This window comes from Hypomesus nipponensis, chromosome 23 (genome assembly GCF_054491055.1).
Source record: "Hypomesus nipponensis isolate SF chromosome 23, ASM5449105v1, whole genome shotgun sequence".
NCBI lineage: Eukaryota > Metazoa > Chordata > Actinopteri > Osmeriformes > Osmeridae > Hypomesus > Hypomesus nipponensis.
Window position 1 is genome coordinate 7,283,389 of NC_140383.1, and position 142,270 is coordinate 7,425,658.

Below are 142,270 nucleotides of genomic sequence, written 5' to 3' on the forward strand. Positions count from 1 at the left end.
TCCTGTGAGTTTCTGGTAGATTGCTGTTGAATTTCCTTTTTGTTCCTGTTATATTCAGACACAGTCTAGATAAACAAGGTAGTTGAGCATCAGAGAGAATTTACATAAGTAAGGACCACGTAAGACAAGGATAATTCATTCATTAGTAGAAAACACCAAGCAGTCACAACCAAATTGGTTCAATGGTGGGCTGACGAGCAGAAGAGCCTGAGGTAACACACACATTGTACTGGGATAAAAGCTGTGGTAGGATGGCATGTAAAAAGGCAACAACTGTATTTGGTTTTCTCTCAGAGACCCACTTCAATTGCAAGCTGTTTGAAGGCGCGGGTTGGTTATGTCAACCCCTGATGCCGACATTGAAACTGCCAATCATTCAGGAATCTGGAACTACCCATGGGTCCTGTGCAGCCATCCATCTCTATCTCGTAATTCTCCAATTTTCACAGTAGTGAGAAAACATCAGAGAAAAAATATAAAACCTGTGTTAGAGGGTGCCTTTGACTCTGAAAGCTTTCAGCTCTCCTTAACTTCCTAGACCTCTCGTTTATGACTTTCCGAAAAGCACACGTTTTTTGTGTTAGCTTTTCTATTCTTAGTTTGTTAGAACAACTCTGTGAATGAGGACTGAAATGTCCCATACCTTTCTCATAAACATCAAAATGAGCTCTTACTGTCATCTTACTGTAATCTCATTTTAATGTATTTATTTTTTACTTTTGTCACGCTTTTGTATTGTGCTACCACACACCATTGTTTTGCGTAGTACAGGAGGTGTTATTTGTGGAGAGACTTACAGTAATGCAGGGGTTTTAGTATTTTACAATGTGTTCTATAGAATGGAGTGTCATTGTTACTGTGTAAAACTCTGATGGAGAGGCAGGCACGCCTGGCTGGATTGACACGGATTGCAATTGTCCATCATTATCTCCACTGTATGACTCAACCACAGCAACAGAATAAGACTAATCTACACTGAGAGAGAAAGAGAGAGCAAGAGAGACAGTGTGAGAGAGAGAGAAAGAGAGAGAGAGAGAGAGAGAGAGAGAGAGAGAGAGAGAGAGAAAGAGAGCGAGAGAACGCGAGAGAACGAGAGCGAGAGAGAGAGAGAGAGAGAGAGAGAGAGAGAGAGAGAGAGAGAGAGAGAGAGAGAGAGAGAGAGAGAGAGAGAGAGAGAGAGAGAGAGAGAAAGAGCATGCCAAGTAGTTCCTTGATAATGCATCCAACTCTTGCGCCAGTGAGAAAATCTGCATTTCAAAGGTGTATTTGTTGCCTACCAAGACGGGCACATCAAGCACTGAGAAGGAGCAGGAACACAGAAGAACTTAGAGAAGAGGAAATCAACACAAACAAGGCCACACTTATACTGAGAGAAGAAGAGACTGAGCTGGAGGAGAAAGTGCAAGAGAGGGGAGGAGAGGAGAGGGAAACATGGAGAGGAGAAGAGTTTACTATAGTGTTCAAATTAAAAGTTTGAAAGAGGCCTTTATGCGAGTAGAGAGAAGGATGGAAGACAGACTGCATGACAGTTTATTAGACACTCACATGTAGTGAGTGCTTTACAGCGGGTAAAGGGGAGTCCTATAGATTGGAATGCTGCCATGCATGTAATTTCATAATAGACTACACATACACAGGCAAACACTAATATGCAAGGGTTGCACAATAATGGAGACCACTGACAATACTAATTGTGCTGCCTCCACATAGCATGGTATATGTCACGGAGACCACATTCAGTACCTTATTAAACCAACTAGCTGCAGGTGTGCAGCAGGGAAGCACCCAGCTGGCCGCAATTAACCGGGGGATTGGGAGGGTTTTTAAACTCAGATCACCGTCAGTTAAGGAGCGTGGGGACTGGAAGGAGAACTGAAACTGGAAGCGGAGAGAGGACCGGAAGGGGAGAGAGGACCGGAAGGGGAGAGAGGACCGGAAGGGGAGAGAGGACCGGAAGGGGAGAGAGGACCGGAAGGGGAGAGAGGACCGGAAGGGGAGAGAGGACCGGAAGGGGAGAGAGGACCGGAAGGGGAGAGAGGACCGGAAGGGGAGAGAGGACCGGAAGCGGAGAGAGGACCGGGGAAGCAAGGGACTGCAACACAGCGCGCACGGAGACTGACTTTCGCCGAAGCTGAGTACCGTGAATTCTATATAGTCAAGCTTGTGGAACGTGCTGCCCGGACTGCTCGGCCCATTTATACACCTGAGTTTGAGGTTTTATCCACAGTTGTTACGTTTGCACACTTGAGTTTGTTGTGTGGTGTGCCCATGTTCCACTGTTTTACAGATTTTGCCGTTCATGCACTAGTTGGAGCACCCTGCAGTCCCGGGTGGGCGATAGGATTACGTCCAGTGTGAGCAGAATAATCAATCGGACTATTGCAGCAGTCTCCGGATAACCCCCCCTTCCCCCTGCTGGAGGAGGCCAGTATCAGCGGCCACCAGTTGAACCAGATTACCTTACTTCCTGTCAGAGCCTCTGGAGGCGATCAACGTCAAGGACTTCCTTTTCTTTTTTTATTACCAATAAACCTAATACATTTTATACCTCGAGTTTTGGCATCTTTGGAGTGGGAAATACGTTTTGCTCCTCAAGAGTAAGAGTAGACTAAGTGGAGGCACCAGTGCCCCCACCTGTGACGGTATACATCAAAGCATGGACCAAATGTGATTTCCTGGCTGAGTAGCTACAACACAGCCATGCCTAATCCCATTAAAAACAGCAAGGCTGTCGCCATGTTACAATGACATCACTCACCCCAGCCAATGAGGGTGAAGCCCCACAGGTACTTGGTGTCCGAGAGAAAGGCCATGAAGATTAGGCTGTGGAGGTAGAGGCCCTCCACTAGGATCCAGTAGTAGTTGGTCGCCAGGAAGTAGATAAACAAAAACACTGTTACCTTACACCCAATCTGAGGAGAAGAAAAGAAAATGTGGGATTCAAATGGCAGTGGGCTATTTACACTTCTGGTAAACAAGTTTTCACTAAGGTATTGTAGGATATGAACTTTCTCTCAGCGAGGAATGTGTGGGAGGGCGATGTGATGCCAGATGCTACAAATGAGTAGCAAAGACTGTGTGAAATTATTACTATGAATTGCTCTCAGAATCTGTGTAGGGTGTCGTACTGTGCCAGAAGCAATCAAATAGCAGCTTCAAAAAAGCACTTGGCGTTCACCAGGGGACAAAGGGAATGTTCCCTCCTAGCATTTACGCAAATCCATACTGCCTGAGTAAACACGCAGATAGAAAACGTACAAAGAATAAAGCTACACACTGAATTTGCAGTCTAACTCGGAAGTCCTCTAAAATAATGGTGCAACAGAACTCAGCTGCCCTCTGTATATACTGTACAAGCCCTGTATGTTCACCTTCTCAGAATCCCAGTACCACCTTACTGTTGGTCTTAGGAGGATTCGTTAGGGAGACCATCAATAGACCCAAATCATATTGACAGCTAAGAGGTTCCATGGCTCACAATATCTGAAGGTGCCATGACAACAAGGCAAGCCATTTTGAGAGGTACGTTGTGTCTATCCCAGAAACCCTAAAAGGCCCTTGAGCGGTCTCTCCAATTACCTGATGATGAATAATCTCACCCAAAACTTCATTTAAACCCACATCCATTTGGTTAATTGAATGAAAAGCACAGTTAAAATGTATCAAAATGTATGAATAACTTTTCCATTCAAAATATACAGTATGAGTACTCATTTGATTGATTTGAACTTAACTCCAGTCATGCACTCCAACAGGCCTATTAGTCACAAGCACCATCATGAGAACATCATGTCCTTGCGTGGTTTTAATACTAATGGTGAGAAATGATCCGCCAAGCTACTGAAATAAATGCAAAAGAGATACTTTATGGCTAATTACACAACTGATCTTTTTCACATACATCAAGAAGAAGAAGTATATGTAAGGGATAATGTATAGAACGCCGGTCATTATCGTAGAAATAAGCCCCGACAGGGCGAACAGCACCCCGACGCGAAGCGGAGGGGTGTAGTTTCGCTCTGAAGGGGCTTATTTTCACGATAATGACCGGCGTTCTATACATTATCCCGCTTATTACTCGGCTACTTGCCAACAAAATTACTTAGCACAGTGTGTCTTTTTAAAATTTATTTGTTACCAATCGTAGTGTTGATCAGCAGAGAAATTGTTCGCCAAAGACGTTGAATTTCATAGACGTTGAACATTCTTATATATATATATATATATATATATGTATATATATATATATATAGAGAGAGAGAGAGAGAGAGAGAGAGAGAGAGAGAGAGAGAGAGAGAGAGAGAGAGAGAGAGAGAGAGAGAGAGAGAGAGAGAGAGAGAGAGAGAGAGAGAGAGAGAGAGAGAGAGAGAGAGAGAGAGAGAGAGAGAGAGAGAGAGATTATATATATATATATATATATAATTATCTAAACCACACCTACTGTTATGCATGTGTTGATACCAGTTGTAACACAGCTATAGCTGTTTACCCTCCAAAATGAATGAACAGCTCTATCCTATCTCTAGTACTATCTCTATACAGCTATACTCAGTTATGCAGTAAAAAAGATACTCAAATGTAATTTGAGTATCTTCCCACAGCTTGCAAACAGAATGTGCAAACATGTGTTCTTAGATTTACAGTTCTTACCACTTTGCCTCCTGGCATTTTGTCACCTTGTTTACATTCCAATGACTGTTGTAAGCTGGTCAGACATCACTGTATCTGACAACATGACTCAATACAGTCTACCAATGTGCACTGTCCTTGTGGGTGTTGAGACAGGGAATAGAAAAGTGACATCAATATGGCCATTTACAGTGTCAGATTACTGACACTCAATTTACTCAGTATACTGAACCAGAGATTACTGAAAAGGCATCTTAAAGTGACTTAATTCATTAGATGAGTTAAATAAATTAGAATAATAAAATTATTGTTAACCGCTGGAGGCAGCGTTTAAGTCTTCATTTGACACAACGACTCAAAAGAGCTCAATTCAGTTTGTTGACAGGTGGGATAATAAAGTGTGTGCCTCTAGCCGTGTGTGCAATGATCTAATAAATGCTGTCAAGGAGAGGCCTTGTTCTGATGGTGTGGCCCTGATACACTCCAGGGACACTCTCAAATGGGTTAGCTGGCATTAACTCACGAATGTATCTCAACCTGTGTTGCCATCTCTCTCTTTCTCTTTCACTCCATCCCTTTTCTCTTTCTCTCTTTCCCTCACTCGCTCTCCTCTAAACCCATGTATCATATCTACCTCTATATTACTTCAGCTTTGCTGTTGACACTATTAGAAACCTTTAAACCGTATTCTAAGATTGCATAATTTGAGACACCCGAAGGTTGGAGATTCCAGACAATTCTCATCGTCTGAGGGAATGTGTAAGATTTGAAAAGATTGCCCTTCGAAACATCAGGCTGGGGCTTTGATACCCAAGGGAGTTAAAAGCTAAATGCGAAATCCTCACCTCACCTCTAAACTTTCATCTGATTGTTAATCCTGTGTATTCTGTTTCCTGGCAGACATACGCTTGATGTGAGAGAGCTGATCAGGTTCAGAACACAACACAACATGTTCTATCTGATCTACCAGCGCTTGGTTATGGAGTCCACAGTTAGGTGATGATTCATAGGCCTGACCGTCCAACACGCTGCCAATTCACAAGTCCATCAAAACTGATCAGATGTAACCATGAGAGCTGCACATGAATAAAGGTAGTCCTGGTTGTAAGACAAATGAATAGCTGGGGAAACACAAGATTTTAAGTACATAATAACGGTACATGATCAAATCTGTTTTAGTCCCCCAGAGCTGACCTTAAACTCTGCATGTCTTTAATGTCCTCATGTAAATCAAGTTGAGGAAACATTCACCCACCATTTGCAATAAATCTGTGAATATCGTTGACCTAAACAATATTTGTATCACCCATTTGCTAACATTAACCCAATAAATAGGTTAAGCTCCTGCTATGGAATGTACATTCTTATGAAACCTCTTGGAATTAATCCATCTAATGACTTAGATGAACTGATAGTAATTACTAAATCCCCACTGGTTTATAAGATTTAACGTTCACTTTCAAGTCATTACAAAGAGTACCACATTTATGGTCATTATTTTCTTGATTGTTTCAAACTCTTTTTTGAGAAATAAAGGACAGACCGACATTTGACATTTTGACGATATGACAAATGTAACACAGTAGCCTACATAAACACTTACATAAACCCTGGAAAGTCTACACCAAATGTTCCAAAAAAAGTTCAAGAAAGGATTATTGGTTTTAGACAAAGGAAGATGTCAACGTCTGTGTTTTCCCTGCCACCTCTATGCAACAGGACCATTTCTGTATCATTTAAAGAACAGTAGCAGCTGGGCACAGCGTCGAGGCAGTATTCCCTGTCTCAGTCTCCTTCAGAAACTGGCTTTGTTTATCTATGCCTACATGGCAGTTAGTGAACAGAGGAGGCTGCAGTGAGAGGGAACAAACACAGATCAAGGGCTTTGAAAGAGCTGGAAGGAGTTGGTGGTTAGAGTTTAACCATGCCTTGGAGCCACATGACTAGATATGTGCCTAGCATTGCAGCCAAGTTCAATGGAGCCGGCCTCAGGGAGTCTTTCGGCCATGGATTATTTGAGCTGTCTGATTAGCGGGTTTGGCACATCAACATGCATGAGTCTGGGGATTAAATCCTCTCAGAGTGTGAGTCACATGGCTCATTGCATTGGACCCTTAAAGAAAGACCCGGAGAGTGAAGGAACTGTACTCACATACTGAGAGTTGTCCAGTGGTGCCATGGAGACTGATTTGAGGTTGTCCATAAGCGCAACGTCAAACTCTTGAAGGCCAGCACTCTTGTGGACCACCCTGTCTTTGACAAAGATGCTCACCGCTCGTAGCATAAAGGACACAAACAGGTGCATGTGGATGTAATTCCGTGTACAGTGAAGACGTCTGAAAGAACAAAGACAAAAATGAATAGGTGGCAATAATTGTGAAGACATTCTAAGGGCTCTGACTCTGATTGCTTTCTATCTTTCTTTGTAGTCTTGTATCAGAACACAGACATTGCTCTAAATCTATCAATCTATCTGACAGTAAGCCTCATTTGCGTCCTCGTTCTTCTTTGTTAAAAACAAAAAACCCTCTCGACAGTCAATGCCTCTTGTATGGAGAGGATGACGGGGGAAATGCAGCATCTCAGCCTCAATCATATCCTTACTCTCAAGACTCCTCTTCTCTGGCACTTTCCGTTCGCACTCACCAATAAAAGACTCTGACAATAAAAGACTGACAATAAAAGACTCTGACAATAAAAGACTCTGACAATAAAAGACTCTGACAATAAAAGACTTGAACGTGAACACATTCACATTCTCCATTTGACTCAGTATTACTTCATTAAGGGGTGTGGGGGGCAGCAAACCCTCCTAAAGATCTCTCTCCTTAAATATTTCTAGTCCTATCACTACCTCCACAACCACATTATGGGTGAGGAAGAGAGCTCTGGAACGGCTCTGTTATGTCTAGCATGGCAAAGGGAACCTAAACTAACACCAGAAATGAATGTTCCCAGTTGAACTCACAAAGTGTTGTCTCTGTATTTCTGCCTAGCCAAATGCCTTCAAACGGAATGCAATAAAATAGTGCCCATGGAGGATCTCTCCCAACTCTTGGTTTTAAAGTACAAAACACAGTCACACTTGTTATTCAGAGGACACTTCAAGGGAATGTTATGGTGCATTGAGTTTTGAGGGAAGGCAACAACTGGGCACATGAAAGGCAGAATGGATGTGACCCCTGAACTCATGCTGTTTCAAGATAATATTGGAAGCCAGGCACTTGGTCAACGTCCTGAATTTAGGCATACAAATGCATTGTAATTGAAGTGATAATGGTAGAAAAACTCCATTATCACTTCTGTGCCAATCATCTGACAACAATAATCAAAATAACAGACAGTGCTAAAAGCTTGAATGTATATATTTAAACTGGTTCTTTTCAAGCTCTTTTCTAGGAGAGATGTATAGGTACTAAAGCTTTTATTTCTCTCTAAAGAGGTTTCTGTGTGAGCTATTCTTACACGTTAATCCTTCATTTGTTTCCGTGAGCTAAATATTTTGAGGATTCTATATATTTCTGACTCACTAGCTTCCGATTTCATAGTGGATTACTCCACCGTCTGCATTTCCATTTTTGCCAAATGTGCTTTCACACCCTGCTGTGCACAACAAGTGGATATTTTGAGTCTGGGTCTCTTCCTGCCTTGTTGTTATCCACTCCACATCAAGGACTGAGATGATGGTGCCCAACAGACTTCCTTACACTGAATGCAATTTACTAATTGGTATTACAGTAATGTTCTGTGACAAATGGGTACTTCCCCTCACCTGAAGTATCCAATGATGAAGATGGCCACAAGTAGAGAGCTGAAGGACACAGCATAGCCCACAGTGTACATCACATACAGACGCTCAAAGAAGTCCTGCTGCAGGGGGCAGAGAGACAAGGGAGGATGAAAGAGGGGTATCAACTTCTCACACCATGTAACAGAGGGAAATGGATGCGCAAATGAGAGACAAATCATTTGTATTAAACGTACCAAAGAATTTGAAAAAGGTTGCCATGTCCACGAGCAAACCAAGGTCAATGTAAGGTAGAACTCCACTTACTTTCTCTTCCTCGCTGCTTGGCTGCAGGAATCGCAGACACTCAGAGTAGTTGGCCCATGTCCTGTTCAAGCTCTCCACAAATACCCAGGACCCATTCACATCACACTTCCTGTAGGCATGTCCTAACAAGACAACAAGCAGCATACAGTCAGCCTACAGTTTAGTTGTGTAATCTATTAATTACCATATTATTACTGTAATTCTATAGACTGATACCAAACCATAGTAACCACTACAGTTCAATTGGTTAGCAAGTGTTGTTTTCTCTATTAATGTGATTACTCTATTAGTCATACAGGTTAATAATACATTTTCAATTTAATAAGGCCCCACTTTGAAAACATCTTATGGCAAATCAAGGAAAATACATTCTCTGTAAAAATTGCAATACTCTAAAGGAATTAATTATTTTTCTAGGAGTAGATTAGATTGTAACATTGATGAACAATATTGTTATATGTTAAAACAATATTTACAAAAAATAAGTAAAAGTAAACATGAATTTAAATGAATAAGTTAGATAATTAATTTGATGTGGGAGATTGTTTGGTTTCAATGAAATGAATGAAATAGTCTAATTTAAAGAAAGACTGAAAACGAATTGGCATTTATATCAAGATGATTGAATTGTTAGTCTAGTATTGAAATCTATATTAATCAGATTGTTTGCGGTCAATTATCAACTCCCTTTCCAAATCATAAATATAGTCCACGCCAATGCTACAGGGAGAAGAGAGTGTTACTGTTATGTTTGATCAGGACCGATCAATGTGAGGTCCCTTCTTCTGTAGAGTGTCCAAGGGGCTCATTCGAAGAAGTTCTTGTCAAAGGATGAAAATCCAAGGTTCTGTGATCCAGGGAGTTTGGATTAGGAGACTGAGACTGTGTTATTTCAGTCAGAGTTTGTGATAAGAATTGTGTTTTTGAATTTCTTGGTAAACATTTTATCTATCCCTTCTGTTGTATTGGTCAGGTTAGCAGAATTTCTTGGTGAGATAATACACATACTGTATAAACAATACTGTATATTGCATTAAATAATCCGCATTCTGTATGCCCCCTCATTCATTCCTTTGAATAGCTCGATGGTATCAATGAGGGTTGACTGTGTACTTCTGATGTGGTTGAATAAGACTCTGCTACAACTGTGCATGTCGAAGTTGATCCAGACAGGCCTCACCTTTGTGGTTGAAGTCATAGACATAGATGGGACAGGGGACCTTGCTGACAGCTCCAGAGAAGCCTTGAGGCCAGCAGATCAGGCCGTCCCACCCTGGGGGGCACAGGTCATCTGATGGGGCAAGGGGGGGGGGGGAGGGGGGTACAATTAAATCCCATTAAACTAATGAAAATAAATGAATAATAGCAAATGTAAGCTGTCACTCTGAGGCCCTTGCAGTATTTGCATGCACAGGTGCCTTTGTGCCTTTGCCATCTTTTCTACAAACTAACCCTAACTCTTTTTGTTCCACTTCTAACAAACAAAGCCAATTGTTCATCATTGTCACCTATCGGACACATGTACCGTATCACGCCTCCTCACTTCCAGCCAACACACTTAACTCTCCTGGAGTTAACCTTGATTACCTGGTCAAAACAAGACATTTTAGACTTCCAAGCTATTAGACCACAGCATCAGCTAAATGGATCGTTTTTTCACAACCTCAAGTACCTATAGTATATGATTAACAATCTGACATGAGCTTCAAACGAGGCTCTGGATTAGCTTTACATTCCTGAGTAGATGGGTATTGATCTGGATGAAGTGATTCTAGAGGAGAGGCTCTCATTTTTAATTCCTGAGGAGAAAACTGAGCTCAGTTTAAATGACAGGTCACGTCTCGAAGCGCACGTGGTGAGGCTCCACATTGATTGCCCCCAAAAAGTAAGTCAGTTAGTCAGAGCCTTGAGCTTCCCTGAAGAGTAGATAGAAGGATTCAAACTTTGATCTTTTAGAAACCATTAGGAATGAGCAGTTTGGGACTGGGGCAGACCCTGCCTGTGTTTATGGATTGTTACTGTAAGTGAGAAACACTGTTGTATTTGTTCACAGGAAGGATACCATCTGGTAGTGAGCCAAAGAGACGTTTCTTCTAGGGGAGGGAGAGAGGCGACACGCCAGCTTGCTACAATAATTAATTTGTGAATCATTCCAAGGGAGAGAGGACTGAGGGAAACATTAAACTGCGGCTTAATGGAACTGACAGTCAGCACAGAGGAAGACAGAGAGAGAGATACAGAGAGAGACAGAGAGGCTTTTGCTTGTTGCCAGGATGCAATGTTCTTTGCTTTCATCTGTTACAAATTTGTACTGATGAAACACATCTTCAGACTTGAGTCATGAATCAACAAGGCAGAAGGAAACATGTCAACATGCCAGTATAGGGTTCACCAAGAGACTGACAACTGTAGAAAAACAATCCTTCTTCTCACGACACCGCGACGACACAATGTCACAACTCTTTCCTCATGCGCATGAGTTGAGTCATCCTCACTCGTGAATCTAACTTAGGGGGCAGCAGAAAGTGTTGCCTCCAGTCCTAAAAATAATCTAGCATAATTACCTTATCATCGATTTATCCGCTTGAGGTATTTATTCATTTTGTTCATTTAGCAGAGGCTTTTATCTAAAGCGACATGAAAATACTGCATGCCAGCTACGTTAATGGTCCGTCAAACATACAGTGTGAGGACATGAATAAGTTTAGTGCCACAACATGGTTGGGTTTAGAACACCAGTGACAGATTAGCCTGCAGTACCTGCAGGGTCATGGGTGGAGAGGTTCTGGTGGCACTGGAGCTTGATGTCATAGAGGATATACATTTGTTCCTGGGCTGTCAGTGCTCCATCTGGCCCCACCTGTAAAGCACAAACATCAGACAGCCTCAGTAACACACACCAGAAACGTGAGAATTTGAGGTCATCCTTGCGGTCCTTCAGAATTAGGCTTTAAACAAATACATATTCTTACCAGTTATCAGGGACAAACTTCTATGCATTTAGTTTAACTTGTACAACCCTGGTCCTTGTTTACTATGCACAAGTAATATTTTAAATTCTACTTACTGTATGTATGTTATGTGATTTAACCCTCATAAGAAACGGGAAGACAAATGTATCTTGAAGTTATCTAGACACATATTTCCTTGCATTCAACTCAGTCAAACTACATGCACAGATGACTGAATTTGTCATGGAAGTCTGATGGAAATAAGATAGGTGGATGATTTCCAAATGGGCACTGTATAGATCCTCTTAGATAGTCTGCAGTGGCAGAATGGAACCTGAAACACCTTAATAAAATGCAGACATTTCCTATGATGGGTCATGTCCTGACAACATTACAATATTACCGCAGTAAGGGGTAAGTGGTTGTATTTGTAATTAATAAGCCCTCAAGGAGTCTGACTAACCCTTTTTTTTGTACAACTAAGTGGCGGTGTCAGCCAGACAAGACACTGACAGGGTTATTAATGAAAACAGTGCTGATAATGCCAACCACTCGATCAGGGGGGTGCCCAAATGCATCTGAAACCATTTTATATTCAAATGTATAAATACGGTAAACAGTAAAACTGTGTTACATTATACAATGCCTCATAGAAGTTGTTATTTTTAAAGACCAAAATACGTTTATTTGCTATTTGCTGGCATTAGATCCAAACACAAGCACAACTTAGATACGTGTCTGTGCACAAAATATTTGTCCTTAAACCTTTGAATTGCTTTTGGGCTAATAAATACAAGTGCACATCGCGTTCAATACGAGATCCTTTCTGTTCGTCACCGTAAAATATAACTCCATGTTTAAAGAACAATTGAAAACACTACAGGTAGGTAGGATATTTACAAAAAATGTAGTTAACACAAGTCTCTTCTTACCTGGGCTTCAACGAAAGTCCAGCACAGGAGCAATATTTGCAAGTTCCCAATCAGAAAGTTGCCCATTATTTCAAACCTAATCACAGGCAAATGTTGTTCAATATAGAAGAAATTAAAAAGAAAATCTTCTTCAATCTTAATTTATAATAAGGTTGCATTTAGCAATACCATTTTTTCCAGGTTCCTACCGTAAGGGGAAATTACACTTGATTAATAGCATAAGACATTTGAAAGAGTTAAACTAAAATAAAAGATGTATACAACAGTCTATTTATCGAGCGCAAATCGAGGAAGAAGCATTTTGTAAAATGTTAGCAATCCATTACAGTTATCCATATGTATTCCAGTTCAATAATGACTGGAACCGAGCAGTCACTGAGTGAGAGAAGCAAGCTGTTCAGACAGCGTGAGATGTGACTCCGAACAGGAGAGTTCTAGTAAGCTGTTACAACGTGAAAAGGCGCGTGCAGGCACCCACATGCAACACCTGTAATATGTAGCCTATTTTTCGTTATCCCACCCTCTAAAAACTAAATGCCAATGATAAGTACTTTCAACCCGTTGAGGTGGGGACTACCAATTATTTCTGGTCTAAAAGGGGGTCCATGTGGAAACGTAAAGAACTCTAGTGTTCTATCTTGTGTCTTTTAGAGGACTGTTTGTTTTTTGCTACAAATGGCTCTGAGATGCGCCGTTTATTCAGGATGTACGTACAGTCAGTTTTTTATGTGCCTTGTCTTGCTCATATAGGTCAGTCTTCAGCAGTTTACTTTAAGTGATTCATAGCTTTCTTGAGCACCCTGCCCTCAAGTGCGGCTAAGTGATAGTGTAACGGGAGCAAATGTCATTCATTTGAACACATGTTTGGGGGCGGGACAGCCGATATCGTTCTGTATGTTTGCTGTGTCGGTGTTTGCGTGACATCTCTCTACAGGTGTTCCTTATCGGCGGGCTGATTTGACCACCTACGGGATTGGCTGGGTAAAGGCATAAGAACAAACCAAGATCTCCTCTCAGGGCTCGCACCCGACTACGGACGACAACGGTTTCCACACACGGAGGCGAGATCCGGAGCCAGCCGCCCTCTTCCCCGAGTCCTGGATGATCGGTCAGCACGGTGCCTCCAAGCCCCATCAGATTGTTCAACGCACTCAACTCCACGCCATAAAGGGAAGTAGCCCCGCTATTACTTTATGTGTGTAAGAACAACTGCAACCGTGATCGTTACATTTGGTTGCGTTTAATTATACACCTCCTGCACTTCCCCAGCACACAGAAGAAGCAGACGCCATCAGCAGTGTGGACGACTACCCCGAGACGAACTATTGTTGGTGTGGATTATAGTTTCCTGTTTCCCCAGTCTGAGCTGGGCTGCTAACGCACGGGGGAACAACGTCAGTGCCTCGTAGGCGTGGCCGACAGGCTCGCATCTGTCCCTCAACCTCCTCCTGGACTTCGGTTGGCTAGGCCGTGGGTTGGGCCGTGAGTACTGTCGAACGGTGATTGGCCTTCGAATCCGTTCCCCGTTAGAGTAGGGAATTGTGTATTTTAAATTGTGGTTAGACTTTCCACTGGCTGCCCGCAGTGTCACCATATTTATATCGATTATCTTCATACCTGGGGCTCTGTGTTGTCATACTGGGTGGTGATCTTACCTGTTGGCTCATTTAGCCTCCAGCTGTTTGCATATTGCACATGCTATTATAGTGCCAGATTGTTTGCAGTTTTTGCACGTACGTTTGCAGTGTCATTGTTTACACGCTTTGCACAGACTGATCTCAGTGGGGATCACTGCTTAAACTTTGCACATCTTGACGTTTTCCACTATAGGGTTACCACACGGTCGGTTAGATTACTATAGCCCTCTTTACAGGTTTGCAGATAATACCCATTTCCACTGCCGGCGCCTAGTCTGGCCACCCTGTTCTAACTGTGAATTGATGAGTTGTTTTCTTGTGTTATTTCCTCTGCTAGTATTTTATAGGATGACAGTTTCCTGTTTTAAACTTTGTTAATACCAATAAAACCGTGTTCATAAATACATTGTTGGTATTGTTGTGTATTCAAGGGTCTAACGTTTTTAACCTGTCCGGTTACAAATTTGGCGTAGTCGGCAGGACCCTTGACGTACACAGCAATATGAATAATGGCGGGCAGCCAATGGTAGCGGGGGCACAACCCCAAGTAGTGCCCACAATGATGCCATGGTTCATGAGTGGGCCATGGGTGCCAAAGTATAGCGGGGAAGGAGAACCATCCAAATTTCTAGATTGGCGAACCCAAATTGAGGCTTTTATTCGGGCCCAGGGGCTAAATGACGAACAGCGGGTAGACTTTTTGTTGAGCGTATTGGAAGGGAATGCAAAAAGGGAGGTGGCGCTGTTGGCAGAGGCTGATCGAAATACGGATGTAAAGATTCTGGACGCCCTGGCGAGGCTGTATGGGGGCCAGCAACCAGTAGCCCTGCTGCGAGTACAGTTCTTTAACTGTAAACAAGAACCTGGAGAGGATGTGGGCACGTTCACTCTTCGGCTGCGGGAGCTGCATCACAGGTGGAGAGCAAGAGACCCCCAGGATGCGGGCTCGGATGACGAACTGCTGCGCACCCAGTTTTCCATGGGCCTGAGGCAGGGATTAGCCAAACAAGAACTGCAAAGACAGCTCAGAAGGGTCACAACGCTTACATTTGTCCAGGTCTGTGCAGAGGCAAAAGCATTGGAGCGTGAACTGGGCCACACTGAAGAAGCCCAAGTTTGCCCAACTGTTGCCACAACATCCAAGAGGCCCTCAACGGTCACCTCTGATTGGCAGCAAATGAAGGAAGCCCTCCGAGCCGAATTGCGTCAAGAGTTGACAGAACAGGTGAGCCTCCTAAGTAAATCCATCGTCGAACAGCTGCAAGGGCGTTTAAACATCATACCAGCCACCGGTGCTACAGCACTGCCGGCCATGGGTGCAAACCCCCAACAGGCTTGGCGTCAAGAACATGACCCGAGACGACAGCGGCTAGGGTCTGCCCCCCCGGATAATACGTCTTACCAATGGGATGGCCAAGGGAGAGCCATTTGCCGCGACTGCGGGGAGGCTGGGCATATTCAGAGGTTTTGCCCACGGCGACGGCCGCACCAGCCGGGTTTTCGGTATCCCCGGTCACAGCAGGGCGAGTGAACCGGGAGGGGCCCCAGATCGTACCCCCACAAAGGCCCTCAATGGTGGGCAAATGCCCTGAAGTGGAAGTGTTTGTTCAAGGGCAACGGGTTCCATTTATACTTGACACTGGCTCCCAAGTCACCATGTTCAGCCAAACACTGTTCCAGCACTATTTTGGGGGGGAGTGCATACAAGATCCCAGTGGTATACCATGGCTAACCTTGAAAGCGGCCAATGGTCTTCGTATTCCTTATGTGGGTTATGCTGTCTTGGATTTTAGTATTGGGGGAATAGACATTAAGAAAAAGGGTGTGGTTATTGTGAGGGATGATTGTATAAACACAGAATATGGCCTCCTTGGAATGAATGTGGTGGCGGATTGTTGGACAGAGGTATTCCGTAGGGGGCACCCAGGAGTGACGGCATTTAAATCTGTGTTCTCTCCTCATGCAGAGAAGGCTTGGGATGCAGCTTTTGCCGCTTGCCAGAAAGCGGATACGTCGATGGGCCAGATGGAGCTACAAGGGGTGGCTAGACTCCAGCGGCAGTCCCCAGTGAGGTTACCTCCTACCACAGAGACTATTATCTGGGCCCAAGCTCCACAAGCAGCTGGCCTACAGGATTGCCTGGTCCTGGTTGAAGACCTAGAAGACCATGGGCACGAATGGAGAGTGGCCAGATCTTTGAGCTGGACCCGTGGGTGGGAGGGTCCCCCTGCGCATCTGCAACCCTAATCCTTTCCCGCTGGAACTACCTCAACGACGCCCCCTGGCTACAGTGACCCAGATTGACCCCAGAGATGTACAAGGGCGGTCGAAGTTGGTGCTGCGCAATACTGGTCCCCAGATAGTTGAGGTCGATGTACAGCACGTAGGGCAGACTTCAACCGAGGAGCACCCGGCACTGGCACTACGTGGGGAGGAATTGAATGACTATCAACAAGCACAACTGAAGGCCCTCCTGCAGAAGTGGTCACACATATTCGCTGCACACGATGAAGATTTTGGAAGGACCTCAGTGGTCACCCACCAGATACCCACTGGCACAGCACCCCCAATAAGAGAACGCTACCGCCCTGTCGCTCCAAACCTCTACCCAGAGTTGAGGGCCTTATTGCAGGGCATGCTTGACAGTGGGGTGGTGAAAGAAAGTTCGAGTCCGTGGGCAGCTCCAGTGGTCCTGGCAAAAAAGAAAGACGGGTCGTGGAGATTCTGTGTGGATTACCGCAAGCTTAATTCCGTGACTCACAAAGACTCCTTTCCCCTGCCGCGCATTGAGGAGTCCCTCACGAGCCTAACCCAAGCCAAATGGTACTCCACGCTCGACTTGGCGAGCGGATACTGGCAAGTGGATGTCGCACCAGAGGACCAGGAGAAGACTGCGTTCACTACACCCTTTGGCCTCTACCACTTTGAACGTATGCCTTTTGGACTCTGCAATGCGCCAGCTACGTTTCAGAGATTAATGCAACGTTGCCTCGGCTCACAAGTGTACGATCACCTCTTGATTTATCTCGATGACGTCATAGTCTATTCGCCCGACTTCCCCACCCACTTACAACACCTAGAACAGGTATTTACCCGCCTTCAAGAACATGGCCTGAAACTACAACCCCGTAAGTGTCATCTGTTCCAGAAGCAAGTGGTCTACCTGGGGCATGTGGTTAGCAGTCAGGGTGTGGCAACCGACCCAGACAAGACGGCCATTGTCCGCGATTGGGCTGCGCCCACGACCGTCAAGCAAGTGAGGTCATTTTTAGGCTTCGCGGGGTACTACAGGCGATTTATCCCTGCTTTCTCCAAAGTCGCCGCTCCACTTCACCAGCTCCTACAGGGCCAGGCTAATAGACCTTCTGCCCCAATCCAGTGGACAGCTGACTGCCAAGTTGCTTTTGACAACCTGAAACAGGCTCTTCTTAGTGCCCCCATACTGGCTTTTGCGGACTTCCAATTGCCTTTCAAGCTGTACACAGACGCCAGCCTGGATGGCCTAGGAGCGGTCCTGTCCCAAGTCCAGGATGGAAAAGAGCGGGTCATAGCATACGCAAGCCGTAGCCTCGCTCCGGCTGAGCGCAACGACAAAAATTACAGCTCCTTCAAGCTGGAGCTCTTGGCCTTGAAGTGGGCAATTACAGACAAATTCAAAGACTACTTGTGGGGGGCCCAAGTCACTGTGTTCACAGACAACAACCCGCTAGTCCACCTGCAGACCGCACGACTGGGGGCAACCGAACAACGATGGGTGGCCCAACTGGCCAACTACTCGTACGAAGTACGCTACCGACCAGGGACGGCCAACCGAAACGCAGATGTCTTGTCGCGACTTCCAGGAGAAGCCACCAGCACCACCACACAGGCCACAGCGTGCACGACGTCAGTAGAACCCTGCCCTGGCTCAAACCTATGGGCGACGCGTCAAATAGAGGATCCAGACCTACGACTCCTCCAGGCCTGGAGGCTAGAGGCAGAACCTCCAGTCACCGGTAACCGTTCGGCCTTGTCCCCACAACTCCGTCGCCTGCTTCAAGAGTGGGACCATCTGGAGCTTCAAGATGGAGCCTTGGTGAGGCACGTCACTGAACCTGACACTGGGGCCCCAGTAAGACAAATTGTCATCCCAGAGGGCCAAGCTCGATCGATATGGGAGGAATACCACAGAGCGGCAGGTCACGCTCACGGCGACAAGATGATGTCCTTGCTTAGGAGGAGGTTCTTTTGGGTGGGAATGAGTGCAAGTGCCCGGGCATGGACCACCGAATGTACCACCTGTGTGGTAGGAAAGCGGGGGCAACAACCAAAAGCCCCCCTGTGCCCCATTCCGTCCAGCTTTCCATTTGAAACTGTGGCCCTGGACTTTTTATCACTCGGAAGGCCCGCGGACCCTTACCAATATATTTTGGTCATCACGGATCTGTTTTCACGCTACGCACTGGCCGTGCCCACGAAGGATCAGACGGCTGCTACAACGGTGAAGGCACTGTGGACTGCTCTCATCCTCCCATTTGGCTGCCCAGAACGGATCCTCACCGACCGAGGGGGAGCATTCGAGTCGGCCCTAATGCAACAACTATGTGCCATGTATGGCTGCAGGAAGGTACATACTACCCCGTACCACCCACAGGGCAACGGGGCCTGCGAAAGGCTTAACCGCACACTTCTGTCCCTGTTGAGCACAATCGAGGTTAAGCACCAGGCCCAGTGGCCAGTTCATCTTCCAGCCCTCCTGCAAGCATACAACAATTCCTCCCACGCTAGCACCGGGATGACACCACACTACGTCGTGTTTGGCCGCCACGCCAGGCTTCCAGTGGACATGCTACATGAAGTCGCACCACCTCAACAAAGAGCTGATCTAGACGGGTGGGTCCGAACGCACTATCACTCACTTCTACAAGCTTATGACGCAGTACGGGGAAATGCGGAGCGTCGTGTAAACTGGAACCAAAAACGGTATGACCGCAATGCCCGTACCTTGCCGCTGCTACCTGGAGAGAGGGTGCTAATCAGAAATTTTCGCCGTCGGGCTCAAGGTAAATTGGCCCCTCAGTGGCTCCCATTACCCTTTGTAGTCGTCTCCCAGCCTTACCAGGACCGGCCAGTATTTGCTATACGGCCAGAGGGTAAAGATGGTCCTATTCGAACAATCCATCGTAACAACTTGAGATCCTGTCCTGGTGATCCACCACCAACCAACCACACCCCTGCGAACCCACATAGAAACGACACCTGGCAACCAGAACCGGTTTGGCCATACATCCCACTGGCACGCCACCAACTGATGCCACAACAGCAGCAGGAACCCACAGCCGCACCGCTGAGACCGGCCGCAGCGCCAACGGCCTCCACAGCAACGCCACCTCCTGCCATTGCTCCAGTCGCCCCGGCCCCCGAAGCCCCTGTATACGATCTAGTAGTTCCTCTTAATGTACCTGTAGATCATGGCCCAACCCCTACACACCATCAAGGAACCGCAACGGGTACCCCACCAAGGTACCCAGCTCGCCACAATCGGGGTCAACCTCCAGCACGGTACCGCCCTGAGGATTGAACCAGACAGTAGTGCTCGGGACGACCACTGTTAATGTGGGGGGGAATTGTAACGGGAGCAAATGTCATTCATTTGAACACATGTTTGGGGGCGGGACAGCCGATATCGTTCTGTATGTTTGCTGTGTCGGTGTTTGCGTGACATCTCTCTACAGGTGTTCCTTATCGGCGGGCTGATTTGACCACCTACGGGATTGGCTGGGTAAAGGCATAAGAACAAACCAAGATCTCCTCTCAGGGCTCGCACCCGACTACGGACGACAACGGTTTCCACACACGGAGGCGAGATCCGGAGCCAGCCGCCCTCTTCCCCGAGTCCTGGATGATCGGTCAGCACGGTGCCTCCAAGCCCCATCAGATTGTTCAACGCACTCAACTCCACGCCATAAAGGGAAGTAGCCCCGCTATTACTTTATGTGTGTAAGAACAACTGCAACCGTGATCGTTACATTTGGTTGCGTTTAATTATACACCTCCTGCACTTCCCCAGCACACAGAAGAAGCAGACGCCATCAGCAGTGTGGACGACTACCCCGAGACGAACTATTGTTGGTGTGGATTATAGTTTCCTGTTTCCCCAGTCTGAGCTGGGCTGCTAACGCACGGGGGAACAACGTCAGTGCCTCGTAGGCGTGGCCGACAGGCTCGCATCTGTCCCTCAACCTCCTCCTGGACTTCGGTTGGCTAGGCCGTGGGTTGGGCCGTGAGTACTGTCGAACGGTGATTGGCCTTCGAATCCGTTCCCCGTTAGAGTAGGGAATTGTGTATTTTAAATTGTGGTTAGACTTTCCACTGGCTGCCCGCAGTGTCACCATATTTATATCGATTATCTTCATACCTGGGGCTCTGTGTTGTCATACTGGGTGGTGATCTTACCTGTTGGCTCATTTAGCCTCCAGCTGTTTGCATATTGCACATGCTATTATAGTGCCAGATTGTTTGCAGTTTTTGCACGTACGTTTGCAGTGTCATTGTTTACACGCTTTGCACAGACTGATCTCAGTGGGGATCACTGCTTAAACTTTGCACATCTTGACGTTTTCCACTATAGGGTTACCACACGGTCGGTTAGATTACTATAGCCCTCTTTACAGGTTTGCAGATAATACCCATTTCCACTGCCGGCGCCTAGTCTGGCCACCCTGTTCTAACTGTGAATTGATGAGTTGTTTTCTTGTGTTATTTCCTCTGCTAGTATTTTATAGGATGACAGTTTCCTGTTTTAAACTTTGTTAATACCAATAAAACCGTGTTCATAAATACATTGTTGGTATTGTTGTGTATTCAAGGGTCTAACGTTTTTAACCTGTCCGGTTACAATAGTTTACTTCAGTGACATCTTCCGATGCAGACAGAGTGCTGTGGAACTCTCCGAGGTACTGAAAGTTCACCACGGAATTAACAGTGCGGGTGTGGAACAAACCACCGAAGTAAATGTAGGCTACTGTGCTGGTAATAAATCATCATGTGACGGATAGCAGTCCGCAGTTGTTTTTACTACTTAATGTTGTCTCATAAGTCTTTTGGTAGCCTAATGCATGTCTCAAGCAGAGCAGGAGAGCCATTGTTGACGGCAACAATGTTGACACCTAACGTTTAAAATGCTTATACATTTGAACAGTGCAGTGGGGCGCCTTTTATCAACAAAACTAAAGAACAAGTGAAGACATCATGTGAATAGGCTTCCAGAAGCTGCATTACATTCACTGTATGACACAGTGAATTGGTGTCTTTAAAGATCGGCATAATGGCTTCGTGATATTCACTCCCATTTATCTTCGGACATAATGTTTATGTAGCCGCTAAACCCCCCCCAAATCTGTTTTGACGTGGTATGAAGGAAGACATGTTCAAAAATACATCTTAAAGCCTAGTAGAATTAATTTAAAAAAACTGGCGTGACTCTACATTGTCCCATCAAACAGGCAAACTCGGCAATTGTAGATTGACATAATGCAGCTATAAATATCATTCATTTTAACGGAAAGGATAAGGATCAACAAATACGTTATTTCCAATGTAGGAGACGTTCTCATATAGCCAGGCTGAAGAACGGCACCAAAGCACATATCTAACCTTTAAAAGCTCTCTCATGCTTACTTTAATGTTAGTTATTATAGACCCAGGAAGGGGGGCCTCCAGAATGAGACTACAGACCCAATTTGTAAATTGGTATTAGCTTTTAAAAGGCTTTTATCTTTCATCTCACTTTCTATAAACCTTGATGTTCCATCTCTCTATGCAGTGGCGGCGGCACAGGGGGGGCAGGGGGGGGCGGTCGCCCCTCCGAAAAATATGTTGGGGGGGCGTCGCCCCCCTCAATAAAATCCACCACAAATGTCGAGAGAAATTCACGGCGTAACTCTGCCCCCTAAAATACAGGAAATAGCATTTCAGAGAGTCGAGATTTCATTTTTTTTGCGGGGCAAAAAAATCTCGCCCCTCCATCACAAAAACCGTGCCGCCGCCTCTGCTATGTGTCTCTGTCTGTTTTGCTGTCTCTCTCTCTTTCAGCGGATGTCTCAGAGACGGCCGCCATCAGCCAAGGGTTATCGTCCGAGACAAGGGGAGCACTCCAGGGGGTTGGTATTTCCGCTAATTTGAAAGGTTTGGCTTTTGCATCTCTGACTAAGACTACATAATCAGGAAAGTCAAAGGGATCTATTTAGCATAGTTTTCCAATTTCATAATACATTTGCATGCAAAGCTGTATATAACTGTCATAGGTTAAAGAATAAGCTTTTCATTTAATTGGACTTCATCCAGTTTTCACCAAAAAGAATTGTCTGAGAGTGGAAAAGGTGTTTAGGTTAAACTTACAGTACAATTCATTTGAATTTCTAATGTATGTTGCTCCTGACCTCATTATGTAATAATGAGATGAAGAGATGAAGAAAAAAAAAAAATGAATCTGAATTTCGAGACACAAATGGGAATTGGGATTGTTTCTCATACATATATGATTATATGATATATGTGGCACACTTCGGCACAATAATTTGGATCTATGGAACATCTCTTTTTTTAATTGGAAGTTTTGATTGCCTTTGTGTGTGTGTGTTTGTGTGTGTGTGTGTGTGTGTGTATGCGTGTATGTTGTCCTGGCTGAACTATTGTTTAGATTAATCATTTTGCCTACTCCCCACAGCTGCAGATGCTGCTTGGCAGTTTGATATCTGAACAAGTTACTGGCCACATTATCTGTCTCCTCTTGACAACACAGTGCCAATTCTGTGTCCCCAGATGTCAGGCATTGCCTTTGGCAGGACCAGGTAGCGGTGGAGAGAGACGCACAACCATGTCTGCTTCCCATAGCTACATCAGAAAGACTCCGGCCTGATTTACTCTGTTCATATCTTCATGTAGTTTGTTTGTGTATTGAAATGTACAGAGCAAAGTTTGTAGGTGGATTTAGAGGAAGAGTTCCTCCCATTAGGGACACGGGGAGAAAGAACGGCATGAATGTCTTGCTGCTGCAGAAACAGAGTAGAGCTTATCAATCTTAATAAATAAATAAATGGTGAATAAATGGTGAGCAGGCTTGCCTCTTTAAAGTATGGTACTGCATGTACAGCATGAGATATCTCTCCGGTTCAATTCATCACACATCTGGTACTACATTTAGAGCGATCAGGTATTAAAGTTTCATTTCTAGGTAGAAAAATATGGACAGAACAACAACAACACTGGTCGCGAGTGTCAAATCCCAAGATGTTTAATGCATTTGGTTGAATAAAGCACCCTTTATTCCATCATTCTTTGCTTAATAAAACAAAACTTGAGGGAAATCAGCAATACTTTGAGTGAACTTTATAAGAATCTAAACAGGAGGTTAGCTTTGCAGATAAGCTTCCAATGTTGGATTTCCTTTAAGGCATTAAGATCCCCCTTATTCCTCTCATTGACAGACTTCATAGCGATAGGATATTTTTTTCCATCAAAATGTTCAATTTTCTTATCATTCAGAAACAGGGTCAACACATGGCCGGCGGCAGACTGAAGTCCTGATTAGAACCCACAACTATCTACTCCTTAATCCTCAGTCTCACTGATCCCTTACACTTCCCTACAACGCCTCCTCACACTGCGCCGGATATTTCTCCTCCCAACACTTATGTACACACACACAGACGGAATTAGCAACACTGTGGGGGCAACACAGCCCTATCATACCCGACCAGCTCTACACAACTGGTGGTGGACCAAAAATAAAACACCATACTGCTAAACTGAAATGCATTTCAAAATGGAGAACATAGAATGTGTCACGAGACACTTTGATCCTTGGCAGTAAGGAACGAGGAGACAAAGGCAGGTGAAGCACTTTTACTTGTACTTTAGGATTTCAACAACATACATTATTTGCATTGCATAGCGTAGTGCAAAGACAATTACCCACAATAGCGCCTGGTCTGAACAGGGTTTATATACTGTGTGTAATTGATGATGATGAAGTGCAGTTGTGTGCAATAATGAGGTGTGAGTCGGTCCGTGTTCCTCCGCTATCCTCAGTACTCTGGGGAACTAGACCGTCTGAGGGGTGCAAGAGGAGGATCCGCGACAGAATGTTGAAAATTAAAGAATGGCAGGCATGCTACAGTAGCCTTGGGCACCTTCTTTTTTGAACAGGAACCAGTGACTCAAGAACATTGGCTGTGGACTGAACTTACATCTGAAGTAATTGAGATAAGGTGTTTCCCTCAACTTGACTGAGTACAATGCTGTAATTCCCCCTACTTTCATCCTCCAGTCAACTCCCCTCACGTTTGACTACCACAACACCAGCTGAGGTGAAGGCAGAGATCACAGCTAAAGGCCCTTGTAGGCATTTCTCTCATGGATATACTTTCAACCCAGCATCCAATGTTTACTTCAAGGAGGTTGGGTTTAGATGTACCCTGTGTCTCCAATGTCATACTTTTATAATGAACTATTTAGTATGTACAACAGCAGTGCATATACTGTGTATTGCTTTGAAAAATCCAGGAACAGATTGTTCCTCTGCATCAATTCGTTAGAAGGCACTGCAGTTTATGATTGGGATGACAGGAGATTGCATATAAATCATCATTGCAGAAATCTCTCTGTCTCTTGCTAGAACACACGCACACTTCAATAGCTTCTACTTCTTTGTTACAGTAAGACATCCAAGAGCACCTGTGCGTTAAAGCACATTGTGACTGGCAATCTTGACCCAGAACATTTAGTTTAATTAAATATTTGAGAAACCAAACAATCATCCAGGAGAACAATTAATTACAGGCACTGATGAAGAGCCAGCTGCTGCAGCATGATGTAGACTCTTATCACAGATAACAGTTTCACATCATTCTGCATTGCTATCTTCTGTTCTTTACAAAAAGTATCATATGACATTTTGAATATGACTTATTGAACAGCTAGGGAAGACTTTATGGATCCTTTTAGTTTTTACTTCAGTCTGCATGTGTCCATTATTGTAATGTGTAAAACAAATATTGATGATCATCATCATCTTAAACTTTATTTCGGACACTTACTAGGTCCATAGATTAAAAGACAACATGCAGACAAACATAATATAAAGTCACGAGGCACATCATTTTCTGAGGAAGCTCAGACGTGCACATAATAGAAAAGTACTGAACTTAATGCCGGATTGGTCAGTACCATGATGATACTGTTCATGAAGGTTGTGAGTCTGCACATGCAGCTGTACATGAGCAGCACTGCAGGGCAGGTGGGCACATCCACATGAACAAACATTTGGCTTGCAATGCTCCATTGTGTTACCTTTAACAGCATCCGCAAGCCATCGTTATAGGCAACATTCAGTCTGTGCATACTACTCTTTTTGTAGTGCCTCCACAAGTGGGCAGTATACATGGGGGTACAGTATGCGTTGAACAGTTTGGTCTTAACGGGTGGTGAGCATGCACCAAATTTTCCGATCAGCATATTAGATTGTCCATAGAGCATTCGACACTGTCTATTAATGTCTCTGTCATCAGACAGGTCAGCACTGATGTAATGTCCCAGATATTTACATTGATCAATAACATGCAGTTTGTTTCCAGACAAGGATAAGTCGGAGGAAGACAGTTTAGAGTCCCCCCTGCTTTGGACAATCATGATGTTACTTTTCTTTGCGTTGTATTGGATATCAAAATCTGATCCATATTGGGAGCACACCTGTAACATCCCATGTAGTCCTGCACTATATGGACCGAGAATTACTAAATCATCAGCATACATTAGATGACTGATGATACCGTTACCAACCTTACAACCCATTCTATCATTTAAAAGCATTGACAATTCAAAACTCCATAAATCAAAAATCCTGTGAAACAAATGGCAAGCAAGGGATACAGTTTTCTACTGGCATTTTTTTAATGCTCAGCATATTTCCTGTCTGCACCACATGACTTGTTATTTAGCCCCGTCCCTATATCAATAGACCTCTCAACATCTCCAGCTACAAAAGAATTGCTTTTGACACTGTTAAAAATGTCACAATAGTGTTTTTTCCACAGCTGAGCGATCTGCTCTGCTCCACTTGTGCCGTCAATGTTAGTTGGTAGGGGCATTTTAGAATTGTCTTAGAATTGTCCTCTTTCCAGAAATCAATAGGACTATGACTTTGTAGAGTTTTGGCCAGTGTTTCCGAGTGTTCTCATTTCTCTTTATGTAGCGCAGGTCATATTCAAAGATTAAGTGTTATAGATGAATAGCAAATATGGTCTAGAGTCTATAATAAACTTCTAGAAACAATACAATAGCGCCATCGTCTGGCATGAGAGCTATTATTAAAAGAAAAATATACTTTATATGACCACTAGATGGTGCCAACAGCCTGGTTGTCAAACAGGGCTCACAGCTAACCAAGACAACCTTAGTTTACACTTTTCATTCAAATCTATAAAAGGTGATTTGTGGTGAAATGTAAGACTGTGTGTGTATTCTTGTGACTGACCCTCCTTTTATAAGGACAAACCAAAACGCATTACAGCACAAATGAACAGGCACACAATAACAACAAGTAAATAAACCAATATTTTATTTTTAATTCTTCAGATACTGAAATCCTGAGGCTAGATTGAAAGGCCATCATTTTGGGAGCCCTGTCTAGCTCTTCAGGTCAGACATTAGCCAGTTATTAACACAATGAGGTAACAGGTACAGTAATAAATTATTCTTGTTTTTTCTTTTCAAAAACACTTGCAAGAACTGTATATCAACAATACAAAAAGTATCAAACATAACTGATATAACCTTTCTTCAGACAAACATTTATTATCTTCTGTGTTCGTTCGTGATACTGCCAAAGGTTGCCATGTCTGTTGCTTCCAAGTCCTTCCAAGTCCTTTACTTTTCTATTTTGTTCTTACTCCACTTAGCAGAATACGAAGTCTCTCTTGACCACTGTAACTGATGGACAGGCTTACACAGGCAGATTGGGCTACATAGCGACAGGTACATTTTTCACCTTTTTGCATGAAGTCTTCTATTATGCCTTCACTTACATTTGCAGATTTGAAAAACATGCTGATATGAAAGTCAGAAATCGATCGTTAAGTGCAAAGTTTTTTCTTTTCGTCTATTTTCAAGAGACGATTTTCAACGAGACAAAAAAAATCCAAAAGTCATTTTTTTGTGCTTAACAGTACAAGCCATTTAGTAGGTCGTTAAATATTCTCTGCCAGACAAAAAGCCAGTCATCTTGGTGCTTCCAGTGAGTGGTCCCCTGATAGCTCTGTGACCCCATAGTGACCCCTAATGTGACCCCTCTGTGACCCCTAGTGACTGGCAGCAGCTTCTTAGCTAACCCCTGAAATGCAGTCACATCCTGTGCTAGTGCCCGGGGCCCTTTACTAATCCACTAGAGGACGCAGTTGGATGTGTTGGGTATTACCACTGGTCTGTTTCCTGGATGTGTTGGCTATTACCACTGGTCTGTTTCCTGGATGTGTTGGATATTACCACTGGTCTGTTTCCTGGATGTGTTGGCTATTACCACTGGTCTGTTTCCTGGATGTGTTGGCTATTACCACTGGTCTGTTTCCTGTTTGAGTCATGAAGCAGGGCCCGCCCCCAGAGTTGTAGCGTGTATTTGAGGTAATAGACTACAATGCATCTTAAGGCTGATAATCTTAAGCAAGAGTTTGAATGCCTGCTTCTCAACCAGTTAAACGTCTTATAACATAGCCTTTACACTTTTAATTTTCCCCAGCTTCAAACAACTTATCTTTTCTTCTTTTGACCACAACATACTTGCTTTCATTTCACAATGAAATCCAACACTATGGAGAACCACAATCACAATGAACACTCACACAATGGGTTTTCACCAACGATAGCACAAGCACCTGAACCATGGGTCCCGCCACACACCCCAAACCCACCCTGCCCCAGACCCTTCCAGTATCCCCCCCACAACCATGCACAGCATCATCCCAGACATGGAGCAACACTCAAGTAAGTCCACTAAGGCATGTCACCGGAGTGCTATCCTTGGACTGGTCTGGGGGTGGAGGAGGGGGAGGAGGGTGGAGGAGCGTCACAAACATCAGTCCACCCAGCTAAAAAATGTGCACCCCATTCCCCAATGAGACGGGTGGATGGGTCTTGTGTCAGCTGGCCTTGCTCCATTCCTCCCTTCCTCTCTTCATTCCTCACTCCCCTCTCTGCTCCGATTCTTGGTCCGTCTCGTGCCGGTCTGATTCCAGCCCTGCCCTGCGGGGAGGGGGAGGAGGAAGATGAAGAGGGGGGGGCAGATGTAGAGGAGGCAGATGAGCGTGGTCACAACACCACACAGTGGATCCTGTGAGAGCCTGTGGAACGGTCACTACGCCACTTGGTCTTCTTTTTTTTCTTCTGGCAGCGCTCCGGCACCTGCTGCCTGCAAGAGCGGAGAGGAGGGAAAGAGAGGAGGGAAGAACATTAGACATGGTGTTTTCCTTCAGGCAGAGGAGTGAGGCTGAGAAGCAAAGCTGGGACACTGTTTTTTATATTAGAGTAAGAGTGAGAGTGCATAAGAAAATGTGTGAGAGAGCGGCTGTGTGTGTGTGTGTGTGTGTGTGTGTGTGTGTGTGAGTGAGTGAGTGAGTGAGTGAGTGAGTGAGTGAGTGAGTGAGTGAGAGAGAGAGAGAGAGAGAGAGAGAGAGAGAGAGAGAGAGAGAGAGAGAGGAGAGAATCCTTTACACTGACAGATAGGTGGCCTCGTTGGCTCACTAATAAGCCAATCTCAAACCTTTTCTGGAATCTGTGGGCCCTCCAACAGGATATGACCTCATACTAAATATCAACACAAACTGGATTCCTCTGAAATTACACGTCTGTTCATACAGGAAATGGCTCTCTTTTTTTCTCTCTCTTGCCTTCCTCTTTTAACTTTCACTGGCATACCAGACTCTCATTGTCTGTAAAAGTAGTGACTAGATTGGTGTTCTTGGTCAAGTCAAATTTGTTTGCCTAAATTATATGTTTCTGTCTAAGAGCCATTGCAAACCTGATATATCCTATTGTTCTAACCCCGCATGTGTGCATAAAGCATCTCTGCATAAAAATGTTTGACTTACCTTATAACTCTGACTAACTCATGAAAAGCCTTGTCCACATTCATGGGAGGATCCTTGGCACTTGTCTCTATATACGTAATCTAAGAAAATCACAAATATGGTTATCCAATAATCAGTAATAAATCATTCACATTTTCTCCAGACATTCATTTGTGTCCTCCTAAATAGCCTATGAAATAGCTATGGATGGCTTGGGCAGAGCCTCAGTGTGATCCCACCAAGCCTAAATCATACCGTACAGTAAAAATGCTGACTCAGCCTTCTACTTCCTAGCACACAACAACTTCTCTCCCTCCGAACATCTTCCCATGAATCTCTCCCCATTCCTTCCAACCCCTCTCGGTCTGGACTGTATTTTCTGTCTTGGTGAGCAGACTGAGGAGACACTCACATTGTGTTTGTCAGCCATCTCATGTCCCTGCTCGCTGGTGATTTTACGCAGATGAACCAGGTCCACTTTGTTGGCCACAAGCACCATGGGGAAGGCCTCCCTAGCAGGCATTGGGAGGCACAGACGGAATTAAAACACAGTCTTCTACTCTGGCTGGCTTGGTTAAACTGTAAAGGAAGCATTAGCTGTGGTCCGTGTCAGAGACTTGTCACTCCCTCCTTACCATGTGGCGCCTCACCTGTCTTTGACCCTGAGGATGAGCTGGTGGAAGCGGTCCACATGTTCAAAGCTGGCCTTGTCTGTGACAGAGAACACTATTAGGAAGCCATCGCCCGTCCTCATGTACTGCTCTCTCATAGCACTGAACTCCTCCTGACCAGCGGTGTCCAAAACTGAAACATAGATAGAAAAAAGTTCAAAACAAACTGTACTTTTAACCCGAATATTCAAAGTTTCGTGCATTTTTGTAAATCAACAAAGAAAAGCTCAACAGCCCAAAATTATTTTCTGCACCCGAAGGAAAAGTATCATGAAAATCTCAAGGGAAGGTAGATCATTATTACCATCTAGTATGGCCCACTGTCCGTCAATCTCAGTGTGTTTCAGGTAAGAGTCCTCGATGGTTGGGTCATAATCTGGTACAAAAATCTTCTGGAAGAATTGAATGGTGAGGGCGCTCTTCCCCACGCCCCCGTCCCCCACCACCACTAATTTGTACGTGGGAAGGTTGTCACTAGGGACAGCGCTAGTTGCCATGGCAATGGCTACACCTGGAACAAAAACAGGGGTGGGGGGGTGGGGTGTAAGAGAGGGGTGTTGTTACTTAGCAGCGGTGATGCCATGTAGCAGCGGTCTAATCATCGCCACCGAGACAAGATGGACTACATGGAGAGTGGTGCAGAGTACAAGTGAGCCAAGCACCACAGAATAACATCAGCCATCGACAATTCATCCTAGCCTGACTGATCAAACGTGATGTTCAGAGTATAGCTGTAGCTTTAGACAGTGTGGCTCTCGGGTCGCTTCAAATCAGAGCAGCATTCACCAAGTGAATGACTGAAATCAAACGGGATATGCAATTGACCCCACATCATTGCAGGCATAATAAGATGATTCCATCCTCCTTGTTCTTTTAATGCTGTGTACAAAGTGCAGCTAGTACAATATACATACTTTCAGAGAGGGTTGGAATGATGCTCAGATTAACCCACAATGCAACACGGCAGGAGGAAATACAGTCATTATTTCAGGCTGAAACACTCCCATAATGCATCAAGTTATAGCGCTTTCTTGTCCTTTGTCCCTGCCACATACAGTATGTATTGCAGCACTTCATATTACAAATGGTAACATTTGAAGATAGAATAGAATAATGCAATGAGTGAGGAGCTACAGTATCAATTGAACAGTTTGAATTAATATCTGATGTAAGCGTGTGTCCATTAAACATTTTATTTAATCTTATACCAGTAGTGCACAGTAGCAGAGGCTTACAGATTTTACCAGAACTTGCAAGGCTGTTCAGGAGCGGTGGGTTACACAGACAATCTATGGACAAAGAAAGGAGTCAACTGAGGACAGAAACCTGAAACGTTGTGGCGATTATTGCATGACATTTAGTTAATTTAGCAGAAACTTTTATCCGATGTACATATTGTACATAATATAGAAAGTAGATCAAGGGTCAAAAGTGCATAGTTCTACAGTATTTCAGAAACAAGGAACATTCTGTATTTACTAGCCACATCGCAAAGCACCCACTTCTCAGCTACAAGGCACAATCATCACAATGATTCTCAGTGGTTGGAAAAGCGCAAATCGTGTGAAAACACAAAGACGCTACTCTGTTTTGACATCCATTTGGGTTCAAAGGCAAGTCTGATGACACATGCAGAAAAAAAAGAAGTACAATTTTAAATTGGATGGTGGTATTTACACCAGCTCCAGGCACTGAGAGGGACCTGCACAGCCTGTGGGTAGAGTCACCTACGTTGGGCTAGGCTTTGAAAAGGAGTAGGGGACAGGCCAGGCCAAGGAGGCAGTAAGGTGGAAAACATGAGGCACCAGGCTTCAACAGGCAAGCAGGAAACAGCTGTCAGCTGAGGTCTACAGCCCCTTCCTTCTCACTACAATGGAAGGAAGGAAGAGGTTTCCTTCCTCACTACACCCCGATCCAGTAAGTCACAACCTACAGTCGGACAAGACTGCACCCCCCATTCACACCCCAACATGACATGGCAGGAAACACTTAATCAGTCACGTACATTAAATCCATCACGTACTTAAAGCTCTGTACAAAACAGTCTCATGCAGATATGCACCATAGAACCTTGTTTGTGGTCTAGCTTCCTGAATCAATTAAGGAGTATCATTGATGTCAAGAAAGCGCAATTTTAGTGTAATTGTAGTTTAGACATGTTTCAGTTAGTTCTTCTAAAAGGAAGGCAACGGACTAGTTTGCCAGGTGTTGATTTAACAGTCCAAGATTAGCGAGTCATATGATGATTGTTCATCATCTGATGATTCACCAGAAACATCCAACTTAATATGCTGTCAAACTGATTTCTGCAATTCTGAGCCAAAGGACTTGACCTTCGAAACAATGGGGATCCATGCAGTAATGGATCATACATGTTTTATATATATATATATATATATATATATATGCACCCTCGACAGAGCAGAAGAGTGGTAGGACAGATTATATCAAGAACACATGCAGCCTGATCAAAACTCTGATCACACCACATCCATAACTGGTCAAACCATGTCCCTGAAAGTCTTCAACTGTACATGACTTGGTAAAGGAGTAGGCTAGATCTCATGACTACTGTGATAATTGCTGCTACACTACTCCACTTGAGACTGCTTCTCAGGGAATGGAATGTATTAGTCAATGTGATCAACTTTGGCATCTTGTTGACTCTGCATTATGCTGCCTCTGATGAACTGACAAAGCCACATATTTTGGAAGACCTTACTCTCTCACTATTATTTCTAGTCTGTCACAGTTTATCCCAGGGGATTGTAATGGCTCACAATCAATCAGCACGACTGTTCTTTTAAGACAAGTCTTACACTAAGAAAGTGTCAAGAGTTCAGGTATCTTACTCGTTGTTGCATTATCTGATGAATTCCCTTTTCTATTCGTAGAGGGATGGATATGTTTAGTCTTCTGAAAAACTACTGAGAGCTGCAGCTGGTGATTTCATTCAATGATCTGGGACATCGATAATTCTCTCTATGGGAATTTCTTAAATGTATTTTTTCTATCCCAGCATGAATGACACTTGAAACAAATGGAAGATATGGGCTTCACCAATGTAGACTGGGAAGCCAGAATGAACAAATATTGCATAAGATTTTCAGCACTGTGATCATTAAGAATGCCAGCTCAAAATTACAGGGGAACCTAAGTGACAAAACGTCCGAACATCCTAAGGCCCGTTTTAAACAACGCCGCCGCCCACAAGTAGCCTATATTTGTTGCTTCATCTTCTTGAGAAGTTTGCAGCAATAAGCAATTTCCGCAAATGTAGCCTAATATTAATGGCCGTCATTTTCCATTAGAGGGCTGATAACATTAAATCTCTTGGAGAATAAGTTAATCGGTTGACATACTAGATTTATAATAAACGGACATAGCCTAATCTAACAATGATTAGGCCACGTAAATGTACGATTCAGTAGATTATTTCAACCTTTTTTTTATGAAAACGCAACTTACTATGATATGTTTTCTTGGGCACAACCTCTTCACGTTCTGTTTGTATTCTTCATCCCTCGCCCTAATGTCATATCAAAGCCACAGTTTTGCCTTTAAAATGAGAGCGTGCCTCACACATCCGCACAACAAAACCGTTGTATTGCAAATCTTTATATCGCAACAGCTGATACTATAAATAGAATACCATCACAGGGGTGGACCTTCTGCCGATTATAAATTAAACCCATCGGAGTTTTCCTCCATGGAAACAGTCGTTTTATAAATTAAATAGTACTATTGTTAAATAGCGTGTTATCATATTAAAAGATTTTACCTCTAGAAAAACTGGAAATCTTCCGAGGTGGTTAAGAAGTCTCCCTTTCAGAGAGAGTGGGCTGTTCCGTTATGCCGCGGCACTCAGACTTTCTTTAAAGGTGTAGTTCTTTCAAATTCGGATAAACTACAGCTTGGGGGCGACACATGTGATGTGAAATGATAATAGTCAAATATTCAGTCATATTATCCGATCGAAAACATATATTTTGAGCCAATACGTTTAATTAAATTACATTAGATATAAGAAAACAATCAAGTGGAAGGATGGGTCTCTGAAGAGCAGCCTATTCATGCCTTGTAGCAAGCTGACATCACATACAGGAACTAATAGACCAGTTGCAGGGAGAAAGGTAGTTAAAGTGATAAATAATCTGATTGGGGTGGGGCGTGGGGGTGCTCGATATCAGACTCACTCTCATAAATAAGTCATGCATTAGATTGTGCTGCTGCCTTTTACAAGGCTCATTGCAGTAGCTAATAGGTTTGAAATGAAATGGACAGCACTCACTCTCTTTTGCAAACAGTATACAGCTGTTCCGGTAACCTCTTTCTATCTCTCTCAGAAGCATGTTCCAAGATTCCAGGAACACCTTGGATTTATGTTCCATGCAGTGATCTATACTAATATGGTATACTACAAGAGGAGAGTCATTGGGGAATGAGAGACTGGTGTGAGTGGAGATGTACACATAGGCCTATTGATTTTGCTTTTGTGAATAGCAAAAAGGCAATCAACGTGCTCTGGATTGATTGATCGATTGATCACTCCATGATTTATTGCTGAACCAATGGAATTTTAATTTGAGTATTGATTTAAAGGTCTCTTATTAATTTGCTTACTCTACATAAAGGGTCACATTAATATATGTAATTTAGTGGATTAACTAAAATATGTTTGCATGTTTAACTGAGGTATCGGTTCAAAGGAAGTTCATTACTGGTTTATGTAGTATACAACAAAAATCCATAGCTGCTCATGTTGTTCTTGTAATTGAAATTGAAAAAGCTTAGAACAAAATATGACTTTATCATGTTCTCAATTGATTCATGTGCAAGTAAGGGCCATGCAAGTAGATGTTACCCATTGCCTAGTAACATCCCACCATGGACTAAAAGGTGTCCTTAATATTAATGTGAGTGCAGAATAAACGTAAGGGCCTGGGTCAGGAGTGCTGCATCAAATACTATACTGAACAACACTAATAGAATACAAATGATTTCAGATGTATTATGTATTAAAAATAAGCAAACTTGTCTTTGATTATGACAAACTTTCCACTCATAACTGAATGCCAAGGTGAAGACAATATGGAAATCATAACTGGGTTATGTATGTTTGCATAGACCACCATACCATGGGCCTGCGCAAAAGTTGATTTTTATCTGCATGCTAAATATGGGTAACCTAATTCTAACTGCTTGGATATTCCTCACATTTTTCCCAGAGCTAGTTGCCATGGTGACTGTCTGAGCACAGAGGAGCCTTCTCACTCAGGGTAGTATATCTCCGCAAATCCTATGTAAAATGGAACATTTTGCCATTACTGGTATTTCAAATACTACATTTTCACATACAAGCATGTTATTTTCCAAACAATGGACTCTATTCTGTTAACAATGTTCATATTTACATATTTATTTTCTCTATTTTCATATAGGAATTAACCCTGCTACGTGTCACATTCAGTCCTTCATTACCATCCTTAGCATACTATACTCAAACAGCAGCTGCAGCTGCATTACAATTTCATAGCAGCTCACATTTCTTAAGCACTTATTGATCTTATCCATGGAACACACACAATTACGGTATAAGCTGTTGACTGAGCAGTAGTTCTCCAATCTGATTCAGTTAGATTAATTGTTATTTATCATGTATTGTCACATGTTAACTGCCAATAAATATATATTTTTAAAGTAGTTCCAATAAATGCGTGTGTGACAGAAGAAGAGTGATGTAATTACGCTGCTATCAAATGCTGGGAAGGACCTAGAAGAATAAAACAGAATCAGAAACAGCAAATAGAATGCTCATGGGTCCATCCAAGAAGGGATCAATGGGTGTCTGACACAGAAAGCAGAAGCATAGGCACACGCACGCAAACACACACGCTCGTGTCAAACTGTTCAAATCATTCTGTCAATGGTTCAAATGTAGTTTTACAGCACCAGTAAAGTTGCAGCTGATGACATAAAACAGCACCAGGGACGCAAAATTGTCGCGAAACTAGCTTCCGCTACAACCTACTTTACGGCTTACAGCTGTCCTTGTAGCGATGTCCCTTACATGTGAGTTGAGGATTGTGCAACAAATCATAAGACATAACATGTATAGCAATATATAGTTTCAAACTCGATGTAAGTAATAGTTAAGTCAAATGTTAAGGTAATGCAAAATTTTGGTGCTTCGCTTTAGGAGCTATCTTGCTAGGTAAACATTAAGACTGTTCAGCTAGTAGTGCTAATGCTGTTGCTTGCTAAACGATTTAAGGCTTGCCCACTCACTCTTAAGTAACTTCACCAAAACTTTGTCATGGCATTTTGCTGTTGCTGTTAGCACCGGCGTCAGAAATTCGTTACCCGTCTGTCTCACATTTCCTGCTTTGTAGTGGAAAACTGAATGTATTCCAATTCAGCAAAGATCTTCGTATATTTCGAGTAAAAAGCAATACCAATCAGACCTGTGTTGATTATACACCATTGCTTTCTCGTTTTGTCTCCTCGCAGATGCATCCTTCTAAAGTCTGATGCTAACAGGTAGCCAGGGGGACGCTGGACCATGGCTTCTCTCTTTTTAAAGTATTCTGCGCTTGCACAGAAGCACCGTGTGCAGCTGCTTGTTGCAAGCTGTGGCAGTGTGTTTGCAGCCAACTTGTTCTACCATGTGTTTCCTGACAACACGTACAGGAAGCTGTACCAGGCATGGACTAAAGGACAGCCATCAAACCTCTCGGATAAGCTGGATAATGTCTTCCAGCAGGTGCTGAAGGACTATAATGTCAGCTTCCCGGACGGCTATAGCGCCTTTGCCTCTTTCGGCTTCCAACCAGTTGGGGCAGGTGTGCCATGGCTGCCCGCTGGTGCCCAGATTGGCATTCCTGCAAACTTCAACAGCACGCAGGACGACCCTGCAGGAATCACTAATCGTACCATTTTCATAAACGGAAAAGAGGTGGAGTGGGATAGTGACATTGGCACCACATTGAAGGATGCGCTTGTATTCTCCCCCGAAGCCCAGAAGTTTGCCATGGCGCGCGAGGTGGCCCGTCTTGAATCAGGGGGGCCAGTCCTGAATGCAGTGGTAGCTCCAACCTGCCTGGCAGGAGTATGGATATATAGTGTGACCCTGAAGCAGATCTTTGCTCTGCACTCAGGTCCAGCTGTCTTCAGGGGTATGGTCAATCTGGTGGCACTGAGTCTGGGTGCTGTTTCATACTATCTCACCACTGATGCCTTCACTCAGTGGCTGGACTACAGATGTGATCGCTGTGCTGCACGCCTGTCCCGGGACTATGCCAAAGGAGGGGTGGAGTTCTATGACAAGATCCTCATCAGGAACAAGACACTCCGCTCACTGATGGGCCAAAAAGGGGCAGAGATGTATTCCCCCAGTGGGAACCTTTTCCCGGCCAACCTGCTGAAACTGAGGCATGCCCCATACACCTCCAGGAGAGATGGCATCATGAACCTGCTAAAGGAGGAGAAGGCATAAGCAGATAAGGAATTTGACTGAAGCCCATGCTTTTGAAATGGAATCAGATTGGTATAATGAGCTTTAACCACATGCAACATAGTTTAACTATTGACACAGGAAGTTATATACATCAAGTTGCTTCTTTTTGTCTAATACTGGTTATCATATGTGTGGGTTAAATATGCTCCCTAAACCTGCACGTTTGTGTTGCTGTGTATGTGTACTAGTGAAAGACATTAAAAATGCCTTCTTAAGTCTCTTCTCATGATCATGTGTTGTGAAAGCGACAAAGACTGAGGAACATGGCTGTGACAAAGTGATGTTATGAATTAAAGTAACCATTTGGTCTGTTTCCCTGTTCCATTAATGTGCTTCTCTTGCCTATTCCCTATCTTTCTCCTCTGATAAGCCTTATTTTCTCCTACACTCCTCATATCTGCTAGGACACACAGAATGTGGTTTCTGGCTCAAAATACTGTTAGCCTCAAGCTCTTATCACACTCAGGCCCTGACATGGGGACAAGCCAGACTATTGACGATAGATGAACGAAGGTCTTAGACGTACAAGTGTCCATGTTACACACACACACAAATTCATATACACACGGAGCCAGTCCGTTGAGATAGGTGGTCTTATACAATGTACAAGTGTCCAGATGGTTACACACACAAATGCAATTACATCAATTTAGTCGGGACACCTGTGGGAAAACACGTGATTTAAGCAGCACTATACTCTAGCAGCAGACAGTGTAGTATCCAATGTTATAACCATACTATTGCAATTATTTGGGATAAGACTAAATCCTTTTGTTTTTACCGATAACCATTCCATACAATTTGCTTATGATACAATATATATATTTTTAGCAGTTCATAAATGATACGATTTGCATGTGACAATTAACATTTTGCACATACATTTGGAATCAATCTGAAACTCTTGGAAGACCTTTTAGAGCCACTTTGACATTTTCAATACAAGTTCACAAGCTACTTTATTGATTCAGACTGAGCTGTTAGTGGATATACTACTAGACTATACTAACTTCAATTTTTACATTCAAACTTCATTCATCTTCTGCTCTCATCAGTAACCGGTAAGTGTACTTTTAGCTATGATTTATTCACTTCACACAGGTGTTGATTGAATAATTGCCAGTGTATCGAATATCTGTACATATGTGACATTGGGGTGCCACTCACAGGTATGAGATACGGCTATACCTTCCGGGCCTCTACAGTAAAAGCTAGAAACATATTAATGATGTTATAGAGTCTCAAGGACGTTATATGGACCCTATTTGATCAAAGTCCTCATCGACAGATCAAAGGGTCCGAGTGGTTAAGGAGATTTTCCCATTCTTGGTTTAATCACAAGGGTATAAAATACAATACATCTCAAACCCAAATCTCTGGAATCAGATTGAAGGAATTATCACATTTACGCAGGAACCTAAATTAAATTGGCATCAAGGGCAATGTAAGCAGACTACAATTGTTCGCCACATGATGTCGCCCTGGACCAACAGCGTGTATTATTATTGCTGTTGTCTGCCCTAAATTATATCTCTGTATTTTTGAATTGTTATAATAGTGTATGGTTTTCAATCAACTAGAACGAATGGGTATTTGGCCAGCATTAACTGATTGATGATCCTACTTTTTATTTAAAGATAGCATTGAATGACAGCAAGCATACGATTGAGCCGGAGTGAGCGCTCCCACAATTTTACCACGCCTCTGTAACATACGACTCCGCCCCTGAGCACCGGTGTCCAAGGTTGCGCCATTAGGCACATTGAGCCGGTTTGTTGTATATGAAGTCCCTAAAAAATACAAAATTCGTATTAAAAATCAAGGAAAACATTCTTCATAACCACAATACCTAAAATAATAATTTTGTAACTGGCTTCGCCCTATTTCTGAGCAGCTGAGGTTTCACTTCATTCCAACTTCATATTTTATTCCTCTGTCCGGACACTACTCTTCAGTTAGCTCTGGTATGCTTTGCTGTTGACTGCTAGGGCCCTGCAGGTTGGCTACAGGGTGCACTGCAGATCTGGCCCTGGTCAGTTGGTAGGACTTCTGTAGGATACTAGCACTCTGCTGTTGGGAATTTAATATATATATATATATATATATATATATATATATATATATATATATATATATATATATATATATATATATATATATATATAATTATGTCAGGGGTTTATATATATATATATATATATATATATATTAACCCTGACATAATTCTATGAGAAAACTCAACATAGATGTTTTTACTCTTTTTTTTTTACATAGCCTACTCACATATGGCCCTTCGGGCTAACAATATCAATGGACAAACGAGGGCGTGTTCACACCAAGTAGAACGCCCATTATCAAGAAACGCGCAGTTGCAACCAACCAAGACTCTGCCTGGCAGGCAACGGGAACGGGCTCAGTTGAAAGTCAGAAACCCATTATTTGGAATCCACTTCTTTCACCTTTTCGATGTTCAATATTCTTTTTCTTAAATGTAAGGGATTGTAAATATTATTGTATCGGTACAAGATCACAACTATTGATTTGCCTCAGCCAATGGTTTCTGTGGCTTGCGTAAGGAATATTCGTCGCCGAGCTAGTCGGAGAATCGAACCAGGAGGCCCCGCGCAGCTGAATGTGTATGAAGGCTCGGACTCCAAGCGATAAAGATGCGGTTTTGTGGGAGTTCGCAGCGGGTGAACTGAAGTTGGATTTTCAGTCTGACGTCCTCAGCTTACTTTCTCCTATAGCAAAAAAATCCTATTCATTAAAAACTGGACACTCCTGGAACTGTTTATGACGGTGAGTTCTGACTCAATAACAATCTTTACTGAAAAGTAGCGAGCTAGCTTTAGCTAATGCGGTTCGTATCTCATATCCTAGCACTGGCTAGCTAACGTTACACTACTACAAGACTAGACTAGCTAAGGTTAGTTAAGCTTTGAGTAATTAGCCACGCTATCCGCTTTTCCGTTCTTACAAGTTAATTGAAGCTAACTAGTTAAGCTACACAGCAAAGGTTGTTAAACATTACTGACCACATGCATACCCAGGTACTAGAATAGCTAGTAACCTACAAACCCAGTGAGCTAGCTGCTAACTCTTTAGCTGGGTGTTACTAGCTAGTTAGCAGCTTAATTTAGTCTGCTTGATTTTAACATGAATTTCGCATTCAAAACTGTAGTTGTCAATGCAGTATAGCGTATACTGTAAAATGCAGTGATGCAACATCCCACATGAAGCATATCGGACTCGTAAAGTGAAGTGGTCGCCTGTGTAAGGAACGTCAGCTGAGCTAGCCTATGCTGCTTTTGTGTCAAATAAAATCAAGCGAAAGTATGGCATTGCCGTGAACTACTACGGTATGTGGGCTGTTTAACCGTGATCCGTGAGCCACAATACTATTGACAGTGACAGCCGTTAATGTTGCAATTGTTTTATATTTTGGATAGCTCAACCTTTCACGTCTGTTTTTATAACATGCCACTCTAATGACAAATTCTCAATAGCGGTAACTGTCATGCATTATAGACGGATGTTATTTTCAAACATTAAAGGACATTTGATTTAGTCTTAAATAAGTGTCATTTATTCCGATGACGTAATGTTCACTTCTCATCTTTTGGGTCCCATTTGCGCGCGACGTGCGTTTCGACCACTGGGACGTTCGAAATTATGTTATTTCATGGGTTTCTTATTTGTTGTTGTTAATCGACTATGGGAATCTACTACACACTTTTGTAAATACAAGTTAATTGATAGACACATAATTGTATGTATATTTCTGAGAAATTTTAGCCAATACAATACAAGCATATAGTTGAAGCCTTCCTAGTAAAATGCCATACAATGGATGAAAGGTCCTGACCCCATAAACCACTGTGCATGTCACATTACAACACATGCAAGAAGCAAGAGTCCTAGCTCTGAGACTATTAAGATCTTATACACCCAGAGTGAAACCTGTTTTGAGGGACCCAGCTAGTAAAGCAGAGGTACCCTGTGACCAGGGTCCTGGCTTAGTGGGTAGTGCACCTGAACCAGGCATCCCTGGTTTTGAACTGGAGTGTATCAGGACTGAGGAAAGAGGGAGACTCAGGTGCTGCTGGGGTAATTGGCATAGACTGCACCTGCTAACATGAGACTTGGCAGGCCTTAAGGGACATTTTGAATCAACTAAGCAACACACTGGTTTGGGGAAATAGTTTTTGCCATGATGTGGGTGACATAAGCTAATAGGGCAGTGTTTAGTTAACATGGGGACTACATTAATTGTTGTGTTCATCTGTGATGGTAATGTCATGCCTTTATTGTTTCTGTTGTTCATATGGTTTGGAACTATGTGTTTCATGTGAGTAGGTTTAACGTATGTTAACTTGGTGCACAACCACACTGTGGCCATATTTGATTTACAATAAATAATAAAATAAATAAAAAAATATTGGCCAAAAAGCCAGACTGCATTTTAGTATATTGGCTGCTTGATAGGTCTGAATTTAACATCTAACTCACACGTCAAGACAAGGCTACTTAAAAAGGCAACATAGTGTAATACAGAGTAAAAGACGTGATTGAAGAAGACTAGTAAGTACAAGAAAATCCATGGTTATATTCCTTGATCACTATCAGAAATCCTGTTGCAGTGCAACCCAGTCAAGGAAGTGTGAGCGTGCCTATCTTGTGATTGACAGCTCTGTTGATTCGGCCCAGTAGCCCCTCTGTCTAGAGACATGAGGAGGCATGCTTTAGCTGGCCAGCCTGCTGCTCTCCACTCCACTCCGGTTTGCCTCGCTTCACAGACCGCTCATGCACATGCAGAGTAGGTAATTAAGTCCTATATTTATTTACTGTGGAGAATTTAAAGTCACTCCCATTTGTATTTGCTTTATCTGATGTAGCAATTTGATATGAATTGAACCAGGTAAAAAAAAGGAGGGAAAATATAGGCTATCAGGATTTGTGATCATAATATCATGCTGCTTCTAGCACAATCTCGGGGAGGCAATGCACAGCTGTGTTTACTCACTCAAGCTATCACACCCTCACTCACTCAACACCAAACCAAGGGTGTTTTGGCTGAAAAATGCATTTCCTACACTGTGTGAGGCTTTGATTGTTAGCATGATGAGTAGGCACACACTTCATTTGACTGGCAGTGTCCAAATGATTTAGCCAAATCATATTATCACTCAAATCAACTTTCCCGTTTATAGTCCTATTGAAGGTAGCCAGACTTAAGCCTGGCCTATCAAATGTTGGGTTCAGGGGGGGGGGGGGGGGGGGGGTTGTCCTTTCCGACCCTGCCCTCTGGTTTGTGGACAGTGTCCTGCTTAATAGGCTGATGCATACGGAATTAGATGAAAATTCACCCTGGTAGCATGTTAATGTTGATCTTGGTTACGTTCCAATTGTTACAGAATGAATGAGTTGAAATTAAAGATGCTGCCCCAGGCTTTACCCCATTGTACAATTAGACTGACTGTGTGGCGGTATAATGTTTTGTAGATCTTTCAAATGATATTTCCAAAGGAATCTTTTCATACTAGGCTATAAAGAACCACACGGTGACAGTGTAAATAGGCCCTTTCTCAAGTCCGATCCTTTAAAACACTGTGTGTCCGACACGGTTATCTAGAAAATTAGATGCCTGGCTTTGTGTTTGCAGGAGGTCAGAATGACCAGAGTTCTTCCCACACCAATGTCTTCCTGGACTTGTCCCCTGACACCCTCCATATTTTTGTGAGTGCCTTCCCGAGTTGTGAAAGTTTAGATTAAGCATCCCTGTGTCTTGCATTGGGCCAGGTTAGATTAACCAGGGGCTGCCATAGTAGTGCTCTGGATCAAGCCTGGAGTTGCTGTGGCTTGGGATATGAAAACAGGTAAGCACATTTAAAGGATTAGCATGATCTGGGGTGATTACTGGAGGTGGATGGATCCATGCAAAGCCAGCATAGATCAGAATTGGTTTTATTCGCCATGAAAGTTTGCACAGTCAAGGAATTGATTGGGGAAGCCCGGACGAAAGCCAACCAGATAACATGCAAGCCATCCATCCGGCCATTCATAAGAAAACTTCAAAGCTTTCTTCACGTTCCTGTTATTAGTTGTATAAACTCAAGATGAATGATGGTCAAGGAGTGAGCACATTTATCAATAAGTTGACCATGATTTAGGGACCACATTTAACATGAAGTGAGAGTGTTTACTTCTTCAAAGGCTCCTGGTCCTCAGAGGTAGACATGAGGGGATGTTCATCTCTAGAGTCAGGGCTGAATACCCTCAGGCCATGACCCTCTATCCCAGGACCTTGATGTTACTACTTTGACATGACTTTGATGTAGCTTTGCCTTTGCCTTCTCCTTGAGTTATGTCAAGTTGGATGTTTGTGATATTTATATCAGATCACTTGATATCCTGCAAATGGCACAACGGGTTAAGAACAAAGACTTGAGTGTTCAATGTAGTTCCAGGCTGTGCATTGCATAGTAGCCTACACAAGTGTATAGGCTATACATGAGGCTTGTTTTATTTCTGAAGTCCTGTGATGAACACCAGGGTTTTGCAACAGAATGGGCTAGTTTTTCAGAGTAGAAATGTAGGCTTTGTTACAATGTCGTGCTGGCCCCAAATTTCTTTCCGGGCTTGTCCTCTGAAAGACGCCAGCCCTCTCTGTTCAGCGCTCGTGGCAAACCTGTGACTGGAGTTTCCTGTTCATGAAACCGTAATTTAATTACTGACAAGCCATTTGACCATGATCTTGCATCCAGAAAAAGCTGGGGAAAAGCATAGATCTAGGGAGTGTTGTGCCACAGCTTCCTTAAAGCGCCCTCTTAGTCAGCCCCCACACATCTCTGGCATGTAGACCTACGCTTTCTGTGCCACATCTCGCATTTTGCAGCAATTTCAAGTGCTATGCGTGTTGTGACTTGCCTGTCCTTCTCTCCCTGCCCTCCCCTCTCCCCCACACATCCTCCACACCAGCACACCTCGATCACCTCAGCCCCATTGTGTAGTGGAGGGAAGCTGCAGACCGCTCCTGTTCAGTCAGGGGTGCTGCTGCAGCCTGAAACCGGAGGGGCCAGTAAGTCGCCTGCCACTGTATCAATAACCAACTTCCAACCTCTGACTAGGAGAAACTCATGTCCTCAGGCAGGCTCTTCCTAGAAAAGTAACACTAAAGGTCATTCATAGATCTTTCCAGCTTTACAAACTATCCTGCTGTAGCGGTTAAAACAAGGGGTATGTAATCTTTTTTAAAGGTACTTTTTTCCTTTTCGGATTTTTCATGCCCACTGTGTGTTTTATAGAGGAAAAACGTCTATGTTTGAAAAACACGCAATCATATGTCTACTGTCTAGATGAGCCTATTCAATGAAATACTCTGATGCCTTTTTTAACTGACCTACTCTCTCTGAATTCCCTGCTGTCAGGAATGTTTTCTTTTTGTCTTCAGTTTAAAACCCTGGATCCCTGTCCACGTTCTTTATGCCAGTGTGTTTCAAATAGTGTATTCCTCTCTCTTCCCATAACTTTCCTTAGTCAACATATCAGTGCCAAATGTAGCTTGGGGCTGTGAAAATGTTGGTCTGCTCTGCCTGTCACGGCGTGTGTGTGCGTAAGCAAACTGTGAGAGAAATGGGAGACATGATACTGTGTGTGAGAGAAGGGGATGACGAAGAGAGAGTGCGTGCCCGTGTTTGAAACAGAGATCTTGTTAAAAACTGCTATGGACACGGTTTTCGGGGTGTTTGGGAAACGCCCTCCAAGGCTGCTCCACCTCCCACTCAGGCATGCGTTCCCCCGAAGTGGAGCTTCGCAGCCCAGCCCGCCCTCAGCTCACAGTCAAACAAGAAAACAGTTGAGTATTTATGGTCCTGCAAACACTAACATACCCCGGCCAGAAAGCAGCCTAGCTGTTTTCCTGAGGTTATAGTCTAGGTTCTTCATGCTTCATGCTTCCATTGCTCATGGGTCGAAACAAAACAAGCTGCTTTTAATTGCTGGAGTTGCACTGTCTTCTGAACACGACTCATATTGGAATCGAATGAGTTGTTTTGGGAAGGCCTGGGTCGGTGTGTTTTGGACAGCATTCTCAGTTTTCTGTGTTGCGTACCGTGTGCTCTGTACGCAGTGTGAGGGAGATGGACTACTTTTGCATGCTATTTTCCCCACTAGGGATAATAACAGAAGCTGTTACATTCTTGTGGTTTCTCTAATTTCAGCGCCAGGCCAAGTCTGCCTCGCTCGCTGCTGTAGTCCCCTGCAGCTCAGCAGTCCCCATCATGCAGGCTAGGTTTACGAAGGGCAGATGGAGCCAGTAATATTCCACACTACCAAGCCTATTCTGCTTAATCACAAACTCCACGCTGTTAGCCAGGATAGTTTTATTTGTGATACGCATGGATACAGTCTAATACATTGCTTAGTTAGTTAGCACCAGAGTATGATAATGGCTCATTTGAAGTCACAACTCATAAGCCTCCTTGGTCTACTTGGTTAACATCATTTAGTCTAGTCAGGAGTTTGACTTGCCAGTCAGTCTTCTCGGTGTACTATGTCAACTTCTCTGATTGTGAGGTTGATGGTAACCTGTGTAACTTACAAGACAGCAAGAGAGTAGCCAATCAGAAGCCAATATGTCAACTAGCTTTTCAATGATGGAACATGGCAAAGAATGTACTGGGGTAGTTTGTCACATCCTCAGCTGTAATGCAGTCTGCCACACCTGCCTTAACAATAACATGCCTCCATATTTTGGCGGACGTTGGAATATCTGGTGAGAGAGGGGGCTCATGACAGACCTAGAATAGTCTAGGTCTAAGAGGTATGGCAGGGAGGAAATGATGTCTTGTACATTCAGGCTCAGTTTCCTGTGTCTGCTGGGTGCTATCACAGCCTCGTCTGCACACCACCGTGTGTGTGAATGCCTGCGAATGTCTTAAAGCATTATGTCTCCACACCTTTCATTTCCTTGGCACGAGACAAGTTCTCACTGGGTTTCTGTGCAGTGTTATGCCAACCAGAAACTTCCATCCGAGCATCGGGATGAATAAAAATTGCCCAGAAACGAATCCAACAGGAATCTTGTTTTATTGCATTGGGTTGCAATTGCTAGTTTTAAACATCTGTTTGAATGGACTCTCACTTGCAGATTAGTCTGTAATCCCTTACTTCAGTTAGGACATAGTAGCTTTAGGGCAGTGTTGCAGGGCTTGGGGGACCTACCGTTCCTACATTATGCATCGGTAGACACGCTGACATCAGCTAAATCTGCTAGGCCTATTGGGTCACATTCTTAGCCAACACATACACACACTATCTGTGTACGATGTGTGCAGTATTATCAGTGTGACTGCCTGAAAGCCTTTTTGCTGTCTGCAGTGCAATTACAATAACAACATGCTAAAGGCAGTCCATCTCTCCAAGGTTAACATGTGCGTGGGTAAGACAATTAATTTTTACGCCTTTTAGTGAGCAGCTGGTGTGTTTCTGTGAGCAAGAAACCTAGGCCTTTGTGTATTATACTGCTACTGTTAGTGAGATTGGTGTAGCAAGACGGAAACAAACCTTGAAGACCAAGAAGGCCTATAAAGATGTGTTTGGGAATTATTATAGCTAGATTGTTTGACTCTTACGTAGTGTGGACCAGCTGTATCTAAATCCCGAGATCTGCTTTCCTAGACAGAGAACAAGCCAAGTCGAAAGGACTGAGCTGGCTGTGATTGACTGACCAGGTTGCTATCTACTCCCTTCGCTCTCTTCCTCTGTGGATCAGAGAATGTTCAGCAGTGAGACTGGTCCGAGAGCTGTTACTCTGCATTACAAGCAAATGGACACATCCCAATGTGACGGCCTAATACAGGCTGGGACCGGTCAGGATACCCACGGCCATCATTGTCACCCTCCGTCAAACACTAGACTCCTCTCATGGCAGTCTTTAGTTGTCCCAATGTCGGTCCCCCACGCTCGCTGCCACTGACTCCGGCTCAAGCCCTGCCACCGTGCACAAGCAGCGGGGGGTCGTAGCTGAGCGAAGTGGCACGGCGCACCTGGCCTCCCCGCCGTGACAGCTGCCGGCCAGGAATGTGCAAGGTCGAGGAGGATGCGGGTGGAAATTCGCAGCGTGATCAGAACACGACCCTCTAACATTTGAAAAGCTGCCGTCGTAAGCAGAAAAAAAGAAGGAAAAAAAAAAAATCAGGGGAATGTGCTGCTTTAATCAAACGTATGTTTCAGTTTCTCTCTCTCCCTCTCTCTCTCTGTCTCTCTCCCTCTGTCTCTCTCCCTCTCTCTCTCTCTCTCTCTCTCTCCCTCTCTCTCTCTCTCTCTGTCTCTCTCTCTCTCTCTCTCTCTCTCTCTCTCTCTCTCTGTCTCTCTCCCTCTGTCTCTCTCCCTCTCTCTCTCTCTCTCTCTCTCTCCCTCTCTCTCTCTCTCTCTCTCTCTCTCTCTCTCTGTCTCTCTCTCTCTCTCTCTCTCTCTCTCTCTCTCTCTCTCCAGGAGAAGAGAGGGGCTCTTGTTTCGCACCTACGGCTCCTCCTCTGTGATGTTTTGAAGCTAACCCAACCAAAGCACTTTTCACAGCGCAGTCCGGCAACATCGCACCTGCGCTTTAGCAGGGCTTACAACTTCCACGCTTAAGTCCAGTGTTTTATATAGTTTAAGGGAGTGGTTAAGGCTAGCTCAAGGTAGCGATTCATCTTTTTATCAGTTATTTCCAGGAGGCAGCAAACTTGTGTGCTCCAAACTGTTGGCCTGAGGTGTAGTAGAGGTACTTTGAGCCGTGCTTGGATGAGGAACGGGGCAAGCAGGAAACTGGAGCTCTCTCCAGTTCCACCACACAGTCAATACATGACTTATAAGAAGATGGTTCGACATTGACTCTCGGATAACCTGCTTGTTGAAGAGTTACAACAGTTAGCAGGCAGGAGAACACGCGGTTCCCCAGGACCATCGATGAATTGGTCGGTCAAAGGTTTTGGTGGTGAATGTTTGACAGAATAGAAGGCTGAACACGTGTCAGGACACCTGTGACCCCCAGCCCCCCTTCCCCTCCTACACAGATCGTTGCTCCACGACTGTTTTGGAGGTGGGTTAAAGTAAAAATAGACAGGCGGTTTGTTATCTCTGCTAGACCAATACACGGCTGTGGCCAAGAGCCACTGTAGGGGTTAGAGGTTACGAGAGTCGCAGTCTCAACTTGGATCCTTACAGAAACACAGGCTCAAAGGGGTCATGACTACAGATGGGTATAGGGCCATGGACATATGTCCCTGTCTTACTGACAAATTAGCAAAGGTCCCAGAGGTAATTGACCAGACTACAACCTCTGTAAGACCATGGAATGTCTCCGTCTTATATATCACCTCACATATCAAGAGGGCATGGCTTTTAAATCGACTTTGTCTCAACCTCAGATCTTTCTCTCTCACTCTTTCTACCATCCACTTTTTAGTTGAATATCATCTTTGGCGTATGGACCCCTTTAGATATGCTTGGTACATTTGAACATCTTCCAAATTCACACAGAAGCTGTATGGCAGCACAGTGTGCTTTCAGTACAGTCTGGTTTGGGACCGGGAAGGGACAGTAAAGCACATTTCTGCACCAGCAAAACACTCTGGCCTTAAAACCAACACAGCCAATGCTCACTGTGAGGCAGTGGGGGGAGGGGGGGCGGGGTGGGGGCAATGAGAGTCAAGAGTTGTTTTGGCCAAGAGGAGGAAAAGTGACAAACCTGTGTGCATTCATTTGGCAGCTCAGCCACAGGAAGCAGCAGGCCCCAGAAAGGTCAGGTCAGGAGGGCCAGCGTGCCGCGGCGACACAGAGAGGACAGCCCAACACAGCATCATGGCCTATACCCGCTCAGCCAGCTGACCTTTCAACACAGGCTGTGCTCCGGGAATACGTTCAACTTAGAATTACGGCTGATCCTTTTTGAGAGAGAGAGAGAGAGAGAGCGAGCGAGAGAGCAAGGGGCTCTCATGTGTTTGGACCATTGGAAAGAAACTGCACCTCCATCTCCCACCCCCACCGCCACCTTACTCTGCGACTCGGTGTGAATGGCTGTGAGAAAGATTGAATGGTCTCTCAGTCGAGCTGATGGTTGTCATTTGCATAATGGCCTGTTCTGTTGTGACAGCTTGAGTTGGGGTTGAAAGCAAGCGGACAGCAAACACACACAAAACATTTACCCAGAGTGGGAGGATGGTGTGTGTGTGTGTGTGTGAGAGAGAGAGAGAGAGGAGAGGGGGTCTGAAGAAGAGAGAGGCCTCTGAGACTGTTAGCTAAATAACTGGTGGTCTCTGATTAGTGTAGATCTGTGCTAATGTGAGGAGGGTAACTGGAGCTCTCTAGGTTGCTGTGAGCCAGTCTCTCATCCCAGTCCCCCAAGTGATTGACTACACTCTTGGAAGGGTAAATGCAGTACATTCAATTGTAAAAGCTCAAATTGCACTAAGCTGAATAAAGGCATAGCTTTTCAATCAAACAATGGATACTTTTGAAGGTCTGAACCGTGATGGCTAACTAGAACAAACTGTTCTTACCACAGATGGAATCCTTGTAACCTATAGCCCCACCCCATGTTGTTCTGTTTTGATGACGGGATTCAGTTCTAACTCTGAAGATTCCTCTGCGGGCTCTGTCCTCACTGGTGTCCCCTTGCAGATGCCAGCAGAGATATTTTTGTTTCCCCAGCAAAATGTTTCGTAACGTGTGATGCCCTTGTACGTGGAGACAAGATTCAAGTAATAGAGCCTTGAGCAGGACAACATTTACACCAAGTTTAGAGTGGCCGCCCACATATATATATTTTTTTGATGGCTGTATGTTATTCGAGTAGTGTTAGTCTTAGTAGTCAGCGTGATCATTATTCTGTGGTAGTCTGCTGGTGTCACATACTCGGTTCCTCCTCGTACAGACTCTGGGTCAGCTGACGGAATGCAAAGAGAGGAGCTTTTTTGGAGGGGGTCATTTTCAAATCGCGAAGACGGTGATGTATTACCCGTAGTCTTAAGGCACCGTATGGTTTTACTACTAAGAAGGCCCCACGATGGGTGATGTCCGGCTGCCCGAAAGGAGGTCAAAGTTCAAATGCTACCCACATTCCCTAAACGACCCCCCTCCTCAGACAAGAAACAGGTTTAGGCCTCTGTCCTGTTCCCCTGTGCTCCTGGGCACTGGGCTGGCCTAGATTCTACTGTGAAGCTAGTCCGCTGCTATCTTTCTTACCTGTTTGGCAAACTAGGCTTGGGAAAGCCACTGTCCCTTAGTTGTCCAAGACTAGGTTCTCGGTCTGAAATAATTGTCACACAACAACGTGTGTGTGTGTGTGTGTGTTTGTCGATTCCCATCTTGTAGCAGGGTGTGTTGAGTGATTCAGTGCTTTTGGTTTGGCTGTCGTACCCAATTAAGTGCCTCCAGCGAATGCTGAGGATCTGAAGACAAACCTGCTACCACGTTTAAAAGATGCCTTTCAAAGCTCACCAGCTGTCTGCGCATCCGCCTGGCTGGGATCCACATACCTCTGTGTTCCAGTTCTGGACTAATGGTGCACGTAGTAAAGACACCCTGCAATTCGTTTTGGGTTTCAGTCATATCCTCTTATCTCCGTGCTGTTCTTAAATCAAACCGTTTATACATTTGGTTGTGGTCAGACATGGGTCTCCACATGGTGGCCATCAGGCCCTGTCTTTGGTTCAGAGACAATACAATAATTGGAAATGATTCAGCTCGGCAAATTTGTAGCCTACATAGTGACCCTACTTAGTGGCATGAAAGATGCATTGGCATGCTTGAATTGAAGGAAATGAAATCCCATGCCCGTGCACACTAGACTGACTGTTATGGGCCAGAGGTGCTTAATGCAGTCTTTGTTCACAGATTATCATGCTCCCAATTCAATTCAAAGTTGTCTCTGTGCTGTGCGGAGGCTACATGGATCTCGGGTCGACGGCTGCTCTGATTTAGAAAGGGGGTAAGGAGGGGAGACACTGGAGACAGGAAGGCTGTTGGCCAGTCTGTGTTTGTAATAACCTAGAGGACCGGATGAGCCCACCGGTGAAAGGAAGCACTGGGGTCATGAGACCTGACCACACACATGCATACACACACACACGCATGCATACACACACACGCACACACATGCATACACACATGTGTACAGCCCGTCGCAGTGTTTGTAAGCTCTGCTGACTGTAGCGGAAGCAATAATGGATTCATGGTTCCGGAAAGGTCTCTCTCGGGATTTGGGAGCCGTCCTCCTGTGCCTGACGGAGCATGCTCACTGGGGTTCAGCTCTGATATGCAGGCGGTGTGGTGGACAGAACAGAACAGGGCTCAGCTGTGGAGCAGGACTCTCAAAGCCGGGCTTGGCTCACCCACTATGAACCGGCAGTTCGGAAATGAAGTGTTCCCAGCCTCCGTTGTTGCTGACTTCACTGAAGGCTGGTTTACTCAGCCGATAACAATGCTGCGATTTCAGAGACATCAAAATGTATTTTGGAAAGTATGGCTTTTCCTCTGGAGGGTAGACTACATCGTTGTCAGTATTCTGTGATCTGTCAAACGTGCAGGTGCTACCAGCATTGACAGTCCTCAGGAACTTGCAGGGTGTATGTGTTGGCATGTCCAAACTTGTTAGCCCGCGGGTTAGTGGGAGAATCTAACCTTGCGTAGGAATCTTTTTTTCCCCAGTACTGTAGTGACCTTGTCCTTCAGAATCACTTAATCCCACTGAGACAAAGTCTCACAGTAAGGTACAAACACACAGTAATGTTTCATATTAATGCAGTTAATTATGTGGGTCTACTGCCTGACATCCCTGTGTGTGTGTGTGCGTGTGTGTTTGTGGTTGTGTTCCAGACCCTGGTTGGACCGTGATGACCGCACGCTTCCGGTTGCCTGCTGGCAGATCCTACAATGTCCGGGCGTCGGAACTGGCACGCGACAGGCAGCACACCGAGGTGCTCTGCAACATTCTCCTCCTGGACAACACCGTCCAAGCCTTCAAAGTTAGCGTAAGTCCTCTTGATGCCCTCCTCTGATGCCCTCCTCTGATGCCCTCCTCTGATGCCCTCCTCTGCCAGATCAATGCGTCTCTCCAACAGGGAGGTGTGTTTGTTCATACTAGGGGCAGGGGAAGGGGGCACTAGTCTATCCACGTGTTTAAGAAACATCTCCATGTGACCACAGTGCTATATCCTACTTTGACTTGTCCCTAGTTCCCCATCACATCTTATGGGGGTGAGGAGGGAAGGTATGTGTGTATGAGAGAGAGGCCCTCCTCTTACGGCGAAATGCCTGACATTCCAGTGTTCAGAGGAGCCTCCCAAAGGTTGCTGCACAGTCAAGTACGTACTCGTACACTGCTCCTAAGAGCACACACAAACGCTCTCTCCTTGTCTATCTAGCTTTGTCTCAAATGAAGTCAACACACACTGGAGCTGAGCCGGGTGCCAGTCAGGGACAGTAAATCAGTGTTCCAGTGATTGCAACATCCATGTTTTCTCTGGGAGCTGGAGGAAGGGACTGCTACATGACTTGATAAAGCCAGCCACACTGCCACAGAGAGAACTTTGTGCCGCACGACAACAGTGGTTTGTCTGCACTTGTCCTGTGACTGGATGAAGCGGACAGGCCATCATGTACAAGGCGTTGTAGAGTCGGCTCAGTTGAGCGTGTTAGCGATGCCCACGCCGTCCCATGTCTGGATGGAGACGGATCAGAAGAGGGTTGGCATCAAACGCTCTCTGTCTTTTGCGGATTATGTAAGCTTTCAGAGAATCGTCAAAGGATATAGTGACCCCCCCCCCTTACCACCACACGCACGCACGCACACACACTGTTTGATGTAATAACCATCTGCTTCCAGGGTTGCCTTGGCTACAGTACAGTATGGACCTATTAGGAGCTTGTGACACCGCTGTGAATCAATTACATGAATTAAGATCAACTTCCCTCCAATTTCCTCCTGGGTCACACATCGATTTGTACTCTGCAGTTCCTGGAAAGACGGCTCTGACAGAACAAGAGTTCAATAGATCCTCACTTGGCCAGGCCTGGCAGTAGTAGTCTACCCTGCCTGCACTGCTGACTGGGGAAGGCACAGAACAAAAGAGAGGGGGGGGGTGGGGGGGTACAAGCACGGTGCTTGGCCCTCGCCCCTGCCCTCGCCCCTGCCCTCGCCCCTGCCCTCGCCCCTGCCCTCGCCCCTGCCCTCGCCCCTGCCCTCGTCTCTGCCCTCGCCCCTGCCCTCGCCCCTGCCTTCGCCCCTGCCCTCGCCTCTGCCCTCGCCCCTGCCCTCGCCCCTGCCTTCGCCCCTGCCCTCGCCCCTGCCCTCGCCCCTGCCCTCGCCTCTGCCCTCGCCTCTGCCCTCATCCCTGCCCTCGCCCTCATCCCTGCCCTCGCCCCTGCCTAGACCTCCACTCCCAGGGGACCAGAGAGAGACAGAAACGGAAACCTTGTGGAGCTGTGGAGGGCTGCTACTCTCTGGACAAGCTGCCTCATGTTTCGCTGCATTTTCGTCATTCCTCCTCTCCTCCGCATGCGCAAGCACACACACACACACACATTCAATAGCCCCCTTTCCCCTCCAGCAGTGGGAGGCAATCTAGCTCCCTCTGTTAGAACAAAATTGTATGGGGTTAGACTTGAATGTCTATGTGAGGGAGAATAAGCCCAAAGTGACATCTTGTCGCTCTCTCGCTCTCTCGCTCTCTCGCTCTCTTGCTCTCTCGCTCTGTCTCTCAAGATTTCTCTTTCCAGCCCACTTACAGAGGTGGGGGATTGATGAAGATCAACACAAAGACTGTTTGTTTCACCCAGACCAATCATTATTCTCTGTTTCTCTCTCGTCTTCCTCTCTCTCACTCTTGTTTACTCTGTCGTTCAGTTGTTCTCCCTCCCAACTCCCAGAGCTGTGATGTCAGAGCGCTGGTTGTTGGGGGGAAGGGGGGGTGGGGGCGTTCACAGCGTTAATCTAGCTCGCCCTGCTAACCCCAGACAGAGAGCAGCAGGGTAGCTCCACCCAGGCTGAGGGGACAGTTCCTAGTACTGTTTGATGTCACTCTGGTGGGTTCTAAGACAAGCCGTAGACAGCTCGGGGCCTGTGTGTGTGTGTGTGTGTGTGCCCCAGCCTACATTTAAATAATGCATGGCTCTTTGGTCTTGCCGTGGCAGCATTTGCACGTTTGTCTCTTGAGACTGCTTCCTGAGAGTGCGCCCCCATCGCCACAGTCCTACCACATCCAGTCAGACAAGCCACTTCAGACAGCCACGACACTTCAAATAGCGCACACACACACACACACACACTTTGAATCCTCTATGAATAGAAGAGGAATTATAAGGTTAGAGGTCTTGGACTGGGAAAATGTGTACTTCCTCTTTTTCCTCCCTCAGTCATGATTGCTAGATTACTCTTCATGCTGGAGACCACAACACCTCTTATCTTGTCATGGCCATAACACTCGCTATCTCCCCTGGCGCTCACACAGTCTCCAGAGACCAGGGTTTGGCCACTTGAAAAAGTGAGGGTCAATTATTTTATAAGATGTTTCCAAAGATTCCAAGGTTTCAAAAAGCGAAATTTGACTGTTCCGTGCAAATCAGCTTCTTTGTCTGAGGATTTTTGAGTCATCTGAACGGGACTTTACACAGCTCAACCACTTCCCCTTTCCATCCCCCAAGGTTTCTAATTGAGTCTTTAGTGGATACAAATAGTGGCTATGAATGTGTAGCATTCAATTAGCCTATTGGCTACGATGTAGTTATTTGATTTCATGGTCCCTCTATAGTAAAACATGAATAAGCACTTCTGACATCTAGAGCAGGCTACTGCTCCATCAGTAATGCATGAGTAAGCCGCAGAACAATGCCCTGAAGAAAGCGATCTAATTGGCTGAATAGGTGGAGAAAAGAGCTGTCTGATTGGGTAACTAGTTTACTGCTGGGCTCTCTCCGGTTATTTTGCCCGGTAACTTAGTCTTTTAGAGTTAAAAATGGCAACATGATCGTGTGGCTGGCTGTGTAGGTTAGATGCACTGTCGTAGAAGTGGAGTGTGTAGATGCAGTATTACGGAACCAGACTCCCAGCTCTCAGTCTCACATGGCCAGCAGAGAAGCTCCAATCGTGGGCCTCCGCGCCAGGCGGATGGCCTGTCCTCCTGCCGCAGGGTTAAACCCAAGTGACAGGGCAAGGGGGAGGGCGGCTTTGTTTCCCCACACTGTCAGCACATGTTTGACAGCAGCTCTGAGCTGCCAGACGGATGGCTGCCCGCCTCCGAGCGGTGACACGACCCCCACCCCCCCTCCCTCCCCCCACCACAGACCTCCCTGAGGACCACCATGTCAACACTGACTGTCTCCCAGTTGGAAACACACACACACACAGGCGATAGAGGGTAGTGCTGGGCAGTGGGGAGAGAGGTGTTGGTCCTATTCTCGTGAGACCAATGGCAGCTCGACAGCATTGGGTACCGGGCTCGAGACGTAACTGGTTTCCTCACCCTCCCAGTCCTGTCCCAAAGTCCAAAACGAGGCGTCCCAAACGTGAGGATGTGTTTCACCCCCCCGTGTGTTTAAACGTGTCGAACCAGTGGCGTATGCATCTTACATTGTTATGGTCTGCCGTCCTAAAGTCTGTGTTGAACTGTCCCAGACATCTAGTCTGTTTTGAACTGTCCAATACATATTTTTCATTGACGTTGGGACGCCGTTAATTCCGAGCCCCTGGTCGAGTAGGCGCCCCTCTACCTTCTTTTACATGGGGTCTGTGGTTATGACACGCACACCTAGGACCCCACTAAGGAAGGTTAGCTGGAGGGGGGGGGGGGGGGGAGAAACAAGGAAATAATCCCTCTGTCCCTTTTCTGCTGTCCCCTGTTGTGGCCTTGCAGAAGCACGAGCACGGCCAGGCGCTGCTGGACGCCGTGTTCAGGCACCTGGAACTGACGGAGAGGGACTACTTCGGCCTGCATCTGGCCCACGACTCCTCCGACAGCCCGGTGAGTGTGCCCGGGGCGCAGGTCAGACGGGGGAGGTCTCTCGGACGGAGAGACGCTGCGTGACCCCCCCCCCCCCGGAGACGGGAGCGGCGGTGACGTCCGTCGCTAACTCCCCGCGTCTGCCGTGTCTCGCCTTCACGTTTGCCCGGCTCGACCGTTTACCACCCAGAAATGACAGTTGTTTCGAGAGAATTAGAACGGCCACGGAATGAAGTCCCGGGATTCAGTCATCGCCTTGTGTGTGTGTGTGTGTGTGTGTGTGTGTTTGTGTGAGTGGCCTGTGAGTATGTTAGTAGCTTCGGATGAACATGCCCCTGCTCTCCCCTCTCTGTGGCCACCCAGCCTGTAGATGAATAATTGAGCAGCAGCAGTAGTGTTGCTGAGGAACTGTTATCGTTTCATTGAGCTTCTGCTCATCAATCTTTTACAGAGGTGGCTGGATCCTAACAAGCCCATCAGGAAGCAGTTAAAAAGTAGGTGGAATTCCTCCAGCATGGCAACAACAGTTTAGACTAGCTGGAGAATCCTCGTGTGATTTGCTATGGTTTTGATCGCTGCATTTATCATTTTGTGTTGTTGGCAGATCATTTGGAAGAATAACCCTTAGCGTGGTCTGCAAGAGCATTCAAGGAGGCTAAATTTGTCATCTCGACATCTTTTTTTCCAGGGGGATCACCGCATAATCTAAGTTTCCGTGTCAAGTTCTTTGTGACGGACCCTAACAAACTTCAGGAAGAGTACACGAGGTGAGCATGGCCTGGATGGGCTCTGGCGAGGTCATCCACCACAGTTAGCGGTGTTAGGCCCTGACGCCGCACAGGACCTGAGCTGTGCTAATGCTCTTAATGAGCTGGAATGGCCTGAGCTAGTCGCAGGCCTTAGGGGGATTTGAATGGCTTGCTACTAGGCAGTCTACGACTAGGATCAGCCAGGGGACCTTGGCTGCATGTCCTCCTACTGCCACACTATCATGCAGAAGCTCTTGTAAAAATGTTGAACACCTTCAGTTAATCCAGTTGCAGTATAGGTACTTGTATATCTTTTTTTTTTTTTTTGGGGGGGGGGGAGGGTGATAAAAATAATCTGCTCCTTTATCATGGAGATAGTGACTCTCTATTGCTGTGCCCAAGGCGGCAATAGCAGGAGTGCATGGTGGATTAACACAAGAGTTTCCACCACTAAACAGATGCCCCGCTATTTCTTATTCAATCCAGCCACTCAGGCATGGCCCTGGTCAGCCAGCCGTACTGAGTGGAGAAGCACTTTGTACATCTTAAGCTGTGGAGGATCGGATGTGCCAAAGCCACCTCCTTTGCTGTGGCACACTCTCGTTAAGCAGATACTCGCCACCTGCAGATCCCCGCTGCAGTCAAAGTGGAATGACTGGGGTAGAATGTCAGAATGTTATGTGTTTGTGTAGGATGTGCAGGGAACACACCATGGTGTTTATGTTAATCGTTTGTCCTCCCAGGTACCAGTATTTCCTCCAGATCAAACAGGACATACTGACTGGAAGGTGAGCCGCCCGACCTGCTGTTGACACGCTACACCTACTATTGCTATTACACACCAGTTCCATTCCATTTCAAAGCCACTGGAACACAAAATCCATTTGAACTCCCGTTCCAACCGTTTGTTTGTTAAATTACCATCTATCCGGGTTATTGTTATCGAATTTTCTGCTTAGAGACGCTCTTTCCAAGATGCTATAGCTGCAGCTATTTACAGTTGGAAGGATTTCTAGATGGTTCCAGCTGAATACATTTGTGTGTGTTCCACAGACTGCCCTGTCCGCACAACACTGCTGCCCTCCTGGCCTCTTATGCTGTTCAATGTAAGTAATAATAAAAATAATGTATTCACTCGGCAGATGTTTGTTTCCCAAGGCCACGTACTGGGAGAGCGGGTTTGAACCTGGGGGTCCTCGCTCTCCAGGCAGATGGTCAGGCAAATACCACGCACTGCTGTGATGGTTTGATTCCTTAGCTTGTGGTATGGAGACACCAGGGTGTTGTGGTGAAAGCTGAAGGGCAGTTTGTTTCTCAGACAACACCTTGGAGTGCCCCGGCCAGCTCCACGCTCAGCTCTCACTTTTACACTGGGAGACAGATGAACACATGAGCTAGCCAGCAGCTCTTCCACATGCAGCCCCAGTCCAGTTGAGCTCAGCTCGGGTCTGTTGTGGCCTTCCCAAGACGACACATAGATCATGTTCACAGATGTGCAGACACAGCCTTCCTAGAGGAGACCATTTTGTCTTGCCCAGCGACAGGCTTCAATGGTCATGGCATGACCTCTAGCCTGGGGTGTGTGTGTGTGTGTGTGTGTGTGTGTGTGGTGTATGTTATCTTCCAATGTCAGTCACCAGGGTGACCTGAATAATGACTCATGACAGATTGGTCTGTCCCGAAAGAGCTTTCTCTCTGTCTCTGTCTCTCTCTCTCTCTCTCTCTCTCTCTCTCTCTCTCTCTCTCTCTCTACTCTCTCTCTCTCTCTCTCTTTCTCTCTCTCTCTGTGTCTCAAATCTCACTCACTTTCTCACAGTTTTCGCTTGCTTGCCTGTCTCTCTCTCTCTCTCTCTCTCTCTCTCTCTCTCTCTCTCTCTCTCTCTCTCTCTGCCTTTCAGACAGAGTGTATGTGTCTCGATCACTAGCTGTCTCACTCATTCAAGGATTTATATGAGGAATTTCACTGCTATATCGGTCAGAGAAGGGATTTTAAATCAGACCTCTGACATCACAGTACTACCCACGCTGGCAATGACTAAATGTACAGAAACGAGCCACTCAGTCCAGATCTACACTCTGAACTCAACTCCCCTCTACCTTCTCAAATGTTCCGCATTTGAGAAAGCGACCGTAAAGCTGTTTCATGTTGCTAATTGTATTTGTTTAACTCATCTCTAATGTTGATTACATTACACCTTGAAATGCATTCATTGAACAGTTAATGCATGTATTTTGTGCTGCCGATTTGCAGTACATGTTTATATCCGCATCATGGCCCACAGGACTGCCTTGCGGTTCCATTATTTATTTACCATCCAAAACTGGGATTGCGTCAATAAGTGAGTTTGAATCGATTGTCTGGCCAATACGGCCCTGAGCCAGTGGTTGAGTGGAGCACTTTTATGAATTGAGGCCGCTTCACACAGCGCTGTAGGCTGCGGCGGTGTGTGGAGATCACAGACTGGGCGACCGGGGAATTCTCCACTGCTCCTCTCTCTTTTCATTAGCAGCCCAAAGACGTCCTTAACGGCACGTCGATGCTCGCTTCTCTCCCGGGCTATTCTGGGACTGCATCGCTAAAAACCACGGGCCATCTGCCATGATGGGATCTGCTGCCGAACTGTGCAATGCTGCACGCGCATGTGATCCATGTTTACATATCAAACTGGACAATCCCAATACCTCAGAGGGGGAATGCTGCACTGATGGCCATCCTTTACTGTATCGTCACTCACTGGATATTTCCCTCCACCTCACCCCTTTCCCACCATGGTCCCACCTTTTGTGTGTGTCTCTCTCTCTCTCTCTCTCTCTCTCTCTCTCTCACCCCATTCCCTCTTATCTCCACCCCCCTCTCTCCTCCTCTCCCCTGTTGTATAGCTGAGCTAGGGGACTACAATGACCTGGACCATGCTCCTGGTTACCTAACAGAGTTCAGCTTCATCCCCAGTCCTCCCCAGGGCTTTGACAAGGAGGTCACCAAACACCACCAGCAGCACAGGTACATCACAAAAGTTGTACGCACACACACACACACACCACCCTCTCATACTCATCCTCTCTCTCTTTCCCCCCTCAGTGGTCTGTCTCCTGCCCAGTCAGAGTTTAATTACCTGAACACAGCACGGACGCTGGAGCTCTATGGAGTGGAATTGCACTATGCAAGGGTGAGTGTGAGCGAGGGAGCGAGAGAGAGAGTGAGATTTTCCGCGTTGCGTTTGCGCCCGGAGCCCCCCATCCAAGCTTGGATCGGCTACATGCTAAAACCCCTCATCCACAATGTTCCTCATTGAGGAACATGTCCCCCCCCCCTCCTTCCCCCCACCTTCCTCACGCCCTCCTCCTCTGCTTCCCCCCCCCTGCTCCCCCTCTCTCCTCTGTTCCAGGATCAAAGCAACACAGAGATTTTAATTGGGGTGATGTCGGCGGGGATCGTGGTTTACAAGAACAGGGTACGAATCAACTGCTTCCCATGGTGAGTGAGAGCCTCCACACTTCCTCCACTGTCCTTGCTGAGGACCCCAGCCTGGAGCTGGGCTCCAGTTAGTGGTCAGTCCACCAGCCTGGAGCTGGGCTCCAGTTAGTGGTCAGTCCACCAGCCTGGAGCTGGGCTCCAGTTAGTGGTCAGTCCACCAGCCTGGAGCTGGGCTCCAGTTAGTGGTCAGTCCACCAGCCTGGAGCTGGGCTCCAGTTAGTGGTCAGTCCACCAGCCTGGAGCTGGGCTCCAGTTAGTGGTCAGTCCACCAGCCTGGAGCTGGGCTCCAGTTAGTGGTCAGTCCACCAGCCTGGAGCTGGGCTCCAGTTAGTGGTCAGTCCACCAGCCTGGAGCTGGGCTCCAGTTAGTGGTCAGTCCACCAGCCTGGAGCTGGGCTCCAGTTAGTGGTCAGTCCACCAGCCTGGAGCTGGGCTCCAGTTAGTGGTCAGTCCACCAGCCTGGAGCTGGGCTCCAGTTAGTAGTCAGTCCACCAGCCTGGAGCTGGGCTCCAGTTAGTGATCAGTCCACCAGCTTCCTTAGGGACATGGAGCCGTGTCCCCAGCGGCTGTTGACATGACTCACGATCCCACTTCAGATTTGAGGGAAAGATTAAGGTTGGCTCAAATCACGGGATGAAAGCAGAATGAAGCCGATGAATATCTCGCAGTGACGGTTTACACGGAGCTCTGTATTTATGTGTAAACCATCATTCCCAGAAGCCCCCCCCCCTTCAGAAGGAGATACCATGGGGTGTAGGATTTAGCTCTGATCATCTCTCGGGCCTAATGCTGGGATTCTTAGAAATCTTTGATATTCAGCTGAGTTGTTCCCATTAATGTGTGCCCGGGGTTGGAAGGCACATCCCAAATCCCCACAAGGCCAGTGCTAATCCAACCCCCCACCACCAACTCAACACACACACACACACACTATACATACAATAACACCCCCTGCCCCCTCACACTTACAACCACACACACTTGTCCCACTCCACCCCAAAAACATCCACACCCGCACGCACCATGCAATGTCAATACCCCCTGACCCCCCCCCCCCCCATCGCCTGTCTTGAGAGCCAGCTGCCCGCCTCGCCACATATTCCAGAACACACAGGCTCAAATGCTTTCCAAGCAGGCTAAATTTAGGGCTCCCGACGGCGGTGTGTTTTCGCAAACAGCTGTCCACTACCGTCACGCGAGAAGGCATCGCTCTTATCGACCGCTTAGCCCCTCCCCCCCAGCCCCCGCCATGTGTGGCGCTCCTGGCGGGAAGAGTGGACGCCCCGCTTTGTGGGGAACAGAGCGATCTGAGAAGGGAGTCGTGAGGATTCTGCCTCCCTCCTATTTATGTTCACAACAGCCTGACAAATGAGCATCGCTTAGACTGGGGCATGACTCACCGCCTCGGAAAGTGTGTGTGTGTGTGTGTACGTGTGCGCCGAATTTCCCTCAGCGTGTGCGCGCGCACACGCACTAACAAGCGTCTGTGTGTGAGTAAGAATGTAAAATATATTTAGCTGTGCAGTGAGTCATGCAGTAGTGGGAGGGGGAGGGGGGGATTAGAGGGCTGATCAGGAGACATTTTCCCGTCAGCTGTGCTGCTTTTGATTGCTGCGGTGGAGGGGGGACCCTCCACTGTCACACACAGACACACTCACTGTCACGTCTGTCTCCGCCCCCTCAGGTTGAAGATCGTCAAGATCTCCTTCAAGTGCAAGCAGTTCTTTATCCAGCTGAGGAGGGAAGTGGTGGGTACTGAAACCTGGGGGGGATTGGTGTGTGTGTGTGTGTGTGTGTGTGTGCATGTTGGGGGCTGAGGTGGGGACATGGATCTTCGCAGCATTCAAGGAAAAAGGTCAATGTGTTGCGTTGACGGTGACCATAACCCAGGCCTGATGGAACAGCTGACCACAAGCTACTGACCCTCTCGCTACCTCAAGTCATTCATTCTACGCTAAACCGACTGTGTGTGTGTGCGCACATATGTGCTGCATTGATGGAATCCTCAAAAACACTCCCACCCCTGTTTCACTCTCTCTCTCTCACACACACACACAGAGAGACAGACAGACAGACAGACTTAATAATAGATATGGAGAAGTTCTTTATCCAAAGCAGTTGTACTAAAAGCCTGTCCTCAATGGTGTCAGCATGTATAATTAATGTGTAGGGGGGGGGGGGGGGGTTGGCTGAGTAAGGGAGATTGGACTGGTCATGTGAGTGTGGGTCACAGCACACATTTTAAGAAAAGCAAAAACAAACCAGTGAAATAATTTCCCTCCCCCTCTTTACTCTGTGGATCGTTCTCCAGTCAGCGATGAGGAGTCCCCAGTTCACCCCAGAGCAGAGACTGTGTTTTCAGCCTCCAGACAGAGCCGCACCCCCTGCTGTCTGTGTCCTCCTGTGACAAACCCAAGCAGACTGGAGCTGGAAATCCTAAACCAATAACCCTCTCCCTCAAATGTACACAGGAATCCCAACTCACACACTTATTCTCTCTCTCGCTGTTTCTCTCTCTCGCTGTCTCTCTGTCCCTCTCTCTCTGTCTCTCGCTGTCTCTCTCGCTGTTTCTCTCTCTCGCTGTCTCTCTGTCCCTCTCTCTCTGTCTCTATCTATCTCTGTCTCTTTGTTTCCATCTCTCTCTCTCTCAAACAGAACGAGACACGGGAGACGTTGTTGGGTTTTAACATGGTCAACTACCGGGCCTGTAAGAACCTGTGGAAGGCCTGTGTGGAGCACCACACCTTCTTCCGTCTGGACCGGCCCGTCCCGCCGCAGAAGAACTTCTTCGCCCACTACTTCACCCTGGGCTCCAAGTTCCGCTACTGGTAAGGCTAGCGCTCCCATCCCGCCGTCTCCAAATTTTCTGGGGGGGGGGGTATTTTCAGTTATTTTATAGTGACAGGTAGAGAGACACAGGAGAGGGAGGAAGAGAGAGAGAGAGAGAGAGAGGGGTATGACTTGCAGGAAATGGCCTGGGTTGAAGTCGTACCCGGTCCCCTGTGGTAACGCCGCAGCCTGTGTGACACATGCTCTACCCTGTGAGCCATGGGGGGGGGGGGGGCGCACCCTCTCTCACACACACACGCACACACATACACACACAGTACATACTTGGAACCCTACTGTATCTTCCACTAAGGCAGAAAAGCTGTAAAATGTTTGCTAGATTATGAGAAGCCAGTGCAATCATTCATCAGAGAATGGTTAGCCGTTGCTTATTGTGTGCACAATTCCGGGTGAATATGTGAATTATTGATGTCTCCCCAAAAAAACAGAACTTGTTTTTGACAGTTCTCTGAAATACTTTTTTTTTGTTTCCTATGGTCATTTTGGGGATGTAGGTTTTCAATGATTCAGTTAGTTTCACTTCATGGATGAACAGCAGTTTTGAAATATATTCCAGCAACTCACTTTGTTGATGGTTGTGAATAATTGCAACCTGGTTTTGAGCTGCGCTGAGGTGATCTTCCAGATGGTCGTTTTTTTGTCCAGCCAACGCAAAAGAAGCTTCCCCCCCAAAATATAAAAAGCTGAAATAGTTTTGGAGCTGTGCATGATCGACTCACGAGTGACGGAAAATAGTTGTTTTTGCGATGCTGGCTTTGAACGCCGCTCTAACATTGACGTAACGTCCTTTCAACGTTGGCTCTGCAGCGGCCGGACAGAGGTGCAGTCGGTGCAGTACGGCAAGGAGAAGGGCATCAAGGACCGCGTGTTCGCCAGGTAAGAGAACACACCGCAAGGCCCCTCAGCATGGGAGCGCTTACTACCAGCTAGCGACAGAAAGAGCAGCCACGCCTGAACGGGAACCCTGTCCCTTGTTCTGCATCGGCGCCAGGATGGGGATGGAGAACAGGGAAGTCTAATTAGCACGTCTTTAGCTGCTTAGCAGTCGTGTTCCCCGCTGGCGTAGGCGACCACGGACGAGTTAGGGGCGTTGATGGGGCCGTCATCCCCCCCCCCCCTGTCCACCGCCCAGCCCCAGACTGGCCCTCACAGCCACACATGCCCAAGCTCAGAGACCGTCCAACAGTGAAGGCCGGCGTCCTTTTGCTTCCCGTGTCATGTCGGAGAGAGTCACCGTGGTTGGCTGTCTGTGCAGGTCGCCCAGCAAGCCACTGGCCAGGAAGCTGATGGGCGGGACGGACTGGGAGACGGTCAGTCGGAACTCCTTGTCGGACGAGCGGCTGGAGACCCAGAGCCTGCCCACGCGCTCGCCGCCCGGAACGCCCAATCAGTGAGCAGCACGCTTAGATACTTTACTGTTGACCCGAAGGGGTCCTAGCGCTGTATTTGTGTGTGTGTGTGTGTGTATGAGAGGCCAAAATGGGACCAGCGTGCGTCTTGTGTTTTGGTACAGCAGGAAGTCGATGTTCGCACAGGAGGGGACGCGCACGCGGCCATCGTCCGTCGGCCACCTGGTGGACCATGTGATCCACACCTCGCCCAGCCTGCCCGTCTTCTCCAATCACAAGTCTGCCTCCTCCACCCAGGCCAACAGCATCAGCCTGGACTCCACCCCGTGAGTCGAAACGGACCGCCTAAAAGACACTCTGGGCTCGACCAAGTGTTACCCCGCCCTTTCACACTCCACTCTTCTCAGCAAAGACAATAAACAAATGAACAGTGGGAGAGTTGTCTTTTCCTGTGACACATCGCCATTCTTGGTGATTAGCCGGAGAGTCGATGACTGTGCATAATATGATTCCACTGTTAAAATCTCCCACAAACAGACTCAACACAAACAAGCCACAGTTTAATTTGGACTGACAGTACTAGTGCCATGCTGTCTGCCCCAGCTGCTGAAATGGCTGCTTTTTATGGTTTGACTGTGTGTGTGTGGCTTTCAGCGACGGTTCACACCCTTTCCAAATGTCATTTAATGAGCCTAAATGGAAAGAAAGGCCTTTGAAAAGCAGCAGTAAAATGTGTTTACAGCTCTGGGGGCATGGGGGCCGTGTGTGTGTGTGTGTGTGTGTGAGAAAGTGTTAGTTTGTTTGTTAAACACATTTCGATCTGTGCCCCGGCCTTGCCTACCCCTGGGGTCTGTTACGTACCCTACTGCTACTGTACCAGTACGGGTTATCAGTGCACACTATCCTAAACCCTCTCTGACAGCGCCTGGCCCGTTACCATGCGCTACAGTAGGAAATGGAGCACATCTCAACTGGAAATGAGCATGAAATAACATGTATCTGCCACCTACACATTGTCAATACCACCCAGTCATACACACACACACACACACACACACAAACACACAGTACCATATGCACTTTCTTTCTCGGCTATTTAATTCCTGCATTACACACACACACACGCGCGCGCACACATTCCCCGCCAAGCCGTTTGCTCATCTTTCTGTCAGTGATCCAGAAGATGACATAACCACCTGCTCCCTCTTCCTCAGCATGCATGCACTGCTGCTGGATCACCGTGACACCCACACCCCCCCACACACACACACACTGCTCTCTGTTCTTAAAGACATGGAGAAAACCCTATTCTGTGTCACTTAGCCCCACCTCGGGTAGGATGGAACGGCAGGCGGTAGAAAGGCTGTTCTCTCCGAAGAGCATGTCGGAGCTGATATGTTACGGAATACTTCCTGTGTCCACATGAGCCATAAACCTGCAAAAGACCTGATTGGCTGACCTCAGCCTGAACTGCCTGAGCTGGGACTGGGATCAGCAACCACAGCCGGTGCATAAACCTCCGTAGAATCATAAAAACGTCAGTTTGTCACAATAGCTAGAGGAAAACAAATGGGGTCCTGTCCGTGGCAGGGCCTGTACACTGTGTAACGTGTCCATTATTTAGAGCAGAAAAGGTGCTTGCTAGAGGACACCTGCAACATTCTACAACAACCTAGCCATTCTCTGGCCTCAGAGTCTGTGTGTGTGTGTGTGTGTGTGTGTGCTGGGAGCACCTGTCTCTTCAGCAGTGCCCCCCCCTGCTCCCTCAGTTCCCCTACGTGACTCCTGTGGTGTGACACCAGCTCCCCTCACAGGAGGCCAAACAAACACAATGTGCTGTGACTGGACCAGGCCTCCTCCAGCATCCACATACATAGACACACACACACACACACCCGCACACACACACACACAGTCCCTTTGTGAGAAAGGGTCAGTTCATCTGGGGAGTAGAATTCATGTTGGATGACTCACAATGGTGTCATCTGTCATAGGTGTGCTGGAACTAATGTGTGTTGTGTGTGTGTGTGTGTGTGCATGTAGCTCTCCAGAGACGATGGATGGCCCACCGCCGGCCCTCCCCCCCAAGCAGTCGAGGAAGAACATGAGCCAGATAATCCAGGCCCACTCCCAGCAGAGTCTCCTTGACAACCACATCAACGAGATGTATGACGTCCCCGTGTCAACCGAAAAGACCACGGTAAGACCACCCAACCGCCACTTTAACTGCCCGCCGCTTTTTTCACAGTGGCCACAAGGGTATTGCGATTGCCGTTTTCACTGGTTTGGTACATTGAACACCAACAGCCCGACAAAGCCCACCACAGGCTGTTCCTCAAGGTTTTAGGTCTGAGTCACCGCTATGACCAAACTGTATAAGCTGCCCCTCCAAGCTGTCATGGGACTGACTGTCCTGTGTCCCTGTGCAGCTGAACGGTGTTGTTCCCCATGACAATCTGGTCCTGATCAAGATGAGGCCAGACGACAACGGACGTTTCGGCTTCAACGTCAAGGTGAGAACCGGAGGGCTGTGCCTGGGTACTGGAGAGCAGCTTCAACCCTGGTCCCTCAGCCCTGGTCCCTCAACCCTGGTCCCTCAGCCCTGGTCCCTCAGCCCTGGCCCCTCAACCCTGGTCCCTCAGTCCCTTGGATCAAGTGTGTCGGAGCAGGGGAAACGGCTCAAACATACAGGCCGGTGGGCCCTGAGGACCAGGGCTGAAGGCCGCAGCTGGAGAGGATTCAGCCTGGGGTCTCGTGAGGAAGGTCAGAGAGGATGGGTTGGGGTTGGAGAGGAAGCTGAGGTGTAAATCTGTGTTGGTCTCCTTCCAGGGAGGTGCAGATCAGAAGATGCCCATCATCGTGTCCCGGGTGGCCCCGGGGACATCGGTACGTCATGGCAACACAGCGTGGACACGCTCGCAAACACACACACACACACACACAGAAAGGTGATGTTTACATTCAGCAGACACCTTTATCTATAGTGATGTACTGTACAGGAGGGGCTTTTAAACCTCCTGAGCTATATCCTCGCATAAACCACAGATGCGCACACACACACACACACACACTCACAGACATTCCTTCTTTGTCTTTTAGACTTTTAATTTTGTAAGAATTTGTCTCTCTTCATCAGCCCCGCCTCTATCACCTCACTCCTAGTCTGAAACACCTCATTGTGTAAAAATAGAAGGCAACTGTTCTGTGTGCTTGAGAATTTACCCGGCTGTGTTTGTCTTCATTGACTGGAAGTCTTAACCAGAGTGCTGGGAAGACGATGTGACTGCAGTAAGGACTCATAGGAGCGGTATTCATCCATTCATCCCCCCCCCCCCCCCCCAAACCTGTTCTCCTGTCCACCTGCAGGCGGACTTGTGCGTCCCCCGTCTGAACGAGGGCGATCAGGTGGTCCTCATCAACGGGCGGGACATCTCTGACCACACCCACGACCAGGTGGTCATGTTCATCAAGGCCAGCTGTGAGAGCCACTCTGGAGAACTCATTCTGCTGGTCAGACCCAACGGTGAGGCTCGCCACGGTGAACGGCTGGGGTGGAGGGAGGGGTGAGGGGGTGAGGGAGGGAGGGAGGGGAGGGGGTGAGGGAGGGAGGGAGGGGGTGAGGGAGGGAGGGGGTGAGGGAGGGAGGAAGGGGGGGGGTGAGGGAGGGAGGGGTGGAGGGAGGGAGGGAGGGGTGGAGGGGGTGAGGGAGGGAGGGAGGGGGTGGAGGGAGGGGGTGGAGGGAGGGAGGGAGGGAGGGGTGGAGGGAGGGAGGGAGGGAGAGGTGGAGGGAGGGCTCGCATGGAGAAACGAGCGATTGGCTCCCCCTGTAGGAACGGGATGCACTGTCATGTCGTTCTCGTCCCAGCGAGCGGAGTCACCTCGGAGTAACTCTGGAGGTAAATCTGGTGTGTGTGTGTGTGTGTCCGTGCAGCCATCTACGATGTAGTGGAGGAGAAGGCCGACTCTGAGCCAGACTTCCAGTACATCCCAGAGAAGTGTCCCCAGGACCCGTCCCATCTGGACCAGGACGCCTGGAGGGACTCCATGGCCACCCTGAGGGAGGGACTGGCCAGCGGAGCCATACTGGCCCAGTTTGACGTAAGTACCAACTCTCTCCCCCCCCTGTTGTTTGATGTTGTTGTGAAGGCAAAACCAGCCACCTCCATAATGAAGGTGCTGTGTTCCACCTGTGTGTAACCGCTTCAATTATTTCCTCCTCCGCATTCTGATGACTTCCTGTTTTCAGCACAATGCCCCTTAAGTACTTCCTTCCCTTGTGTGTTATTAGGAGGTGAGGGGGCGTTATACAATGCTGTGAGGGTCAAAGGAAAGGAAACACGTGCACAAACACACTTACAGATACTCAGCGCGCACACACACACACACACACACACACAGATGCACATGAAAGCACACACAGACTCAAGTCCTATTTGAGTGCAGGGGTTGTTCTCTGTGCTCCTATGTACAGTGTGTACACGTACGTGGCGGTCTTAAAGATTTACCAGCTCCTTATGAATTCCCTGCTCAGCAGGCGAAAGCAGCTTAGGCAGAGATTGTGTCCTCGCAGTCAGAGCGGGACTATCTCCGGCGTGTTCCTCTGGCGCTTCATGTCGACCGCCCCTCTCAGATGTTTCCATGCCTGCTTCCGTCCTTAGGCTGGGTTTAGTTAGCAGAGCTACAGCTGGGGTGGTTCACCGTGTCGTCCTCTGTGTGTGTGTGTGTCCCCCCCCCCCCACAGCAACTCTACAGGAAGAAGCCCGGGATGACCATGTTGTGTGCCAAATTACCTCAGAACATTTCCAAAAACCGTTACAGAGACATCTCGCCCTGTGAGTAGCTCTCCGGATGAATCTCAAGCCTCGACAAGACATCATTAGCGATACGTTTACGGAGTCCTCGTCGGCTCAGTTTGTGAATCTGCATTCAAACTCTCCTCTTTCCCCTCTTTCTCCTCCCTCATTTTTATTTTTAGATGATGCCACTCGGGTCATATTGAAAAGCACAGATGACTACATCAATGCAAATTACATCAACGTGAGTGGGTCTTTGTTTTGCCAGTCCTGTTTCGAACCCTGCGCTCCTCCCACACCTGTGATGAAGGCTTTGTTCTTCCATGCTGAAACAGCCCTCAAGCGTGCTGGCTCGGGTTGATAATCAGTCGTACACTTTAAGGTTTTTGAAATGGATACATTCTCACTTGCCCACACACTCCTCCTCTCCCAGTGGTGCACACACACACACACACACACACACACACACAGAGAAAATCAGACCCGTTTTCTGTACTCTTGCCTCTCAGATGGAGATCCCTGCGTCGAGTCTGATCAACCGGTACATTGCGTGCCAAGGCCCTCTGCCCAACACATGCCCAGACTTCTGGCAGATGACGTGGGAACAGGGCTCCTCCATGGTGGTCATGCTCACCACGCAGGTGGAGAGAGGACGGGTACGTCAGCACCAAACACACACACACACACACACACATGAAGGAGCGAGCGAGGGCCTGCTTCCCGGGAGGGTTGTTTTGGAAGGCGGCGGGAAGGAGTTGATGTTGTTGACGGTTGCGTTGGTCCTGTCTCCTGTCCCCAGGTCAAGTGTCATCAGTACTGGCCCAACCCAGACTGCAGCGCCACCTACGGACCCTTCCAGGTGGCCTGTCACGCCGAGGGGGGCAACTGTGCCTTCCTGGTCAGGGACATGACGCTCACACACCTGGAGGTAGCGTGCGCTCACTCTCCTCCGCAGGGCACTTATCTTCTGGGGGTTACATCGAGTCTGTTCGGGAGCAAATTCGATAGCTTTTTATCTGATGGAGTGGTCTTTAGCGTGAGGGTGTTGCCGTCGTTCCAAAAGGGGGGATTTTATTGACTGTGTGACCGCGAGACAAATGATTTAGTCTGAGCAGTGAAGTGACGATAGGAGAGCGTACTCAAATAAGCTGTTTTAGTTGCAACCACTTTTAACCAGCGAGGATTAGCTGTTCTGAGTGTTTCCATGGTGACCGTTGTGGGTTCTTTTTCTGGCTTGCGCAGTGCACATACCGGGTCTTTGTTACCATGGAACTCTCACGAGGCAGCTTCTCGTTTTGTTCCGCCTGTTCTGGGTGTTACCATGGAAGCGTGGATGGATGGCCACCTCTGACTGTCTTTCGGTCTGTGCGGTTGCCTTGGTTACAGAGCGAGGAGAGTCGCGAGCTGACTCAGATCCAGTACCTGGCCTGGCCAGACCACGGGGTTCCGGACGACTCCACAGACTTCCTGGACTTTGTGACGCTGGTGCGGAGCAAACGAGCCGGAAAGGATGAGCCCATGGTGGTCCACTGCAGGTGGGACTACACGGGGTCACGCTCTGGGGCCTGATTGTCACTTTGCACATTGGTCTTAAAGACATCGGTGGTTTTGGCTTCGGAACCATTTATTGATGGGAAAATAATTGGTGTCCTACTTCGGGAAGTCAGATGATCTTGGTTTTGTTCCTGTCTGTCTCTCCCTCTCCACCTCTTGCAGTGCGGGGATTGGTCGGACGGGAGTGCTCATCACCATGGAGACGGCGTTGTGCCTGATGGAGTGCGGTCAGCCTGTGCAACCTCTTGACATTGTCCGAACCATGAGGGACCAGCGGGCCATGATGATCCAGACCCCTGTAAGAACCCTCCTCTGCCTTTGCCCTTCGCCCTGCTCCCCTGCCCTGCTGCCCTGCTCCCCTGCCCTGCCCCGCCCTGCCCTGCTCCCCTGCCCTGCCCTGCCCTGCTCCCCTGCCCTGCTGCCCTGCTCCCCTCCCCTGCTCCCCTGCCCTGCCCTGCTCCCTGCTCCCCTCCCCTGCTCCCCTGCCCTGCCCTGCTCCACTGCCCTGCTCCCTGCTCCCCTCCCCTGTCTACTCTCCTCTCCTTGGAGAGGATTATCTTGCCTTGATTGAGTGGGATTGTCTTCTCCCTCCCTATTGTTAATGGCTGTGGTAAACGTTCAATTGTTACCATCACGAATGAAACTATTGTGGCATAACAATGGTCCATTGAACAATGGCCTACGACTCCCGTTTGGGCTGGATGCACAGGGTTTTTCTCCAGGCTTGGGGAGCATGTAAGTTTCCTGTGCCGTATCTGCTAAATTGGAACCACATAGAATTCCAGACTAAAACCAGAATGACATGTTTCTCATTCAGATTCTGAGAAGCATTGTTTGTCACTCAGGGAACTTTTTGAGGGGAGGTCCACTATGGAAACTCATCTCTTCAGAATGATGTCTATTGATTTCAGTGATGTTTTAAGTCTCTCTGTATGCTCGATAGTCTTGTCAGTCTCTTCTGAACAGTTTTGGAACAGTTTTTAGACCCATCATCCAGATAACTGGGCTGGAGGATTGATGACGGTGAGGTTGTGATGATGATTCAAGTGTAACGTCCCTCCCTCCCTTCCTCCCTTCTCTCTCTCTACAGAGCCAGTACAGGTTTGTGTGTGAGGCCATCTTGAGGGTGTACGAGGAGGAGCTGATCAAACCGCTGAAGGCCAACCTCTACCAGAGAGAGACTGAAGAAGACAAGCAACAGCATGAGGAGGAGGAGGAGGTGGTGGATTCGATGGAGGAGGAAGAGGAGGTGGAGGACGCTAGCGTTGCTAGTGTGACCAGTGTTACCAGTGTGACCAGTGAAAACGGCTTGACCCCTGACCCTTGACCCTTTGGACCTGACCCTGGGGTCGCCCGTGAGGGGCCCTGGAGGCTGGGCCAGCAGAGAGAACAAAGCACTGTTGCACTTTACACCGACAAACAAACAACAGAAAGTCATTGACTAAAGAATCCTACTATGTTTAATAGTTACCATTAGGGACATTGTGTTCAGGTTAACAAAACAAACAAAAAAGAGTACGAACATAAAAAAAAAAAAAAGAAAACATGGAATTGCTGTAGTGCCATAAGTAAGAAGGGCAGGGGAGGGAGTAATAGATGGATTGATAGATGAATGGATGGATGAATGGATGGATGGATGGAGAGAGAGAGGGAGTGTTTTTAAATGAGGTTCCCCCCTCAGTGAGTCTGCTAGACGGACATGCCTTTTTACTCAATGTCCTTCTAGCTGATTGAGAAATAACCGTATCTTTTTTTTCAAAGAGTATTTATTGTGATTTAGTTTGTGTCAAACCCTGTCCACTGAACAAGAGTGTGTTAGTACGAGTCTAGCTTCATGCTTTCCAAACAAAATCATAGTTAGAAAAGTCGTGGTGTGATTATTTTATTTCTTCTTTTACTTAGTGGAAACAATGTGTTTTTAATTTATTGTGCTTTTTGTTTTGCTTTTTTGTTGAATTTCTGACATTAGACAGACACCTAAGAGCACTTTGTCTAACCCAGGCTAACTCTGAGGCTGTGAACATGATGATACATTCTGGTACTTGCAATGATCAGCCAGGTGCCATTGATTGGCAATGGACTTATTGGCATGACTTTCCAGCTGGTTAGCGTATCGTAGCTTCGTCTGGGTTTTGAGCAGGAGGATCAAAACTATCTCCCAGATCAATCAAGCTTAAGAATGGGAAATACTGACCTTTTCATTTCTGCTTCTCACAGTTTTTTTCTTTGCGTGTCTGTCTTTTTAGAATGTAGAGAACACAAGCCAGCAACACTAAGAGTATTCGACTAATAATCTCTCCCATTTTTTTGATAATTAAAATGGTACTTTTAAGGTTTCAAGGCACATTCTTTTGTTTTGTTCTTATTGGAGATGATAATCGCCTAGAATGATAAAGGTACAGACTGCTGGGCATTCATAGTACAAGACTGAATCAGTACATGTTTCATTCTAGACCATCAGGCAACACGAGTGCTTATTTTGATTAGGAGCTCCTGAAATGGAGCAGGTTGTTAATAGTTTCAGGTTCCCTCCTCATTGTGGAGGCTGTTTCTTGCTTTGTGTTATTACCTGTTGCCATTCAGGCTCAGTAGGTGAGGCAGTGCCACCCTCTCCAATGCACTCTACTGCACAACCAAACTGCCATGTCTGTCTGTCTGTCAGAGAGAGTGTCTTCATGCCTGTGTGTGGGTGTGTGTATGTGTTCATGTGCAGCCATTTGTATAGTTCTGTGATGTGTGTGTGTGTGTGTTTGTGATGCAGCAGTTTCTGTTGTGTGTTATTTGGTGCTGCTATGGCTGTGGCCCATCATTATGTAAACATTAGCTCTCCCTTCCCTCGTGATAGTTATCATGGTACCATGTTAGCTGTCTGGAGATAGCCTGCCTGAAAACCTGAATCTTTGTGACTTATCATCCCAAACATGCAGAGGGCTTAACAGGCCCTGCCTCCCCCCCCCCTCAGCTTGGGTTCCATCGAATGGACTCATTCTGTTTTTATTCAATCTTCCAGAATCATCCTCTCCTTTGATCACACATCAATCCCATTTTCTCTCTTACAGTGAGCCTCAGAGGCAAATGACACATCTATACACAACTTGGGGATATCAGGGCCATCTAATGTAAGCGCTCATGTCTGGTGTGGATCTTTGTTCAGTGTGTTGTGGTATTGGATAATGGGGTCGTTTTGGGTCAATATGGTAAAATATCTATGGATGAGGAGAAAGAAAAGGGGGTTTGAGGGGAGGTTGAGGCTGGTTGATTTATATTTTTGTAAAGGAACCAGTTCTTGCCTCTTGGGAAAGGTCAGCACTTTGTGTCGGAGTAGCAGTTAGTGTTACTGCATACATCAGAGACAGAAAGTGATGTTTTATTTTTATTTTATTTGTTTTTAAGACACCTGTAGGGAACCAAACTTCAAACTACACAGTGCCACTTGTTAATTTTGTGTAAATAATTCTAGACCATGTAAATACAATGTTGTATATGAAAAAAATCTTTAAAATAAAAGGGAAAATCATTTGTGAGTTGAAAATGTGTTTTTTTAATTATAATATTGACACATCTTTGTGTTTATAAACTTAGTGATTCTTAAAGATGATCATTAACAAATTCCCTAAAATTGTGACCAGTGGGGCGCGCTGTTGTTAAACGGAGATGACAATCAAATGACAGTGCCGGAATCACGACTATGATGGGTGGTATCATTTTATTTTATTGCGTTATTGACAAGACTTACATTTTCTATGAAGTTGTATTCAGGAAACACTTGTTTATAAATAGCTACCGCAAATGTTTGTGCATTCTAATAATTAGGAATTTGCATTCAGCAAATATTTAAATATAATATTTTCCACTTTTTATAACGCCCTTAATTAAAATATAGAAAACACCGTTTATGAAAACGGTTTTCTCTGAGTTTGGTCAAGGATTTATCGATACGTCATATCCTGGGGGGGGGGGGGGGGGGGGGGGGAGAATCTGCTTCGCTCTCCTGCCTCCCACTTTTCTTAGTATTGGAGTGAGGGAGAGGAAATTATCCTGGTCGAGGGTAGAAAGAAGTAAACTTTTTAACCATGTGGATTTATTAGGCTATTTCGTGACCGTGGACAATGCAAGTGGACCCACTCTCCTTTTAGACAACGGCAAGTGCTTTGTAAGTATTGTTTAAGATCTAGCTAGCTACAAGTGTTTGTCGTTGTTCGGAGACACAACAAGTGTATGTCGGAGCTTTCATCTGCTCCCACAGCATCATCACAAGGCTCGACCTGACTCACTTAGCAGGAGAACCTGTTGCTGTTTGGAACTCTATCCGCTGCACAAGTTTGTTACGGCTATATTTTGCTGTTCAATGTTAGCGGTTAGTTTATTGGTTACATTTTAAGCGTACATAACTGGCTAACTTGGATTGTTTCGTAGCTTGCTAGCTTTCTAGTTAGCTAACCAGCGACTAGCGAAAAGCTAGCCTAGCTAGCTTAAGCTAACAACTACCTACGTCGTTGTTTGTAACAACGTTAGGCAAGTGTGGCCGCTAATTATTGAACATTTGTGGCTGCTTTCTGAAGGTTACTTGGGTATCTAGCTTGTGCCATGTTAATAGATATTTCAGTCCATATGTTAGCTAACTAATAATACCAAGGGTAAGTTTTAGGTAGCTCAACATCTTAACAGATCTCTGCACAGTAACGTTTCTAAAATAAGGATATCTGAATGTAATTCAATAGATTTTACTGGTGATTTGTCTGACAATAACGTAGGCTTGTAACCCTGTCCTCCCCAGTGGTTACCCGCTAGTCTCGCACCATGCTGAGTTTCCTCCGCCGGACTCTGGGCCGGCGGTCCATCCGTAAGCACGCGGAGAAATCTCGCCTTCGAGAGGCACAGCGAGCCACCACACACATCCCTGCCGCAGGCGACGCCAAGTCCATCATCACCTGCCGAGTGTCGCTACTGGACGGAACGGATGTCAGTGTGGACTTACCGGTGAGTCAGACAAAGCAAAAAAAGACCGACTTAGAGACTAAACTCTTAGATATTTGTTTCAAATAGATCATGTAGAATGAGAACTGCAATACGTATGTGTGATCCACTCAGATCTTCAACAGTGCAGGGAGCAAGTGGTAGATCTAGGATTTATATTCTGGGATGAACAACAGGTCCTATCAGTGGTACAGGTCTCTATGATTAATAGAGCATTCAAAAGGAGCAGGACTATTTTGAAACTGGCAACTCCTGTCTCAGCTTACAGGGCTATGAGTCATTTGACATACTGAACGCGTGTTAGTGTGTGTGTGTGTGTGTGTTTGTGCTCCTGATCACCTGTAATACCATGATCCCTTCTTCTGGAACGCATTTGTCACATGTTGTATCATCTGAAGCCAAGTCAACAGAGAGGAGCCAAGAATCATAGATTAGAGAATGTCTTACGCTTTACACTTCCATGTTGATGCCATTTTTGTTTTGGTCATAGTAAAGCCAGAGAGCTGTTCACCATATCCTGCTAGTTAGTAGTAGGCCTACCTATGTGGTTCTGTCTTCTGACAGTCACCAGAGCATCACTAGTTGGTCTGTTGGAGCTATGGAGGATGACTTTGAAGGCTTGCAGGCAGCACTGCCACAAGAGACAGAATATGTCTTTGCAGAAATCTGGAAATGCCGACAAAGGAATACTGTTACATTCACCTCATAATGCCCTCATTGATTCTGCTGGTTTATAATTTACCATACATTCCAGCTGTCAGATGGGTAAAATTCCTGCTTGTCTGGTAATCTCATTTTCCCATATTCCTAGCATCCCCATCAGCGCGACCAGTTCAGCTAGTGCATGGCTTTTCTACTCAGGCGTTATGTTTTGTTTGAGAATTAAACAACCTCAGGGGGCTGTTATAGAACAGCCTATTTGGGAAGTTTGTTTTAGGCTCGTATGCTGGATGAATCTAGCACTTGTGGTAGTTGTAATCTCTATCTGTGACCTGACTGAAGTATCCTTTAATTATTGTGGGCAAGTTGTTCACATAGTACGGTTGATTAATGTAATGGATTCTTAGTAGTTAACTCAGAAGTGTCAGGCTTGCTTTAGAGGTGATTCTAAAGGCTCTAGTTATTCTGTATGATGGCTTAATTGATGCAGGCTTACCTCAATATGACCCTTGTTTTCCCATGGTGGCTTTTATGAGTGTAAGAGAGCAGAGCTGGCTTGCTTTGGTTGTTTAACCTGTCACTGTTGAAGCAAGGTCCTCCCCAAAATCTGGTCGAGAGAAACGAGGGCCTCAACAAAGTTTGGGTGTTAAGAAAAACAACCCTTGAGTGCTCAAGACGTCTAGTGTCTGGGCGTGTTTTATGACCCATGGCTGGATGGTTAATAAATGCTGGGTTTGGTATGTCTACTCCAATGGGGTTTCCTTGGGTTACCTCTCAAAAGCAGCAGACATCTCTCCACAGGCTGAGTACACAGCCCTATAACTTACCTCTATTGTGGAACAATACTGCCATACACGCATCTGTCTCCTTCCTCTCCTCTTTTTCTCCCTCCCTCCCTCTCTCCCTCCACTCAACTTTATAGGCTGAGATTTACATTAGGGAGGTGTACTTGGACCCCCCCTCCTCCTCGTTGAGACTGACTTGCATGCGTGGAGAAGTGGGTCTGAGGAATGTAGCAGTGCCTCAGAAGGCAGGCCGGGGCTGTTGGGCCGGCAGGCTGGAAACCTCTGGTGAACAATGCTGCAGGCAGGCCAGCGAGGCCCAGGGTGCACCGGAGCGCACAATGGCCCCTTTGTGTCCCCCTCTCCCAGGCCGTGGGGGCTCTTTGTCAGCTATGCCAACTAGCATGGGGCCTGCCTGAGTGTGCGGGTGAGGGCGAACACTGGGGGGGGGGGGGGGGGGGGGGCGTCCTGGGCCTAGCACTTGGCCTAAGTTAGGGTCTGCAATGTGTCTGGTAGGGTCAAAAGCTCCAACTGCTTACCTACCTCTCCTCACTGATTGGGAAATGTACTCTCCCATCCCAAGACCTAAGAGAACTCTTTTCAACTTTATTGTCAATTCTTCCAGTCTGAGGAGCCCCCTCTCCTAATTCAATCCTCACCACATCATCAGTTGTGTAGCTTTTACCGGGTGGAAAGTGCTAGCATGTGATGTGTCCACATTGCTAATTGATGTGTTCATTTATGAGGGTCATGGGGCTTTTGTACAGTGGTTGAGGGAAAAACGGGTTTCTTCAGAATGTCAATAGTGGTACAAAATCCTTCTGAGCATTCTTGGAAGTTCACGCCCAGTCAAACAAACGTATTAAAAGAAATAAAAAATAAAAAAAGGTTGCCAAATTGGATTCAGTAACTTAGCTGCTAGTTACTTTCTTAGTCCCCCAGGAGTCAGATGGCTTGAAACATGCTCACTCTCCAGGTCTATTGCACAGGGCATTTTCTCTTGTCGCTTTGATCTCTTACTGTGTCACCTTGAACACAAAAAGACTCCAGAGGGGAGGGACCTCCTACCGACCAACCACAGCATTTGTTATTGCTGTGCCTGACTGGGGAGGGGGTGTTTTGATAGGCTGTGGCCTGTGTGGACCGGTCATTATCCTAAGACAGCTATACAGCTCAGCACAGTTCTGTAGGCCGGGTCATGTGGCCTTTCCCGTCAACGCCGCTGTGCCGGGGCACTTTTCCCAAGTTACCATGGCGACCCTGTAGCGGTGCCTCGCGCTGTTTTGGAAGTTGGTTAAAATGTGCGTGTGTGTGTGTGTGTGTGTGTGTCTCCAGCCTACTGTTCTAGGCTGGGAGCAGAGCAGAGCAGAGACTGGTACTGGCTGTCAGACAGCAGAAACACTGGGTCAGGCCTGGATCAGTCTCATGTTCCCAGAAGGACTGGAGCTCTGACTGGGAACTTAAATGGCAATATGCCTGTTTTAAAGCCAGTCAAACCTGTCGTAGTCTATGATTCACTCACAGGTGCAATGTGTCATCATGTAAAATTTCCACATCCTGCTTGGGAAAGAACATGGCAAAATGTTAACCAGCCCAAATGATATACGTCTAATGAATAAACGGTATTCTCGACAGATGCCTATGTCTTTAAGATCTTTTCTGCAGTGCGGCCTCTTTTAATCAAATAATGTTTGTCCTCATCAGAAAAAAGCGAAAGGTGAGGAGCTGTTTGACCAGATTATGTACCACCTGGACATTGTGGAGAAGGACTACTTTGGCCTGCGCTTCATGGACTCAGCGCAAGTACCGGTAAGAAGAGACAAAAGCTTCTTTAGTGACCGACTGACTCGGTTTCCCTGCCGTCACACTCTCTGGGAGTCAGGTGGGCTTGCTGTCTAGTTAACCATTCACTTGACGACACACTGTGAGCTCCAGAAGACTGTGATGAACAAGTGATGATTTTCCGACCGTGGCGTTTGGCCACAGGGCTTGTGGGTAGTCATGGTCGGACTGGATGTTCCAAGTCCAGTTCTTTCCGGACAAACGTTGTTCCAAATCCCAGCTAGGACGAGCTGATATGGTAGGGAGGGAGGGAGGGAGGGAGGGAGGGAGGGAGGGAGGGAGGGAGGGAGGGAGGGAGGGAGGGAGGGAGGGAGGGAGGGAGGGAGGGAGGGAGGGAGGGAGGGAGGGAGGGAGGGAGGGAGGGAGGGAGGGAGGGAGGGAGGGAGGGAGGGAGGGAGGGAGGGGTGCAAAGAGGAATGTGGGGGAGAGAGGAGAGTGGCAGAGACCTTCCGTTCCTTCCAAGTAAACACACACACACACACACACACACACAACCACACACACACTCAACCACACACCCAGCCCTCCTCTCCTCCTCCTCCCCTGCCTGTCCCTCTTTATTGTTCACGCTTGACATACTCTGTACTTTCAGACAAGAGTTACAGCTGAAAACCCTCAATAGAAAATACCGCGTACTGTTTATTCAAGGCCTGTGTAGGTACTTTGGACTGTGTCTTTTATATTTGTCCAGTTGCGTTTCATAATGACCCTTACTGAAATAAAAGGTATTTGTAATGTGTTAACATAAGATAAATGCATGTTTATGCGTCTCTTTGCAGCATTGGCTTGACGTAACAAAAAGCATCAAAAAACAAGTGAAGAGTAAGTACCCTCATGGTTCCCATGACAATACGCACACATCCCATAACGTGCAGACCTGGTAACCAACCACTCCACCCTCATTCTGTGTGTCGCTTGTGTTCCGCTGTTCCACAGTCGGACCCCCCTACTGCCTTCACATGAGGGTCAAGTTCTACTCGTCAGAACCCAACAACCTGCATGAAGAGCTGACCAGGTGAGTTGGGATGGGATCTCATCTGGCCGGGGGAACAGCAGGGTCTGGTGCTGTGCTGGACTAGTGTTTGAACCACTTCCCACTCCTCTCTCGTTTCAGATACCTCTTTGTATTACAACTAAAGCAAGACATTCTCAGTGGCAAGTAAGTAGCCAGTGCTCCCCATGTCTTCCTTCCTGTGTGCGCACAGTGTTTGCTGTCCCCGCCATGTTGTACCTAATAGGTCTGTAGGTCGAACGCATAGCGACCTCCTCTATACCGCATATTCTTTATATCCATCCATCTATTATGTTCTCATCACAGATGTGAATGGTAGTAAGGAGCTTACAGGATTACTTATGGATGTAGGAATGATGCTGTTCACATGTGTTGTAAGTAGATTGTGCATTATTAGTATCAAATTTCACTGCAGTGGGATTAGTGTTGTATTGCACAGCAATCCAATAACACAGAGAGTGGATGGGATGCCTAGGCTGGGGGATTCAATCCAACCTGCAATGTGGTGATGAGCTTGTATTTACAAGGACTACCAGATGGCTTGTACAATATGCTGTCGTTGGTAAAAAGGTATATTGTAAGCACGTTACGCTAGTCGCTAACGTGAACAGTAATTGGTTAGAGCAACACGGATAACTGTCGCTCCTTTCCTGTCTAACTCAGGTTAGAGTGTCCCTTTGATACAGCGGTGGAATTGGCTGGATTTTCACTGCAAGGTATGTAATCATGTACCGTTTAAAAGGCTTTGTGTATTCTTTGCTTTACACGTCAGTTAACACGTTTTGATTGTGGGTATACACTTTCTCCGTTTATTTCATTTATTTCTTGGCCTTTTTACTCGCACCATAATCTCCCTTAGTCATGGACATGGTTTGTTCCAGTGTGAGACTGTGAATGGACACTCCAGGGTTGTATTGAATGGAGCTGGCTCACCTCACTGTCTCTACTCCCTCCCCTCTCTCCTTCTCCCCCTTTTCACTCTCTCTCTCTCCCTTCCTCTCTCTCTCCATCTCTCTAGCTCTCCCAGCTCCTCTGTAGGGTAAATGCCAACTCATTATAGCCCTGGCCTCTACAAAGGCCCCTAATCCTGCCATTCCTGCCTAGTTCCCCTTCACTTTCTCTCGTCAGTTTACTTTTCTTCATGTAATTCTCTCGCTCGAACATCTCTCCAAATCCAAAATGGAGGTGTGACTAATCCCCAGATGGAATTGTAATTATTCGACCAGGAGGGGACATCCTTATCTGCTATGTCACCTCTCCCATCGTCTGACCCCACCCCACCCACCTGACCCCTGTAACCTCTTTTCCGTTCATGGTCGAACGGCATTCCTAATCTCTCTCTTTCTCACTCCATCTCCCCCTCTCCCTCTCTCTCTCTCTCCCCCTCTATCTGATGACATACAGCTCTCGTTATCTCGCCTGCAGCCAGACAGGGTTATCTGCAGGTTGAATGGAAAGATTTGGTGATGAGCCCTGGGGGTTAATGTGTAGTATTCCTGCCCTGTGTTTCAGCTGAGCTGGGAGACTGCGACCCCTCAGAGCACGCTCTCGACCTGGTGTCGGAGTTCCGCTTCTCGCCAGAGCAGACGGAATCCATGGAGCTGGCCATCTTCAACTCCTGGAAGGAATGCAGGTACACATGGTGGAAACCCCCCCCCAAGACGAGCTCTCCATCAGCCAGTAAAACGGCCAGAATATGAGACGGCCTAGCCAGTGGACATGGACAATGTCAATCTGTATCACTATCAGATCTGAACTAATGTGAAGTCTCCACGGCTCAACACCGTAGGACGTCATGATGATGATGACAGGCAGGACAGTAGCTAGCCAGCGCGCCAGGAGTCCAGAAGGGCAGCCCTCAGTTTACGACATTCCTCCGAGTCATAAAAAAGGACTAATACAGTATATCCAAGTGCTGTCCAGAGAGGTTACCCTGAACTTGACTCTAAAACACAGACACACAGAGTGATAAATCTGCTCTCCTCTAAACTCAGAACACATGCTGTGGCTACATGCTGTAATAACTTCCTCCGGGTTGACAGTTCACCATCAGTCATTCCTCCTCCTAGCTGGTTTGGGTCTGTGCTGCGTGGGGGGGGGGGGGGTTAAGATTTGCTGAGGAATCAGTCCTGTCCCCGCCTGTGGAGGATATAGTATCCCCGCGTCACGAGAGATAACCTCTGTCTGTCCCTGTCACTTGCTCTCTGTTCATAACAGAGGTCAGATGCCGGCGCAGGCAGAGATCAACTACCTGAACAAAGCAAAGTGGCTGGAGATGTATGGAGTGGACATGCACATGGTTAAGGTGAGCAACACACACACACACACAGGCTAATGGTGTATTCTCCACTGCTGTTTCATTTCTGTCAGTGGTGAAGGTAAGTGTCAGCTGAGTGTGTGTGTGTGCGTGTGTCCTACCCCATTCACCAGGCACGAGATGGTAATGAGTACAGCCTAGGCCTAACCCCCACTGGAGTGCTGGTGTTTGAGGGAGAGACCAAGATCGGACTCTTCTTCTGGTGAGACCTCAACAGCCGCACTCCAAACCTCCTTTCAGCTGACATACTAACACCAAGGCTGTTATGGTACCACAGAACTTGCTCATTGAGGGTACATGCATTATGTATTTGTGTGTGTGCTTCCCAGGCCTAAGATCACTCGTCTGGACTTTAAGAAAAGCAAGCTGACCTTGGTGGTGGTAGAGGATGATGAACAGGTACAAGAAGCAGAAGAGGTAATTAATCAATTCCCGATGCACACACGCGCACACTTTCACAGGGAGTAACCAACTAGCACTCTGTCCTGAATCTCTGTCCTTCTTTCTCCAGTGTGCATTGAATCCCACATCCAGCTCCCCCTAACCCCAGTATGTAGGGCCCTGTGTATGAGTGGGCCAGTCCCAATCCCTTTAGATCCATGTTCTTCAACCCTGGTCCTCAGGGCCCACCGCCTTGCATTGTTTTCAATGTTTCCCTGCTCCAACACCCCTGATTCAAATGAATGGGTTGTCATCGAGCTTTGCAGAAGCCTGAGAATGACCCATCCATTCATTCATTTGAAAGGGGTATGTCGGAAGAGGGAAACGTGTAACCCACAGGACAGTGGGCCCCGAGGAGCAGGGTTGGAGAGCACTGCTGTAGAGGGAGGAGCGATCATGTGGCCCGGGAGCCTGGATCTCATTTGTCTACGCTCAGATCCTGCAGGAGCTTTGACCCCAGTTTCCATGTGGATCACTCTTGCATGTCTGTCTGCAGCATACGGTTTCTCTCTGCATCCACTGTTGTGACAGGGGGCCTCTGGTGGATTTCTGATCACCTGTTCAGATTCTCTGCGGTTTCCCCAGTCTCTCGTCATGAACAACATGTGACATCATGTCGGCTTGTGTCATGCTGTCGTGATGTCACCTCCGCACACCGTGCTTCTGTCCCCATGTTTCTATTCTGATGGCAGACACAGGGACAAAGAGTTTGTTCTCAGTCTCGACTTGTTTTGTCCTTCTACAGCGAGATAGCGTCTGCACATTGCCAGTCAACCTCGCATACTTTCACTGTTGCACTGGTAATACCAAGGCTTTGTATTGAAATGAAAATGAAACGGCCTTATTGCAAAGCATCGCTGCAGGCTCCACTAAGCTGGTTTTATAACTGTGTGTGTGTGTGTGCGCGTGTGTGCGCGTGTGTATGAGGTAGGTAGCGGGGCCTCTCTGGAATGTCTTTAGTTCCACCTGCAAGTCAACTGCTCTCATCTGCCTTCTCCAGTACAGTGTGTAAGCTCATTAGCAGCAGGAGAGGGAGAGAGTTAAAGACAGAGAGAGAGTGTGTGTGTGTACGTGTAGGTCTCTCATCCGTGTTTGTGTGTCTGTCCAGGAGGGACTGGGCTGCCTTTTCAGGTGAAGGCTGTGTGGGTGTGATGTGATGCTGACTGACTGGCTGGCTGGCTGGCTGACTGCTCCAGTCAGAGTTCCAGGAGCAGCTTTAGTCTCTCCCTCCCCCCGGCATGCGAGGCATCCACGGTTCTCAGCACCCCATAAAGCTGTCCAGCTGCTAATGTGCAAATAGAGCCCTGGCTAACAAGGCCCTGGCACTGACTCTGACACACTCACACCTCAATACATTAGGCTGTGTGTCTGTGTGTGTGTGTCTGTGTGTGTGTGTGTCTGTGTGTGTAGATGCTGGTGACTGGATGCCTGGTTTAATGTTGCAGAGTATTTCAGTAGCGTTCTAATCCCTTGTGGTTAGAAAGGAGAAGCCAGTTATAAATGTGTGTGTGTGTGTGTGTGTGTGTCAGTCTTGAGGGAGCCAGCCTGGTGCGAGTGGTCTGCAGCAGGTCAAGAGACAGGGATCTGTAGAGAGCTGCCTTTTAGCAGAACATTCCTGGACACTACAGGGCAGTTCAACACAAGGTGGTTCACTCGCTGGCCTTATCCAGACTCTTCTGGAACATGAGGTTAATGAGAGACTGGGAACTGCAGGGCGCCCACCATCTGTGTGTGTGTGTGTGCGCGCGTGTGGCTCTGTGTGTTCGCCCACAGCCTCCAAGGACTCCTGGAAAATGGGAAATGTATGAAAGTAAACAAGCCCATTCCACAGAAATCATGTACTGTCTGCCCCCACTTCGAAGGCCTGACTCCATTCACTGCATTTTTCTTCTTTCTGGTTCCATGTTGCAGCAGTGGATACTTACTAGAATCAATCTGACACTTATTTGTCCTTTTCTCTGTCTCTTCTCTCAATCTCCCTCTCTCTCCCTATCTCTTCCTCGCTGTCTCTCTCATGTGCCTCTCCTCCTCTCGGTCTCTCTCCTCCTTTGTCTCCCTGTCTCTCGGCCCCGCTCCTCCCCGTAGGGGAAGGAACAGGAGCACACGTTTGTGTTCCGCATGGACCATCCCAAGGCCTGCAAGCACCTGTGGAAGTGTGCCGTGGAGCACCACGCCTTCTTCCGGCTTCGCGGCCCCGTCCAGAAGGGCTCGGCGCGCTCCGGGTTCATCCGCATGGGCTCCCGCTTCCGCTACAGGTAATGTCCCCATCCCCTCTCGGGCCGACGCATGCTGGGTATACATGGGGACGTTTGACTGACTGACTGGCTCGTTGGCTGGCTGGCTGGCTCACTGACTGTCCTCTCTGCTCTAGTGGGAAGACGGAGTACCAGACCACCAAGGCTAGCAAGGCCCGACGGTCGGCCTCCTTCGAGAGGAGACCCAGTCGCCGGTACTCCAGAAGAACCATGCAGAATAGAGGTGAGTGGATACGTACGCACACACATACACACACACACACACACACACACACACACACAGGGAAGCATAGTGGATCCGATCAATATCCATTTTGCGTCAGTCCACATGTTTTACATGTTATATATTAGTTCTGAATCTGTGTCGTACTCTGTGATGGCACTCACGAGACAAGCCCACTGATGATTTCCATGTTCTGTTTTCTCTCACAGGCCACACCAAACCCCCAGAGTGAGTACTGAGGTGTTTTTCAGAGCACAGTGTTCCGTTGGATAGCACTAGAAAAGCCCACTGGTGGAATAATCTCTTCCTCAAGCTGTGTTTGAATCTCTCCTCTGTCGCTGGAGGAGAGTGTAAGACCTGACTCATGGGAGACAGATAAACATGACTCACCGGCACACAACAAATACACACACACACACACACACACACAATTGGATTTGTTTGCACACAGATTTCCGAGCGCGCGTGTCACTGTCAGGCTCTCTTCTGGCTGGTTTAGTATGTGTGCTGGGCTGGGCTAGGAGAGGATGAATCTGGTTATCTTCACACTTTGACACTCCCAGTTCAGACTGTACTGGACTCGGGTGACCTACCTTACCCTCCCTTTCTCTTGAATGTGGAACACACACACACACACACACACGCATTGCAACGAGATTGACCACCCTCCTCTCTTTCTCTCTCCCTCACCTTCCAGATCTTTCTCCTCTACGAATACTCACAACAATGGAGTCAGTGCCGGTAAAGACACTAAGGTAGGAAGGCTGTATGGGGTCCTATGCACATCCAGGTGTACTTTATTAAAGTGTGCTCAGGTTTACTCCAATGTTCACTTGAGGAGAAGGTGTTTATGAGGATAAGGTGTCTATATCCACGAGTGTCATCTGGTTCCCAGCCCCCACCTTTCACCCGAGGCGCCTGGTCGGCCACGGCCCCCCCCTCCGCCTGCGGCCCCGTGGAAATCGAAACCCTCCCCAGGAGCCCTGGCGGCAGCCAATCAGAGAAGAGGAGGTGAGCCGCTCCCTAATGCCATAAGAGTGTTAAGCTGCCTAATCTGGCCCTTCCTGCTGTCAGCCTGTCACTGGCCCAGCGGGGGCTGGACGTGGGACCGGCTACTGTGCTGGGGTGTGCTGTACTGTACCAGGCCTGGCCAGGGCGAGGGACTCTGTCCTGTCTTTCTGGGCCAGGGAGAAAACGATTTCCAGTTGCCTGGATGGCGTGGGATGGTCTTGGTGGTGGGGGGGGGGGGGGGTAGTGGGGGGGGTGGCAGTGTATGCATGTAGTTGTGTTTGGCTTAACTGGGAAAAGCCTAGGAAGGTGGTTGTCTGGTGGTGGGTATTAAGTGTGTATGTGTGTGTGTGTGTGTGCATGCCCCTTGGAATAGCAAACATGTGATGGGTCCGGGTGTTGTCAGCGTCTGCTTGGTCACTGTTGGTGCTGCTGCTGGTACATTCAGCCAGGCCTCTGCTGGGTTGGCAACAACAATCTCTCTCTCTCTCTCTCTCTCTCTCTCTCTCTCTCTCTCTCTCTCTCTCTCTCTCTCTCTCGCTCGCTCGCTCGCTCGCTCTCTCATCCCTCTATCCCTTTAGGATTACTTCGCCTTGAAGGGGGTCTCCCTTTGACTTCTTCACATATTAAAAATAAACAGTGGTTGCCTCGGAGCTGTTTGGATGTTTGTGTGCGTGTGTCTGCCCTTACTGTCTAATTAGAAGGGTTTCCATGTTTTCTTTTATAGAACTCACCTGCCGTTTTGAAACTCTTCCTTTTGTTCTAGTATGATGATGTACTGAAACCAAACTGACCTTGTCTGGAGGCAAGGTATGTACCCTTCGCCACTCGCCTCGCATAGTTTGCGCTTAAACCAATCAACCAAGCCCATTGGATGGGCCTGATTCTGGGGGAGGTGCTGGCTCTCATGCCTGTGGGGGAATCTCCTTCTCCGGTGGCTCTTTGTGCATTGCTTCTCCTTCGACTGCCTTACCCAATCAGCGTAGGAAGTGGTGACATGATTTGAGTGATGCGTTGATTCCAGAGCATCTCGGCTTTCGTAGATACTGTGGTGATCTTTTGGCCTTCTCCCAATCCCCTGTGACCTCTTGCATTGATCTACATTCTCTACTCGCCTCCCCTCAACTCCAAACATCTCACTCCCCTCAACACCAATCAGCTCACTCCCCTCAACACCAATCAGCTCACTCCCCTCAACACCAATCAGCTCACTCCCCTCAACACCAATCAGCTCACTCCTCTACCAAGAGGGACATTCTCCCTTCTCATACAGAACATGGACAGAAAAGACTTCTTCTGACTGACCCACTAGTTGCAGAACTCCGCAGCCCTCAGAGCTGCCTCAGATAAGCTAAGTCTTACCACAGCAGTATCTCCAAAACAGATGTAATATGTCAGCTATAAAATCTGAGGTTTTAAAGCTAAAGACACCACCAGGGTAGGCTCCAGAGATTCAGATCCCCTTCTTAGCCGAGGAAAAGCGTTCTTTTACGACCTAGCCCACGCCGCTAAGACTCCTTCTGATGGCAAAGCTTTAGCCGGCTAAGACCTCCACTGATGAGAAGATCTAGCTGCCGACCAGATGAGCACCAGCGGAGCTTTGACGCTCCCCCCGAGCCGTGGAGACTAGGGCCTGTTGCACAGGGAGGAGAGGAATGTGGCCCAGCTAGCATGATGGATGAGCTGTGGGTGAAGCCGGATTTGTTCGTGTTCATAGGGCCCTGGTAGTCAGCCCCCTGTTGCGTCATCCTGGACCCGGATCTTACCAGCCATGATAGAAACGCAGTACTAGATCTGAAATTCAACTATGCTGATGCAAAGGAGAGACGTGTCCGTATGCATACACACAGACAGGACACGAGTGTAGGTGGTACCCAACAGCCCTTTTCCTGCTCTCCTTGATTCTGCACGCCTCTTGCCCTCTTCCCCCCCCCCCCCCTCCTTTTTACTACTTTTTATTTCACTTCTTCCATGGCTTTCTTTTTTGGTTTTCTCTTTCTGTTTCTATCCCTTTTCACAGTCTGTCTCTAGCGTCGTTATCTGCTCCACTTTTGCTCCCTCCGTGGCTCTGCATTCCTCCTATCTGTTAACGCCCCACCCCACTCTCTCTCTCCCTCTCCACCCATCCCCTCTCCCTCTCATCCACACTTCGTCCTCAGGTCTCTTTTTTCCCAGCACCACACTATTGCCCCCCCCCCCCCCCAGCCCTCCCACTGTTACTTTCACTGGACTCGGCAGGACCACGCCCCCCCCTACTCTATCTCCCACCTCACCCAGGCTGGACACTTTTACACGGGGTGAGAGACAAACCCTGCTGCTGCCTCCCCACCACGGCAGCACCCCTCTGCCCCACCCCTCCACGATGCTTCACCCATAGTGAAACTGCCCAGAGCCCCTCCACCCCCCCTTCCTCCTCCTCAGTGAAACTGCCCAGAGATGGTATCTGTGTTTGGGGCGCCAGGACAATAAGCAGCCTGTTGACTGGAGCCAGGAGGAGGATGGAATCCTGCAGTCCCGCTCCTCAGATATATTAGTGGAGGAAGGCCCCTCTTAATCCCTGGACTGGCTGTTAGTTATCCACTCACATCACCTCTAAGCTCACGACTGTTAATGTCTCCAATTATTATTATTATTATTTCAAATCCCATCTGTCATTTTGAATGTACTTTATTTAATGATTGGATTGAACCACGTTTTTTGTGATTATTTTTAGTAAGTATCTATTTTGATTGATTTTTTGGTGTGGATATGCACATTATATCCAGGCTGACCAGTATCGACGGAGATCAGAAGAGCTTACTTTAATAATTGAATTGCAATGTTTTATCTATGTTATTTCTTGATTGACACTACAGCACAGCTCTACTAATGTTACTGCTTTTATTAGCCTCCTGTTTACATTATTATGTTCAGACCCAACTAAAGGAAAGCAATAAAGAAAAACCCTAACTCCAGCATTATGCTTTTTCACGCAGCATGTGCGCATTTCTACAGTAGGCATGGTGTGTGTGTGTGTGTGTGTGTGTGTGTGTGTGAGTTCCATACTTCACACAGGGGTCCCCTAGGGAGTATTTATTACCTCCACAAGCATCTTCTTCACCTCTGGGGCATTTCCTGTGAAAACTGAAACCAGTTGTGTTGGAGCCTCTTTCAGACCCTGGTCTAATCTCACTGCAGTCACGTACGGAATGTGACTCCCTCCTCCTCCCCTTCACCCTTTCCCTCCCAAAGTTCAGAGGAGGAGGGTGTGCATGTGTGTGTCTTGGTGGGGGAGGGCTGGGGGGTGGGGGAGGGATTGTGGAAGGGTGTACTGCGAGTGTAAAGGGCGTGTACTCTGCGTGCGTTAATGAGTAGTGTATGTGTGTGTTTGGGTGGATGGGTGGGTAATCTCCATTGTTGTCTCTCCCTGCCCTCCGACCTCAGGGTGTGTGGACTAGACCAGGGCTTATTGGACGTGGCTTATGTTCTTTGTGATGGGAGTGTCAGATCTGTCTGCCCGCAGGCAGCATGTGTTAACTCATCTCATCTTTCACCATGACTTCAGGCTGCTGCTGCTGTGTGACCCTGCTGTGTCAGGCACAGAGACAGACAGACAGACAGACAGACAGAGAGACAGAGAGAGAGACAGACAGTCAGGGAGAGAGACAGTCAGACAGGGAGACAAGTCAGTCAGGGAGAGAGACAGGGAGACAAGTCAGTCAGGCGGAGAGACATCCTGCCAGACAGAGAGACAGCTAGCCAGAGAGATTGTTGAAAATTGGTTTCAGATCAAAGATAAAAGCCACCAATGTCATTCTAACACAGCAGGCTTACATGCGTTAGCCTGTCTCATCGATGATGTGGACATTCTGGTAAGTTCCGGTCCCCCATCGTTTGAATCAGCCTATTGTCTGATGCTCACTTCACTTCTTCGCTCTGGTCTCAGTATCTCCCCCACTTATCTCCCTCCCCCTTCGTCTTCCCTTCTCTCTCCTTTCTGAATCCAGCGTGCCCCTTGTGGCCGATCTGTTGGAGACCTGCATCGATGATGTCATCCGGACACCTGTTCCCATAGCGACATCAGGCCTGCCAGAGGAGGCGGGTCCCAGTGCAGCTCACTCCGCCTCCAGTGTGGCCGCAGATGACAGCCTCTCTCTCACTGGTGATGTTTCTGAAGTGGCTGCTTCTGTCAACACACACACACACACACTTGGCCTTTAGCCTTTTAGGGAAACGCCTAACTACAAAGTGTTTCGTAACAAAATGTGATACAAATCAAATGATGCCATCGTTCAACGTTCCCAGTGAGCTTCCCCTGGGTTCGCGTGTCCATGTGTCCCAAGGCGTTTGGGTGCTGGTTGCCGTGACAGCGGAGGTCCGGGTGAATGATGGTTGACTGTGTTCCCCGCAGAAGCAGCGGCCCGTCTGAAGCAGCTGGAGCTGGAGTCGGGGCAGGGCCCAGGACCCACCAGGACCAACATCAACATCAACATGAACATGAACAACCAGGTCAGAACCAGCTGACGTCTGGGCGGGGTCAGGGGGGCGATGGGGGAGAGGGAGGACTGGGGCTGGAGGAAGTGAGACTGTGTGCGGGCAGGGATGGAACGACTTGGTTCTAGTGAGGTATGAGATGCTGTCAAGTGTGTGAGGGGAGTAGTAGAGGCTTGGCTTCTCCGAAGAACATTCCGTGCGCGAGGCTCCCCCCTCCGTGGGAGTCCCAGAGAGGAGAGACTCCAGCCTGCTGCTTATCCCACCATCTCTGCCAGGCCATCCTGTTGATCCTACTACAGGGAGGGCAGGGGGAGAGGCCACTGGGAAGGGACCGCGTTTCCTCTGCGGGTGATGGACGATGCCGCCCCTAACTGTCCCCCCCCTGTTTGTTTCTCCATCTGCACGTGCGTCCAGGAGGATGTGGTGAAGCTGACCGAGAAGTGTCTGAACAGCGTGGGCAGCAGCCCGCAGCTTGCTCCACTGCGCCCCCCGGAGGACCTGAAAAGCAACATCCTCAAGGCCCAGGCGGAGGCCGCTCTCAAGGTACAGCACGGCCGCCGGCCGGGGGGGGGTTGCACGGTCCTCCCGGTGCTGAGCCCCACGTCCCCGTGTCTGCCGCTGACCCGGCGCATGTTCCCTCTCCCTGCACAGGGCGCCGTGGAGGAGCACGCCGTGATGGGAGACAAGAACTGCAACATGCAGGAGGCTGCTGCCAGGTGAGCAGACGTCACACACACACACACACAGTCTGATTCCATGAAGGATGCAGTTGAAAACACACATCCACCAGGGAACCCCATGAAAAGTGCTGGTAAGTGTACGGTTGAAGAGTCATAATGTTAGGCTCCTGACAAATGAACACACGTCCTTACGATAACCAGCAAGGTTGGCGGGTCTTTTTTCTCTCTCCAAGGCTCTTAGTCATCCTGCATTCAGCACTCCCGGCCTATCACAACCCTCCTTCCCAAGTTGATTATCCACTTGAATATTCATCAAGGGGCTTTGAATAATTCTTATATGACATTACCCACTGAATCATAGGCTTGTGAGATTCAGGGAAAAACCCAATTAGTTCTACTGTATGTTCTACTTGGCTTAGCTAAGAGGGAATATTCAAGTGTTACTACTAATTGCCCTTCCTCTGTGTGAAGGTTAGGGATCCAACCAAAGTTCCTCATAAAAGCCATTTCAAGTCTGGTTGGTTATCATAGAGGGGCAGGAATGTGGTTCGAGTCGGGCTCCAGCTTAGCTCCTCAGCGGCACCCTCAAGTCCCCGAGTCAGAAAGTGGAGCCGTTTGCGGTGCCGTTTGCTGGGCTGTGTTCCTCCTGCGGGCCTGCCCACATGCCTCCTGCTGCTCCCCTGTCTCCAGGCTGAAGGTGCGCAGCGGACGCATGGGCAGCAACTCCTCTCTCTCTCTGGGCGGGCGAGCTGAACGCCAGGAGTCATGGGACCTCCTCAAACCTACTCTCATCTCTGCTGGGCCTAGGTAATGGGGGCTGTGTGTGTGTGTGTGTGTGTGTGTGTGTCCGTGCTTGCGTGTGTGTCTGTGGATTATGGTGACTCCTGGGAGGAGTGTGTCTGAGAAGGAGGTTGTGGACTAACGGGACGGCCCGGGATGCCTTCGCCCTAATCTCCCCTCACCCACACACTTGGGACAGAAAGATACAGAACAGTAAACGCAAACTGTAGCTTTGGCCCTCGGAAATCAGGTTGCAATTGAACAGTGCCAGCTCAGTTGAACAAGAGGAGAGGAGGCATGAGAGAGGAAGGGAGGGAGGGAAGGAAGGAGGGAGGGAGAGAGGTAGAAACGTGGGGAAGCCCAGATTAAAGGGGCCACCTGTCTCTTCCTCGCTCCGTGAGCCGGCCTCCATACTAGGGAGCAGGAGCAGGCCATGGTCCTATTGTATAAGCTCCTCTTTAGGGTTCAACTGTATTCATGTGGGGAGGTAATGCATGGCACAGGTTTTTTTACCGTAAAGACAGACATTGTTTTCACATAGCTCTCTGCTGCCACCTGGTGGATAACTGGAAATGTTTTGAGCTGTCACATGCTGTCTCTAGATCTGCCTAGATACATGTTCTGTGCGTCCAGGTTCTCTCTTGTGACTCTGCAGCTTACCTTGGTCGTCAGCGGGATCAAGAAGCCATAGGCTCAAGAATATTTGTTTAGGACTCCACTGACGTCATGAAACGAAAGCCTATGCAGCTCACACCATTCCTTAAACTGTATTATTGTGTGTGTGTGTGTGTGTATATACGTATATGTATATGTGTATGTATGTATGTATGTGTTACATGCATTCAATGTGATGTTTCAATCCTCAGTGAAGAAATGCTGGCGGAGGATCTGATGCCGTCCCTACCCATAATTCCTTCTGAGACCACTAACGATGGCCTAGTTGCCAAGGTAATCGATTCGGTCCTATGTCCCTTTACTGCTTGCACTGCGATAGTGGCATCACTGCTCAGGCTTACATTTGCATTCCCACTCTCCATTTCTGGATTTGTAACCTGGATTCTGGCTGTGCAGGCTAAAGCAGAGGACCAGGATCAGGCCAGCGTCCCTCTGACTGAAAACCTGATAGACTTCACAGACCTCACCCCAGTAGTAAGTCTCGAGAGCAGCTCCCGGCTCTGCCTGTACAAGCAGGGGAATGTGGGCCGTGGCGAAGGGCGTCTCAGTGTTAAAGCTGCTGCGGCGTTTTGTGTTGCAGCTCCCCCCGGTCCAGCCCAAGCCTGTGATCACGACACCTCGCTGGATCGTTCCCACGGCAGCAGTGAGTGTTCCCTGTGCCGTCTGTCTGTGTGTTCATCCTCTTAGAGTTCCGGGGAACACCCCGTGTCTCCGGTAGCCTGCGCTTCACCGCTGTTTTCTAGCAAATAAAACAATGGATGCCAAGTTGTGGGGTCTCTCTCTCTCTCCTTCTGGATCTCATAGTGTCATGTATGAGGCCCCAGGGTTTCCCCCCCTGCAGAACCCTCCAGTGTAGCCCCTCCGCCTCCGATCACTAGGCAGCAGGCTAGTAGAGACTGACCGCACCCTCCTTGTCCCCTACTCTTAACGCAGCCCGCCGGTGTCTTTACTAACGGCCTCCTCGACCTTGACCCCCCCGCCAAGGTCACGGCTCCTCTGCAGCCCGATGGAGGGGTGCTGGCCGGCCCCCCTCAACTCTCTCTGACACACAATGTGATCGCCACCAGGTAAACCCTCAGCTCGCTCCTGTCGTCCCCCCCCTCCCCCCTCTATCTCTGCCTCATTCTGAAGCTCCTGCTTTCAAGTGCTTGATCCCTGAACCCAGAAGCCACTCTCTTTCCGTAGATGCTGATATAGAGCTTGACAGACTGAACTCGGTTGAAAACAATTCTTAAGTTGTGTTCCAAGGGCTCCGACTGGTTAGGAAACGGTAACATGTGAGCGTGTTTGGGATCTGATCGTGTGTGTGTCCCCCCCTCCTGCAGCGTTGTGGGCCAGCAGCCGTCTACGGAGGAGGGACACAAGCCCAAGGGTCTGCTGACCACTGAGCTCTGAGAAGGGGCCTGTGGAGCCTCAAGCCCCTCCGGTCCTCCAGCCTTCTCTGGAGCTCCCTGACCAGCTGTCAGATTGGACATCCTCCACTTACTACATTCCTATACTGGATAATAGGTTTTTCGTCACTTTTTTTTTTTTTTGGGGGGGGGGGGTCATTTTAGTTATTTGTTGTTTTTACCTCCTTGATTAAGCGTCACTGGTACTTTTTGCAAGCGTTGTTTGAAACACGGTGACGCACACCTCTCATGAAGAGGAGGGGGAGACCGTGTGGGACCCTGCCTGGACGAGGACCCTGCCTGGTCCATGCAGACACTGAGACCTCCTGGCTCATGGCTGTACACTCCCCCCCCTCCTCTCCGCTAACTAGACAGGTACCTGTCCACTCTCACAGACGGGGGGCCAAGTCTGGCCTGTCAGCCGGCCTGTCTGAACCCACTGGATCAAAGAGCTCTGTCTCTGTAATGCAGCAAACCACTGGATTAACTCTGGAGTGCTGGAACTGGACTTGTGTCGGATTGATTATTACTACTGTCTTCTGACATGTTAGTCTGTTTTTATTTTGTCCTGTTATTTTAAATCCAATATTCTTTTTTTTATTTTGCTTTTACTGAGTCGAGCACCAGCATCACCAAGTATCAAACACCAGCATTCCATTTTAGATTATCATCTGACCCTATGCTGTATTCTGAAGAAGATTTATGGCTCAGATTATGAGGATGATGAGGGCAAAATGTAGCATGGAAGCACGAGTTGACCCTATGAACATGTCATAGTCGAACATGTACGTATAGTGTATTCACGTATGAAAACAAACTGGTTTCTCCCTGCCTTATCTAGACGAATGTGTGATCAATCTGATAGACAATGCTGAAATCTACAATGCTACACTATCCAAGGAAAAACCACTACTTGACGTTTGTTTGTCGGCCTGAGCTGTTTTTCTTTGTGGCGCTTCGTCGCGCTACGTACCCAGGGGGCTCCCCGCGAGCAGCCCACTTGATATGTTGTCTTCACACTGTCAGCCAGGTTCAAGAATCAATGAGAGCCGAAAGGTCACAACCCTGTTTTGCCTTTAGTCATGTAAATTGACAGGCACTTCCTTTGTTGTCTCACACTAACTCACTTATATCTGTCACATTCAGAACTCGTCACAGTTCTGTGATTCACATTTTACCATCTCATTTTGAGGTATGGTTTAGATATCATTAAATTAGTTTAATTCTTGCTGCCTCTTCTAGAAATGACTGGGCAGGGAAGACGCAGTTATGGCAGATGTGAAGAGAACAGAATGCTAAATGTTCTCAATGGAAATGTGTTCTGAAAATAAATACTGCTGATTAACTGCTTAAGATGGAGAGAATTTGAGTTTCACATGCTTTTTGGTCATATCTCTGCAATTATTCAAGTCTTTAGATCTTTGTATACTTTAAATAACCCACACAGTTCCAGTATTCTTTCTTTTTTTACTCACTGAATGGATTATATAAACTGAATTGCCTGGCAAGAACATTGTTTGTCATTATCTCAAAGTATACTGTGTATCTGCATTACAAATGTATAGGTAGTGACTGACCAATGTGAGTGATACTGTTGCAAACAACCTAAATCTAAAATGAGGTTTTCCTAGTCTAACCATAACACATGCAAGTACGTACGTAACACAAGTAAGTGCAATTTTGCGTTAGCTCTCAAAGGTTTAATTTATTCCTCTTTTTTGTAAGAGCACCCTTATTCATCCTGTGTATTTAAAAGTACTGTAGATGGCAGCACCGCTGTAGTTGTCAGAACACTGATTTGTATCATGTATGTACTGATCAATACTTTTGAAGGATGTGTAGTAAACCAGTAGCAATTTTGTACAACGTAGTAAATTCTCCAAATAAAAAAAAAAGGTATTTTAAAAGAACAAGTTTAATTCAATTTGTTTTGGTTTTTGTAACATTTTGATTTTAAGCAATTGTTTTTGTAGTAAGCCATATATGCCCTTCTCCCTGGACACCCCGGGGGGACACGAATTCCCCCCCCCCCCCCCCCCCATCCTAGGATTTGTCCCCCCCAACAAATCACTGTAAACAAAAGGAAATGTAAATCATATGAATAATATACATTTAACATATTACAATGTAGGCTGTGTTACAGCAGTCATTGTGGTGTCCCCTTCAGCTCTTGAGAAAATGAAAAATTGATAGCAGATTTTTGCCACTGGCCCTTCGAGAGTGACTAGTAACAGCAACACTAGATGGCATTATTGGAGTACTTGTTTATGTGATTACCCACCTACTGTATGTTCGAACCAAGCCAAACTTCTGCCCTTTGTGACCTTGTCATTTTGTTATTGAGATTCAGCAGTAATATCTTGACATCGCAAATCTTACACTGACCATTATTATAGTTCCCCAACGACTCCTTGGGGTGCTGTTTTAGACACGCATCATGCACTCTGTCCCTCCTCTCTCATGAGGCTACTGCCGCCCTCTACTTTTCCTGTAGCCTACATTTCAGTCTGCCTAGCGAAGGCTTGCTCACACTTGTCCTGTCAGCAGAACGCCAGCTCGAGACCACCTCAGCAGCCCGTAAGCACTAGCTCACTCGGCGCGTCTCCTTGCGCATGGTTGGAGTTGCCAACAGGGTCTGGGGGTAAAGGTTGTGGAAAGCCTTTTTTTACTGGAATTGATTCCGCTGCTGATATTCAGAAGAAACTTTACAAGCCGCAATATATAGGACCATTACTTCAAAAGCGACGGATCTTTTTCACAGAGGTGGCGGAGAGCTCAGAGCTGGAATTGATATTGCCGGAGACTACATCTTAGCTTCGTTTACGAAGTTGGACACTAGCAACATGGATTTGACAATTTAGCTACACTTCTCGGATACTCTCACTTTTCTTTAGAAAAGGAGACAGTTGCGAATTCATACGTTTGAACGTTTGTCAAACTTCCCTGTCATTAAGCCTGAATTCCATGAAAATGGCATTGAAGAACGCACGAGTGGTGTCAACACAGATGCTTTTTTGGATCGTGGTTGGTAAGTTTTGTTGGAGACAGGAGAACCAGCGCAACGCTTCGCACTGGCTCTGTTGCCCGTTACCCGTGTTATAGGCTAACTATAGCTTCAATCTGCACTGTTTAGAAACTTTACGAAACTATTCTCCATTAGTTATTCATTAGAATAATAAAAATGAATATGTGTGTTGCTAAAATGAACAATTGTGGATTGATAATTGCATTGATAGATATAATCAAACGTACATGACTAATTATGTAGTTTTGCACACGGGTCAATTGTCTAGTAGCCTATATAATGCTAATTAATTATGCATGGCGCCTTCCTTCTGCTATAGGCAGTTCATTTCACACTTCTCTTCACATGCTTGCTGAGCTGTGCGTGCGCCTCTGCTGAGGATTCCAGTGAGTCTCTACGTTGTTTCTGTCAAGGACTATCAAGTTCAACATAATACTGTAGGTTACCTCCCTTGTAATTGTTGTCTACAGTCTATACTGTGCCAACGACATCTCGGGTGTTGTTTTCCATTTCGTCGATCAATAAATCCAGAGAACCTTTTAAGTGCTAGGAATTAACGTGATTTTGCCTCACAAATTCCAATGAAACATTTTGAGAATCACACTAAAACAGAAAAGTTAATCGTAGACTTTTTAGTTGAGTTTTTCACTTTTTTTTTTCCTTCCCTGGTAGAACTTCAACCGATCCAGCGGTGCATGCGGCAGTGTGGAATTAAAAATTTAGATACACCAGAGGACTCCTGCTCCTGAATAATGGTTGAACTGAGGGGGCATTCTGAGTGGGAATAACCGTGTGAGCACTCTGACGCACACCAGACAAATAAAACCTCCACAATGCTTTCTACACGCAAACAACCAGAATCAAAGCACTCATCTGTGATTACTATGACAGCTCATAATAGTGGTTCTGCTCTGAGATTACAACATTGTATGTATCACTATGATGATAAATATGATTCAATACACAAACCCATTTTACTTGTTTCAAGTGGAGAGGGATGTTGTCTGTAAAATAGCTGCAATTTCTCCTTTCTTTTGCAAATATGACCCGCGTCTGGTGCGAGCTCTGTTTCATTATATTCTTCCCTTCGAGTGACTTGATCCACCATTCAATTTGCTGACATGAGAGAGGCATTGACCAGAGGAGGAGGAGGAAAAAGAGGAGAGGCAGTCACAAGGTTATGAGTTCCAGACCTAAATCATATACTCTTGTGCTACCCTTACGTTCTTTAAAATGTGTCAAGTCACATTCAGTGGCAATAATCCAATAAAAGTTCAAACAATATCACAGGTTTGTGTGTACGCATGCTTGCATTCATGCAGACGTGTGTATGCGCATGTCTCAACGGCCAGTAAGGGACCCCAGCTGGTATGGAAGAATGTGGTGACCCCCATGGCAATGATGCCAACAGAGGAAGATATGTCAAGTGTCCTGCTCCCCCCACTCACAGCTGGTTTTGTCTAGCCATCCCCCACAATCCCTTACAGATATATGACCCTCACACATGAAGACTGCACCTCAACTGATGGGACAGGTTTACATTCGAAACATGCTACAATTCTAACAGTAGAGATTTAGTTGTTTGTCTTCAATCCTGCGATTGCCTTTTGGTTGCTCTGGCAATTTAAACACAAACACACACATGCATGTAAGCACACGCACGCAGCGCCCGAGAACAGGGGCAGGAGGGAAGTCAGAAGTGACTGTTGAGTAAATCTCCCAGGTTGGCAAACAGAATTCCTATCCCAGGCAGGAGAATGGGAAATGGAGGAGGCGTGTCAGGGACCTTGCAGATTGATGTTGTGGCTTGTTTATGAGTTTTACAGTTGTCAGGTTGGCTTTGTCTCCTCCTCCCGTTTGACTTGTGAGACAGGCCCACCCACTTCCTCATCGGCTTGATTGAATTAATCGGGAGTAAGGGGTGTGGGGGGAACAGAGTTCTTGCACTCTTTTATATTGTTGTGCTTGGATGTTCTACATGGCATTCTCTTCTTTTTAGATTAGTAAATTAACCAGGTAAAACCTGCAAGGCTGATGAGAGAATACAGTTCAATCAATCAACCACATGCTGTTTGTTGTGATTGCCAATATGTTTTGGGGGGGACAGATCACACTGTTTTAAATGCAAAACATGCATTGAAGTACAAGCATATACTATAGACATTGTACAAAGTGCAATATGGCCTGGACAACTCACTGCCCTGGACAGTATGCGTTATTCTCACCACACATTCACCATAACATCATTAACCCTTGTTAACCTACTTATATTGCGCATATTAAACATATGTACATGTATTACGTCTTGAAACCTGTATTGACCACCCCCTTTCTCTTCTGATTTACTCTATTCAAAATTGATATTGCATGGTCAGGCAGGGTTTTATTGACAGATAGAGCGTTGCGGTATTTTTTGCTTTTAAAACCAATTACATTCAGGCGTCCACAAACTCCTAAAACAGGCAGTATTTTAGTCAGTGAGCTGAGTTGAGTGTACAGCTCATCTGCTGGTTAAGCCTCTCTTATAAACTACATTCAATGTTACATAACAATAGCTTGTCGCCACCGCCACTTCTGAGAGTATATTTACTGGCTTGTCATTAGTGGGTAAAATCGCGGAAAAAAAACGACACAGAGAGAGATGTCTTTCCCACCAACTCTTGTGCATAGACCCCATCCCTCCACACCCTCCAATCCACCGCTGGCTCTAACTGGTCGAGAGTGAGCTCTAAATCTTGACAGTTGCACTCAGCAGCCAGTTGTTCATCCGTGAGAAGCCACATATCCGAGCCAGTAATGATGAGTGTTTGTAAAGCCAGTGGGCTGGCTGCACACAGGCTACTCCACAGGCAGTGTTCACAGCACTGTGAGCACTTAGCCGCATCTCTGACAGCATGCTCCTTCTCTGATTCAAACGAGCTGCATGTTGCTTAATAATCAGCCCTCAGCTCACGAATGTGTGATTAGACACAAAGTATTGCGTCAATGTGCTTGTGCACACACATACACACGCAAACACACACACACGCACTTACACACATGGTGCACACACATCAGAGTACATCTTCAAGGCTGTTTTTTGTGCCATTGTTGCCATGAATGTGTTTTAGAAACCTGCCATCACACCAGTGTTACTTCCTTGTGCCTTTGTGCTATTTAAAATCTCTTGTCAATCCTACAAGGTCATGACCACATTTTTAAAATGTCTATACCTGCTCACTGGATGAACACACTCAATCAACAGGGTCAACACAGTTTGTTATGAGTGAACGTCTGGGTTTTTTCCATTAATCAATCCACTTGAGGTTGTGTGTTCCTGGGCTTGCTTGCATCAGAGGCTGGAGTGTTTGGTTCGACCTCCTTGCTTCTTGTCGTCTTTGTGGGAGAGTCAACTCTGACCCCTCTCCTTATCGACACCAGGCTAACGCTTAAACATGGCCGCAGTTATCTCTGAATATGAATCGGAGTGGTTGACCTGTTCATTTCTCAGTGAAAATTGTATTTGTTTCAGTTTGCACTCAGCTTTCAGTTGAAATGTCTGTTGTGATGATGACTGTGATTATGTATTCCAAGGGCATCTCTAATTGCAACTGTCAAGCCCTTTAATCAAATTCCAATAGCACACACATATTTTGTAACAATTTGTCAAAACATCTAATTATTGTTTTGTTGTGGTTAATTAAACCTACAGAGGGAACATGGGAGTCTTTATGTGTGTTCTGCACATTTGTATCCAATGCTGCATTCTGATAACAAAGGCAGGCAGTTATGGTTCAGATATAGATTTTACATGTCTTTGTATCCTACTGTCAAAACATAGAATAATTATCATTTTTGGGTTCTCACCTTTTGGGGTGAGGTGTGGTAGCTTTAAACATAGGGAATAAACAGGTGCAACTGAATATGTGATGAATGACCTCTGCTTGGTGTCAGGAGGCAGCGGTAGATTCCTGCATTAGCTAATTATTAATTATGCAGAAATGGTCCCAATCCAGTAAACTCTGGCACTACAGTGCATGAAAACAAGGACAGATTCTGTCTCTCTCTCTCTCTCTCTCTCTCTCTCTCTCTCTCTCTCTCTCTCTCTCTCTCTCTCTCTCTCTCTCTCTCTCTCTCTCTCTCTCTCTCTCTCTCCTAACATCCACCTTTCTGGCAGAGCAGATCAATGGATAGGTTCCACAAGCTGTTGATGATCTCAGAGTACTCAGCTGTGTGTTGGATTGCATTGTCCCCTGTGCGCAGCACTGCTGGGATGGTTGCCAGGGGATGCTTTCTGTCTGGAGAGGTTGCCAGGGAGAGGGGGCCATAACATCTCAGATATGCTCATTGCACTGACATGCAGGCTAGCTGCCTTGCGTGACCAACATGGTTCACCCTTCCGTCTTCTGTGTGCAACAATACCACATTTGCCCACTAAACCGAAGCCACGGTCTGACTGTATGACTGGGATCCACCGGTACAAACGTATCGATTATTTAGCTCCATGAGTCCAAACTACTCATGCATCCATTAGTCTCCCCTGGCTGTTAAAGGGTGTCTAGGTTTTACAAGTGTCTTCACAGCCAGGAGTTTGAGTCCAACAACTGGCCTCCAGTATAGAACCAGACACTTTGACACCGAAAAAAGAAGCTGATTTATTCCCCATTTGGTTTTAGTGGGGGAAACATGAGCACAATTTATTGTCGGCTGTCAGTTTGCGTTTGGCACTGTGTATGTGTGCGCAGGTGTGTGTGTGTGTTTGAGAGCCCGTTGGCAAAGATCAATTGCACAATGGCTCTTTCCCCAGATCATCCAATCCCAGAAGGTTTTTTTTGGCCACAATCTGAAGCATAGCATGATTATTGGTTGTGGTCTTGTGATGTGATCTCCGTCTGCGATGTGTGCTCTAGAGGCATTTCCCTGATCACACACGGAACTAGCAACAAGCAACCATAACCTCTTCTGTCAGTTTGATGCCTGTACGCACAGGAGGGGTTGCTCAGGGTCCCAGAGCTTGCAGGTCTGGGTGGTTGAGAGTGTGTGGAGGTTCACGTCGACAGCTCATTGGTCTCCTCAGCAAGGAGCCCCAGCCGGAGGCAGGCCTTACTCTGCCTACAGTATGACATCACAGCCCACTCAACAAAACTGCTCTGACATGTTGTGTAATTGTATTCTTCCGCCGTCAGGCAATTTTCTCTTTTCCCCCTCCACCCTCCTCCTCTACCTTTTTCTCTCAGATGTACTCACACATTCTGTCTCTGCCCTTTGTCTCTCGACAAACGAATGTCTCCCGGATGTAAATGAGTTCCTGTCATGCATATTTTTTAGTTTTGTAAATGAGTGAGGCTCATTCCCCCATGTTGGAATAATCAGAAAAGTCTGACTGGTGTTGCTTCCTAATTAGGAATTATTCTCTTCACAGAGGTCTCTGGGGTCTTCCTACACTTGTGTACCTCAAACCTGCTCTCTTTATAAGGACTGTCTGAACTAGAGAGGTCATGAGAGAAGTACTGTACATTCCCAGTATCTGGTGTCTGGTTCCCTTCATGATCAAGTCAGCAACGTGGCCGTAACCTGAACCGTAGGTGTTGTCTCCACAATTCCGTCTTTGAAATCAGTGTCGAGCTGTTGTAGAGTGGACCACATGTTAGCCTGAGTTGTTTATCCCAGGTCTGACCCTGGAGAGCAGAGCTGGGTTAAGTGGGGGTAATAAAATAGGCAGGCTAATGGTGATGGTGTCTGTAATTGCTCTGGCTCATCAATCACCTGTGCAACACTGAGCTCAAAGAATATATGTCAGTGATCACGATATGTGGGATTGCCAATTTGTGTGTGTGAGAGAAAGGGACCGATATGGAGAGAAAGTGTGTGTCAGACGGAACGATTGGGAGAGAGGTTACAGAGAGAAAGTGTGTGTGTGTGTGTGTGTGTGTTGTGCGCGTGTGTGTGGTGTGTGTGTGTGTGTGTGTGTGTGTGTGTGTGTGTGTGTGTGTGTGTGTGTGTGTGTGTGCAAGCATGCGTGCAGAGAGAGAGGAGGGATGAGAGGGATTTATGGTGTCATTAACTCTGTCATTGTGCACATTTTATGACCTCTTTTTATAATGGCAGATAATTTGGGACAGCAATTAAAGCAGACTAAGATTTATATTCCATTTGATTTGATGTGCCTTATCTTTTGGTTAGATTGTAATTTCCCATTGTGACTTTGTAAATCAATTCCGATTCCTCATGATCAAGTTCTGCATCTCAGCAGCAATGCACCTCAGTTGATCCTATTGTGTGTATGTGTGTGTGTGTGTGTGAGAGTGTGAGTGTGTGTGAGTGTGTGTGTGTGTGAGTGAGATTTTGTGTGCTCAGCCGCAGCAAGAGAGGCAGGGTGGTGACTATATCTGACAGGGTTTATTTGCTGAAAGGTGCAACCATGGATGTTCAGCGCCATATTGATTCAAACTGTTATTTGGTTGTTACTTTTCTCTGAGCGACAGCGCTTGTCAAAATGACAAAAACCCCTTTGGTACAATCTTGATTAAACAGAGAATAATTTGAATGCCTGGCACCTGTTCCCTCCGAACATTATGTCAACCTGTCACTGAACGTAATTGGAGAAAACACAGCATGCATTTTGAGAAGACAGAACAAAAAGCAATTAATGTCTGTGATTATTGTTATGGTACAAAGATAATGAGTGTGGTGCGTTGTGCAATTGCTTCAGTTGTGCCACCATAGAAAATGTCCTCCCGATTACAACTTTACTGCCTAATGTTTCCTGCCCCCGAGTCAGCTTACACTGGGGACAGGAAACAGAGTGGACTGTTCAGCACACTGACCTTTGTGTGTGCACTTATTACAGTTGACAGAATGCATCACCTGGTGAAAACAGTGACACTAATGATGCCTTTTTCCGCAAACTCTTCCTCCAGAGGAGCCTTCATCCGATGCACTGTGTGACGTGTGTGTAAAAGAAGCAAGGCTCCTCTTCATCTGGGTACGCACCACAGAGCTGCTGTGGAACAGCTCTGCTGGGCTCTGACAGCAGGTCTCCAGACAGCATCCTTCAGCAGCCCATGTCCTCAAGCTGTGCTCCAAACTTTTACTTCACCGCACCCTCTGTGGTTGTCTTCCCCATCCGACTGGCAAGCATCTGTTATCTGTGTCCCATGCAACAGCAGTAGTATAAAGTGCACTGCTCTCCCTGGAGAGCCCGGTCCAGCTAAAGGCTCAAGGCACATTCAGGCAGACACAGCCTGAAAAGTAGAAAGGCATGTCGTCTTGTCCCACACAGAAAAGTCTGTCTCGAGCGCGAAAGTAGGCCGATGATTTGAAGGATTTTAGGAGTGTCAGATGTTGGTTTGAAGCCAAGTCGGAGGTTCTGTCTCCCTGCTTTCCTAATGGCTGTGGCTGTGGTCTTTGAGGAGGGTTCTGAGAAGACATGCTCGGTTAGCACTGGATTTCCCTGCAGGTCCTGGCAGTTTGCAGGCTGCTGCAAAGAGAGGTTCGGGCTGATTGCAGGCTGCTGCAGCGGGAGGTGGAGGCTGTTTGCGGGCTGCTTACATGGCAGCTAATGGTGATAGAGGGACGAAGAGGGACGGAAGGGAAGGAAGGGAAGAGGGTCAAACTAAGGAAAGGTACCCCAGGTAACAATAGACTACCCAGCATTCCCAGCTCGTTGAACTGTTTTCATTCTGCAGTTGTAAATCATGTGTTCTACTGTACTTAGAACCCTAAAATGTGCAATATAATTCATCATATCAAAAAATGATTTCCATGAGTGATATTAGTATTACTGCTCTCATGAAGTTCTACAAGATGCCAAGCCCACGCTTTGTATCGCTTTTGTCTGCTGTCAAATCTACTTCAGTGCCTGCACTCTGTGTGTGTGTGTGTGTGTGTGTGTGTGTGTGTGTGTGTGTGTGGTGAACTTCATCAACTCTCATTCATCCCTCTTTACTGGCTGGCCAGCTGTCTGCTCTCCTCTCCCTGTGCCCTCCCTGGTGGAATGTGGAGGAAGTATAGAAGACAACATAGACTGAACATGCCTGTCTTATTTACTCTCATTCTCTCTCTTCTGTCTCTCTCTCTTTATGCCTCTGTTTTTCTTTCTAACATAAGTGCACAATCTGTCTGAGAAAACTCCCTGCAGGCAGAATTTTCTCATCTGAAGCGCAGTCAAAGACTTAGGAACATTAAATTCCTCTCCATTATTCATTAACCCCCCAGTCATGCTCAGGACATAGAGTGAGAAAAAAGAGAGAGGGAGGGAGAGACAATGCAATATTGTGTGTTCACCTTCGGCAGTATTGTAATGGTTTATACACTATGGACCAGCCACAGTTCTGAGCATAGTTTTTCATGGGATGATCCACATTTGGTGATGAATTGTAGGCTACCTATTATACTACATTCCCCAGACCCTATTTATAACACAGTCACAGTGGACACAGTTGTGTGGAATGGCACAGTGTCTGATCCCCATATTTAACTTCAGTAACCATGGCAATTATACTCAGGGGGACAGGTGGAGTCGTCACCATTAGGACGAAGAGAGAGGAGAGAGAGAGAGAGAGAGAGAGAGAGAGAGAGAGAGAGAGAGAGAGAGAGAGAGAGAGAGAGAGAGAGAGAGAGAGAGAGAGAGAGAGAGAGAGAGAGAGAGAGAGAGAGAGAGAGAGAGAAGAAGAAGAAGAAGAAGAAAGAGACTAACAGTAAGAGGAGTGACAGCTCCTGTCACAGTGTGGGAGGATGATGATGTGAAGGACTGTTCATTAGGCAGCTAATACACTCATCTTTCTTTCCTTTTTCCACTTCCCCTTGTTCCCCCTATCTACCAGAAGAAGCCCTGTGCAGCATTCATAGAGGACTTGACACTGAACAATGTAAAGCATATCAACATTTCATCATGTGATGTTTGTATCAAATTGTTCAATGTTCCAATATTCATCTCTTTTCCTCTCCCTTGGTTTTACGGTTTACTATTCCAACGTGTGTGTGTGTTAGCGGCAATCCTGCCCTGTTACCTTCATCCTCAATTTTCCTCAGTGAAGAACATCTTATCAGAAAAAAAAATCCTAGTTTTGTATATTGCTTTTCAGGGTTCTCCATGCAGACAGGAGTAGCATTCACAACCAAACTTGTTTTCAAACCTCTGGCAAGTTGCTCAAACAGATGAGGATCCAGTAGCCTGGGCCTACGTAGTAGAAAGCCGATCAATAGCAGGGGTCACCCTCTACTCTGGAGAGCGGTGCGTGCATCCAGCTTTTGAATATGCAGGAGCCTTTTAAGATATCTAAAGGCCTGGGTCACAGGAAGTTAGGAGGTTGGAGGTGGGAGATATTTGTAGCCGTATGCAGACTCACAGGCTCCACTGTCTCCTTATGCAGTGGATATGTATCCAGCCAGGCAGCGTGCTGTGCGATCAGCTTGGGGGAGACAGACTCATCACCCCTGGGCCTTCAATACCTTTGTAGTTTCAAGGAGTGGCCTCATGCTGCATTCTGATACACAGAACATTCCACTGTTAACTATCAACTCGAACTCACCACTGGAATACAACAAAGTAAAGTAAGACAGTTTTACTGTTCAACTACAAATTAGGGAGCTGGTATGTTAGAAGGAAGCTGCAGTACACTGACTGCTTGTGTTGATCTGATGCCCAATACTTCTAAGATTTTCAGTACGAGCCACATTGCCTTCCGTGATTTAATAATCTGGGCATTGCGTAACGAATCTCTTGATCTGGTCTCACCAGCTCTGCAGAGATTTATGTGGAATGTTTGGGCTTGTAAACATATCGCTTGCATAACTTTGCCTCATAAATGCTTTTCAACATCCCTTCCCTCATCCCTCCACCTCCAAAACTCTCTTCAGAAGACATTCAGGGATACAGGGATGATGTCCACTAGATGTGAGAGTCTACCACTATGTGCCTGAGATAAGATGATGAGAAGTGCAGTAGGAGGACTGACACAGAGAGCGGGAGGCAAAGGGGGAGAGATGAGAAAAACAATAAGAAAGGAGGTGTTCTGCAGCACGCCGTTGACAGTCGTCAGAAACAGCTATAGTTTTTTTTTTTTTTTTTACATGTGGTGCGCATTAAACCCATTCTGTCAGAATTAATTAAAGGAACCCTCATTGTTCCTCCCATGCCGGTCTGACACTGTGTGCTATGCTCGTGTTCCTCATCTCCAGCTCCTGTAAGTGCACTCTCCTATTAGCGATGGCAGCGGGGCAGAGTGTGTATTGTTAAAAGGCACCTCGGAACTGAGTCAGCAAGAGAGACGTTCCCACTGCAGTCACAAGCGTGCAACACAACTTAATGATGTCTCTTTTCAATTGGGTGACTGTCTAAGGAAGATTGGTTCTTGTCAGATGAACTTTTGAAGTTTGAACACAGACCAAGTTGCTCCATGGAGAGTCTCTTACACAGCCTTTTATAAACACATTCAGCAATACGTGTTTACCCACAATGTGTACCAGCCCTAAGCTAAAGTCTAATGAGCAGGCAGTCTAATGTGGATTTTCTATCTCAAATTTATCAAAAGTGGTATTTGGTTATTTTTTTACATTCAATCCCTTGAGATACAGTACAAGTCTGACTGTGGCTTTCCTCAGAAGCTGAGACGAAATTGAAACGGATATGAAATGAAATATAAGGTTGCTCTGAAGTAGGTTAACATTATAACTATTTTATCAGTTGGAATAGACTTTCAAGCTGTCAAAAATGACTTCCCCAATTGTATTTGTTTCTGAGAAAAGGTCCTTCCATGGGTTAGGAGCCTGACGTGACCCTGTGTTAGTCTGTACTACTCCAACCTGAGTCCTTTCTTCTTTGCCTCCAGGGCGCTACTGCTTTTTGAGTGGTCAGAGTAAATTCTGTGCCTTTTGAGCAGTTTCAGGGAGTCTCTTCCAGCCTGGCTACCCAGAGAACCAGTACCAACACACAGTGTAGATGCTTGGATGTGAAATTGTGAATATACAGTATAGGTCTGTCTCCAACCTCTCAATAACCAAGTCATCAAATGATCTTTACAGACCATTCTTATAACTACAGTACATGACTGTACAATGCTGTAGTTACATTATCTTTTTTTAATCAAAATGATTGAAATAAAAGTGGGTGTTTCTTGTCATTTCTAACCCTCTTTCCTCCCCCCCCCCCCCCCCCAGTGTGCCACTGTGTTCCAGTGCTGGCCTGTGACAGCACCTATGAGTACGCCATCGAGGAGTTCTGCCTGGCCAAGTTCCAACTGGACATGGAGGCTCTGGACCAGCACCATTGGTGCAGCTGGGAGGACACCATTGAGTGAGTAGAGAAAACACAACACCAACACAACAACGCATTAAAAAAACAACACTATATGTGCAGCAGTAGAGTCAGAATTGACATGTTAGCCAGGGTCTCAGTGAGCCAGTCAGAGGCAGGATCCGAGTAAAGGCAACAAGGGAAAAGCATACACCAAGAACTATATACGGTAGATTACATAAAGCCAGTTCTAATGTATTCAATTGCAAGGAACTCCAGTTCCATCTGAATCTCTTTCCCTCACCACATGTTAGCTTGCTCAAACTGTATGACTCCAGCAGTATACCCCTACGAGAACCATTCTGCGTTTTCTCAACCAAGCCATCTCCAGTTTCAACTCTGACATTCATAACACACTTCTAAATGGCAAGGTCCCAGTAGTGGGGCGTTTCTGTCCAGATGGAAAGTTTCTGTGAAGATGAACACTTAGGAGCAGTGCAATAACTTGTGCTGCATACTGAAGAGGGAGAGGAGACTGGGGGGAGATGAGGGGAGATGAGAGGGGATGAGGGGGGATGAGGGGGGATGAGGGGAGATGAGAGGGGATGAGGGGAGATGAGGGGGGATGAGGGGGGATGAGGGGGGATGAGGGGAGATGAGGGGGGATGAGGGGGGATAAGGGGGCATCACCTGAGATTGTTGTTCTCCCGAAAATATGAGCTATTTCTGGGGAAGCACTGGGTGACTTAATGAATTCCCATATGTTTTGATGAGATTAGATAGTGTGTGTATGTGTGTGCAGGTTTTTGGGGGGTGTGTTTGTTTGTGTGTGTGTGTGTGTGTTCATTGACGATTGACTACCACAAGCAGGAACATCTGGGGGAGTTACTCGTAATATTTCACAGCTCGATATGTTCCTCCCAACAGGAGACCACGTCAGACCAGAGTAGAGAGAATAGAGAGTGCTGAATGAGAGCTGCACTCCAGGCTTGATGAAACAGAGCCCCTGGTACTCCAGGGTGAGGAAGGCTCGTCTCTATTAGGGCCCACATCGCGGCCGTGGCAGCCAGACATATGTGTCAGAGCCTATCTGTCGGAGCAGGACCCGCACACACTAACTTCTCCTTTGTCATTGTATCGTGCACAAGAGTTTCCTGACACCACTCAAATCCACCCTAACCGATCCACACCACCACTGACCCTCTGTCTCCAGACCAGACCAGACCGCCCACCTCTCTTCAGGAAGACACACCTACTGCTCCCGCAGTGTTTGTGTATGTATCGATTTATAGCTATACCGAGATATTTCTTTTTTTGGTGACAGCAAGTGTAAACAAAAAGGCCAATGTTTAAACATTGGCACATCTGCTATGGTCCCACGCCTGTATCATTAACAGCTATCTCCATTACTATGGAGAGTCCGGCCAGGCAGCCAGTCTTCCTGACTTTCCTTCTACAAGCCCCCCCACCCCACCTTGCAAACCCTGAGGGGTATTCTGAGGTGATGACTAACACTAACAAACTCTCAGAAACTTTGCAACACCAGCTACCTCCCACCCATGTGTTTATGCAACTGGTTCAAAGGAAGACTGACTGTTAACAAATCAAACACAGCTCTATGCAGTGCTTCTGCTTGTCCAGCAGGGTCAAGCCTCCTGCATGGGTGCTGCTCTGCGCGTTAGACACAGGCCCTGCCGGGCCGGCTGACCTGACTGCCTCCAGGACTTCCAGTGACTCACAGTTTCCACCCCCAGCATGAGTAATATGCACTCTGAAAGACTTTGGATGACCTTGGAACACAGTTGTTGTGTTGGGTTAGTGTTGAGTGAGAGTGCTGAGACAATCGTTTCACTAAAAATTGAATTCCCATTAAAGACACCCTGCAGATGAATCATAGGACTAGGAGAGATACTGGATGGAGCTATAATAGTTAAATAAATGCTGTGGGGGGATGCTACTGTATGTGTGAATGGCAGGTCTGTGTGGCCCTTTCAGGTGAGGTCACTTGCCTTCACTACTGTTCCTCTGTCCCCCCCTGTCACCCTGTCTCTAAACAGTGACAGCTCTCATTAAAGTATGCAAGGCCCCCCCAGTGTCTCAGCCTCTCTGTCTGAGGTCATAGGCTCAAGGAAATCGTCAGATACTCAATAATACACCCGCAGGGGAGCAGACTGCCAAGCTTACACACACACACAGACACACACACACACACACACACACACACACACACACACACACACACACACACACACACACACACACACACACTACTCAACAACACTACACAATACTACAACCAGCTAGCTCAGATTTTTTCAGAATGTTTGTTTTATTTATTTGTATATTTTATTTGGAACTTGTCTATAATGACTGGTTTCTTAGCGACAGATGCGTATCATCTGGCACAGTTTTGCAGTTCTACATTTGCCTGATTTCCTTTGCAGATCACTGTAATTTCAAGGTTGCCAGGTTTGGGATTCTGTCCCCTAATCTGAGCCTTTGTACCGCTGAAAACTGAATCAATATCTGAGATGTTCACCTCAGACCTAGTGTTCTTGCCAGTTTTCCTTCTGGGTGACAAATGCAATTTACCAAGGATATCAGAGGGGTGTGTGGCCTCCCTCACATCCTCCTCTATTGGTTATCCCTTTAAAACCCACTTCCTTTGAGTTCCTAGAAATATCTGCTTGGCTGCTAGGCGTGTGTATGTGTGCATGTGTATGTTTGTGTGTTTTTGCATGGTTTCTCTGATCTCCCTCAAATGAAACAGTGAGCGAGGAAGCGCTTGGCTGTAGAGTAGCCAAGTGAACAGAAGAGATAACGAGAATTTTAACACATTTCTGCAGCAAAGTACAAAAGAGGCAGACAAACTGTGCCTGACTGGAAACAAAACAGCGGTGACGGACAGACGAACAGAGATGAGAAATAAATGAAAAAACAATTTTAGATGCATTTTGTACACTGCACCGGCATGACTAAAAGAGGATGGTTTGAAGCTAAATGTAGATGGCTAGAGAGCAGGGCATTCATTGACCCTGACGCTAATCATTAGATAGGAAAGCTATGAGGAAAGTCAGACCCAGTTCTGTACAAGTCAGTGACATTTCAATATGATTCTTGAAATGGGATTTCTCTGTTTTAATGTCAGATCCTTTCCCTTTTTTAATTTGACCTTGTGGTTGAAAAATGTTCCCTTCTATGGCCCATGGCAATGGTTGAATGTGGGAGTCCACGTACCATTAAAACCCATAAATGTCAAAAGCTGTTTTTATAATTTGAGAAATACCCTTGTGGTCCTATTTCATTTCCTATCTAATGTTGATTCTGTCTCATCTGTGTATCTTGGCTGCCAGCTAGATTTCTATGAGAGAAGATAAAGAGCAACTTGAATTTGAGCTTCATGATTATTTTTGCAGACCATCTGTCACTCAAAGGAGCAGTTAGTCTGTGAACAAGTCCAATCACTGGGACAGTTAATGTGTGCACTGTCACTCCATCTCTACAGCCTATTTTAATTTGAGAAGGTAAGCGTTGTACACTACAGGGACTAACTGTCAATCATGATAGGCTGAACCTCTGTCACCCAGCCCTCACCCCTGGCAGACGTGTGTGTGGGTGTGTGTGTATGTGTATCATGTCCTCCCTGTAGAGTAGGTACAGATTCTACTGCTGTAAGACTTTGGAGGCTGGCTAGAGAGCCTGTTCTTTTAATTAAATCCTTAATTAAATCCTTAAATACATAATTTACAGTAAATAATCTAAATCTCTACTGCGTTACTTCCCTAACCCATCTTTATCTCTCTCTTTCTCTCTCTCTCTCTCTCTCTCTCTCTCTCTCTCTCTCTCTCTCTTTCTATCTCTGTGTGTGTGTGTCAGGACAGCTAAGAATATGCAGATGAGCTTCAGTAGGGGAGTGCAGTTTAAGAACTGCCGAGTAGGCAGAACATCTGGGGAACTCCGCTGCAGGGCAGAACATAGTTTAGAACAAGGAGCTGAATATTCCACTGTGAAGCAGCAGCAATCCACCAATATGGAGTACAAATGTGACAGACAAACACACACATACACACACATACACACATGGACGTCTTTGTGAGTCGTTCAGAATTCCCTGTGTCTCCACTCAAGAGTTGTGACATGAAACTCTATACAGGGAAATGGTAGAAAGGCATTTCACTTTTGACAAAGTACTCTAATGGGCGAGACGGTTCAGAACAGAAGACACCTTTTCACTCGTCACACAGTTTAGACACCAACTACTTCACAAAGCCAGATACTTCTTTTCATAGGACAGCAACACACACAACATTTTAACAAACAGCTGATTGAAAAGCTGGTTGTGTTCAGGGCTGAGACAATGCTGAGCTAAGATGTAGTCACTGGCCTTGAAGATCTATGGAAGCTAATGTGAAGACCTTGCCCACAGACTGTCCTTCCTCTCTGGGCACAGTTATTCATAGAGGGTTCAGACTTCCAAAAGCTAAATCTGGGCTCTTCTGAAGTAAAAATGCTTTCAAGGACTATTCCAAAACTCTTGGAACCACAGCACACGATTGAAAACCCCACCTCTCATTCCTCACCACATCTCAGGCTGAAAGGAATACCAACTGCTCCACTGCTGCGTATAGTGTTGCATCTGTTCACTAAACAGACACTAGCAGCTGATGTTGTCACACAGCAACTGCAGCACTGACTAGGGAGGGTTGTGTGTCTTTGTGTTTGGGGAGGTGCTATGTTGCATAGTAACCAACTGGTGGGGAGCATCCAGCCAGCATATTAGAAACAGAAAAATTGTTAACAGCTTTTGGCATTTGATTTGCTCTTTAAAGTTACCAACAAGCACCCTTTGATAAAGAAACTTAGCTGGTCCATGCTTTCTTTGTTAGGTTAGCCAATCCTTCCTGGAGAATATCACTCTACTGAAAGAATACAGCCAATCACACAGAGCCAAGTCTATCCGCCTTACTTATTGGATGACATGCATGGTAGCGCAATGTCTAGGTCATTCACAAACAAATATTAATATCCATTTTTACTTAGGGTAAAGTGTGAGTGTTTGTTGGTGTGTGTAAATGTATGTGTGTGTGTGTGTCATGGAGTGATAGTAAATATATTTCCTCTTGCAGTCATGCAGAGAAAGAACAAAAAATGAATGAGAGAAGCTGAGAAACTCTTCAGTAGAGGTGCAGAAACGGAAGGACAAGTCTGGAATTAATTTCTCAGTCTGCTGGTTCTTGTCCCACAGTGAGGTTTTATTTATTCATATGTGTTTTCAGTCAATGAGGCAGATTATCCCCAAGCAAACTTAGAATGTCCCTCGCTGTGGTGTGTAAATGAAGAGGTAGCCAGGCAAGGCAATATCAGTGGCTCACTCCTGTTATCAGACAAAGGCTTTTGAATGGGGCTTTTCAAACTAACTTCAATCTGGATCATCCGTGTCATGCGAGGAGACTGAGAGAGGCTCATAGGAAATAACTGATCTCTGCCGATTTCAAACAAATCTATTTTTGCAATTTCGTTCCAAAACTACAGACAGTCAGATGTGCCACTCCAACCATTCCTGTCTCTCCTAGACACAATTTACTGAGAACATCTCAAAGGTGATCTCTCCCATCACATCTCATGAAAGTCATGGCTTGATGCCTGAATATTTCTGACGCGGTCATATCAGTCAGTAGTGTTGCATGTCACGCCAGACCAAATATATTCTCAGCCAAAAGCCTCTCTTTGATAAAGAAAATGACTTAGTTTACGGTAATGGTGCATCGGTGTGACCTTTGACCCTAACTGTCCTTGTTCCAAAGGAGGGAGAGCAGGTGCAAGGGAATGACAATGTGAGAATGTTGACGTAGCGCTCTCACACAGAGGTCATATTGTCTAGCTTGTGACATATTGACACCTTGTCGAGCACGTGTGAACGTCACAAGAACACAGCCTATTATATGACTGGCACAGGGTGGCCTTGCAAGTGCTGTCCTTTGCTGTCCATTCACAGGAGCAGCGGGAAGCTGTGGAGCTCTGCTATCTGAACCTCTGGAGAGGTCACAGGCCTTGGTTCATACACTCATTACTGTGAAACCATCACTGTGGCTGTGGTTGATGTCAGATAGAACCTACTACCCCCTTCCATAGTGCTTTCAGAACATTAATGGACAGAATGCGTTAGTAATAGTAAAAGTAATAGTAGTAGTAGCAGTAGCAGTAGCAGTAGCAGTAGCAGTAGCAGTAGCAGTAGCAGCAGTTGTTTTTGTGGTTAGCAGTAGTGGGCCTGACACACACATACCCTAGCATCATGATAGGCAAACAGGACAAAGAAGATGTTCAGGGACAACTCATATTTCCTCCATAAACCATATTGATGTTGAAATGTTCTGTTTAAATTCACTGTGAAAACACTCTGTTCCCCCGTCCCACTGTGAACTGATTCTCTTTGTTCAACCTTTTCCAACCTGACCATCACCATTTTCTTTCTTTCTTTCTCACTTCCCCTCTCTCTCTTTCCATCATCTATTTAGAGTAATGTGTTTCAACAACATAAATCATGCCTGGACCAAAAGCCTGTCAGCTGAAAGAATAAACCTTGTTCATATTTCTGTTCCGCTGGGGGATCTATATTTACACTGCTAGATCAGTCCTCTTCTTCTGCTAGATATACTGCTATCCCAACCTGCTGCCCCTCTCCCTCGCCCTCTCCCTTTTCCTCTCCCTCTCCCTCTTCCTCCCCCTGTCCCTCTCCCCCTCTCTCTCTCTCTCTCTCTCTCTTTCTCTTACTCTCTGTAGTATATGTTAACTATGGTCAAGTCTCTGCCAAACATCCCACACGGGAGGATGTGGGTAGAAATAGCACTATGTGGAGAGCATGAACCTGCGTTCTCGATCACACACCTGTCACAAGAGGTGTGTGTGGGTGGAAAGGTGAGGGGTGGTGTGTGGAGTGGACTCTCGGTCTTTCTCTGTCACTGTCCACGGCCATTACCAGGGGGTCATTACCCTCAATCATGACATGCCCCTGTTTACCAGAGGGGCATTGAAAGGCAAAACAAACGAGTTGTATTCACCACAGTGAAAAGCAGTCTAAGGCTTAACCATTTCCTCTGTACTGGAGATACAACAAGATGATTGCACTTTAGATTGTACTTTACATAAGCTACATAAAAATGATTAGAATCTTGGTTGTGGTTTCCCGCCTGTTAAGTGAAATGTATTTGTTTGTAAACATTTTGGCCACTTCATACATAATGACGTTCTGAATATTGATCATTTGTAAATGGAAATATTTACAGTCCAGAGAGTAAAAAAGAAGAACATACATGCATTGTGATTGAAAACATTAGTCCTTGAGTGGACACTCATGAACCCTCAGCCATGTCCTAATGGACAACCACCTTGTACACTGGTTCAATTCACCTCTTTATCTCTGTCTCCTGCCTCCACAGGTCATACGGAGAACTGACTAACTGCACCTACCTAGTGGCCCTGAAAATGGACTGCTTCTGGCCAAACCGCTTGGTGGATGAGTTCTTCATTCGCATCCACAAGCACTACTTCTATGACTGCTCTCTGTCTGGTCGACAGCTCCGCGACCCACCCAACCGCATCCTGGGGCCCTTCATCGTCGTGCCCATCCTGGTCACGCTGCTCATGACTGCCCTAGTGGTGTGGAGGAGCAAGCGCAGCGAGGGCATTGTCTAGCTGGGGCCAGAGACAGGCGCTAGGGACCTGCAGACACTGCTCTAGGATCAGTTTAGCTCACATTTATTCCAACCCTGCCCCACAGGGTGAGGAGGACACTAAACTGACCCTAGATGGCACCTAGGAGGACCTCTGACAGGTACAAATACACAAACACTACAGCCAGGAGACAGGAGCCAGGAGTTGGGGTATACTCCAGCACTGGTGGACCAAACACAAAGACAGGAGGGGGAAATAATGATCTGATGAGAAGAACTCAGTGATGACTACAGGAGACTGGAGCACAGTGCTGAGTACACTCTGCACTCAGCCATTACCTCTTAATGAGACCTATGGTTTTAAAGGTCATTTTGTTGGAAGTATGGAAGCAAATGTGTCAAGGAGTTGCTTATGTAAAAGAATCGACAGATGCGATCCTTTCGGGGATTTCACATTCCCTGTGTGCACTGTTGGCGCGGCTCCTTTAACAGGCATTGCTAGGAACAGAGATAAAGGTCTGCCCCCCATCATGCTTTTGATCTCAGCTCAGTCCTGCTCTCTTACTCTACTACAACATTTTGGCATTTTTCCCTTTGTGCCAAAAACTGGCAGAGTTCAAAGAATTGCCTGAAAATAAAAGCCCTGTTTGGTCATCAATGGAAATGGTGGGAAAAATGGAAATTGCCTTGCTCAACTGTTTGAATCTGAAGTACTTTGCAAATAATGAAATTGAGAGACTTTGACATTTCTATTAACTGTGAAAAGTACAACATGGATCAAAAAACAATAAATTATATTACCTTCTACAATGTGTTTTAAAAGTCACCAAAAGGTTGGAACTTGTCTGACAAGGTAAATATGTTTTAATCTGAAGCTAATGTCCTCTGGATGGGATCTTTAAAGAAAGACCAATTACATTTTCCCAGGTAGACTCCCCAATAAATGAGGATTTATGTGTTTGTACCCACAGAACTGAAGGCCAGGTCAGAAGCTTGTATTTGGCAGATGCTTTATAGCAAAGACAGATTGGGATTTGATCATGGGACTTCTTGATCAGTAGTCAAATGTTCTACCCACCCTTAATATCGCCAAGGAATCAGACAATACAGCTTTCAGGTGCCCCTTGAATTACTTTATTTGGACACACCTGGTCTGGTTTTGTCTTTCTGCGTCCCTGTCTGGTGGCCTGTCTGTGCTCTGCTTTGTCAATATGCCCTCACTAGAAAGAGCTGGAAACACACCTTTACTCTCCTCTTGCATGGTCAGTGCCAGGGGAAACAGTTATTTTCAACACACTGTGAGTGTATGTCGCCAGACTAAAGCTAAAGCTCTGGAACACCTGGCTGCCACACATCCTTATGCTAAATGTACCTCCTCATTAGAGTAAAGCACACTGTGGACTGGAGGAAAGATCTTAGTCATGCTTGGGTAAATGAAGACTCACCATGAGGAAAGAGCAGGTGAAAGTACTGTGGACTCAGTCAGGATGGACAGGATGTTGTAAAATGAGTCTCAAATAGAAACCCATCAAAGCTGCGTTTGGACAGCACAATGTTTTATATATAAACTGTCTCCTTTGCTTAAGGAGTTGTGCAATCAAGCGTGGGACAGTCGGAAAAGTGTGACATGACATCAGATTTTATAAATAACGCATTACTTCTTCCTCAGGTAGAAAGTGGGCACTGCAAGTGCCAAGTGTTGGGAAATACATTTAAATGAGCATCACTGTAGTAGTTACTGTACCTAACACAATAACAGATCATAACATAATATAGACAATTCATAATGATGCTGTTTTTAATATGGGGTTTTAAGCTATCAAATCCATGGTAAAAAAAAATCCATGACTGTTTACATCCCATTAAATCCCAAACAATGCTGAGGAGGAAGAGGCTTTCGAGACTGGGGATGTTGGACAGCTTTTCTGTTACATGTTTCTGTGTAAGTAAAACAGCATGATGGCTGAGATTAGGGAAGGGGGGACTGGAGGGGGTTGAGGGGGGACAGAGAGGGTCTGGAAGAGGCTCAACTAGGTTGAGGGGGCCTGAAAGAGGCTCATGGAGGTATGGGTCTCAAGACTATTTTCCTGCCGTGTTTTCGGGATCCTCTGCAATGATTCTCTTTGTTTATCCTTTCCCAACCTGACTATCACAGTTCTCTCTTTCTTTCTCACTTTCTCACTTTGTCTCTCTCTCTCTCTCTTTCCTTCATCTATTCAGTTTCTGCTCCTCTCTCTTCATTGTCTCTCCCAATCTACTATTTATCAGTTCGTCTCTCTCTCTCTCTTTCCATCATCTATTCAGTTTCTGCTCCTCTCTCTTCATTGTCTCTCCCAATCTACTATTTATCAGTTCCTATCTTTCTCTCTCTCTTCCTCTGACACTGCCTCTTTTCTTCTACCCTGTCTCTCTTTTTCTTCTCCCACCATCTCTTGGCATCTCAAGCTCTGGACAGTATTTTTGCCATCTGCTTCTCTCTCTCTCTCTCTCTTCCTTGCTCTCTGCCAGAGTGTGATTACAGAGAGACTGTGCTTGGAGCAGGCAGTCCCCCTGAGAGATCACCATGGGACCAACAGCCTCAGACCGTGAGATTGTCTTAATGAAAGTGTTTTACTGTGGGGTTGAGCTGGAACTACCACATTTGGCAAACATGACAAACACACTCACACACGCACACACACGACACAAATCTGGGTGGATTAAGTAGAACACGCCTTCAAGAAATGCAGTCTTTTCTCTGTGCCACCCCTCTCAGAATGAGTGACAGAGTGGTGGGACCCTTTGGGACATGTTGTACATGATGTAAATACAACAAGGTCACATGGGAATGGATGAGGGATTAGACTCCACCACAAAGACTGCATACTGTAAATAAAGTGAAGTACATGCCATGAAAGACATCTGCTGATGTCATTAAAGACCTTTAATCCACTTCTGTGTGCCCCAAGGGTAAGGGTCCCTTGAAGGCTCGAGCGTCATTCATCCATTTTCTCACTCAAGGATCTAGACGTAAGATATCCCAAGCTGCACCTTATCACACAATGACCTGGACCCATGGTAACTATGGTAGGTCTACTTCTCCTGACCCCATAAAGAGAGTCAAGTCTTAATGGTTTGCACGTGCAGGAGGAGTACTTGTATGTATAAAACTGATAAGATTACCCTCCCACGGCATCAATCTGTCAAAACCGACCGTGTAACAGATCTAGGGAAATGTTTTGACCATTCCGACCTCAACATGCTCTTGACGGTTTTCTATACCTTGTTGGATAACTTTAGAATTTGATATGACGCGTCACCAGGGTTTTCTTAACCCGGGAAGACGTTTGTATTTGTTTACGGGTCTATCCATAACTGAGCACACTACCCAGAAGCCATAACTGCATTCTTCTAGTTTTCGTCTAATGTGAGATACTGCTCATCCTGTCTCCATCGCTGTCCTGTGTTGTTGCTGTCCAAAGACGCCTGTTTGCTTCCTCGATCGTGAAGGAGCGCTACACCTGCCCAGGGGGATGTAAACACACACTCCAATGACAGCCGTCTGGATTGCCTCTCCAACATGAAAGAGCCACTCGCCAAGAAACGACAGCCACTTATGTTCTGCCTGTTAATGAAGCAGAGAGTCATTAGTAACGGGGCCTAATTGCAATCGTATGGAGGGTTTATTTTCGGTACACACAGACACAAGGGAGCCTGTTCTATGGACACAAGGGACTGGAAATAAAGACGGGGGGGGGGGGGCTGCTCTCATAATTAGAGCATCATTAATCACTTTGATATATTAGCAATCACTAAAGAGCTATCCAAGAGTAGGCACTCCAGGGACTGAAAAGGGCAGTATGTCTGATGTAAGACATAAGTAGAATATCGAGAGGAAAACATGTCAGATACACTGACGTGATAATATAGCAATGCTAATCCGTCACTGAATGTTGGCCACATTTTCTTATTGTTTGCCAAATATGAATGGGTCAAAGGTCAGGTTCATTCTTTACAATTACTGTCTATAGCTCAATAAAAACAGTGGAACAGATTCCAATTGCAGGGGTCCTTTTAACTTCTAAGATATTACTCCAGTTCAAGCCTAAAATCTTATTATACGTTTACAGATGGTAAAGTAACCCCCTCCGTCACCTAACATCAGAACTAAACCAGTGGCTGCATCGCTAATCAACGTTTTGGATTCAAACCTCTCCAATCTAAAGTCAAGCTTGAATAATAGACTTAAGGGTCTCACCATATGGGAATACTCGCTGTCAATGTGCATCCACTGCAAGTTCTGTACTATTTTCACATAACTACCAAATCATTTCTAATGTTTGTAATTGTTTAATTGACATGTTTATTGAAGGCTAGCATGAGAGAGAGCGAGAGAGAGAGAGAGAGAGGGAGGTAGCAGAGAGTGAGGTAAGGTTGAATTGATGGTAATGATAGATACAGAGGTATTCTCTGCACACATCACCACCATCCATCCTTACAGCTGACATGAAACATTGAACCTTCAGTGAATCAGTCACCAATATAACATGAAGCTGTACATTACATTCATACACATATGCCCAACCACCCACAGACACACACATAAATAGTTTGCAACTCCCATGCACTCACTTAAACTTTCCCTTTCAAGCCTCTTTGATCCTGCAACCCACACACGCTCCATGCATCCTCCATACAATCCACTGATGTACAGTACCTTTATAGAATGTATCAAAACCCAGTCGACCATTTCCTCAGGCAGGCTGTTATTGCATCTCTCCTTAGGAAGACACAAGTCAACTGCAACCAAACTCCTTTCCAGCATCAAATCATGAAAGTTACAGTAACACAATAGAACATGTTACAAAGCCATGGGCATTGTAACATGCATCTAATTAAGCCTAGCTGGGTACAATAGACTGAGCTTAGCAGAGACATGCTCGTGTTCAGCCTTCTCAGCACGTGGAGACGTCACATTGTTCCGCCTTTGATTCCATGATTCAGTCCTTCTGTATAAATTGGCACCAAGGCCAGGAGCTATTTGTTTGAAGGAAGTCTAATCCCTCCACAATGCCTCCCACATGTGTAAGTGATGTGTGGGTTTGTTTCCCCATAAAGAGCGACTTCTCTAGAAGACACACACATGCACACACAGCTGCACCCACGCAGGCATATGTCCGGATGTCCACAGATTCACACCCTTCCGTTCTCTCGCTCTCTCGTTCTCGTTCTCTGTAAATGTGGGCGGCTTTGAGAAGATGAAACAATGATGGAATGACTGACCAAGTAGAAGGGTTGGGAGGGACCTGCTCAGGCTACAGTATATGAGCTGGCAGCAACAGAGACAATCCACACAATGCTGTAGATACCAGCCAGCATTGAGTGATTGTAGAGCAAGATGAAAGAGCAGGAATTGAAATTTATTCAATGCCTAAAATTTAGGCAATGCCTAAATTATACGAAGAAGCTATTAGCTGGAAACGGAATCTTATTTGTTTCCACAAAGACAAACAAAAACATTTAACCTATTTCATGCTAATTCGTAAGTACTTCCATAAACAAAGAGATGAATCACATTACGGAGGCAGTATTGAGTGATGGAGGTGGTCAAGCAAGAGAGAGAGAGAGAGAGATAGAGAGATGGAGAGAGAGAGAGAGAGAGAGAGAGAGAGAGAGAGAGAGAGAGAGAGAGAGAGAGAGAGAGGGGGAGAGAGAGAGAGAGGGAGGACGATCAAATTAGAGCTGATCAGACCACATCTAGCTTAAGGGTGTTTTTCTATCATGCAGTAGACATTCTTAAACTAGCTCTGACTAGCCTCCAGCTAGACCTTCCTGTCTAGCTGGAGGGCTGCCATGCGCTGTCGTGATCCTACAGTATCTTCTAGAACTACAACCCTCTGCTCTTAGTCTGCCTAGCCCCCTAAGCCCCTGTCCCCAGCCTGTCTCTCACAGCTGCACAGAGCCCTGAGGTCGGAGGAGCTGATTACTGAACTGCCGGAGGACAGAACCCTAATCAATCAATCATGGACACATGGCTGGCTCGTCAAAGATAGCTTTTAACACGAGCATATTAGAGGAACGCAACCAGAAGCAAACACGTCATCATCACATTTGAACTTTATTGGAAAATAAACTGCTGTGATCCTTTTTATTTGCCTTTTCTCGGTCTACCGTAGGCGTGCGTGTGTCTATATGTGGGCAGATCATCATTAAAGTAGATTCTCTGATGTGTGCTCACTCCTTGTCTCTATAAAATGGGTGCAAATCTAATTTTAAAACCGTCTCTGACAACACAGCACCCAAGCAAAGCCTGTGGTTGCTGGCTGGCTGGGGAGATGGGTGGTGATGAGAGCTCTACCCAGAGATCTGAGTGATGCTGACAAACACCCCTGTGTGTCTCCGCTGCTCTGTTTTTAGCAGCTGAAGAGTGAACGACACACGTTTTGGCAGGTGGACGTGATAACTAGGACACGGACGCACGCACACACGCCAAGAGATTAATCAAATGTCCAGGCATTACCACATTCTGCCGGTTTGCACACAATCCCTCCTCCTTTCGCTCTTCATTAACACCTTCTGTTTATGTTTATCACCTCAGTGTTCAACTACATTTGCCGCCAACGGATTGAATCAAATAAATGAGCTATATTTGAAAACGGGCTACAACAATGTTGATTGTAGACACTTTGGTTAGTCAGTCAATGCTCACATTGCATGGCAATGCCCAGTGTAAGGATGGATCTGTCTGCAGGCAGGCCAGAAAGAGTCACGACAATTATAAAAAGGGTTGACTCGGTTTTTATTAGCTCGACGTCGGATCATGCCACCAATGCACTACAGAGTGGAGAGCATGAGTGAGAAACTTAAATCTTCAGAGAACTTAAATACAGTTGCTGGACATGTTCAAACATAGAATGCACAGAATCGCTTCCTTAACGGGTATTCAGTGGTCAGTACACTGATACAATTAATTGCATGAGTCCCAGTTTGTACATGTTTTGCTTTACTGTCTCCTAACTGTCTGGGCTGTGTGCTATATTCTGCTCAGATGGAGGCCTCGCTGTATGACCATTTGACCTTACAGAGACACAAGCTTCTATGTACACAGAAAATCTGCCCAAGCAATTTTTTTTTACATTTGCAACTAGCTTGTTATTACTAAAATGATGAAAAGAAGTCTTTCCAAAAAACAAACTTGAAATAAGGTGTTAATGTCAAGGTTTTTCCTCCAAACGTTTATTAATGTTATTCTTTATTATATAAAAAAAATATTTCCCTGGCCGTACAGTTTTTTTTTTACAAGTAAAAGAGAAAGGTCCTGGCACCTAGTTTAAATAAAAAAGATGAAAACAAAACATGTTTGGTTATTATTATTTTATTATTTTCTTTCTAAATGTTCTGTCCACACTCACATGTCTTACCAAAAAGGTTAAGCTTCTTTTTTAATCTCTTAAAACAACTTAGGGTTAGGGTTAGGTTTGACACCAGGGAAAAGTCATGTCACTATTCTTTTTGAAACCTGACAAGTTCACAGTCGATGTTTCTCTCTGAAAAGAAATGAGCGAAGCCTAGTTCAGGCAGGCACTCGGCTGGAGAGTCTCTGATCAATTACACCCGTCATACTTCAAGCTCATGGAGCCACGTCCAATAAGGCGGCAGTATACATTCTGTACAGACAACAGGACGTGCACAGGTACGGGCTATTGTTGCCCGGGCAACAGCCCTTTTCCCTGATCTGCCCCTCTGGAAAAAGAAATGTGTAATGTAAATGTAAATGTTTTTATTTTTTATTTTTGTGGCTGCATCAAAACGATAAGCACATCATTAGTTAAATTAAATTGCGACATGATCCAGTTTTGTGTTCATTTATTTTGCAACATGCTCCTGCCTAATGTTGTATGTATGCTTGCTTCCAATTCTATGGTAAAGAGTCAAATCAATGTTTTTGTCTTAACTGAACATTTGTTCTTAGTAGCAAGCTAAGTTCCTGGAAGTGTGTATTGGTGTGTGTAAGTGTAATGTATGTAGGTGTGTGTCAGTTGTCACATTTGTATTGATATGTGTGTGTGTGTGATGAAATGTAGTGAAGCTCTATTCTGTCTGAACATACTTTCTCAAAGGCATTTACTATTTAGGTCAAATCAACCTGAAAAATTGCCCATGTAGTAAAAATGTGTGAAAGATTATCAAAATGTGAAAATGCATCACTATTCAAGCACAATGCTCTTTTATTGAACGTAGGGGACATCATCAAATGTCATGATTAAAAAGTTTTCTCCAATCTCCAACCGACAGAGAAAACCTCTATATAATCATTTCAGCTTCATAACAGTAGGCCTACCTCTGACATGATTCATTGTCGGCTATGAAGCTAAAATGGAGTAGCAGATACGACTTTCTAGATTTTTTCCTATAATGTTATTTTCTATGAGGCTTAACTGATTGGATAAATCATAAACACATTCTGACCGGGCTCAAGCAAATAGCTCTCCATTGCGTTGGTGATAACATAATGTAATGTGTCTTGTCTACTGAAACGAATCCTCCTAATGTCATTGTGGCTCTAAATCCAGGTTCAGTTTGAACACAGCACAATAGTTTAAATGAAGAGTTAAAACTAAAGAACTGAATAAATAACGATGCACATCTGGTCCTAGATGATCTGGTATTCTAACTGATAGCACTTTTTGTGAGTCGCTTTAAATAAACTGTTTAAATGTAAATGTTATCTTTATCTACAAAGAGTTTTGAGTGAAGAAGCCCAGTCCCCTGTTCTTGGTAATGTCAGGATACTTGATCCAAGATGAAGGCCTCATTTCCTCTCTTTGCTCAAACACTTAATACTGTCCTTGATTCTGGATGTGATAAAGTGGCTGATCTTGTCATAAGCCTAGCTTCTTTTCAATGTTTGAAAACTTTTGACAAACTTGGATTCAGACCTGGAGTGTCTATGTAAGCTCTCTTCACAAGAAGAGGGAAGTGTCTCTGGACTGTCACAGGAGGGAAGGAAACAAGGTCAGACACTTAGGCTCTTAATCGTTCACAGTTCTTTCTTGCAACTTTGTAGGTGACAACATAAAAGAAAAAGAGCCAGAATGAAGTCAGCAACTTTCCTGAAAACGTCCGGAAGGTTTTCGATCCTGTTTTCTGTGGAAAGCACATCAAGCCGTGCGAGTGTGTTTGAGGTACTGCGAGACGTGTGAATCCCAAACGGAGAGATTCCCTGTACAGCAGGATGTGGGGCCTCCGACAGCATGGCCGACCCACCTGGGCACTGCGTGCTCTGGCTGTGTCTCTCTCATTACAGTGGGAGCTAGACATCGTGTTCCTCTCCCTGCTTTTCTCTCTGCCTTCGCTTCCTGATCCATCAGCTGTCACTGACTCCTCATGCCTTCAGGCGAGCATGTAGAGCAGACGAGGGGGTGTGTAAATGTGTGTGCCCAGCCTGGCAGCATGGCGGCGTGTGTGTGAGCGACAGCTGTCGAGAGGTTGACTGAGATGGTCTCTTTCCCGGACACTTTGAATCAGTGAGCAGCAGAAAAATATTTTTTTTTCTGAGACTTTACTGAAAAGCAGTCAATTATGAATCAACCATGAGTATGTCAGGAAAATAAAATGACTTGCTCAGTCAAAACTTTATATTGTGGATATCATTCATACAGATTGCCATTAAATCCCACTTTTTGGTTGAACGTCAAAGTCACCAAAATATGCACCTCTTAACTGTAGTGTCTCCTGTATGTCTTGGTCAAGTACAGGTTGTGACTCCCAGTCATGCGAGCGTAGTCCTGGGAGACTGTGTGCTGGGGTCACCCTCTGTCTGCTACAGTAGCACCCTGCTGGAGCAGGATGGCAGGTTGGATGGATACTTTATTCATCCCCAAAGGGAAATGCAGACCAATGGGCCAGTACTTATCATACAACTACCAGGGTTCTTGCATGTTCAGGCAGGAGGACTCAGTGTGGTATTTACTTGATACTTTATTCACACGGTACAACACGATTGTAACACTTGATTTGGCATTATGGTTCTGCTTGCATCGGCTCCCTGCCGCACCCAACGGAGACACCGTCTGGACCTCCGAGCAGAGAGCAGCGACGCATTCCCCCTACGACTAGAACACAGAACCAAGGGTGGAGGAGGGGGAGGCGGAGGCAGCAGATTAAATAGAGCATCCTGTGTGGCGCTAAGCAATGCAGAGTGCAGCGATATCCTGATTAAATAGCCCGCCCTGCTAAGGTGTGCCCTACTGCGTGATATGACGCGCTGCAGAAACGTATGTGGTCCTTTGGCAGTTAGTAGTGTCATAAGGTCAAATAAATCATCTTGTAGAAAGTAACTTAGCAGAAACCCTCTGTGGCTCAGTGGGTAAACATGTGTACCATCTAGTCTACTGCCAAACACAGTACCCTTGGTCAAATCTTGCTCAAACAATTTGATAATTATTTAAACTGTTATCAAATTCAGACATTTTAAGGCCTTAAATTTTAGAATTTAAGACTTAAGACCCCGTGGGAACCCTGAACTAATCATATAGGTTATATAAGTTAGTAACTAATAATACAAGAATTTATAGCAACAAAAACAAACAATCTTTCTTTTAATTATTATATCCTCTTTATTATATCTTAAAAAACTGATATACAATCTGAGAAAGGAAAGGAGGACTTGAACTGCTGGTTTCCCCTCCTAAGCCCCTCTGAGCTAGGCTAGCTGGGCTAGCCGGGCCCAGGGACCATTGCGTATGGGCCTGGGAACCAGAGCATGCAGACATCAAGTCACATCTCAACAGTCTATCTTTCTACACACACTCGCATAAACACGCGCACAATTCAACAGACACCCACACTCAAACAGTTCAGACATACCTACTGTAAAATGCACCACCACCTGATTAAATACACTTTGTCTCATGCAATCATGTGAAAAACAGTAATGACATTGATTCGTGTTCAAATATGAGGCACAAAGCCAGTCCGGACAAAGCAAAGCAAATCAACCCAACCCACACACTCATGGATACATATTCCCTCTCACACGCACACAGAGCCCAGAGACACAGACGACTATACACACACACACACACACACACGCAAGAAAAACCAGCGAGATCACACAGGCCTTTAGAAACACACTTGCATCGGAACACAGGACTCTAGTTGGGGAGCCCTCAGTTTGACCCCTGACCCCATGGGAGTAGAGGTGTGTGAGTGGTGGTAGGGGGGGAGGGGGTTATAGTGTGCTCAACAAGCAGGAGCTGTGCGTGTGCGTGTGCGGTGGATGAGGCGGATGGTAGAGTTTGTAGTTGGTAGTCGTGGGTGGCACTTGTCATTCGCATGCTGTCTAGTGAGGCGGGTAGGGGTGGGGGTGGTGCAGACCTTTAACAAACAGGAACATGGAAGGGGTGTGTGAGAGATGTGTGTTTGCTCCGCAAAATGCGAGGGTGAGCACATTTTTTGTATGCGTGCTTGCGTGCATTTTTCCTTTGCAACACAAACAATACAGGCACTAGAACTGAGAAAACACTGTGACGGATAATCTTTCTCTTCCATTTGACATCTCTTAAAAAAATTAACTTTGTTTCAATTCCGGAACCTCTTTGCCATCCTGGCCCACTCTGATTGGCTAAAGACACCCATAGAGACCCACTCATTGAGCAATCCTGCTTTGACAGGCATGATAACTAGGCATGACTAATAGTCTGTTCAGAACAATTAAAGCGAAAACATTGTCGGATATTTGTCATTTATTCATCTTCTCCAGCGACGTGGTATTGCAGTCAGGGCAGGTCGGCCGTGTGTGGTTGGTTGGTGAGAGGCCGGGGGAGGGCTGGAGGGCAGGCAACCAGCACAGCTGACGCTGTCATCATCTGGCATAGAGCTTGATGTATTCTTGAACTTTATTACGAAAATCCTCCTGGAACAAAACCCAAAGAGAGAGAGAGACTTAATCAGTTTCCACAACAACAATTCTTGTTAACAGAAAAGAAGGCGCATAACACAGTTGGACCTTGGAGAGCCATCTGGCAAGGCGTTGAAGCAGGGCTGTGCGTGTGTGTTTAAATAAAAGTTGTATTAATTCCCTAGGTCGTTTTGAGTACAGTTGGTGAGGGCACAAACGGCAAGAGAAGAGGGCAGGTCAGGGTTGTCATGGTAACAGGGGGACACAGAGAGCTCTGGGCAACAGATATTCTTAGACACCCCCCCCCCTCTCTCTCTCTCTGTCCCTTTCATAGAAACAGACAGAAAAGGCCATACAGTAACATGTGCATGCACCCAGGCCCTGTCCCCCCTGCCCTGTCATGGCCAGCTCTAATGAACCAGAGCAGCTGAGGCCAGGCCCAGCTCCCAGCTCCGAGCCTCCAGACAGCCTCCTCCAGCCGGCCGGCCTGCCTGGACCAGGGGGGTTAGACTGGGCATACAGGCTGGGCATACAGGCAAGGCACCACATTCTCCAGCCCGCCTCCCTGCACTGTAGGCTCGTTAAACCCTTTCTAAATTGGTCTGGTTGTGAATCCCGGGGCTGAGGGGGTTGGACACACTCACAACATGAGCGTTGAACAGTGCAGTGAACACCTATCCTCCTCTGCACCCCACCCGGCCCCCGACCCATCATTACACACGCCACCCGCCCCAAGAGCACCGAGGCACTAAAACCTGAATTGGAACGTCACCCGAACTTTCACACACATCTCCGCCCGGCATCAGCGAGTGGTCAGCGGGAGGGAGGGAGGGGGGAGAGGGGGGGGGGAGAGAGGGGGGGGAGAGGAGGGGGGGGGAGAGGAGGGGGGAGAGAGGAGGGGGGAGAGAGGAGGGGGGGGTCACGTTGTAGAGCACATCCCTCAAGCGGGGAAACCCACGGGGGACCACAGGCAGGCCAAGACCCGGGCCTTGGAGATCGGCAGAGCTCGCCAAAAACATAAACAACATGAAGCACGTCGACGATGACGCCAGCTGCGACGTAGACCGCACGGCCGTACCGCAGAGACGTGAGGCGAATGAGTTTGGCTCAGTGGGCAGCGATGGGGGGGGGGGGGGGGTGGGACTGGACGTTGTTTCCACTGGCCGGGAACCCTTCCTGTTAATTGCGAGTGCACAGTTTACAAAGTCCAGTCATGTGCGAAAATAGAAACGGTGGAGGAATAACATAATCAGGGGAGAGGGGGAACAAAAAAAAAACTGCAACATGAGTTTCCACCCAGGTGCATTTAGTAAACTGTACAAGTTCATCCACTCATCAGTGCTGCAGGCTGCTTGCTAGTTTGCCCGTGTGGAGCTAGCTAGCTAGGTCTCTGCACCTTCAGGGAGTCAATTAGGTAAAGGTCTCCTTCTCTGACACGGTGCAAACTCCAAATGGCAGCAAAGCTAATGTTTGTATTCCTGGTCGGGGCCGTGTGGATGGAAGGTCTCCAGACGCAGGTGGAGTGGTGCTGCTTGGTGGAGACTGGAGCCGTCTCCTACTGATGGATGTTGCTACCTCTTAGGATTATCCACTGGGAATCCAGGACTAGAAACAGGTAGAACAGCAGGAAGTGAAGGAGGAGGAGGGAGAGAGAGAGGGAAGGATAAGAGGTGCATGGAGAGGCTTTGATGAAGACCTCCTGTTAGTCCTGGGACAGACCTGGGACAGTCCTGGGACAGACCTGGGACAGACCTGGGACAGACCTGGGACAGTCCTGGGACAGACCTGGGACAGTCCTGGGACAGTCCTGGGACAGACCTGGGACAGACCTGGGACAGACCTGGTGTAAACACTGACAGTAAACACACTTTCATGACTGATGACCCAGCTCACCTATCCTGCACGACAAGCTCACCTTCTACCCCCAAAGCAACATACCTGCTTCAAGACAGGTAAACAAAGGCTAATTGCTGGAATACGACTGGGCTGCTTCGGAGCCGGGGAAGACAGCGGAGACAGAGAAGGGCTGAAACAGCAACCTTTTAGCCCAGATGGAGGTAAGGCGAGATGGATTAGAAATGAACAAGGCCCTGGGACTATCACAGCCCGCTATGCACAACAGACCAGGATATACAGCTGCCCAACCACCCCCCCCCCCCCCCCCCCCCACACACACTTCAACCCCCCCACCCCCCACCCCCCCCCCCCACCCCCCACTTCAACCCCTCCACCTCCCCCCCGGACATTCAGTTCACCGTCTGCTCTCAAATAACCTTTCAGCCCTGCTTAACATTTGGCAGCCAACTAGAGTATTGCAGGAAGCAGAGTGGAGCTTTAAATAGCTCCCCCTGGGGTTCTGCTTATTAATCTGTCCTATTATAAACAAGGCCGCCGCCGCCACCGCCGCCGTTTGTGGCGCAGTGGATAAGCGGATTGGTCTCCCCTCTCTCCCCTGACTAATGGCGTTTTGATCCACCTCTGCATTTGGCAGAGAGACAAAGCCACAGAGGGAGGGAACGGCGAGGCGGTTAACCTCACCGCGATGTGGATCGGGGCCACGGCAGGAGGCGAGGACCCTCTCCCACAGACCACCGCGTGTGCTGGGCTCGGTGTCGCGACGTCTCCAGGTGACCTCCAGAGCACGGACACTCCCGAGCTGGGAGCAGCCGCTTCTCGCTGTGGGGGCTGTGGGCTAACGTGATGGGAGTGATTCAGGTCAGATCACGTCAGGCCAGGTGGAGGCAGGCTTGAAGGGAGGCTCGGGGCCGGGTGTGTGGGCACGCGAGCGTCACACGGGACAGCAGGAGAGGGCTGACACTGAGCTGGTGGCAGGTCCACTTGAGACACAGCTCCACGAGAACCCCCCTGGTTCCTAACGTACAGGGCACCGACTCTGGACCTAACTCCGCTAGCCACACCCAGGCCTTGTGGAAGAGCTGAGTAGAAGAAGGTGTTCAATGCAAAAAAGTAGAATGGTAGTGGATAATGATAGGGGATCGGATTGACAAAATGATTGGTGGGCAGACAGGCAATCAGTCAGATCAACCAAGAGCCAGGTGATGGGCTCGTGATCTTGAGAGCTGAGCCACCAGGATCATGCAGACAGGCAGCAGGTCCCTGGGAGAGACGTCCGGGTCGATACAGATCCATAGAGCTGCATTAGGATGCAGGAGAGCACTGGAGCCTCTAGAGCCTCATCCAGGGGAGCGAAAGCCTGCTGTTAGGCTATCACTCTGGGACTATTGATGGTGCCACGCTGATTGGCTGAGCAGGCTTTAAAACAAGGAAACCAAACAGCCATCAATAGGCCCAATTAGCTTCCAAGGATAATACAAAGGACTTTCATTTGGATATGCAGAGGCAAAGGGTAATCGTCAAAACGCTTTTGTCACATGACTAATGGTACTGGGAAAATTGACATAAATTGGTATTGCGCCGGCAAAATTTACTCAGTGGAACAGTGTTCCCTAAATGTGTGGAATAATTCAAAGATCTCAAATGTAGATTCCACTTTGTCCTTGCTTGCACCCAGAAAGAACTGTGGTCAAATTCGTATTATTCTCCACAAATGTCCTCAATATCATGGGTCTAAATTTGTAATCTACCGAAATATACGAAAATAATGTGAAACTTTACAAAGGTATCACGACCCCGGCGCAGATCCCAATCAGCCGTCCTCAGGAGACACAGTGAAGCCTTTTTCCCAGGGAGCTGGTGCTTGTGGGGTCGGAGAAGGCTTTAAGGCTGTTAGACAGGGGGAAGAAAGAAGTAGCCACTTGAGTCTCTGGATGGGCCACTGCGTCTATGTGAAAGTGCGCACCAAACAAGGGTAAAGAGAGAGGACGGCGGAGAAAGCCAAGCCAAAGAATGCGTGTGTGGAAGACAGCGTGGCACAAGGGAGAACCGTGTGGGTGAAAAGAGAGAGACACATTTCCCGGCCAGCGGCCACAGGGGAACCAAGGAGATGGGTTTGCTGCTTTTCCTGTTCCTGCTAGCGGACGTGAGCTCCGTGGTCACGGACACGCCGGAGTCGAACGTCTGTTCAACTGCACACTGGGAGACCACGCGCCCCAGGGGGGAGACCCCAGCTGTCGGTCACTCATCCCGTCGCCCCGCACCGCGGACGGCTCATTTCAAAACGACGATATCACTTTCCACCATATTCATATCAAACACCTGAAAAGATTAGGGATGTCTGACTGGGTTTACAGGGAGGCTGAGGGGGCTGGATGAGCCAAAGGTGTTTAAAGCGGTATTAGCCCGGTGTCTGCTGAGCGCTAGCTGGCTTTACACACCTATTAGGTGCTGTTTGAGTGGTCCTGCTGAGGAAATAGGAAGAGCAGTATTAGCCTTAGCCCAGGGGGGGGTGAGGGGGAGGCTGTGTGGAGGGTTATCTCTATGGGGGTTGCAGGTGTGAGTTACAAGCCCTTCCCCTCTGTTGGCAGCCGGATCTACAGTTGCTGGCCCCATATCTCTGGTGCTGGCTGAACTGTAAGTTCAACAGTCCCTGCTTCTCAGTTGTGTATCCCACAGTTGAAGGGCCCAGTGACCAGAGTTACATTGTGGACCTTCGGGCCCAGGCGGTCCCGTGTCACTGCTGCTTGTAAACCGCTAGGAACAGCACAGGGGGGTCGTTCCACAGGCAGCCTCTCACATCTCTGCTTTTCCTCGTGGGCCTGTCTGCTGTGCCTTGCTCAGTGAGTCACACGACAGCACCCACCCCGCTCCAGGGGACTGATCCTACTCCTTGGGGAAGTCCTTAGTTGCATCTAAAAAGACAACCAGTGCCCTGAGACGTTTCTTGTGGGGCTAGGAAGTCAGATCAATTGAGTTATTCCTTCACTGAATTATTCAAGCCCTTTCGCCCAAAAGGGTTGTGAGTCACTGTGTCTCTTTCTCGCTCCTCTACCGAGTGTTGTCATTCAATAAGCACAGACACATGATTACACACAGCAGTCCTCTTAATGGGGCCAAATGGCTGCCACGGCAACCCGCGCTCAGGTCCGACCCCAGTGCGTCATGGGCAGGGGCGTTGTTAGACATAAATCCCTACTGGGGCACAGGCCCCCTACTCATACGCCTGTTTTTTCTTCCAAGCTTGCTGCGCACAATACACTACTAGGCTGTAGAAACTACCCTTGATTAACCCACCATACAACAATTCTGGGCCGCAAGTTTGATATGAGATTTGGCAGGGACATCAATAGTTAATGCGAGCGCGCACATTTTTTTCGCATTCATTTGAGCGCAAATGCTGTTTTTTGAACTTTATGTAATATTGTTTTTATGTTTTAGTCTAAATAAGATCATCGGTAGGCCTATAATTTAGAAACGACTTCAATTCTGACTTGTGTACCAAGTTCGACACCTGGACTTTTGTGTGCGTGCTGTAGTGGCTATTTGGCAAGCTCAGAAGAGCGCGCTGACATGAAATTCTGCAGGCATCTGCATGTGTTTTCGGTTAAACTGCTTAGATTTTACAAGCGTTGATTGGGATACTGCATTTATTTTTTCCGGGATTATCAATCTAAATGAATGCACTGACTAATAAAGTAAATTGTTAACACTCAAACTTTTTTTGAGTTTTTATTTTATTTTGCTGGGGCACAGCAGATTTATACTGGGGCACGTGCCCAGTAAAAAGGGTCTAACGACGCCCCTGGTCATGGGATGGTCCCACAGCCGAGGATGATGGGTAAACAGGAAACCACAGTGAGGTCTAAGTGGGTGAGATCAACGGCACACAAGATGCAAGGAAAAGCAACAACATAAACCAAAGGGTGCCAAGTCATTTCATTCGAGAACACATGCATTGCCCTCATATTAACATTGCCTATGGGTATGCCTTGTATGATAAAGAGTATGGAAAGGCCAATGAGAGACCAGCCGAAGACAGTGGTTTGTAACCATCACGACAAACAGGGGAAGAGGAGGGTTGAGGGATGTTGGGACAGGGTGAACGAGGACAGGACAGGGGAGGGAGAACGGGAGGGGGGTCAGACTCAGGCCTCAGGTTAACTCGATGCACTGCTCCAGAACGAGCTGCGGCCTCCCTCTGGCACCCCAGCATGGAGGGAACAGTACCAGGAGCTCCGCAGTGGTCCTCACAAAGACCTGCGCACCACGACTCCTCATTGGCATACTGAGGCCCAGCTGGACCTGGGCATGTGGCCTATCCTCAGTGCTCCACCATGGCAGCAGATGGCAGGCCCTCGAGGTGTTCACGGGACAGCAAACAGCCGTCCAGGGGACGATACTCTACCTTGTCCCTCAGGTGGTGCTCTGCAGCGTCTATGTTTAACGGGTCGTCGAAATTCAGTAGATCCTGTTGGAGAGGGGGAGGGAGGGCGAGAGAGGGAGGAGAGGCAGAGAGAAAGAGAGAGAGGGAGGGAGAGAGAATATGACTTTAGAAAGCATATGGACACCATTTGCTCCACCCGAACAAATACGATTGCAGAACACCACCATTTGTTTCACTGCTCACTGACTGAAACCAACTGCCAGGGGGCCACATGCAATGTCACCCTGGATTTAACTTTTAGACAAACAAAGTATTATCCTTTTATCCAGAGCGAGAAGCAAAGAACGCTATTAGAGTGAAATTATAAAACACAGCTTGCGACTTATTTCCTGATTAAGAGCTTAGCCACAGGGCACGGACTAGGCATGCAGCCATCTCATCTTCAAAACTGGATGGTTTGTGAGTGACTTGTAGGAGTCTCTATTGTCCAGAACATATTGTATATTTAGCATGTTTCCTTTCATGGTGAAATGTTTCCATTGACCTTAGAACACTTACAGTGAATAAGGAGTTGAGTCCCCAAACGACATCCTGAAAGACAAGCAAAAACACTTGGTCTTGGTTATCCCACAGTACATTTTAACATTCAGACTCCAACTTTTCAAAAGAAAGTTTTGACGATCCAACAATGAGACAAAGAAGAAACATTCACAGCCCATGTATCTTACACAATGGAGTTTTAATGATGTTGACGAGCAGCTTTGTATCAAAACAAGAGGAGGATTCCTCTGGGCCATTGGACTGCCTCTCAGAGCAAATTAAGCACATTTCCTTGATGATCAAAACTGTGCAAAAAATGAATATGAGGTTGATTAATTAGCATATCTATTTTGAGGACATTAAATGGGGACGTAAGTAGATGAGGCAAATAAGTAGATAAGGGCTGCATAGGGCTGGTTGCGGAAAGGGAGGAAGAGAGACAGAGCGAGAAAGAGTAAAAAAAAAAAAGAGGCTAATTAATCATAGAGGGGGAAAAAGTTAGCACAAACAATTACCCCCAACATGAACCCTCTGATGATGTAAACTATCAATGAAGTAAGCCTCACATCCTAGACCAGGTTGCAGGATTTCAGGACCAGGATAATTGTTGTGGAATACAATGGACATAATCCCTATTGCGCTACGTCACCCTGTATAAATCCATTCTCAGGCAGAGTCTCTGCAGACGAGAGTCTAGGATTAAGGTATACGTTTACTCTGGGGTTAAAGGACAAACATCAAGGATAATCAGTACATGGTATGGAAAACAGGGGACTCATTACCACAGGACCCATGTCCGTCAGCTTATACTTTCCAGGGCTGGCTAATGACAACCCAGGGTCCACATGGGCAGAGGAATAATGGAGAAGATATTTTCCTCTAATCTTGTTGTTAGTACGTTTCCCTTTGCTGTCAAACACACGAGATTAGTATGCAAGGCGCCGTGGAGACAGGAAACAAGTGAAGTAACACAACAGACGTGTTGTCTCACGGACAAAAGAAAGCTGCACATCACGCTCTGTGATTGACAGCGCACGACACATTAGCATTTAAATTAAATAGATAATAAATAAACAGCATCTTGTGAAGTCCATCCTCCACTTCAAGAATCTATCTTCACTATGTATAGAAGCATGCATAATTAATACACAACCTCTTCCTGTCCAAACATTCAATGATTTAGTCATTGGCAAGTCATAGAGGCGGTTGTCAGGCATAATTCTGAGCACAACTTCCTCAAAGTAACCTCTGTGCAGTCCCAAATGTCTATCGCTCTAGTCAAACTAAACAGAAGAACACACATCAACTCACCCCCACTGTCCTTGCCGATAGGCTCAGTGAGTGTTCGCATATGTTTGAATCTATTGAGAGGGACTGGGGGAAAAAGTAAGAAGTGAGGATGCAAGAATGAGGCCATGTTGAAAGAGTAGGCAGAATAAGATAAACTGTCAGGGAAAAATATTTGCGAGAGAGAACGAAAAAAAAAAAAGAGATAAATCATAGATATTTTTGCTCAAGCACTCTCTGTGTGTGACTGTGTGTGTGTGGGCTGCCAGGGGTGTGTGACTGTGTGTGTGTGTGTGAGTGGGCTGCTAGGGGTGTGTGCTGAGGAGAGGTTATGCCGTGTGACTGCTGTGTGGGATAGAGCAGTGTGATGCTGAGGAGAAAGGACATGAGGTGCTACTGAAGCGGACTGGCGTCACCCTCTCAACGCAAGTAAAACTGCCCACACACACACACAGTCGCTCCCCCCCCGTTTCTCACGGACACGCGGAAAAAGACAATCGGCGTCACTGCTCTGCTTCACGACGATTCCCTACCAACGACAGACTTTTTTGTTTTGCGTGCTTCAGCTCGAAAAAAAAAAATGTGTGAAGTACAAAAACGCACCCACGCACAGATCCAAATGCACGGCAGGTCTACTTTCCCTGGGATAATGGCAAAGACAACACTTCCATGTGTCGCAGATTTTTTCGATCCACACTGTTGCTTACCCTACACGTTGGCCAGCGTCCAAAAGGTGTGAGCTTGTTTTCATGCACCCACCACAGACCAAGCAAGTGAGTTATGGTGTAGGTGACTTCCATGCGAGTGTGTGTGTTTGCGAGTGTGTGCGAGTGCGTGTGCGTGTGTGTTATCCGTGGTGTTGTCCCTCCTCTCCCTTCCGCTCTTCGACTGAGCTTATTGGATGGTCAATACAAGAATTAATGAAAGTCTAGCTAAAGGCTGTAAACACTGCAGAAAAGTGGGGCCGGTATCAATTACACTGGGGAAGAGATGGGGGAGAGGGAATCAGAAAGAAAGGTATAAGAGAGAAAGAGAGGGGCAGAGAGCGAGAGAGAAGAAAAACCAGAAAGATGGTGAGAGGGAGAGAAGAGGGGAGAAAAAGAAAGGCGAGAATGGCAAGGAAAGGCTTAAAGTGTGCGACTGCATACACCCAAGGTGGTTTCACACCACACAAGGTGCTGAGGGGTAAAACGTCAGCTTGTTAATCCCCAGCTTCCCAGCTATTGTCCTCATTAATACAGAACCAGATTTGGTTCACAGAGAACGTTGCTGTTACAGGCTAGCGGTCATCTGGGATTTATGTTCGGGGATGTGTTGCTCACTAGCTCCCTGGGGCAGGTTACTGTAATGCTACCGGGTATATACTCCTGGACTGCCTGACAAGCCATTATCTAGGAAACATGTCCAGCGTGTGACCGCTCATGAAACGAGATCTACTTGGCTGGTTAAGTGGACATGGGCAGGCTCAACCACACCGTCGCACAAGTTGGTGTTTCCTTGCTGTGCTCTCCACATATTCTGTGGGAGGGGGGCGCAGCCTGAGTGGTCGATTGCCTTATTACATCGAGCCCCGGGAATTACAACCGTCACGTTTAGACAATAACTTCACAATCACTCCAGCGAAACGGAGCGGGCAGATAATGACAGATGACAATCTCACCATGAATCAATCTACTCAGGGTTAATAGCTCTCCTTTTGTCCGCATCTCCAGGCAGGCTCGAGGCTTCCAGTTGACATGGGTGTAAACACAAACACTCAGCATCCGCCCACGTCTCTGCACGTATGACGCGTGGGGCAGGCTTTCCGTTCTCTCACAAAAGAACTGACCTTGTGCCGTACAAGCCACATTGAAAAGCCTGTTATGAGTATAAACAAAGCAGGTGAAAGAGAGAGAGAAAGAGAGTGAAATAAGGCGAGAGAGAGAGAGAAAGATAGAGAGAGAGGAGACTTCAGGGGTCCGTTCTTTAGCGAACACTCAAAAGCTCGACCCTCACTACCACCACCACAGTGTCGGCTGAGCCAGGCTGCGGGGCTGGCTGGCGGGGAAGACGTATGCTAGCTCCAGTAAGCTGCACGACGCCACCTTTCTGAGGAGGCTGATGGGATACGTGGGGGCCCTTAATGATCCGTTCACTCACAGAGGGATGCTCCCAGAGCACCCAGGCCCTAACGAGCTTCTGATGGGTGCCTGGCTCGTTAAGACCCGGCTCTTTATTACCCTGCACTCCCCTGCTATCTCCCGCAGCCATTCTGCCATCGGGAGGAAAGTCAATTAACACAGAAAGTAAGACAGAAAGAAGAAATAAATGAGAAAGAGAGACAGTGTGTGTGTGTGTTTGTGTGTGTGTGTGTGTGGGGGGGGGGGTATGACTGAGGCTCTGGTTCATTAGTGATGACTTTCCTCAGTAATGTGCACAATTACATTTTGGATACTGCTTTGAAGCGAATGACAGGACTACACTATCCCAGTGTGATTGTGACTCACCCGTCATCCAACGTTTGGATTTGGCAATGCCTATTAAGTAGTGCACGACTATTGACAGAAGAGCAGTGAAGCTGGGGGAACGACGGCTGCATATCTGACGTGACCGAGCCGGGAGGATCGGCTGCACTTAGAAACTGGCGGGGAGACGGGGCACAGATAACTCTGAAGGAGCAGGCACCAGCTCGTCTCTGACAGACACAGCTCTTTCATCTCTCGCCCAGGGACACTTTACCTGATAAAGTTTGACTTTGCGGATGTAAAATATTCAGAGACTGTGACACAACAAAGGGAATCCACCGGGTGGAATTTTTTGGAACCGAAAAAAGGGAGGAAGAAGACAAGACAGATCGTGTAAGGAGAGTGTTGCGGAACGACGGCAGAGGAAGATGGCGGCTAACCGCTGGTTCTCTAACGGGTCTCGAAAACCTTCTTGCTGTACACAGTAATTATGGAGTGGTCCACAAGGTCAGTGTGTGTTTTGGTCCCAAGCCCTTTCCCCTTGGAGAAAGACCTTTCCACTCCTCACCAAACTGACCCTCTCAGACAGCTACAAACTCACCGGAGTGCGCTAAATGGACGCGGTCTGGTGCTCTGACTCTGAGAAGACTCTCCTATACGCTCAGTGTCTCAGCCCAGCTCATTACGAGTATAACATTACCCTCTCAACAATAGAAATGGCCCCTAACCACGTGCAGGCATAGATAATGCAGTTTCTCCTACGATTGAGAGCTCCCTCCTTTAGAGCTGGAGATGGAGAGTGGGGGCCCCTCTCAGTATGACAGATGAGAAGGGGATAGACTGTTCGTGCATAGCTTAAGGATCACACTCTGAGCCCTCCGAGAGCTCTTAGAAGAAACTACTGAGAAAGTACAGAAGGGAATTAAAGGGGGGCACTGCTGAGTGGAGCTTCTCTCCGCGCAGAAAGCCAATCGCAGCCGCTGCGGTTGACATTTGCATATTCTTCATAACGTGCACAACCCTCTCCACACTGTTACAGACGACTGATTTGGCCTCTCCTCAGAAGACCCAAGAGGACCGAAATGGCACTAACGCTCGGCGGTTCAGCCCCCCGCCGGTGAGGCTTATGTCGGGTGGAAAGGGCCGGCATCGCACGGTGTCATCCAGCCCTGCGAGCCTGGGTCCACCACTCCCCCGGCCCGCCACTGGAACAGGGACTCACCTTTAACGTCCTGGTGGGGGCCCAGCCTGTGCCGTCGATGGAGTGCTCCCGCAACAAACTGAAACACAAACACGGGATCCGTGTTCAGTGACAGATAGTTCAAAGCCCTGCGGTGAGGTGTCACCATCAAACTGTTGAGGGTTTGCTTTCCCCGAGGTTCCTATTCAGATCCTGTCAGTATGCCAACTCAATGAAGCTGTCCCGCTAGAAAGTTAGCTACTTTATGTTTTGCTGAAGGTGAGTGATTGTTGTGAACGGATGGGTCAATAGCAGTAGTCCAATGTGCTCTGTGAGAAAAAACGTAATACATCTAACAGACATTGACCCGACTTTGTGGCTATTTCTACCATTGTTCTGTCCAGTGTAGACCAAGGCAGCCCAGCTCCAGTCAACCATGACAGGGAAAGTGAGAAGGAGAGAGAGAGAGCTAGCGACGGCCACAGAGTAAGAACACTGCCTTGGCAAATCAGAATATAAGTGATGCAAAATAATAAAAAACTGCAAATGGAGCAGTCTGGAAGCCTCGGAGATCAGATACAGTTTAGAGATAAGAACGGAAAAGACAGGGGGAAAGAGACGGTTGCAGATGAGATCAGAGGAGAAAATATGTTGCTTTACCTCAAACAGATCTCTCCTGTCTCGGCAATGTTGGGGTGCCATATTCTGGTCAGGCATTTCACTTTGGGAGGCTGAGAGGGAGGAAGAGGGAGAGTGAGATTGATAGAGGGAGACAGAGAGAAATAACAGGAAGACAACAGATTGCTCCTGTGAGGCGCAGATGAGATCATGAAAGCTCATCAGATTAAACAAACAACAGCGCCTGAGGCACACACCGATAAATAACTACATACCCAAATACAAATCCGAACTCGGGAACAGAATTTCACAATCTATCTAAAACAGCCCTACGTTCATTTCCCCTGAGAGGACACAAACCAAACACACCCCAAAGACAGTAAGTGAAAAAACCTAAACAACAAAGTCAACTCTTAACTCTTCCCCTTCTCCACTTTCACCTTTGAAGTCAAACTCTCCGCTTTGTGACACGATGAGAAAAGACACAGCAATGTTTTCCCTCCACGTTGCTTCATTGCGTCTTGTTTCACTTTGGTACATCAGATTGTATTATGCTACGTCCTAATCCTGCCTTCTACACTGGTCCACGTTTTCCCCCAGCAACTTGGTTCTTGGCAGTGCAACCAGGGATACACCTGTGAGTATGTTTATTAATAGCCAGTTCGAGTATTCAGACAGAGCACGTTCCTATTACTGGGGAAGTGCTGTGCTAGTCCAGTTTGCAAACAGTCTGACATTTTTTGTAATCGTTTTTCCTCCTCTGAGACAAGTTTGAACCATTAACAACACCTGAGGCTGGTCTAGGATCTCATGTACATTGGTGTTGGAGGATGCAGTCAAAGCCCCACATGGCACGTATGTGTGCAGGTTGGAGCAGGGCGTAGCTGCATGCCTGCATCCAGACTCCAGGACAGAGAAGAACATCGGTCTCCATGCTACAGATGGAGGATCCTGGGAAGCAGCGCTTGTGTTGATCCTGCCTTCAGAACGCTGAGAACCGGGGGGGCTTTGTTTTACGCTCGCCTCACAAAAAAGGACACTTTGTAGTGCACTAACCTTTTCCATTGCAGATACGGTTATTATTGTAACCACGACAAAAGGTAACCCAACTATTACAGGTGTGCATCATAGAAAACCAATAACGATAAACATTCAAAGCATTCCGTGTACAAAGCGGTTTGTTGTACAAGTGTGCTGTGGTTAGATTTCCGATAACATCAGCGCTCGACTATCTCAGGGCGACCAACACAGCCAGCAGCTTCTCAATGTCTCTCTGTAAGGATGTTTACAGCGTCTCATAAAAGACTGTTCAATCCATGCAGGGCTAAATGCGGCTTTTACTGCCTGTCCCATTACGCTCCCATTATGAGGGCGCTGTGGACATCAAGACTGCAGTGAACACGCTATAAATCCACA

The 142,270-nt window shown here is 46.8% G+C and overlaps 7 protein-coding genes across 16 annotated transcripts in view; 4 read left to right on the forward strand and 3 right to left on the reverse strand.

Annotated features, from left to right (window-relative positions):
• The window catches only part of pth2ra (parathyroid hormone 2 receptor a), a 24,106-nt gene extending 11,474 nt beyond the window's left edge, over positions 1-12,632 (reverse strand). Inside the window, exons 1-7 of the mRNA XM_084688955.1 lie at positions 12,567-12,632; positions 11,444-11,543; positions 9,864-9,974; positions 8,684-8,805; positions 8,402-8,499; positions 6,782-6,965; positions 2,759-2,912 (exon numbers count right to left, since the gene is read on the reverse strand). Coding sequence (XP_084545081.1) covers positions 2,759-2,912; positions 6,782-6,965; positions 8,402-8,499; positions 8,684-8,805; positions 9,864-9,974; positions 11,444-11,543; positions 12,567-12,632 — 835 coding nt within the window. The remainder of the gene's footprint in view (positions 1-2,758; positions 2,913-6,781; positions 6,966-8,401; positions 8,500-8,683; positions 8,806-9,863; positions 9,975-11,443; positions 11,544-12,566) is intronic.
• A 14,152-nt stretch (positions 12,633-26,784) lies between these two features.
• Positions 26,785-33,573, reverse strand: mrasa (muscle RAS oncogene homolog a). 2 transcript variants are annotated; one of them, XM_084688799.1, is made up of 7 exons: positions 33,441-33,573; positions 31,208-31,261; positions 30,277-30,483; positions 29,952-30,105; positions 29,714-29,813; positions 29,323-29,402; positions 26,785-28,643 (listed from the first exon to the last, which is right to left on the reverse strand). In XM_084688799.1, the coding sequence occupies exons 3-7, from the start codon at positions 30,467-30,469 to the stop codon at positions 28,544-28,546; spliced, it is 627 nt and encodes a 208-aa protein (XP_084544925.1). In that variant the 5' UTR covers positions 30,470-30,483; positions 31,208-31,261; positions 33,441-33,573; the 3' UTR covers positions 26,785-28,543. The 2 variants fall into 2 exon arrangements, with proteins under 2 accessions (XP_084544925.1, XP_084544926.1); XM_084688800.1 differs by lacking the exon at positions 31,208-31,261.
• A 2,419-nt stretch (positions 33,574-35,992) lies between these two features.
• tmem177 (transmembrane protein 177) lies at positions 35,993-37,801 on the forward strand. Of its 2 annotated transcripts, none has more exons than XM_084689246.1 (2): positions 35,993-36,044; positions 36,483-37,801. In XM_084689246.1, the coding sequence occupies exon 2, from the start codon at positions 36,535-36,537 to the stop codon at positions 37,465-37,467; it is 933 nt and encodes a 310-aa protein (XP_084545372.1). In that variant the 5' UTR covers positions 35,993-36,044; positions 36,483-36,534; the 3' UTR covers positions 37,468-37,801. The 2 variants fall into 2 exon arrangements, with proteins under 2 accessions (XP_084545372.1, XP_084545373.1); XM_084689247.1 differs by having other exon boundaries at positions 35,999-36,113.
• Positions 37,802-39,858: 2,057 nt separating this feature from the next.
• Positions 39,859-74,769, forward strand: ptpn4a (protein tyrosine phosphatase non-receptor type 4a). 4 transcript variants are annotated; one of them, XM_084688418.1, is made up of 27 exons: positions 39,859-40,287; positions 52,348-52,502; positions 56,382-56,489; positions 56,920-56,962; positions 57,157-57,235; positions 57,961-58,005; positions 58,271-58,323; positions 60,098-60,218; positions 60,297-60,384; positions 60,604-60,692; positions 62,376-62,439; positions 63,347-63,519; positions 64,349-64,417; positions 64,797-64,931; positions 65,055-65,216; positions 66,934-67,090; positions 67,320-67,403; positions 67,720-67,776; positions 68,257-68,413; positions 68,822-68,988; positions 69,632-69,722; positions 69,866-69,927; positions 70,193-70,339; positions 70,483-70,611; positions 71,070-71,218; positions 71,400-71,535; positions 72,328-74,769. In XM_084688418.1, the coding sequence occupies exons 2-27, from the start codon at positions 52,365-52,367 to the stop codon at positions 72,562-72,564; spliced, it is 2,940 nt and encodes a 979-aa protein (XP_084544544.1). In that variant the 5' UTR covers positions 39,859-40,287; positions 52,348-52,364; the 3' UTR covers positions 72,565-74,769. The 4 variants fall into 4 exon arrangements, with proteins under 4 accessions (XP_084544544.1, XP_084544542.1, XP_084544541.1 ...); XM_084688416.1 differs by lacking the exon at positions 39,859-40,287 and adding an exon at positions 44,551-44,566 and having other exon boundaries at positions 65,058-65,216; XM_084688415.1 differs by lacking the exon at positions 39,859-40,287 and adding an exon at positions 44,552-44,566.
• A 454-nt stretch (positions 74,770-75,223) lies between these two features.
• epb41l5 (erythrocyte membrane protein band 4.1 like 5) lies at positions 75,224-96,672 on the forward strand. 4 transcript variants are annotated; one of them, XM_084688989.1, is made up of 26 exons: positions 75,224-75,390; positions 76,015-76,217; positions 79,361-79,465; positions 80,278-80,320; positions 80,435-80,513; positions 80,613-80,657; positions 81,174-81,226; positions 82,023-82,143; positions 82,728-82,815; positions 82,941-83,029; positions 83,157-83,244; positions 85,354-85,523; positions 85,640-85,746; positions 85,956-85,974; positions 86,444-86,501; positions 86,642-86,757; positions 90,741-90,895; positions 91,148-91,242; positions 91,642-91,770; positions 91,879-91,943; positions 92,598-92,714; positions 93,554-93,635; positions 93,759-93,836; positions 93,943-94,005; positions 94,296-94,429; positions 94,688-96,672. In XM_084688989.1, exons 2-26 carry the CDS (start codon positions 76,038-76,040, stop codon positions 94,755-94,757), a joined length of 2,349 nt encoding a protein of 782 aa, XP_084545115.1. In that variant the 5' UTR covers positions 75,224-75,390; positions 76,015-76,037; the 3' UTR covers positions 94,758-96,672. The 4 variants fall into 4 exon arrangements, with proteins under 4 accessions (XP_084545115.1, XP_084545116.1, XP_084545117.1 ...); XM_084688990.1 differs by having other exon boundaries at positions 91,151-91,242; XM_084688988.1 differs by having other exon boundaries at positions 75,225-75,390; positions 91,145-91,242.
• Positions 96,673-97,185: 513 nt separating this feature from the next.
• ramp1 (receptor activity modifying protein 1) lies at positions 97,186-118,208 on the forward strand. Its single transcript, XM_084689104.1, has 3 exons — positions 97,186-97,781; positions 108,918-109,053; positions 116,430-118,208. Exons 1-3 carry the CDS (start codon positions 97,718-97,720, stop codon positions 116,683-116,685), a joined length of 456 nt encoding a protein of 151 aa, XP_084545230.1. The 5' UTR covers positions 97,186-97,717; the 3' UTR covers positions 116,686-118,208.
• Positions 118,209-127,237: 9,029 nt separating this feature from the next.
• The window catches only part of ube2f (ubiquitin-conjugating enzyme E2F (putative)), a 26,616-nt gene continuing 11,583 nt past the window's right edge, over positions 127,238-142,270 (reverse strand). For both annotated transcript variants that reach the window (XM_084688887.1, XM_084688886.1), the window contains 5 exons: positions 140,897-140,967; positions 140,279-140,336; positions 135,344-135,376; positions 134,807-134,869; positions 127,238-128,559 (listed from right to left, as the gene is read on the reverse strand). In XM_084688887.1, the coding sequence (XP_084545013.1) occupies positions 128,509-128,559; positions 134,807-134,869; positions 135,344-135,376; positions 140,279-140,336; positions 140,897-140,967 (276 nt within the window). In that variant the 3' untranslated portion in view covers positions 127,238-128,508. The remainder of the gene's footprint in view (positions 128,560-134,806; positions 134,870-135,343; positions 135,377-140,278; positions 140,337-140,896; positions 140,968-142,270) is intronic.

Coding starts and splice junctions, on each gene's coding strand:
- mrasa (XM_084688800.1), bottom strand. CDS start 30,469: ATGGCAACTAGCGCTGTCCCTAGTGACAACCTTCCCACGTACAAATTA. Junction 29,814..29,951: donor ATCCTCAGGGTCAAAGACAG/GTGAGGCGCCAC, acceptor AATGCCTGCTAG/GGAGGCCTTCCCCATGGTGC. Junction 28,644..29,322: donor GAGTTAGTCAGAGTTATAAG/GTAAGTCAAACA, acceptor CCGCTCTTGCAG/GCAGCAGGTGCCGGAGCGCT.
- tmem177 (XM_084689246.1), top strand. CDS start 36,535: ATGGCTTCTCTCTTTTTAAAGTATTCTGCGCTTGCACAGAAGCACCGT.
- ptpn4a (XM_084688418.1), top strand. CDS start 52,365: ATGACCGCACGCTTCCGGTTGCCTGCTGGCAGATCCTACAATGTCCGG. Junction 60,219..60,296: donor AAACACCACCAGCAGCACAG/GTACATCACAAA, acceptor TTCCCCCCTCAG/TGGTCTGTCTCCTGCCCAGT. Junction 67,404..67,719: donor GTTTCGGCTTCAACGTCAAG/GTGAGAACCGGA, acceptor GTCTCCTTCCAG/GGAGGTGCAGATCAGAAGAT.
- epb41l5 (XM_084688988.1), top strand. CDS start 76,038: ATGCTGAGTTTCCTCCGCCGGACTCTGGGCCGGCGGTCCATCCGTAAG. Junction 81,227..82,022: donor GGCTGGATTTTCACTGCAAG/GTATGTAATCAT, acceptor CCTGTGTTTCAG/CTGAGCTGGGAGACTGCGAC. Junction 82,144..82,727: donor AACTCCTGGAAGGAATGCAG/GTACACATGGTG, acceptor TGTTCATAACAG/AGGTCAGATGCCGGCGCAGG.
- ramp1 (XM_084689104.1), top strand. CDS start 97,718: ATGAAAATGGCATTGAAGAACGCACGAGTGGTGTCAACACAGATGCTT. Junction 97,782..108,917: donor GCTTTTTTGGATCGTGGTTG/GTAAGTTTTGTT, acceptor CCCCCCCCCCAG/TGTGCCACTGTGTTCCAGTG. Junction 109,054..116,429: donor AGCTGGGAGGACACCATTGA/GTGAGTAGAGAA, acceptor CTGCCTCCACAG/GTCATACGGAGAACTGACTA.